The 144,179-nt window shown below is 38.1% G+C and overlaps 1 protein-coding gene across 1 annotated transcript; it reads right to left on the bottom strand.

The window, feature by feature from the left end:
- Positions 1 to 23,004: 23,004 nt before the first annotated feature.
- Positions 23,005 to 102,343, bottom strand: ELL2 (elongation factor for RNA polymerase II 2). Its single transcript, XM_045847977.1, has 12 exons — positions 102,040 to 102,343; positions 84,625 to 84,672; positions 53,191 to 53,312; positions 48,165 to 48,328; positions 41,245 to 41,504; positions 39,117 to 39,241; positions 38,866 to 38,953; positions 35,821 to 36,391; positions 32,712 to 32,778; positions 29,079 to 29,250; positions 27,011 to 27,055; positions 23,005 to 26,904 (listed from the first exon to the last, which is right to left on the bottom strand). The coding sequence occupies exons 1-12, from the start codon at positions 102,184 to 102,186 to the stop codon at positions 26,788 to 26,790; spliced, it is 1,926 nt and encodes a 641-aa protein (XP_045703933.1). The 5' UTR covers positions 102,187 to 102,343; the 3' UTR covers positions 23,005 to 26,787.
- Between the last annotated feature and the right edge of the window lie 41,836 nt (positions 102,344 to 144,179).

The raw sequence follows: 144,179 nt of genomic DNA, 5'->3' as shown, positions 1-144,179 counted from the left end.
CTGAAGAGAATTAACTTGGAAGGGGGAGGAAGGGGCAAGGGAAAGCTTTTCATCTGCAGAGAGAAAGAACAGCAGCTGGCCTGAACTTGAAGGCACATCAGGGAGCAGTGTCCCCAAGCCAGGAAAAGGTGATTCTCTTACCTGCCTTTCTCCATGGGGGGCTCCTGACTCCTCTCCACCACATTGAGAAGGAAATGTGTCCTGGAGAAGTTCTCTGTGTCCTCATTCTTAGCTTCAGCTCATTGTTTCCCTGGGATTTTATCCTACTGATAGCCAACACCATTTCTCACCTTGTGACATCTACAATCTCATTGTCCCCTAAAAGTTCTCCTACAGAAATCTCTATGCCTGGTTGGCTTTTTTGTGCTTTTGTTTATATTTCTTTCTTGCTTTTTCTTTATTTGTTTTTGTTTGGTCCTGAAGAAAGGAAGTTAGGAAATCATCTATGGCCTCTCGTGCTGCCTTTTCCTGCCAGGACTGGAGCATGGGGGGTAGTGTGTGTTGGGGGGTGGGGATCTGCAGCCGCCCCACTGATCTCTGTCTTTAGTGGAACAGGGTGGGGCCAGCACAAGGGGTGTGAGTACTTGCACTGAGCACCTTTCAGGCACAATGATGTGGACGTTTTAGGTGACTGAGCAAACAACCAGCCAACCAAAGAAACAAAATGCCTCAAACACTTTGGAAACTAAGTCTAGCAGAGTTTAGCTTTGTCCAAGTTAATACACCCCCATCCCCATTCCTGCCTGTCAGGTGACAGGAAGGATGATGCTCACACATGTAATATAGTCTCATGGATGTATGAAATGTTATGAGTAATTCTTGGCTTGGAATATAAATTCTGTCTTCTTCCTTACTCAGAGTAATATTGGGATTCAAGAAAACAAAAATTCTGATTCTTTATGAGTGTGTGTGTTTGTGTGTGTATATTTTATGTGAGAGAGTAAACAAATGCAAATAGAAACTTTGCTAATAGGCCATGGCTGAAGTCAATGCATTAGGGTAGTAGAGAACAGTAAGGCAAAACACCCCAAAAGAACAACAACCACCCCCCCAAACTGTTATCCACACATACACGCACTCATGCATGAAGAACTTTGCTTTGGTGTGGCATTTTTAATATCTGACTTTGTGGAATAGGTAAGGCAGATTTACATTATTTTGGTGATGGGAAAATTGAGACTCAAAGAGGACTTAAGTGGATTTCCTAAGACAATATTATGTCAGGAGTGCAACTAAGTTTTCAACTTCTAATCCATGTCATTAAAGTTCTGCTTCTTATCCTTGACAAGGTAACTGGGGGGGACCAGGTGCAGGTCTGATAAATGGCTCATTCCATTTTCAGAGATGCTGAGGTCAAGTGCGTCCTACAATTTGAGAAGGCTTGCCAAGATCGGGGTGAGGGGGCAAGTTCCCGGGTGTTCAGGTGAGTGTTCTTCCCTGAGCGATAGTGCCTGACAAATCCAGCAACTGTGAACACTCAGGCAGAGAGACTGGCCAGAATAGTCCCCAGTCAATAGACAGCATTAATTTTAGGCAATTTGAGAGGAGTGTGACCTGTCAGCCAGGCTTTTATCATACGCCTCTCTCCCCTTCTTGAGGATTGTTTGCGTTGTGGAGACGTCCCATCTATATTTTCAGTTTCTAATTCTTCATGGTTGCTGAAGTACCTGTGACCATGTTTTACTGCTTCGCGCAGATACCCTGCTGCCCTGGAAAGAACTGGTAACTGTTGAACGGAAAGCAGTCAGTGTGGAAAGCCCAGGGGTTGCCTCAGAAATTGCCTTATTGGTTGCAGCTAATTATTCACAAGTTTTGCAGATAGCTTATCTTTCAGAAATACAGATTTTTTTACTAGTTAACCTTCTTCCTGCTGAATCAGAAAAAAAGGATATATTCTGGGGTAAAGCAAAAGGGTATGGGTGCAGCAAATTTCCATACACCATTTTCTCTCTCTGCTGCCTTTTCCATGCCAGCTCGAGTTCCTGAAGCCCTGCGTCTGCGGGCAGAGCTATGTGGTGAAACAGCTGAGTCACAGCTTCACGTCTTCTCTATAATTACAAAGTTTATCACCCCATCTGACATAGAAATAAAATACACATTAGAAAAGCTCTTTAGAAATGGGGGTGGGGGGCAGGGAGCGCAAAACCAACAAAAACCAGCTTTTATAACATGAAGGTATTTTCCCCCCCCCAGAAGTCTGGAGCTAAAGGTTACAAAGAGAACAGAGGAGTCATTTCTGCTTCCTTCTCAGACAGTCATAAAAATTAAGACATCAGAATAAACAACACTGTAAATTTCCCATTCTGTCAACACATGTCTTCTAGTTATTTTGTTTCACGTCCTCTTTGCTGTTAACACTGTGTCTCAAGACCTTATTCAAAATCACCTCCACCATGAAGTCTTCTTGTCCCTCTGGTATGTAGTCCTTCATGGTATATTCTTTTGCTTCTGAAACTTAAACAAAAATGGTCCTCGGGTTATTGTCCGTGCACACATGTGCCCACCAGATTGGAAGTTCCTCCAGAGCAGAGGCAGCGCCTCCTCAGCCTCTTTACTCTTCCTCCCATGAGGTGGTATTCAGCATGAGAAGCACCCAATCTCAGATCTGTCTCATTCCCAACTCAGACTGACTATGTGCCCTCTCCACAGGCTAGGAACAAAGCCCCATTCCCAAATGCATAAGCAGCTAAACAGCCCCCCAAAGAGCCAGGGCCTACAAGCTAAGTAACTTTCCTATTCTCCTTCTACCCACATATGACCTTACTGATACCATCTCCTATTAGATGACAGATCTGGATGTTTCTATTGCACAGCTGCTATTTGCCACATGCTTCCTGGACAGGTTTCCAGGTAACCTTAATGGTTGTGCTTCTGGGGAAGGAGGAGTAGGAAATAAGTCACCTTTTCAGTAAGTGGTTTTAAAAATATAACAGCATTTAAAAGCTTTTAAAGAGCAGCTCTCTCCTTCTGGCTGCTCAGGCCCTGTTTGCTGATAGGAGCCCCTGTAATGCTTCACGCTTGGCAACCTCTGATTAGGACAGAAGGCAGATTCAAAGACCAAAAGATTGATTTTTCTGTGGAGGGCTTTGCATGAGGGGCGTGGGAGAGAAATCACTTGCGGAAGTGAAGCTCACAGTGGCCAGTGAGGCTTACATGCCCATATGCTCTTCATCCCTGTGTGAGGCTGAACAAACCCTTTGTCTCCATGACTGAATTCAAAACTACAGAGGGAAGCCGCTTATCTTGGAGGTCCTAAGGTGACCGGAGACCTGCTGGGTAAAAGGTTGGGGCCGGCCATCACAGCCTTTCCTCCCACTCACATTTCCATCCAAAACTTGCAGGAGAAATGTCCCCAAATTGCTTGTGTGTTTTGCTTTCATGTGGCCACAGTGAGGCCACCCAGGCTTGCTCCGGTACAGCTGGATCCTGCAGCTCCAACTAGGCCTGGCTGTCCAGTTTTGGAAACTGGGAGGAGTTTTCCCCTCTGCCAGGGCTTGGGGTTTACCTTCCTTAGAGTGTTGAACAAGAACCTCATGTTTACAAAATTCCAGGCCCCATGGTTTCTTCCTGTCAGGGCAGGAGGAGGAGTAGGCACAGAACGTTGGCCAGGCCGTGCACCTCGGCCCCTTCGTTCCGGCGCAGCACAAAGTCAACGGGGAAGGACCAGGTACAGGTGGGGTGCTGGGGGTGAAGCCATGTTCTGGTTGTTTGAGCCCTGAAGACAGAATTTAAAAACTCTCACTGTACACCAAATCATTAGATCTTCTGCATATAGTTGTATTTTTCTAAAAGTATTTGTACCCTGGCTGGTATGGTTCAGTGGATTGAGCGCCTGCTCTGAGCCAAAGGTTTGCTGGTTTGATTCCCAGTCAGGACACATGCCTGGGTTGCGGGCCAGGTCCCCAGGAAGGGACACAGAAAAGGCAACCCCACATTGATGTTTCTCTCCCTCTCTTTCTCCCTCCATTCCCCTCTGTCTAAAAATAAAAATAAAAATAAAATCTTTAAAAAAGATAAATACTATTTATAAAAGCTGTATATAAAGTGTAAAACCTACACTATATTTCAAATTCTCTAGGCAATGTAGAGGTATTGTTTTTTCTTTAAAAAAGTGCTGTGGATCCTCTAAAATATGTACACTCTCCACCTGGTTTATTTTTTGTGCAAGTTTATATTATTTTAATATGTTGAAGGTATTTAAAATCAAGCACTCACACAGTATTTGAGGATATCTGCTAGCCGCTAAATGAGCCCCAAATCTCCCCAACGGTTTTTCTCCCTTTGGTGCTGCCGTGAGCAGAAAGCCATTTACACACAGCCGCCCAACCACGCTGACCCCCTGGGTGTGTTGATGGTGGGCTCGTCCACCTCGGGGTGCAAACTGCTTCTCATGGCTTAGGGAGAGCTGGGCTACATAGCACCTCCTAGGTATTAAAATAAAACAGATCAATGTCCTTTTTCTATTGTGGGTCTTGTGGGACCTAATTAAAATATGCACGTAAGTCTTTTAGAAGACATGAGAGGTAGGAGTCCTGTAATATTTTACATGTGTGGAGAGACAGCCATATATATTTTTGTGTTCATTAACTCCATGAAAAGAAAGATTCCAGACCACCATCAAATTATCATTTGGTTTTATCATTTGGCTTTAAATACTAAAAGTACTGGCTTTTAAACAATTTCCTGAGGTAATTGGGGCTGTGCAAGGGTTGAATGCTAGGAGCTAAACAGTTCATATTAATGCAAATTGAGGCTGAACGTGTCCCAGATTCCAGGAGGATTGGCCTCTCTGAGTCACATCATCTTTCAGTGGAAGTGTCACTGGGGAGTGGGGAATGGCAAAGGCCAGTTTGAAGGGCACTAGGAAGCAGGGCCTGATGATGACATTTAGAGTCCCCGTGAGTCAGAAATATTAAGATTCATTCATTCTCCCCCACACCACCATATATAATTCAAAATAAAGACTATGCAAAGCCACAGCATAAATGTAAAAAATTCTCCCATGGTAACTACCTGACTGATTAAAATATTTTAAATTGGTACTTTCTCTCTGAATGCTACTGTCCAAAGCACATGCTTAGTCTGCCTGTTGGCTACCTTAGCAAACCTAGCAAGGTGGGGGAGAGCGGCTCTGGAGGTGGTCATTTGAGAGAATGTAGGTGAAGGTCATAGACAGCTCTAGCTAGAGAGCAGCACACCTGTCTAGCCATGGGGCAAACGGAGTGAAGAGACAGACCCAGCAACAGTTCTAGAGCGGGTGGGCTTCAAAATATATGAAACAACTCCTTGTAGGTCCTGAGCACTGAGTACTTAGTTTATGATTTGCACACATTCATTTTCTGGCTGGTCGGCTGGAAGCAAACAGACAGCTCATTAGGAAAATAACCAAAGAGCTAAATATACTGGAGGAAGTAGGCAGCAGACTCTAGACAGATGAGCATGGCTCACAGTCCTTCATGAGAAATCAGAGGCCAAGCCAAACCAGTGTGTCTGTCCCTCAAGATCAGTCATCTAAGGCTTTGTCAGACCAGGACAGGCAAGGAGTTTCAAAGGGCCTTTTGTGGAACACATACACATCTGGCCCCTGAGATTCAATTTCAAGATCTGGAAACTTGTGTAGCAATTGCTTGTATATACAATGCTCAGACATCAGCCTGGACTCTCCCTCCCTCCCTCCCTTCCTTCCTTCCTCTCTCTGTCTCTCCCTCTCTCTCTCTCTGTCTCTGTCTCTCTTTCTTTTTCCTTCCATGAGCACTAAGGTTTCCCTATAGTTGGGAAAGAGATCACTTTAAAAAATGCTTGTTACTTATTTTTGAATAAAGTTAAAGCATGTTACATAGTCTTTTTTTCTTGAACATTACTCAGAAAACTATATAGGAAATATATTTTAAAACTATTGAAGACATTATTATTTGTATGATAGATCATGCTGCCTAGTTGATAATGTAATATACATAAATCAAATCTATGGGTAGATCAGCAATAACCTTGTTAAAAATTAGAAATATAACTTAAAGCAGTCTCTCAACTGTTCTTGGGTTCGTTTTTTTTGCTGGATCCTATCTTCTGTGCATATTATTATTTCTTTTCTTTTTTACTTAGAATGGCTAATAATGCTTCTCTAATGCTTTCTATCTATAGTGAGTGTTACAAACATTAGAAATTCTCTCTCCCAGAAAACCTGGGAATTGTGTCTATGTTTACTATTTGGCTCCTGTTTACTATTTTACTATCTAGTTTTTGATCAGCACATAGTTCTTATTTGAGTGTTTGTTTCGTTTATTAGTTTTCCTTGAGCTCTTCAGATTTCATTGTGAGAAGAAGCCCATGTCCTGAGAGCAGGGGGCCAGCCCCCTAATCTGGCTGGTGCCCCACTGCCTAGTCTTGGGCCTATGGCTGGTCCTTCTGGTTCTCTGAGATAAGCATCTGTAGCTGTTTACAGAGTTGTTATGGACATTGAACAAAACAATGATGCTGAGAGCATTACTCAAGTTTAAATCACGTGTCATTATTAGTAAAGTTCCTATTTTTTCCAAGACAAAGGAACACTGGTACCCATCAATTAGTTTTTCTTTTACTCTTATCATGCATCTTACATTTCCTCCTTCTATTTCTGTCCATGCTGCTCTTCAGATTGTATAAGTTTAAATAATGTCATCACTGAGTCATGACTCTGAGTCAGCCACTGAGAATATGAATCAGCTGAAATGAAGGGAGGAATCATCTCAAGTCCAGTAGGACCTGACTCTGTGAAGTCAACCTCTGTTGAAGACAAAGAAGCTTCTTTCATTGTCAGGTTGTAAGTGAAACTCAGTCAAAGTAAAAAACTAGAACTTCTGGGGCAAAGAACCAGGCCAGTCAACAGGCAATAAATAGAGAGTCAGAAGAATTTGCGAATAGCTGCAGAGGGGCAATTTTAAACCTGCAGGCCCAGTAACTAATAATCATCCTCGAAGACAAGAATATCATAATCTCAGCAAGCTGAATAAAGGAGGCCAACCAGTGAATCAAGCCTATAGTTACGCAACGGCTTGCCTTGCAGTTCTGGGAGCTGGCTGACAATAGTTTCTCCTTCTCTCCACCCTTTCATTGAAGTGTCTTGACCCAGCAGGGCTGAACACCTGTTAGAAACAGATGCCTAAATCATATTCCTGAATCATTTGTCGTTATCATCTGCCATGTTTCTATTGTGATTGATGTATTTATACACAATCAAATTTGTCTGTGAAACCCTAGTGCAGGGTCTCAGTCTTTGATTTTAAGGCAGAGCCCCCTTTGGAAGTCTGGTAGAACCTGTGGACCGTCTCTCAGAATGATGTTCTTAAAAGCATAAAACCAAATATGTAGGATACTAAGAAAATAAGTTATATTGAAGAATAGTTATCAAACACATTAAAAATATGTAATATAGTAACATACTAATAATAAATAAGATCTACTGGTGGATTTATTAAGTACTATACCATCAAAGTAGTGATGAATGTTAATAATATTTCAGAGTACTGGCAACAAGTGTTAGTGACAAATATACAAGTGACTATTGAGATTTGTTACCTATTTTCAGAATTGAAAGAAATGCTGAATATCAGTTCTAAGTTAGTAAAAATAAACAAGAGAGTCTTTTCCACATCCAAATGTGGAGTTCTATTCAAAGGACTCCTTGGGTGTCTGTGGAACCCAGGGCAGGCACCCGGCCAGAGTGGCTTCTTTCCTCCTGGCCGGAAGGACAGCCACATGGACTGAGGGCAGCTCTGAGTATGTCTTCTCGGTGTATCTACTTATAACAGCCAAGTTCCACAGCTTATCTCCAAATGGCATACTTTTGCGTAATGGAAGAAATGAACATAAAATTCATTTGGGAGCTTGAGTCGATGTGTATTTGTTTTGTGTTTTTGTTACGGTGACCAGATATCCTTCCACCAGGTAGTCAAAGTCTTAGAGAGCTTGTCTAAATACACATGTAAAGTCATCTTCACTTTAATTGAGGGCTTCCAGGCTGAGAAGAGTTCCCATACAACTTCATCCTCTGGCCCCATGCCTGGGACTGCCACAGAATGTGGGCCAAACAAGGTGGGTTTTTTTTGAACCAATTTCACAGTGAACACATTTGCAATTCCTTCCCCACCACAAACTAATACATCACATGAGTAGAAATAAAAACAAAACCTACCATTGCTTGGTTTGGGGGAACTGGTATTATTTTGGAGCTAAAAAGAAGCAAAGAATGTACTGATGAACACATTTAAGCAACATTTGTTTAGACTGTATGCCCGAGAAAGCAAAAGGATTTAACAGATCTTTAGAAATACTGTTTTGGTTCTATCCAATATGTCCCCTGGGGCAAGGGATATAAAGGAAAGAATAAACAAATGGGACTACATCAAATTAAAAAGCTTCTGCATGGCTAAAGAAAACATCAGCAAAATAAAAAGGAAACCAACCATGTGGGAATACGTATTTGCCAATGATACCTCAGACAAGGGTTTGATCTCCAAAATGTATGAAGAACTCACACAACTCCACACCAGGAAGACAAACAATTCAATTTAAAAATGGGCAAAGGACCTGAATAGACACTTCTCCAAGGAGGACATACAGAGGACCATGAGCATATGAAAGGATGCTCAGCATCACCAGCCATCAGAGAGATGCAAATTAAAACCACAGTGAGGTACCACTTTACACCAGTCAGAATGGCCATCATAAACAAATCAACAAACAACAAGTGCTGGCGAGGCTGTGGAGAAAAGGGATTCCTAGTCACTGTTGGTGGGAATGTAGACTGGTGCAACCACTGTGGAAAACAATACAGAATTTCCTCAAAGAGCTAAAAATGGAACTGCCTTTTCCCCTGGCAATTCCACTGCTGGGATTATACCCTAAGAACCCTGAAACACCAATTCAAAAGAACCTATGCACCCCTATGTTCATAGCAGTGTTATTAACAGTAGCCAAGTACTGGAAATAGCCTAAATGCCCATCAGTAAATGAATAGATCAAAAAACTTTGGTACATTTACACAGTGGAATACTAGGCAACAGAAAGAAGGAGCTCCTACCCTTCCTGACAACATGGATGGAACTGGAGAGTGTTATGCTAAGTGAAATAAGCCAGGCGGTGAAAGACAAATACCATATGATCTCATCTGTAAGTGGAACCTAATCAACAAAACAAACAAATGAGCAAAAGAGAACCAGAGACATGGAAATAAAGAACAAACTGACAGTAACCAGGGGGGATGGGGAGAGGGATAATGGGGGAAGGGCAAGTCAAGGAACACATACAAAGGACCCATGGGCAAGGACAGTGGGGTGGGGATTGTCTCTGGGAGTGGGGATTGGATGGGCAGGGGAGAGCAAGGGGGAGGGGGTAAATGGAGACAACTGTGACTGAACAAAAATTTTTTAAAAATTTTAAAAAGAAGAAATACTATGTTTTAACTTTTCAGTGACATAGTTTCTAATTTTGGCATTTTTAAAGGAGATGTTGCTATAATGTTTTTCTTTGAATGTGTACAACTTTTGCAGTACACTATATTGGAATCAGCCAAATTTTATATACATGTGTATTTATAAAATATGCATTATGTATGTATGTACACATGTGTACCCCATGTATAGTTTTGTTTTTGTATGTGCTATTAGCTAATACTTAGGTAAAGTACCACTTTTAAAAAATAAAGGCTAGTAAACCAAAGGGACGAGGCAAGTGTGCTTGTTTACGTACTCGGTCACTCCTGATTCACGCATGCAGTATCCCACACAAGTGCCAGAGGGCATGACACATGCTCTGATAGAGGCTGAGATGAAACTGGACAAGGAAACAGCTATGAATATAAAACAGGGAATTCAAGGTATGCGGTAGTTTTAGGAAATATGGAAATGAGATTGTACATTGAACAAGTTTACTTTCGAAAACAAGCCTCTCTGAAGCGATAAACAACTTGTCGCCCAGCTGGTGGACAGCACTCAGGGGGATGGGGCAGCTGCCCGTGTCTCTGGGAAGTGGCTTTGGTTGGCTGAAGGCAGAGATCCGGGTGCAGCTGTTGTTCCTCATGCAGGTGGGGACGCTAAGAGGGTGAGGAGGCGGCTTGCCCAGCTGGTCTCACTGTTACTGTGTACTTCATTCAGTGCCATTTCCTTTACTGTGGTCTGAGTGTGCCCCGTGGCGTTCTCACAGCTTCTTCTGCTATCTTTTGATTTTGATGTTTCTGAGAAGCAGTATAGTCTCACTTTGGTCCCATCTTGGTGGGCACTGGGCTTAGTGGAAACTCTCCAGCCACGCTGATACCACCCTCCTCACCCTCCTGTGCTGACACTGCCCAGGGAAGCCTCTGATTTTTCCATTTCCCTTCGCGGAAGGTTGATGTTTCAAGTCCCAGCCATGGTTCTATGCAGGGATACGGTTTCAAAATTTAACTGCAGGAAAACACCACCGTGAAGTTTCCCTAGAATTCATCTTTGCAGTGTTTTAAATAGAATTGCGAAACATTTGGAGTCCCTTCCTCCCAAGAAAAACTTGTTCCCTGCTTTACTTTATAGAAGCCATTTCCTTCCTGGAACATGTAAAACACAATGCATTCTGGGACCTGGAGGAGGATTGAGAATGACCTTTAGCCAAGGAACCAGGCAGTACAACTATCGGAGAATCTGACCTATTTTCTTCTTGCGTGTGTAATATTGCACCTCTCTGGAAAACACAGGCAAGGTCTCAAGCCAGCCTCAAGCAGACTCGAAATATTCTCAGACAAATGCTCTTGGATCAGCAGAAAAATTGTCTAAATACATACCAGTGTAAAATCCAGTTAAAATCTCTTAAAGGTGTCTTCTGTTCACAGGAGGGGCTGGGAGTTCTTTTTAAAAACAGAGCACAAGGTAAGGCGTGCGTTATGATAACGCTGTTTCCCTACACCAGCGATTACTTTTCAGTGTGAGGAACATGACTGCCTCATTTGATTTTTTTACCAATAAGGTTAATAGAGTGATCTTATAGTTGAGTTACACAATTAAATAACAGATATAATTAACAAGGGGGTAAGGATACTCATCTTTAAAAATAACTTCCCAGGTGTTCAATAGTTAATACAACAGATGTGGCTAATAAGGGGTAAAATATGATAAACAAGTAGAGTTAATTCAGAAAGAAAATAAATATTTATGAAACACCTAGTATGAGTCAGGCACTATGTGAAGATTTTGACATGCATTATTCCACTTGACCTTACAATAGGTTGGTGGTCCTAGGTATTTTACCAGAGACAAAACTGATATCAGAGAGGAGCGGATTCACTGAATCACTTTTATATCTTAAGTAGCATTTACATACTGGTCTGCATCTAATATGTACTCAGTAAATTTTTAAAATTAAACTAGGTAAAGCAAAACACTTATAATCAAGGAAGCTTATTAACTGGAGAGTCCAGTGGAAAAAAAATGATGTTCTAGCTAAAAGACGATGGTACAAAGTCATGTTTTCTTTATCCCCTTCCATGAAAATGACAAAATGGATACAATTAAAATGGATGAAATTTTGATAGAAAAATTCCATCTGCAGTGAGATGAGGAAATAGCTAAAATCTCAAATCACATTATCTGCCAAATATGGTGAATCTGGACTGACTCAAGGCAAGCTATACACAGCTGAAACACGGCCTCTGGGTTCCAATTAGGACTCAGGTTTCTCTCTGAGGTAAGTGCTGTGAGGGACCTAGGTGATGATCTTTCACTTAGAGCAAGGATGGGATGTGTGCACGGGATGTGAGGGAAATGCAGAACCTCCCTCTGGGGGTGTATTCTACATTGAAGAGAAAAGAGGGTGGTCAGACAGACGGAAGTTGTCGGGCAGGACAAAAAGTAGTAATGGCAGCCAGCTTTCCAGTGACTGATCAGAGTCAAACAAGCAGCTATAAATAAACATAATTAACCAGGCAGAAGATCAGAGAGCTGGGAGTCTCCACCATGCTCCTCACTGACATCTGGCTTGGGTGATCCACTTGCTTGAGAGGTCAGGGACTCTGGCAAATAGGGCTAAAGCTATTGTGAGCAACCAGACCCAAGTTGAAGCCTGCAGCAGCCAGGGCTCACCCCCAACCCCTCTCCAAAATTAGTCCTCTTCACACCAGGAGAGACCCACACTCCCTTCAGAACAGAGTCTATATTTTCACACACACTTAGGCATATTAATAACACCAAAGCAAATAAAATAAAAAACAGAAACACAGGAGGAAAGAAATTCAACAATCAAAAGGCAGATGAAGAATAATATTCTCAAGAAGAATAATTCCTTCAAGCCAATGAATTTCAGACCCATATTTATCTCTACTCCCAAAGGCATTTAAAAAGTACATGTCTTTGTGAAATAATTCATAAATAAAATATAAGAGAGCCAAGCAGAATAGGCAAGAGAAGATAAAGTAAGCTAAGAGTGATGAAAGAAAATGAAGATAAAGCCATCCTAGAAATGAAAATCACGTTACAGCTGATACTGTTGAAAACATATTTATGATTCAGAAGTCAGGCTAAAGAGAGTAAAATAACATTTACAGGGGAAAAACAAACAAATGAAAATTAAGTAGAAAGATGACAGCTATGAAAGATGGCCAACAGCCAGTCAGCATACAGAACAAGTGTCCCCGAAGGAAAGAACAGACCAGATGGGAAGGAAATAAAAATGTCAAAAATAAAACAAAAGAAAACTTCACTAAAATAAAGTCAATATGTGGATTGAAAGAGATTTTAGGGGGAAGAAACCCTGTAACAGAATAACCAACACGAAGACACATAGTCGAGTCACTGAACTTTGAGGGCAGTGGAGGGATCTCATGGGCATGCAAGCAGAAAAAGCACATTTCCTATGGAGGGAAAGAGCGGGCTGACCTCAGAGTTCTCTACAGAGAAATTCAGTGAGAGAAAAACATAGGCAGCAGAATCTAGTTCACTACGAGATGAATCAAGACAAAGTCTCAAGAAAAGGAAAGGTTTAGTGTCACAGGACTGAGGTAGAGCCTTGAATCCATTTAATTATAGAAGTAAGCCAAGTGCATGCAGAATGTAACTACTGTAAATCCTGAACATAAAAAATAATATAAACATATTGTATAATTAATATTCCAAAATTGTCAGTAAGGAAATTAGCTGTTTTCCCCTCTCTTCTCATTTACAGCATGGAGCCATAACTGTGATCAAAGTTTTCTGAATTAAAGAAACAAAATGTACTTGATAACCTTTAGAAATTGATGTTCACTGTTCAATGCAAATTTTTGCATATGTAAATGATTTCTGAACACCTTCTAAACAGTCTTTATATTTTATGGTTTTCTCATGCTGTAAGAGGACCTAGTGGATAAGGCAAGGTAAGGTAGAGATTGTCAGCAGGTGTAGTGACAAAAATGCTAAACGACACAGTTCAGAGAATTTACCTGGACATTGTTGGTGACAATTTCACTTTTTCAGTATTAGGAATTCTCTGAATCTCAATCAGGAGCCATTAAATTAGGAAATCACAATATAAATAAATACAAGGCAGCTGGTAAAAAGAATGAAATAAGTCAATGGGGACTGACGTGGAATGATGTTCAGCACTGTTGCTAAGTAAAAAATTCAGCTGCAGGCCTAATTTCACATCCTCTTTGAACCAAAGAGAAAACTGCACATGGACATGTACTCTTAGTGCTTTATTTAGTATTTGAAATTTTTGCAAAGAGCAGAAATGGCTATTTTTTTTTACAACAGATTAAGAACAATACAAAGGATAAAGTTTAATCTTTTATTGGATGACCCTAGCAGTCATGGTCAGTGAGTTAGAAGGATAATCTGGTGACACTGATTTGCTTAGCAGGGTCCTTTAAGATACCATTCCCACCGCCAGGCAGAAACTTCGTCCAGCCACAACGGTGTGCACTCCACCTTTGGGTGGGACCCAGGAGGAGAGACAGTTACAGTAGTGATGGGAGTGTGGGAAGACTGTCAATCATTCGTGGAATGGTCTGACTCAGGGTGGCATTAGCAGAAAAGGTGGCATTTTCATAGCAGACTGAGATGTTTACCGGCTTGCAGAAGCCAGGATAGTAAGGAATACCTAGCCCAGAGCACAGGTGGGGGAATGGAAATTTTACCTCCTACAAAGTAGAGTTCACTTCACCACTCTTGGAAGAAATGAAACTTCATGGCTACACAATGTGCGTGGGCTATAAGGAGAACTTGCTGGGTCCCTCAGTCCCAGGTAAATATTGGCGATCAGCATCAAGTCCAAAAGGATGAGTTCCACAATGGCAGGAAGTAGAGTGCAGTAGAGTGACAAGATTTGTATTCTTGGTCGTGTGCTGATACCATGTGACCACTCTGGGCCTGTTTCTTCTTGGTAGGCTGTCCCACCTCGTGCTGAAAAGGGATTATAGGGAGGATGGATTGAGAACATCTGAGAAAATGGTTGGAAAAGGCACAAAGCATTGCATGTTGTAAAGTGGTCTATAAAAAACATTTGCCTCACTTCCCTGCTTTTGCTCCATTCCCAGAAGTGCTCTTTTCAGCTTCTCTGATGTTCTAGCAGGTTTGTGTCACCATTCCACTGTCTTTTGTTTTAAGATTTTGTTTATTTATTTTTAGAGAGAGGGGAAGGGAGGGAGAAAGAGTGGGAGAGAAGCATCAGTGTGTGGTTGCCTCTCATGCACCCCCAGTTGGGGACCTGGCCCGCTACCCAGGCCCATGCCCTGACCGAGAATCAAACCAGTGATCTTTCAGTTTGCAGGATGACGCCCAACCCACTGGGCTACACCAGTCAGGGTTTTCCCTTTTCACAGCAGTTTGGGTTTGCTGCTTGCCCACCAGTTACCTTGTTAGAGTCTCACCACACAGATGGTTTGCCTGACTGCTGACAGCAGAGAGAACTGGTTGACAAGTTTAATAGGACAGATGTATTTTTTTTTTTTTAGAAAAACTGTCTCTGCCTGATAGGGCTCTATCAATGTGGACAAGATTTCTCCTGATAATCGTAGATCACTCCACTAATGGAAGGCGCCTGCCAATCTCAGTTCTCTGTGCTCTTACTCGGCACCAGCCTTTGATGGTAAGAGGGTAGATTCACCAATTTCTGGGAAAGGTAGTCATTATTTCTTCCCAGTTCAAACTTTTTCATATGAAAGCTCATGGAGTGGTTTGAGATCAGCTGGCCACTAAATTAATATCCCTGTATTTTGGAAACTTTCCTCAGAACTTATTAGCAACCTGAGAAGGCCACCAGGTAAGAATGCTAAGTACCAAGATGTCTCTGATAAGAAATAACCTGATGTGCCCGGATCTCAGGAGAAAATCATGTCAGGGCTTCATGTCTCCTGAAATGCATAGCAAAGGCAAAGCCGACATGGAGGGAACAAGTTCAACAACAAAAACTCAAGACCCTAAATGGCTTTTGTCAATGAGAAGCGATTTGGGTAAACATGTGTTTAGTGAGTGCTAAAAGCCTTCTTCTCGAGGCCTTTCCAACATGTTCTCTCTTTCTGGTACACTCTCCTTTCATCCAGCTCCTACTCATCCCTCAAACACTGGTTTCCATGCCTTTTCCCCAGGCAGGCCTCGCCCCGTTTCCTCACTGTCCTGTTCCTGTTGTCATTCATTCTCATGGCTACCCTTTTATTTTGCAGCATTTACCACAATTAGAATCAAATTATATGTGTAATTCACATTTGTCTTGCCATCACCGAGCATCGTGCCCAGGCACACACAAGTATCTGTTGGGTGAACATACAAATGACATGACTGAAAATTCACAAACATAAATAACAGGGTTTACCACAGGACTCGGCACCTTTGGCCAAAGTCACAAGACCACAGATGCTACCTACCTGCACATTATAAAACGAGGTGTGACGCGACCAGTGGCCTGCAGTGACCGAGGAACACTGTGGATGGCTCGTCAAAACATGAGAAAAACATACACAAAGACAACCAGGTCCTATGGGGAAATAGGGATGGAACAGCCACCCTCTCTAGTGGGGAGCGCCTTGGCCACCCTCCCTAGGGGAGAGTGCTCTGGTCTCCCACCTGAGCAGACTTTTATTGGATTTACTTTACACAGGAATTCAGGTAAAGCTCATTAATCATTGCCAGGAAGTAAGGATCAAACAATAGATAACAAGGAAGTCTGAGGGCCTATTTTGAATCAGGGTCATATAGCTAAAGAGCTGTAAAACTTTGAGGAACAAACTCAAAGTTACTTACTTCTTGCTTGGACCCTTATCATTTCATTGAGAGCATTCTAAACAAAGCAGGTTTCACAGGATTTTACATATTCTTTCTTAGGCCTGATCACCCAGGGAACCCGCCTTTTCCAGCACAGGGCTGCACCACCCTCTATCATTGTTTCAGGCTTAGGTGGAGCAAGGGAAGTAAGGCAGCCAAGAGATTAGGAGGTTTTCTCAGACAATGAGGACTCAGGTTTTGTCAAAGCCTAGGGGTGAGGGTCCATCACCCCCTTTTGCTGTAGCCCCCAAAGTCCCTCCTTGGGGGCCTCCCAAGTGATCGTGCCTGATCATTCCCCTCTTGGGGAATCTTACCCGTTATTGGCTAACCAACCAAGCATTGGGGGCCAGGCAGGGTGAAGTAAAAGGAGCAGAAGCAGTGCTCCTGCCAGGGAGATAAGCTTTTGTCTCCTTGCTGGCTTACAGTCCAAGGTCATTCCCTCAGCCTTAGCCTTGGCAGGGGTTACAGCTTCTGATACCAGGCAGGGCGGTTCCCAACAGAGGTGCTTGGACCGCAGATGCAGGATTTGAATTAGAGGTTGTCAAAAAAATCGGTTTTGCTCCCTTTAGCTTCTGGCTCTTCACTGGAAATAAACTGAAGTTGAGAAGTCACTGCTGTGGGAGCTCCAAGGGTTCCTATCAAGCACTGAGCACGCACCTCCCCTCCCTGTGGCTGATGAGAGCGGCTCTATGAAGACTGCTTAGACACTGGTGTGGGTGTAGGCACAAGGGGACCCTCATTCACTGCTGGTGCAAAGGCAAATGGGTGCAGCCACTGTGGAAAATGGTATGGAGGTTCATCAAAAAATTAAAAATAAGACTACGATATGACCCATTGCTTCCAGTTCTGAATATTTACTCAAGCAAATTAAAATTAAGGCCTCAAAGAGATACCTGCACTCCCATTTTTTGTGCATCACTATTAACAATTACCAAGATATGGATGACCTATATGCCCACAGGTGGATGAATAGATTAAAGAATGACACACAAACACACACAATGGACTAATATTCAGCCTGATAAAAAGCAATTCTACCATTTGCAACAACATGAATGAAAGTGGAAGGTGATATGCTAAATGAAATAAGCCAGGGAAAGACAAATAGTGTATGTTCTCACTTTTGTGTGCAAAATACAACATAATCAAACCCATAGAAATAGAGTAGAATGGTGATCAGCAGAGGCTGGAGGGCTGGGGGAAATGGGGAGGTCATGGTCAAAGGATATGAAGTTTCAGTTATGCAGGATGAGTTCTGAAGATCCACTTTACAGCTTAGTGCCTGTAGCTAATAATACTGGAATGTATACTTATGTACTTAAAATTTGTTAAGAGGGAAGATCTTAAGTATTCCTATCACACACACACATACATATTAGTAATAAAAGGGGTGAGAGGAAACTTTTGGAGGCCCTGATGGGAGTGATGGGTTCACAGAGCTCAACTCATCAAAATGTAGACATTACGTTTGTATAGCTTTTGACAAGTCGATCATATCTCAATGAAGTGGTTAAAAAAAAAAACAAAACAAAACTGATTGTGTGACTCCTCAAGCCTGGAGGACAACAGGTGGCTGGTATCTGGTTCAGACTTGAAAAAAGCAACAACTCTATAGCAGGGTCAAGTGCGCATTAGGAAGTCACCACACTCACATGGGTAGCAGTCTAAAAAAGCTTATTTTAATCTATGGCAGGGTTGGGAGGGTGGATGAGACCCCAGATAGAGCATCTCTACTTGGCATGTTTGCCATGGCCCTTTAGAAAGGAGCCCTAAATGACTAGCTTCCTGCCTGGAGAAGTGGTGGGGGTGGGAGGTGATATCAGAAGGCTGGCCAGAGGAGAGGCCCCCTGACACCCTGGAAGGCTGGAGAAGCTCAGCAGGATGCCACCCCAGGTTCCCAGGACAGGCTCTGGCAGTGCCCAGAGGAAGCCATGGCCGGATTTCAAGGGTGCTGTAAATAAGACCCCTCCTTCCCCTTATCTCTCCTCCCCATCTCTGCTCTTTCAATCCCAGGGACACTGAGTGGAGGGAGGGTGGCAAGAAGCACTTGGCTTCTAGCCAAAGCAAGCCCTAAGCTGAAAGAATGGAACAGCTTTTATTTTAAGTGCATGTCAGAGTTTTGGCTATTATATAAGACTAGTCTTATTAGTTAATGAAGTGAGACCTATGCTAAAACTGGCCACAGGGCCATTTCAGAGTTGCCCTGGAGCAATTATAAGACCTGGCCTAGATTTTATTGCTGAGCATAAAGAAACAGCCACCAAAGGAGGTTTATAGGGACAAGTGTGAGAATAAACAGTGTTACTTTATGAGTGCCTCACCCAGTCCCTCTGGTTGAATGCAACACTCTCTAATCTTCACTTAACCACGGTATGTACAATAGGCATTATCCCCGTTTACAAGAGGTGGCGGAAGGAAGACTCAGGGGTTTAGACAAATTGCTTTGGGTCTCAGGTCGGTAAATCTCAGAACTAGGGCTCAGACCCAGGGTGTGCATGTTCCATTCTTTGCTCTCTCTATAGCAAAGCATTTTCAATTTTACTTCCCAAACTTTTCTTTAAATGAAATTATTTATTTTTTTAGAGGGGAACGGAGAGAGAAAGAGGGGGATAGAAACATCGATGAGTTGCCTCTTGTACATGCCCTGACTGGGGACCAAACCTGCAACCTAGGCGCATGAGCCCTGATCAAGAATTGAACCAGCGACTCCACGGGACGATGGCTAACTGATTGAGCCACACAAGTCAGAGCTCTTCCCAACCTCCTCATGTCTTGCTTGTAGGTCCCTGGTTCTGAACTGGCCTTTTCACTATCTATAAGCCAAGTCATCTGTAACCAAAGACAGAGGAAAATGATAAGATGTACACATTAACAGAAGGAACCACATTAGGTCATGCAGGTGAGAATAGTGAGTTGAGAAGGGAGGAGCAGGTGGGGATAATTGGCTACCACAACAATAAAAACGTGTCATCTGGGGCAGAGAGAGGCAGGAAAGATAAGGGCAGGTAGGAGGTGGCTTTGCCAGCAGTCCCCAGTGTCCCTTTATAGCCGTTCGCAGCTGCAGAGCTCTGTAGCTCAGGTGGCCCTGAGACCCCTGGAGACCCTCTTGGCACTCCTTTGGCGAAGCTGCTTTAAATGAACTCCAACCTTGGGAGAAGGAAAAGCTTACAAAGATGAGTCACTTTCACAGCAGACTTTTCCCCAAAGCATCTTCCCTGAAATGAACCATGTCCACCCACTCTTGTGACTAGGTGGCAAGAAGCTCTTAAGCTTACAGAAAACAGAGCTCTTTGAAAAACTCTCCTCTATGAAGATGACTGGGAAAAAGAATTAATAGAGAGTATGTTCAAGTTTGGAACAAATGCATCAGCACTGTACATTACTGGTAGCCATGGTGTTTAGGGCTGCTAATGTGGAACTTGAAAAGACTCACAGAGAAAACTTAGTTCACAGAGCAATTGGGAGCAGAGACTTTGAAACATTTTGGGTTGGGTTTATCTGTCATATGGGCTCGGTCAATGTTGTGCAAACATCTAAATTAACCCAAAGGGTTGCAGTTCTGGCTGGCTGCTTTTATGTTGCTTAAAACTGTCCAAATCAAAATAAAGATGGAAAGAAATAATTAGAAAATAAAACATCAAAATATGTATAGAAGACATACTAGGTGCCATGTAGCACTCTTCACAGGTTATCACAACAACCCTCTGAGGTGGGTACTGTCCCACTTATGGGTGGGAAACTGAGGCTGGAGAGCTTTGTAAACTTGCCCACAGACTGTGGCTCATGAGTGGCAGACCTGGGGCTCGCTAGCTTTCCTGTGCGCTGAACTGCTCGTGAATGGCACATCTCGTTTGGCACTTCACCCATCCCTCTCGTATATTATTTTCAGGCCCTCTCTGGGAAGGGTGTGTAGGCTCCTGGGGTCTCATCTCGCTCTGCCGTGGGCTATCATTCGCACCTCTTTTTCTCATCGTCTGTGACATGAAGGCAGTTGTTCTGGGTACTGTTCGTGGGCTCTGTTAGCTCTATCATTACAGGAATCCCAAAGTCCATTGGTTATCCTCAATGTGTATACTGCTTGGGAGGTTACAGAAGTACTGGGCATAAAATAAATGTTAATAAAAGCACAAGTTGACTTTAGAGAAACATCAGGCAGGGGAGGCTTTAATGAAGGTAAGAATAAGACATACAACACTTTCTTTAGACTGCTGTCCTTTCTCATACCACTGAGAAGTGAGAGCAAAGCTATTGAAAAAAATAATTAGGAAATGAAATCAGAAGCTGTCAGTTACAATAAAAGCAAATTTGTAAACCATTTCATTTTTATATTTCAAACCATTATAGACAATAGAGATTCTCATCTTCAGAGGTGACTAGAGGGGTGAATGCCAGTGATGGAAAGAGGTGTCCCCTTTGAGGGTGCCCGGTCAGTTAATCATGGCAAAGGGAGTCCCAAAGTCAAGTCAGTATGCCATTCCTAAATCATGACTTCAGGAAGAGAAAATGGCAAGGCACAAATGAAGGATACAGCAGACTCCTGCAGTAATCCAAATTCTCTAGCCACATGAATTTTTAATATGATATATAGGAATAGCCTGCTTCATTCATTCTTTCAATAAATTGTTATTCAGTACCTTCGATATGCTAGGTACTAGGCCTAGGTACTAGGTGGGAACACCCTAGTGAACAAGACAGTCTCTCCTTATTTAATTAGTAATAATACAATTAGCATTCAGTTATAGTTATAATAAGTGCCATAAAGGAGAAAGTCTAGGATGAAAGAGAGAATATACCTGGGTGACCTGAGTTAGTCTGAAAGGTCAGGCAAGGCTTCCTGGAAAGTGATATTCAGAGACCTTAAGGGTAAGGAGGACTTAGCTCAGTGAGGAAGGGCTGGAGGGTAGAGCTGGTGGTGCACAAGGGATGGGGAACCAGGGATTACTGCAAAACTTGCAGGCAGGCCTGTGTGGAAGGTGTGCAGAGAGGGAGTTTAGCAGAGGAGACTCACAAGGTAGATGGTGCTGCCTATCTAGAATTCTGCAGGCCCACTGGAGTCCACGAAGTGCAGGAAGGTAGTTGGCCATTCCCCTGGAAGCACAGTTGCGGAGCTCAAACTTGGTGGATTATTACGCGAGCTCATCTTTAGGAAGTACTCTCCTACATTTCGTAGGCCTGATGTGGAATTTTTATCATCCATCTACAGATGCCTACATTGTATCAAGCATCTGATTACAGTAAGACAAACCAGCCTGGCTGGACTGTTGAATTAAGCAGGCAGAAGCTGTAAATGACACATCTCCACTGTCATACATAGCAGAATCATCTGACCCCAACTTGAGAATTAAGCAATCATAAAATATCAGACCCATCTACTGCCTCTGCTAGCCTCCTGTCCATCTCAGAAAGATAAAACCAGTGGAACAGGTTTCAATAAACAAACCCCAAACACTCCACCTGGAAACCTCACCTGTCTCTGCCTTTGTCCCCTTTACAATCAGTCAAAATGGGCCCATTGTCACCTGGAAAATAATGCCTCAAACAAATTCTCCCTATTACATTCAGCACATAATATATAATTTAGAGAGCTGTTTTTCATGGAACTCCCAAGTGAGTTATAAACAATAATTAAGCTTCTTTCATACTCAGTAAGAAGGCATAAAGTGAAGGCATTTTCACTTTACAGCCGAGGAAAGGATTTAAAAGACAAGCACAATGTTGACTGTCTGGTAGTGGGGTGGGGGCTGCTGCCACAATTATTACATTAGAAATCTCAATTACCCTTGAGGTTCCTTGTAAACCTAAATGGAATCACTGCTGGCACTAAACATTCTAGGTTTTTAATACCAATGTGCAAGGCTTTCTTCTTTTCCTCCTCCATCATTCATTCCTTCAGAAAACTTATAGAAATGGGAGGTTAAGGATCCAGCCAGGACAATGTCTTTATGTCTGATTCAGATGGGGTTTCTCCTATAGCTAGTCCATAGTGACAGAAGGAGCCTTTCTCTACAAAAACCGTGTGATTCTAAGGCTACACCCCTGTCTCCTGTCTCTATTGGGGGTACCCCAATCTTCTTCAAATAGCCCATTGTTAAGACTGCACACATTCATTAAGAAAAACATACCTTTCCTCAAAAAAGTATTTAGCCTTCCTTCAAATTTGTCAATTCTGATAAAATCAATCTACTGAGAATAATCCACTGGACATCACCCCCAAAAACTCCACATTCTACTCTCCTTTAAATCAAGAGTGAGTCTAGCCCATCTGATGTTATTAGAATGCTCCCTTTGTGAAGGTCATTCTAACCCTGAACAGGTACCGACACATGGGGGCAGAATGGGGAAGTGCACAGATGCAGCGACCAGGCTTCTCAGGCTGCACTGTTTCCACCTGGGTGATGGGCAGGTTTCTCAACTTCTCTAAACCTTAATTTACTAGCCAACAAAATAAGTAGAACTGGGTTTTGGTGAGGAGAAATGGGACAATGCATGCAAACGAGTTTGCAATCCACAGGAAACCCTTAGTAAATGCTATCATTACTATTCCCCTTGTAGATGTTGCCTGTGAAACGTATGTCCTAAGCCCACAAAACAGGCAGGACCTGGGGCACATTCCCTATTCCCACTTTCTAGAGTCACCAATAAATAGTATCTGTCCCAGGAAGATCACTTACATTAGGGAATCAGAAAGCACTTTGTTGTGGGTTTGTTTTATTTTTTAAGATAAAGTTAAGGGCTTGAAATGAGACAAAGGAAAAACAAGTACCAGCAATGCAATGTTAACATTTTTATTGAACTGAAGTTGGTGCAGGACAACAGGAGCCTCCATGGCTGCTGAACTCAGTAACAACTGAAAAGTCCCTGTGACATTTTACCTTCAGGAGCCCTGACATGGTTTGGTTGGAACAACTGAGAAACAGCATAGAGATATATAATCTTTAACACTTCAAATGTTTTGAAATGAGCCTCACAGCCTTGTTCAGTTTCCAGGTTACAAAGAACATTGATAACATCTTCTGTTGCCTTCATTAAGTAGTGTCAGTTAGATATCCTTTCCCAAAATGTTCCTCTCAAAGTGCTGGCTAGAAAATCTCCCCCATCCGGTACATGTAAGAAAAAGGATTTAGTAACACTTAGGCAGGTAATCAACTGTAAGAAGTTCAGAAGTAGTTTGTACCACGAATACGAGACTCAACACTCATACTGCCAGAAAGACAATGATCTGGCTAAAGAGTTTCAGGCAAGTTCCAGAAGCAAAGAATAAAATTATGCAAGGGGTAAGGCAACCAAGCAGTGTTGGAATTAATGGGCCATTTGTGTCTAAATCTCATTTCAACATCTTGCTTCCAACATGCAAGTATGCATTTGTTTTACATAAGGTGAATCACATTAAGTGAAAAGAAAACTGCTCCACCAGTTCAAAGATCAATCAGAGATGAAAGAAAATGAATACTGAATTTTTATAATCAATGCACGGAGCAATGATATGAACTGACCACAACAATTACTTCTGAGAGAACCAGAACTGAACATCCATCACTACTTAGAGTTGAAAGTTAACCCTCTAAATTATTCCATGGGAAATAGAAAACAACAAGGTAGGAAATGAAATCCCCACATAAAAAAACAAAACCACATCTAGTTCATGTTCTTTTTGGTTTGAATTAAATCAGCTAATCATTCGATCTAGAATTCATGAGTGTTGGTAAAAATCTTCAAGAGTGCTTCAAATTATTTTAGATGAAATGTGATAAAATTGTAACAATATAACTGTCTTATCTTGACAATGCTGTTTTACACTTAACGTTTCTTTAAAAAAAAAAACACAACCAAATAAATTCTTTGACCAGAGGAACTGATACTGAGTGATCACCCATTTCTGCAGCAATTATTTGACAGTATCTAAAAATCTAGGAGTAGGAGATGAATAATGATTATAAATATTTTAATACGCTTATGCCCATCTTCCAAAGAGATGCGGCCTCAGGTTACAGAAGATTCAGAGATTTACAACTGATAGACAGATACACATTTTATAAGGATCTTTCCAAGGTGCACAACGAACATCTAGATTAAGGCTTTTATAGGTTGGTGGTCAAGTCTATGGGTATGAAATGCTGGATTTTTGTAAAGCATCTCCAGCTTCTATTATTACCCAATTTGTAAACCAGAAGGTGTACTGATATAGGCGGGTAGGAGCTCCGAGGGCTAACAATTAACCAGCTAGAAGACTTGTTTGTAAACAAATTCCAAAATAAGAGTTGGCAGTGAAACACTTGAGAGGATGCCTCACATCCTATAGAGGGAAAAGTTAATTCTGCACTTGCTAATAAGGATAGGCTTAAAAAATGCCAATAGTTGAACTTGAACATTCAAGACTTTGAGATTTAAAGACCTGTTAGTACTACATCTAATCCAATGAATGATTCTCATACTTTAGCTTGCAAAAGTCACCTGGAGGATACTTATGAAAATGTGGGTGGACACCTGGGCCCTATACCCAGAGATGCTAATATGGGTGATAGAAGTGGTCCCAGCACCTTGTTTTTGAGAAACACCACTCATAGCAAATAGCACACTGTCTTTGAGTAAAAGGCCAAGATGCCCAAGAAATGATATCAATGAGGTCATTACCTACAGACACATTCCTCAGCAGAATCCACCTAATGACATGAGGCCCAAATTTACCCCGATTAAGTGTCCTTTCCTATCCTTTTTCAACTGAAAGTTTGAAACCATGAACATTTAAAAACGATTGTACCAATTCTGAGGTAAAAGGAAAAGCACCTGGGATCTCCATGCTAAAAGAAATGGAATTCCCTAGGAGGTCCATGCTATATAGAAATTAAATTTCAGCAGTAATGTTATAGAGCTATAGTGCACAGGGTGTTGTTTTAGTCTTTGTATAGTTTGTATGCTTTTGTATACGTTTACTACGTTATCTATTCTTTCCAGTTAATCTGTTAGAAGAACTTCAAAGAGAGAAGTTCACCTACATGCTCTCTCAGGTTTTCTGGATACTAACATTTTTCTGGTTTGCAGTGATACACAACAAAGTGATTTATTTGTTTTTTTTGGATGCTGGAGACAAACAGCTTTATTAAAGATACTACCAAAAGTTTTGGCAAACATTTCAAAACACACTTGTAAACATAATGCTTCCCTTTTTAACTGGCAGCACTTTGAAAAGACAATACGGTAAGACAACACAACTTGAATTAACATTAGTTTAAACCTTACATTTTTGACATAACTTATGTTCCCACATGATAAAACAACAAGTGATAGTTTAAATCGACGTCAACAGATAAACTCCATGAAATGAAAGTTTGTGCTGTTTGATGAATCACAGTACACAATGGTTAAATATATCCACTGTTTTCTATATTCCTGGTACAAAGGATGAAGAAAAAAATCTTTAAATATACATTTCATGTAGGTAATAATTTCTTTGCATATCTCTCTTCAAAAAATACTTTATAGCAGTATATAAATAGGTTACCTACATATTTAATTTTATAATTTTGCCCCAAAACTATAGATTTGTTTCATGTTCATAACTTATCAATTTTGCCCAATGACACTGACAAACTGTTGAAATGGAAATGCTTTTGTCTTCTATGACAGAAGTAGCAATCTGACAAAAAAACAAACAAACAAACAAAATAAAACAAAATACCTACAGTAACACTCGTCAGTTGTTTGACCTGAGCGTTCGGCCTACTGAGAGCAGCAGCTTTTTGCCCTTCACACGCACTCACACCCACACCGCCTCCGCACACAGACAGCAGGCCACGCACTCGCTTGCAGAGGCCACCGTGGCTTCCCAGTGCTCCAATCAGGTGGGAAGGGGTGCAGCTAACGATTAACCACACTATGTACACAACTAGCAAACACCTTAAGGCAATCATTGCAATGGGGGTTAACTTGCAGGGTAGTTCACTGTTCTAGGTCAAGTCAGCCTGTATGTACATATGTGTACGTGCAGCCACACATGTACATACTCAAAGACCTTTCTATTTCTTAACCCTCCAAAAACAATGTTTTAATTTTTTTTATTTTGTGCAAATTTCTAAATATCCTACCATTTAAGGCAAAGAGTTCGCATTAAGAAAGGTCAGAAAATAGGCTTATGTTTATCCAAAAGCATTTCACCTTGCACATTACTGTTTTTTGTTTTTTTCAAAACACACATAACTCTGAAGTGTGGACACTGGATCCCCAATATCTAAAAAAAATCATTTCTAATTACAAACAAATTTTGAAGAAAAAACTGATTTGAAATATAGATACTGGATCCCCAATATCTAAAAAAAAATTACTTCCACTGACAAACACAAGTCTACAGGGGGAAAAAAAAGACCAGAAAAAGCAGCTTCAAAAATGCAGGGAAGCAAAGAAAAGTGGGAGGAAAAAAAAAGGTAACTCAAGTTTACAAATACTGAAACTTTCAACCGGCAAAGTTTCATTTTTTTTTGGAATCTTAGAGCAACTCATTTGGAATTTTAAATAAATAAGCTTAAGTTCATTCACATCTTCTGGTCCAAGCAGAGCTCTAGTGCCATGACTCTGCTTGCTGTTGGTCAAATTCACCTATTAGTCTTTTGATGTGAGCCAGCTTGTTATGAAGATACTCGCATCTGTATTTTTCTTCATGGTAATTGGGACTAGACTGTGGATGAAAAAAAACAAAACAAAACACACCAAAGGGATCAGGTTGCAGAATTTGTAATTACTTCTCAACTTCATGTCAGAAAACCAACAGTGATGACGCCTACCTGCTTGATCTTCTGATATTCTTGTAAGACTTCTTCATGAATATTCTACAAAATTAAAAATTAGGAATCAGAAGAGAACTTTTTCTGTTTGCAGTATAAAGTTAACACACACTTGGCAAGGGGTGGGAAATATTGATGATAGAAGTTTAAATTGGTACAATCTTTAAGGAAGGCAATATGGCAACTGCTATCAATATAGCAAATGCAAACCTGACTTGGCACTTACACTTTTCTTTTAGATTTACTGGTGCCTGAGTGAAATGACTGGTGCAGAAGGTCACTCACTGCAGCACTGTTTGTAAAGCAAACAACAGTAAACAAAATCTAAGTGTCCATCAATTCATGCAAAAGAATACTAAGAGGCCATTTAAAGGGGGAAGTGCTTATGGATTTATAAAAAAATTCTCTAAGATGCGTCATATTGTTCAGTGAAAAAAGCATGTTCAGTGAAAACAGCAAAGTGCAGAGCAATTTATATTGTTTGGTATTATTTGTTTAAAAGGGGGAAATAGAATAATACCATATTCTAAGAACTTCATTACTCAGAACTTCATATTCTCAGAACTTCATTACTTCAAGATGCATGTTTTCTCATTTTAGTGCAATTAGGTAAATGATAATGTATCATAAACTTATGGGAACATAAGATAATGGCGCAACTTATAATTGATGACATCTTAGATTTAATGACATATGGTATATATGTGAATTTGTGTATATACATCTTACACACATACACTCTGAAGGAATACACTGGGACAGTACTACTGATTGGCTCTAGGGAGGGAAATCAGGTGGCTGGGGAAAATGGCTAACCCTACATACCATACAACCTGACATATGACAGATCTGAGCAGTTTCCAAATGCTTACATTTATTCCTGCACAACTCTATATTCACCGCACCTTCTACTGCAAGTTAAATAACTTGCCCAAGGACACACAAGTATACATGGTAGGAGCTGGGAATCAAACCCAGGCACTCTGGCTCTGGAGCCTGCTCCTAACCACTAAGCAATCCTTAGAATCACCCTTTAAATATAATCATGGCACACTGGTAAATAACTACATAGAAAAAACAAACCTGAAACTGCTGTATCACCAACGTTTTGCACCCTCAAACACTAACTCCTCTGGCAAAATGCTCGATAGTTCTACGCGGCTTGTTTAAGGTGCACTAATAGAAGACATAATGAACCTCTAGGGCACAGGCATGCTCAGGATGATTTCCCCATTGTGGGAAAACCAATCCATTCTGTCACTTAGCTTCTTGTCAGAACAATGCTAGTGGGCCAGGATGGGAGCACCACCTATGCCTATGAAGTATGACCAAGTTACCTTGCTAACACAAGGAAAGAAACATTCCTTTAAATTAATCCTTTTGCTAAGGACAATGAGAACACTCAGACCAGGCTTCTAGTGCTCTTTGTCAGCTGTAATAATATTACCACTTAGGTAGGGAAATGAAAACTGGTTAATAGCTATAAACAAAGGTCTGTCTCTGGAATAGCTGGAAACACCAGGTTTTCTTCACTTAAACCCCAAACCTCTATGGTATGAAGCCCCCATTATATTCTATGTCTGTATCTTCCATATTCTATGCCCAATTGAGGATATTTTTAAACATTAATTAAAATATTTACTTGAAATGGCAGTTTGGGGTAATAGCACCAGATTTAGGAACAGTAGTCTGAGTTGGTTGGCAATGCAATAAAATATTTAGATAAATCTGGAATCCAACTTTTTTCCCTACTTAGTTGTTTGGTGTTTTTCTCAATATACTAAACAATATATTATAGTAAATATATAACATGTTACATATTTTATACATATTATGTTAAATAAAAGTTATTTTTTCCACTGATGAAAATGCAGGTTCATTGTGTTTACTTATTTTCAAGAACCATTCAAATATTTCATTTCCTTGCTAATTTTAAATGAAAGCCAAAGGCTGCAGCGAGGCTAGTCAGGGAGAAGACACACTCTGAAGGCCAACTGGAGCCTGGAGGTCGGGCCACACAGGGAAATGAAATCCGAAAGTCAGTCCATCTGGGAACAAATGCCTTTACCTGATATTCTTTGGAGCCTGGAGAAAGGCGCTTTCGTTGCGCATCCAGTTTGATAAATTTTCTGGCTACAGTCTCCATTCTGGCATGCAAGGCCCTGTACTCATCATACTCAGCATTGAAGTCATTCTTGTAATTCTGGCGTTGCTCATAGGAGACAATAGCAATGTATTTTCTAGTAAGAAAAACAGGATAAAAGACAGCTATGTCACTCCTTCAAAGACCTTTTAGGTGAAATTATCCCAAAGAAGAGCTTAAGAACGTCAATGAAGGAGAGTAAATATAAAAAAAAGACATGGTGGCAATAGAATTAAAGTGCAACTATGCAAAAACAAAACAACACACATAGATGTAGCTTCTGAAACTTTTTTCTATCCAAAATAATTCACTACAAACTAGTGAGCAGAAGCCAACATCTACCACGAGTCACATGGAGACAGAAAGACTGATTGGGTAACATAAAGCCAGGAGAATGTCACAGGGTCACTGAGTGCTGAAGTTAAAGCTTTCTCTAGAGCTGCTGCTTCCTGAGGGAATCTGTCTTTAGGCCTTTCACACCTGCTGCATCGAGGAGCCTCAGGCTTATTTTCTCTACCCCTTTCCTCCCATTTCTATTTAAGCAGATAGATAAAATACAAAAGGGAAAATGTTTATCATTTTTAAAAATGAATTAATATAACATGTCATACAATATGTAAGAGAAAGGCAGTGTTGTATGATTAGTCTGATTTACTTTCTTCTTTTTTAAAAAAGATTTTACTTATTTTTAGAGAGAGGGGAAGGGAGGGAGAAAGAGACAGAAAGAAATATTGACATGTGCGAGAAACTCTGCTCGGCTGACGCTTGCATGCCCCCAACCGGGGACCTGGTCTACAACCCTGGCATATGCTCTGACCGGGAATAGCACTGGCAACCTTTAGCTTTGCAGGATGATGCCCAACCCACTGAACCACACCAGTGAGGACTGATTTACTTTCTTAATAAAAATGCCATAAACCCGCTTTACTTTGGGGTATCAATACTTCTAGGAGACCTGGTAAATGAAGGCCATTTCCCCAGAGTGTCAGTTTATTCAATGCTAAGTAAATTAAACCAGCATTTTACTATTAAAACAGAGTTAATATTTGTTTGTGGATCTAAGGGATGGGATCACATCAGGGTCTGGTCTGGGTCTTTGCGCTTTGTGCTTCTATCATGGAATGCAAGATTCCCTTGACTTTTTGGAGATAAAAATTGAGATTTTAAAGCAATTTCAAGCAGGTGGCAGGAGATTCCAAATGGCCCCTAGGGGTACATAATATTCTTCACTGTGGGAAAACTTGAGGTTCAGTCCTCTTCAGAATGGTTTCAGATAATCTTACCGGTTTTATTTAAAATGTGATGGCACAGATACCTAGTTGGAAATGTGAGAAAGTCATGCAGTGAGCAACCTCAGTGCCCTCATTAATATTTTTATCCATGCTGAGTTAGCGTGGAGGTTTAATTTTCTTGGTGGAACCAAGACAGTGGTGGTGTGCTGATTTAAGGCTGCCCTGCTGGCGTCTCTGCGGCACCAGGAACACTGCCAGCCAAGGCAGGGGCAGAGTCCTCTGCAGACAGCGCTGTCCTCACTGCACAGGGGAGGGGCCGAGGGCGGAGAAAGGGGCTCCGGGGAGAAGCACATGAAGGATTATGGCCAAACAGAGTAGGAAAGGCAGGGTCACTTCGTCATACAAAATATTGACCCTGCTTTCTCAAACCACACCCTCAGTATTTCATTTAATAAATTCCTTAGGAAAAATAAACTGACCAACAGTTGTGTTGCTATTATAGAAGATTATTTGATTATACTGGCATTTTAACAAAAAAATTTTACCAAAGATTATGAGTTCTACGATTGGCTCTTAATCCAGTAATGGAATGAAATTTTAAACAGTTTGGATAATTCACAACCAGGAATAGCAGAAGTATTCTTATTAAATGAAAATTAGGAATATCTAAGTCAGTATGAGTTATTCAGAAGTTCATCATTAAGGTTTCACAGTATGGTTTCTTGGTTTCTTATGAAGCAACTTAAATTTAAGTTTTATATTTTTGGTGATATTTCTGAAAATGCATGCTTTCTTACATTTTCAGAAAGTTTTCTGGTTAAAATAAATTGCTTTTACTTAAATAAAGGAAGCAAACAATCACATAGGTTATGTATTTTCATAACTTGTGAAGAGCTAGGGACATGCCAAATGTGCAAAAATGCACTGAAGCAAATGCAGCGACCATCCCTAACCAGCAAGTTCATTTTGCTTTAAATGTAGAACTGGTCAAGTTGACCAAACAGGACCTGAATCCATGGGGGAAAAGGTCTGAACAATTTTTCAGTCTCCCTACATGATCTGTCATATATAACAAGTATATGTCAGTACAACGAAAAAGAGGAACTCGAAATCAATTGCCAGAGGATGGGAGCACTGTAGCTCTTGTTTGAGGGGTGGCAACTTTCACAGCACTTCAAGGACAAGTGGGTCTGCAGTTGGAACGGTGAACCCCGTCATCAGTCGAGACAGGTGCTGTCCCCCAACCAGCCCTTCCGGGGCCAGCTCAGTGGCAGCTGCTTTTCAAAGCTCCCCACAGGACTCTAAAACCATGCACTGCCTCAGATGAAAGAGTACTCAGCATGGTTTCTTGGATTCCTTTTAGTTAAGAGATGATAACCAACATTATGGTTTCCTGCTGTATCATTCCCCAATAAGTATAGCTTTCACAACAGTTAAGCAAAAGTAACACATTTTAAGTATAAAATGTTCTCTACTCTGGAGTTGAGCATTTCATTGGCCATGGGGGACTAAGTAGCATAGTTAAACTTTGTCTACCCTGAGATGGTACCAAATAGAGAAAAGATGTTCATACAGCCGAGATTCCATTTTCCATTCTACGGTCAAGCTATTTTGCATATCTGTTCATTTTTTAAGCTACTAACAGTCAGACTTGTTTGTTCTTTCACTCTCCATTTTTCCAGGCTCTTGCAACTTAATTATTTACTTCTTATAGAAGCCTTTGAGTCTGTAAAAAAGCTAGAATTATGTGTCCAAGTTATAATTTCTGTGATAGCCAGTTACAAAAATGTCCCCGGCTCAGCATTTAGCAACTTGTTGTCAGAACAAGAAAAACATTATAACCTGTACTAAAGTGAGATGATCAAATCGTACTATTCTCTCCTCTTACAACTAATTTGATAGCAGAGCTTTATTTAGATAAAAATCAGTGTACCTCTACTTTGGATGAACTGCAGAGTTTTAAACATTTTATCAGTAACACGTGCAGGGAATGACTGTGCATTAATAGACGGTCAGCCTTAAAGAGTCCAATCCCTGAAATCTTTCATAATCAAACGCTTGGCCTGGCCCAGGAACAAAGGACAGGCTTCTCTATACTTAAACGCCACTGAGCAGGGCTCAGCGCAGGGGGAGGGACAACCTGCTCAGGCTGACAAGGGCAGATTTGTGATGAGCAGGCTTAATGGCAGCCTTTCAATTGCAGGGGTGGCTCCAGGACACTATTTCTGGAACTTCTTACTTTTCTGATTTGCAAATTATGGGAAAAGAATTTGCAAACTTTCTAAAATTAAACCGTTTTCTCCCAATGGCAGACATCTAAACTTACATCAAATAATCTGGGAGTTCAATGGTTGAAGAAGGCTCCGTGGAGGCAGTGCAACCCTCTTTAACTCCTAAGAAGGAAAAAAAAATTGAAGCGTTCACCAAACAGTACGGTTATAAAATGCCTATAATTCTAAAATAGATCAGAAACATCTGGAACACTTTTCCTCAAATTCTTTTCTTCCATCTCAATAAGCAACAGTGAGCAAGGAATACAATTGAACACGAACAATAGAGGCCCTATGACCAGCGCCAGCAGAACCGACGCCAGGCATTGAAAGCACCCGGCTACTGCAGTGTCTGCACAATAAAGGAATTCCATCTTAACCCAGGGTCAGTCTTCTATTCTTCCAACAACAGTTGTGGCATCTGCCCAGCAATTCAAAGATTGTGGTGGCAGATGCAGCCAGACAATGGGAGATACACATTTTACATTAACATCTACTTTTCATAGGATTTAAACAAGGCGGATGAGACAATGAAGTCAGGTAGCAGACTTTCGGTCCCTGTGTTTCTAACTGCTCCCCTTTTCATATGCAGACACTGGAAATGGGTAGTTTTCCCACTGGTTTAAAGTAATTTGAAATAATTGGTTTAAAATAAGTTACTACTGAACACTAATTTATACTCCTCTAATCTCTAACACTCATAACAATACAGATTTGTTTTTAAAAGGACAAATAAATAAAGTGCTAGTCATTCAGGACTATGCTATGAAAGTGTATAAAATCCCTCAGTATTTCATCTGTTTGAACATGCCATTTCCAGAGGGTATGTTTTGACTTTTTACCAGGATAATTTTTTTATCATTCAAAGTAGAATTAAAATAGTAACTCAAACCCTAACCCTGAGGGCTGGCGAAACATACATGTTCAATATAAAACACAAGTGAATATTTGAGAATTTCTCGGTTCAATACTTTAAAGGACAAAGCATACTAAACAAAACATGCAAACTCTGCAGACTTAATGTTCCTGTACATATACAGATAAATACAGTTGCCCCCATTATCCATAGGCGATATGTTCCAAGAACCCCAGTGGATGCCTGAACCTGTGGATAACACCAAGTCCTTTCCTATCCATATGTACACTTTGTGGCTTCACTTTGGCTCATTTGAATCAGCAGCATCACTCTGCGCTGTGGGGCCATTAAGTAAAATAAGGGTTGCTTGAACGCAAGCCCTGCAACACCGAGACAGCCAATCTGATAACCTAGCCAGCTACTACTAAGTGACTGTCAGGCAGGTAGTCATATTGGGTGGAGACAATGGACAAAGGGGTAATTCACCTCCTGGGCAGTACAGAGTGAAACAGTGTGAGTCTTTGTCATGCTACTCAGAATAGCACTCACTTTAAAACTTATGAATTGTTTATTTCTCTAATTTTGCTTTTAATATTTTTGGACCACAGTTGACTGTGGGCAACTGAAACCACAGAAAGCAAAACTGTAGATAAGGAGGGACTACTGTATGTTTGATTGAGGCTTGGGTAAAATAATTTGTTTTTACAACAGCCTAAGTCTTAAAGGAAAAGGTATCAAGTGCATGTCACCTGTCTCCTTTGCCACAGACACCAGGTAAATTCCAAAAGATACAGGGGACATGGGTCTGGATCTATCCTCGGTGATAATCTCAACTGTCTTTGAAAGATACCACATCCTCAGAGAAGGATTCAACACACCGGGACGCAGTCTTCCAGCACCAGCCTCTGACTCTGGATCACCATCCGCGGACTTGAAGTGCGGAGGGTGGGGACTACCCAGTAACCTGGTTTTCCAATTCTGAACATCAGGTTTTATTACCTCTTGCCTTTTCCTGACCTGGGGAATTCAAATGTGATAGTGTTTGAGGGAAAAAGCTTGTACTATCTCTTGTGCAACCATCTATCAATAGTACCTTATGATCCCATATTTCAACAGATAAACTCTGGCATGCAGTATATTCAATCCAGGTCAATAAAGGCACTGCTACCATATTTTTCTACAATCAAAGCTTCTCCCATAGGGTAAAAATAGTTAAATCTAAAGACTACAGATTTTCAGTATTGTGGGCAAATTACAGAAAGGCAATGCTCCTTCAACTCTATTCATTAAGGAAATTTTCTAAAGTTGTGTCTTCCTGGGGAGTTGTGCCTGACTTAGGCTGGGTTTAAAATGGGCGGCCAAGCTAAATGACAGGCTTGGGTCTTCTGTGTGCTGGCTGCCAGGTCAGACATTAAATTTTAGAGGACAACTCCTTTAAAAAAAATCAGAAAAATCTAATTTTGTTGTTAGGTTTTAAAAATCACTATGCCCCCAGGCAAGCAGCCCTTTTACTGGTTAGTTTTTCATTAGAGGTAAAGCATTATCTTAAGCTTCTTTGGGTCTCTAGATATTTGGCTTTTAAAGCTTCCAAAAGCTTGGAATGATTAATTTTACTAAGAACAACTGATGTTAGTTTACTAAAACAGTGTTCTTAAAACTGAAAAAACAAAATAAAACAAAACAAAACAAAACAAAAAAACCCTTAAGACCTACCGAGCAAACTGTCAACAGCCTTGCACAAGACAAACTGCTTTCACTCTGAGTGAAGATGATGTAATTCGATCTGTAAATGTAATTGTACCTTGTCTGTTTCATAAAGAATTTGACATTTCCCCTGTGCTAATATTAATTAAGGTGAGGGTGACCCTGTTTCTTTGGCAAAAAAGGAAATGAATATTTTTATTGCTAACTGTGTGTCTGGTTAAATCTGTTTAAGAATGGCATAAAATAGGTCATGTGGAGGTTGCACAAAACCATCATTGTTATGGAAAAGAGCAGCAAAGCCCACCTTCTTTAAAAGGGGTCTCCAGAGGGTCACAGGGTCATTCTCAAATGTTACTCACCATCTTATTAACAAATATAAAAAATATATTTAGTAGTTGGCTAAAAAGAGACCAAAAATGACTGCAGTAAAATGTCAAGAAAAAAACTGCTCAGAAACACAGTACTAAAATTAAGAACTAAATGGAAGCTCATTAGAGGAAAAAGTATGACAAATTATGAACACCATCACCTCACACTCACACTCACGAAAGTCCCCTCCTCCCACTCATTTACACCTGTGGTCGGTTTTTACAAGCACAAAATACCTTCATTGGAATCTGGACTGGAGTTGTTCAGCTTGGCAATTTCCTCATTTCTTTTAAGGTCCTCTTCGATTTCCTCAATTGTCTCAATGTCGTGTTTCTTTATCTGGTCCTTTTCCTTGTGTTTTTTAGACTTCTTTTTGTACTTTTTGTGAGACATTGAATGGTTTTCTTCTATAGCGTTTGGACACTTTAGTAGAACTGAATCAGAGGGTAAGGTTTCCAGAGAAGTCCTAGAGGTATATTTGTCTTGCTGGTCCTCACAGATACCACTGTTCTGACTAAAACTGTCAACAGGTAGGTCTTGAGTCCCCCGGCCTTCTGGAGTGCTAGGGGAGTTGGAGTTAGAATGCACAGTCTGAGGGGGATTGGAGACAGGCAGGTGCGTTGAAGGCAGTGGTGGAGCGGTGGGGATGGCGGCGGCTGCAGGAGGCGGCGCGAGGCCTGCGGCACATTTTTCACTGGTGGGACTGATGTGACCATTTAATGTTGGTGGCACTCTGTTTGTCAGGTGAGATATTCGAGCTTTTTTATTCATTAAAGGATCAATGAAATCTGAATCTAAAAGTCGTTTCTGGGGGAGAAAACAGGAAAAAATATTAGCTATTTTTCATGAAGATTCAATATATGTATCACTGGTTACTATAAGGACAACTGAGTAATTTTATTCACACTTAATTAAGTTTATCACTGGTGTTGTGTTAAATGTTTCTCTAAGCTTAAGTAAAAACAAACAATAAGCCACCAAAACAAAAGTGAAGTAAATCCTCATGTCTAACGTAAAAAAGCAGAGTCTGGCAAATACAAGAGTAGACCAAGGCAGGTTTACTGTGCCACTGTGACATTCTTTTGAGTTAATAAAGCCATTGTAATAATCATAACCAGCATGTCTTTTTCCATACAAACAGTTAACCTACTTTTGCCTACCTCTGTACAAGAGCAAATCCACGCCCCCCCCCAAAAAAACAGAATTATCTTCTGGAGGGTGGGTCCCTTGTAAGATAGGCTTCCCTAGCTAGGTGAGTGTTCTAGGAACCCAACTGTATCAGTGTACCAGCTGGCATTGTTGTGAGAGGCTGTGTTCGGCTTTAGCAATTTTTTTCTGAAGACTCTTTCAACGCATTTGTCCATTTCATAATGGGTGATTCACAAGCATACCTGCCAACAACATGCTGAATGTTCAGCAGTTTTGGACCAAAAACAGCATGACTGCCATGCCCCATTCTCCCTGTTCACCTGATCTCACCCCAGAGACTATTTTTTGTTTCCCCAGATGAAAAAAAAGTCCTTGAATGAAATGTTTTGCTGATGTGGAAGAGGTGAAACAAAAAAATGGCAGAAGAACTAAAGGGCATCAAAATTGACTGGTTCAAAAACAGTTTTCCACTGTTTTGAGCAGTGGAAAACTGTCTGAATAGGTGTACTCCATCAAATGGAGAGTACTTTGAAGGAGACTGAAGTTTAAACATGTAAGAATAAATACACAATTTTTATAAATAAATGTAATTTTTTATAAATAAATTCCAGTTTTGGGGGGATCCCCCCTCATAAATGTTTCTTGGAGTACTCATCTTTTAATTATACAGCCCCACCCTAAGTTCCCCGAGATACTGTGCCATTCAGAAGAGTATTAAAGGGAGGTGGCCAGCAGTTTGCACCATTTCACTCTGTCAGAACTAATAAGGGTAAGGAAAAGGCCATAAGCCTTACACTTATTTAATCTCCTCCAATATGCTAAGATGTCCCTGTTATAAATATTTTGGCTGTCATTTATTATTTCACCTGTCAGAACATGGGAACAGCCAGCACCTACATAATAATTTCCCTAAGTCTCTCTATCATTGTTGAAATACTATTCATTTCGCTCCACTTCACTGGATTGGAAAATAAGTCTTAATAATTGGTCCATAAAAATGATATGGAGCCCTGGCCAGCTGACTCAACTGGCTGGAGTATAGTTCTGTGCACCAATAGGCTGTGGGTTTGATCCCTGATTGGTCAAGTACGGGAGGTGACTGATCCATGTTTCTCTCTCACATCTCTCTCTCCCCCTCCCTTCCTCTCTCTCTAAAACCAATGAATATATCCTTGGGTGAGGATAAAAAAAATGATATGGAATTACTGTTTCAAAATTTTTAAAAATCATGCTAATATTAGCCCAATCCAGCAATAACAATAACAGTATTTACATTAAAAAGAACATTTAGACCGCTGAAAAGTATAACAGTGTACATCCAATGAAATACCAGGGCTGAAACTTCAGCTTGAGAGAAAGAAAGTCAATCATTCCATTAATTTAACCTGTTTTCAATTTAGCACCATTGATTTGGCACTTGGTATATAATTAGATCAGAACTAAAAGCAGCTTCATGGTAAGTGGCAATAAAACTGAGGCTTCTATAGATAGTGTACATGCAAGGACAAAATTGCTTTTATTTTGTTCCTCCTCTGTTCCTCACGGTGGGTTGCTAACATTTTCTGACACATGAATAGGCTTTGCCCAGGGCATGCTTACTGTCTGCCACACATCTGTCCCGTCTCCCTAATCCTTGGGAGGAGGGCCCAGAGAGAGGAACACTTTGTCAGCAGACTGGGTTACAGAGGTCTGTGCCATTGTCAGTCCTAAAGTCCGGGGAGATTGAGAGTTCAAGGCTGGCAGGGTCTTCTGAGAACCAAGTAAGCTTGAACTCTCATACTATCCAAGGTCTCCCCACCTTTTCCAGGATCAGTTGAATCACTGGGGAAACTAAACTAGGGGAAAGTCTAATTGCAGTATTCTGATTGGGGTCGTAAGAAAAATGGAAAAGCCAAGTAAACGTTACGTACTTAGACAAGCACTGTAGGGCAGAGGAGATGAGGTCTGGGCTGAGAGATGGTCTGTGAATTCTGGACCAAGTTCTGCTGCAAACCAGCTCTGTGACTTTGGGTAGATAGGCTGTGCATCCTCTGTGGGCCTAACTTCTCTCACATATGAATCAGAGGAACTGAACTAGATGGTCCCTAGGTTCATTTTAGTTAGGACTATGCATATATAATTTTATAAAATACCTGAGGAGAAGATGCAGTGTCTCTACTAGAACATACAGGAGATTCTGAACGTCTGGTGCTCGCAGAATTCTGAGATGGATTTAGTTTTCTGTAAAGGACACACAGGCTCCAGTTATGGAGAGGATTTTTAAATTTTCATGACAGAAAGCTTATTCTTGTTTCTTTTTTCTCAGCTCAACACTAAAATAACAGTGACTAAAATAATTTTGTTTGCATCATTTTTTAAGGAAAAAATTAACAACAGAACTTACCTTGACAGCACCGACTCTAATGACTGCCTGTCCATCTCACTGTATCCCGGCCAATCTCTCTGCAGCTCTTTAAAAACGTAATCCTTTAAGGTGTATGAGAGGTCCTTAGGGTTCAGATTGGCTACCTGGTACATCGTGTGAAAACAGAACATTAGGTCTTTTTGCTATTTCCTAACCTGAAACAGGAAACTTTTGGGATTTATAATGAAAATAACTGTATTGACCGACCAGAAAGGGACTGCTAGTTTTGCATATACCAGATCTCAATAAATGTTATTCAACTTTATTTGGCAAATAAACATTTTATATACATAGCTAAATATTTTTTTCCCTGAATGGCCACTGCATTTGTCATATTTTTAATCAAATAATAAGTCTACATTAGGCAAAAAGTACAGGAAGATTTTTTAAATCAGTATTATTCTGGTCTGGCCAAAGGAATCCAAAAACAGTTATGTTATCAATATCATTGTTATCATTATTATCTACTTTTGATTCGCAGGAAAAATCCTCGGTCACTTGTATTAAGTAGAAACCAAATAGTGCCCAAATGTTAGGCTACAAACTTTCTTGTCAGTAATCAACAGAAATTATCTCCATAAGTGGTATCAATTCTGATAACTGTATGTGTCATTTTCTTGGGCAGCTACGTTTACCCCTTGTAGCTGCCAGTGCCCCTGAAGAACTACTTATTCAAAGCCCTTGAAATTCGGAAAGCCAGTAAATAGAAAGAAACTAAAATAACCTTCCAATTACTGTTATTGGCCAGCTAGTCCATTCCCAAATGTCATCTTTTCTTGTCTCCTAACTACAATTCCTAGGGTGTCCAGACCTAAATTCTATTACCAACACAAAGGTATGATTGAGGAGCCAAACCAAGACATTTTTAAGGTCAGCAGAAAAGTACTGCTCCTGTCAGTTCCTACTAGAAAGGTCTTTTAATAACCTGACCTCCTCCTGTGTGAGCACCATTAAACGTATTAAGACAGCATATGCTTTTCTCACAGCTTAGCTGAACACTAACAAGCTAATGTTGCTATAAAGTAGAAAATGGTAGGTTACCTTAAAATTCAAACTTGAAAATAAATTAACATGACACACAACAAGGTTTTTCAAAGTGAAATAAATATAACAATCCTTAGATTTCCTATTATGTGGGGCACTACACATACTAACAACCCCCAGAACTAGAGATTATGGTTTTACTATTTCATAACATTTAATATCATGTTAATATAATAATGTCTTGAATGTAAGAGATAATAGATAAAATAGACTTAAAGTGTTATTCTTTGAATAACACATGAAAACCTTCAGGGTTTTTTTTTTAAATAATGAAATTTAAGAACTTTGGAAATATTACTGCTTTAGAAAAAAACAAAAGAGGTGGATTACCATTTATGGTGGATTTGAATGCTGACAATATTTATGACCCAAAGTCAGTATGAAAAATATAGGCAGTTTTAAACCATTGACTTTAAGAAAATTAATGACCTACTTTCTTACTTACACCTGTGATTATAAGGTAACTGATCAGAGGTAATACTTTATATATCCATATCCTTTAATGATGCCAAGTGACATGTCAAGGTACCCAACAGCAGAAAAACGTAGTCATTCAGGCAGCAAACAGCATGCAGGGCAAAACACATTCTAAACTATGCAGCAGGTAAAAATATTCTAGTTTATACCAACCAAAGAGTGATTATACATTGCACAACTTCACCTTTATAAGTCAATAAAATTATGACAATAGTTTAGTTGATTCAAGACTAAAAACAGACAATGAAAATTTCTTGCTTACTTTTGTAAGTGGAATTTCAGGGCAAAATTTACTTAACCCAAATGAAGATAATGACTCAAAACTTTAATTTTTGATTAATAATTCAGAAGCCTCTAACTTACAGAACCTAGTATAAATGCCCACATTTCAATTAGTTTTTAATTAAGTATTTAAACCAAGATGATTTAACTTAATATTCAGGAGTTATATCTCATATACATAGCATTGATCAAAATGATCTTGAAATTTTTCTACCTCAATAATAATGATTACAAGAACAAGCCTTCTTAAATGAACTTCTAAACAAGAAGGTAGGTGGAAGGAACTCTCTCCTGCGGTTCTCACCTGTTGCAGAATTGCTCCGAGGGAGTTCTTGTCTTTTTGATTGACACCATCTTTCTGCAGCCGAGCCAGCAGCTCAGGTTTCTTGTAGGCTTTCAGGGCCAGTAAGTGAATCACCCTGTCCCTATATGGCCGCTGAGAGACACTGCTGCTGCCATGTGTCTTTCGAATTGTATTTGCAGGGTTCATGGGGGTTGACCTTTTCCTCTCAGGCACTGCATCTAAAGCAGCTTGAGGTGCTTTCCGAATCTGTACTCTTTTCCCTAAAGCCCAGTGGAAATGACAATTGTTACACATTTGTGGGCAATAATATAATGAGCATCTCAGTTTCCACAACTCTGAGTTAGGTATCTGTTCATTTCTGGAGGGAATAAAGACCACTACTTCACATTTTACTTTAAAGAGATATGCAAATGGAGAGCTTTTTGAACAATGGCCTAAAATATGAACTATGAATTTTTGATGGAATCATTTAGTGAAATAAATATGTATTATAGAAGTATTGTGGCCACTCAGCTGCATGTAGATAACAATTAGTGACACACACAGTAGCAACAAACTAGAAAATTTAAGGATGCAGTTATTTGATTTTCAATGGAAATTTCCAGAAGTTAAACAAACATTTTACATATTATTTCTTTGGCAGATATAAATATGGCAAACACGTGAAATATGAGAAACACCTTTTGTACCTCACTAAGAACACACTCTTGGCTGAGCAGGGGCATTACCTTAATAACTTCACAGATTAAAAGAGGGAAATCAGGCATAACATGGGGTCAACATCCTCAAGGGCATCCACAAGTGATATTCCTTTTCAACAGGCTGTATCAAATTTTAGGAGTCAAAAGGTAAAAACAAAACCAACTGACTGACCAACCAACCGATCTCTGAGGGCCAAACAAGCAAGATATCTCCTCTGTGGTGCTGAGACTACACAGTTGAGTTAGATGAATGAAAAGGGCAAAAAGGCAGACTTCACATCATTCTTGCACAGGCCAATACCATTCACATAATTAATTGACTTTCTACTTAGACTTAATACACACAAGTGTTTGGCAAGTGGCTACTTCCAGAAAACACTCTGGACTGAAGTGACCTGGATACTATGTAGAGGTGTCAAACCATCAGGCAGGTTACTGACAACACCTAGTAACCATTCCTTGTGGAAGAAACAGAAATTAGAATGAAACTGTATAAAACCCTCATTTTATAATTTCTGAGGTGTAATCTTGAAACTCATTTACTACACTTTAAGCCCCTAACTCCATGCACTCTGGTTAAAGAGAGGAAAGAACTGGTAAAGGCATGCAGAGTGGGACAACTGCATTAGGTCCAAGTCTAGCTAAAACAAACAAGGGATAAGTAAAAGCTGTGGCCTAGGATGAAAATGGCTTGTTTAACAGGGCAGAGGGTTTACTGAATGATAATTCTGCCCCTGCTAGGTTCCCTAGACCTGGCCAGAGAGGCTGTTTGTTTGACACCACCCTACCTAAACAATGGGAAAGGATGAGTGATCTCACCAGTTCTTAAAGCTCTTTACTATCTAGACATAAGTAATTATAAATATCAGATCAAAATACTACACAACAAAGGAATTCAACATTAAAGGGACATTGCCCAATGATAAGAAAAGCTATTAAAATAAGGTACAATTAGAGTTTTACAGATAATTTAGATTTGGTTTGTGAATTTTCCTTAATTTAGAGACAGCTAGATCAATGTCAGATGGGCAGGAAATCGGTTATCATGCACCAGTTATGTGTTGGGGAGGGCACTGTGCTAAGAGCTTATACACATTAAGTCTCACAGTACCCTGACAAGGTAGGTGCTAGTCCCATTTCACAGATGGGAAAACCAAGACTGCTTTCAATGGGATAAGCTCAAATGATAAAGTGCTCTCTTAGCATTTGGAGGGTTCTATGATTGATACCCATGTTTTCCTACTTGTACTTCTTTGTGGAAAAGGTTTTATGAACTAATGCCTAATGTCCGCTGTTGCTTCATGTTAGGCTGTGAGCTCCATATAGGCAGGGCTGTGGCTGCTTTGCCCCTCAGCAGACCTTGACTCAGAATTTGATGACTAGCAAAGTAAAATAACTAGCAAAGTGTCAAAGTGAGTGACGGCAAGAGAGCAATTAGAGAGCAGAGGTGCCAGAATCAAAACAGCGTGTATTCCCATATCGCCAGACTGCCAAAAGCAGAAGACACAGAAGTTTCTAAAATGGCAAATGCAAACTTTCCAACCCACTATTTCTCAGTTGCAATAGTGTTAACAAAGAGTACTACTTTTTGAATTTTTAATAGGGATTTGGGAAAAATAAAAATAAAAAGGACTGGGATCACAAAATTTAGGAAATGCTGTAAATTCCACACCCCCTTCCCCTTGAAACCTGTTTAACTTGCTCCTCTCCAAACAAGGTTACTGTTTGGAGGTACCTGCACTCCAGCTCTCTAGGGAGGGAGGTGGGCAGGGAATGTTTAGCTAAGTTCAACACACCATGACTGGTCATTTAGAATGAGTTCAAGCCAGCAAGGAAAGCAAATAAAAATAAAAACACAAAGTGACAGTACTGCCATTGTGCTCTGGGCTACCCCTGCCTCTTCTGTAAGTCTGACCCACCTCTGACGCCTGGGTCTCAGGAGTGTCCCATCCCTCCCTGAAGAAGATATAAGGCAGACAAATACGGGAGGCTCACTTGCCCTTAGGAGGGGTGTAAGTATGACATTTGACAAGAAATTAGAATCTGGACAGGGGCATGACAGTTTAGGTGGGGCCTATTGCTAGACTGTCATCTATCTGTCTCTGAATCTCCTACCCTCAAATATACTCACTTTACCACTACCTCAATTTTCTTCTATAAAGCCAGCTGTGGGGTCATCTATTTCATTCAAATACTGAAAGGACAATCCAACCCACTGGGCCACTGAGTTTTATGAAAAGATTACTTGCTCACTGATTCCCCATCAATTTGTGCCTATTCAACCAGGAAGGTTAAGGTTAGGGAGCCTACAGATGAAGAAAACATCAGTGTAAGTAATTAAAGAATTTAGATGCTAAAGAAAAAGAAAAAAGTAAAGCAGGAAAATGTCAGGTTCAAAGTGGGCAGAAGAAAGGCTTCATTTTTTTTTCACATTTGTCTCAGAAAAGCCCTTTTAATAAAGCCTATGGGAGAACCTAATTCTCTTCCCAGACCCGAGTGCTAATCAGTTCCCAGGGCTCCCTATATAAACAGCAGCAGTAGGTCTGACAGGGTTGGGTAATCTGGGACTATATCTAAATTGTTGTTTCATAACAAGGAGTCCTCTTCTAGCTTTTCCATTTAATGAGATGGTAGAAGTATCTCTCCCTTCATCGAATGGCTCTGAGTAAATCCGAAACTGATCTTTAAAAAGTACGTCAGAAAGACAGCAGATTGTAGCTATCTCCTGCAGCTGGTTTTCTGTTCTGTGGGAACTGGCCAGAAGCCCTGGCAACACTGACCCAAGGCTTTAAAAACTGTGGCAGGACTCTGCCGACGGTGTGGCTGTGATGGTTAGATACCTCACCCCCCGTGGTGGGGTCCATCTCCACCACTTGGCATGTGTACTCACTTTCTAAAAGGTTTACTATCAAAATATGCATACACAACACACACAAAGTGTTAAAGCTACAAAGAACCTTAGATGTTATCTAGTTCAAATATCCCTTATTTAATATTTGAGAAAATTAAGGTCCTTGTATGTTAAATGATTTGTCCAAGACTCAAGCATGCACTATCTCATCAGAAATAAGAAGACTGGGGCAGAAGCTGGGAAAACCAGGAACAGAATCTAAGAAATTAGACTGGCTGGGTTGATTTCTATACCTAAATAAATATTAGCATGTAAAAATTTGTAATTCAATAAAATTCCAGAATTTAGGTAGGAGTCAGTGAGCAGACTGAAAGATACTAGTAAACCAGAAGCAATGGTGATTAGCGATTTTTTCTTGTTCTTTTTTTTTAAACTGAAGAATTAAAACTCAACAGTGCTTACCACTGATATAAATGCCATGACTAGAAGTCGAAATATTACTGAAGAAATAATGTTTTCTAGGTAAAAGGCTCTCCTGTTCTTTTCCAGACAAAATAGGTTTTGGTTGTCTTCAGGCCACAAGCGGCTTTCACAGAAACTCATATTCTTGGGTGACTAGGCCAAGTGACCCCTAGGAGCATAGTTTTCATCCCCTTAAACTTGGCCTAGCCTGGCATTATGCCACCATAACCCCACATGGCACCAGCATTATTCCTATCTGTCCTCTACCTTGGCTGCTACTGGTGAAATAAACTTCATTCTGCAGGTACCTTTAAGCATAGGTGAGGTTTTGGCATCATTTTATATGATATACTCAATTATGAATTACAGAGGTTTATCTCCAATTATTGTAAGAAAATAAGACAACTTGTTAACAAGGCCAAACTCATATCACTTGCTATTTGCTGATACCAACAACTGGATATATACAAGGAGAGGTAATTATAACTCACCCACCTTGTAGGGTAACTGTGACGTAAAATGCTAACCAGTGCCTTGTGTATCACAAGCACTCAGTAAGTGCTACGCGATGTTAGTACTGAAGGTGACTGAGTGCATTTTAAAGACCTGAATGAGTCAGATAGTTTTGAGACACTGAAAAAAGTGGAAAGATATACCTAAGCTACTAGAAGGAAAGAAATATGGTAAAGGACTAACAATGGAGAAAATTAAATGAAAAAAAAATCAAAACATGCCATAACAAAGAATAGTAAAAAGTCAAAAACCACCAACAGGTCAATCTGGATACTAGTCTTTTTGTCCCCTCTATTCAGAATTGATGGGACTTTTCTTAAGAATAGTGTGCCCAGTTTTGAACTTTGAGGTGAAGAATTGGAGGCAGTACAGAGGAGAGCAATAAAAATAATTAAAGGGTTAGGATTCAGACCCTATTAAGAAAAGTTAAAAGGAGCTGGGTTATTTGGCCTAGAGAATAAAAGGCTGAGGAGGTTAATGACAAGACTGAAGACCAGAAAAGAAATACTGTGCTGTGACAGTGAGTGGCTGGGGTGCTTGAGGACACGGCACAGAGGTTGAGACTAAAGGGAGGGCTCGGGATGGCAGAGGTCACTGCAGGGGCTAGACCAAATGGCACAGATGTAAATTAGTTCAGATTAAGACTTAGATAACCTCAAATTTTATGTGGGCGACTCCCCAGAACATACATAAATTATTTGTAGTGCCTAAAAGAAACCCTGAATGGTAAGGGAATTCTAAAATTCCATACCATTCATTAGGAAGTATATGGCCTATGGGTTTCTGGGTGTTGAAAAGCCTGTTGTGTAAGCTGCAAATGAACTGTGCCTCACCCTATCAAAATAAACAAAAACACATGAACATAGGGGACACCCAAGGATCATTCAATGGAAAAGTACAGTAGTCATCGCTGATTTTCCAGCTTTGAAATAAACCAACATAAGGGTTTTCATCTAGTTATATTGGGAGAAAAAATCATTTTGATGGCTTGAGTCTTTGTTTCTTTGTCAAACACACCAATTTGTCTCACTATTTCTAAAATGGTGGTATTGGGCAGAGTAAAAATAATACTTTTAAAGCAACGGGGACAGCAAATACATAGTTTGTACTTAAACTGAAATGCAACAGATCTTGTGCATTTTAAAAATAATTTGAAGTTTAGTCTACTAGCACAGAAAGTTATTAAGTTATTTGTGAGGATAAAGGAGAGAGAAAGGAGGATGGAAGTTGCTACCTCACTCAGCAGGAAAGGGACGGTGAAAAATCTCATTACTGGCAACTTACTGGGCAGGGAACTGGGCCCAGAGGGTACAGATACCTGGGGAAGTCATGAATTGTTGTTAAACCAAACTAAATGTATCTAAGCTAAGCACCAGGTCCCAGGAGCACTGGCTGTGTTCCAAAGAAATACTTATTAAAGACTCTAGTGGAGCTTCTAAAAGCCAAATGTATTGTTTCTGGGTCAGCAAGGAAAAATACAGAAGCAGAATTCTACCAAACCATGGGAAAATACTGATTAAGGGATTTGGTTCTTCAAGAAACTGTTTTTGTGAGCATTCATATTTCCAAACTAATATCCTTTCATCATTTATTATTCAGCGACTTGTGTCAGTAAATTAAGGACTCAAAGAACTCATTCTTATTCTTGATAATTCCCTTTGTTACTGTTAATAGTCACTGTGGATGAACTCTTTAAAATTGTTAGGGTCATGGCTCATAAAGGAGAGACTCATCTTGCTGGTCTAGTCTTCCTTCCCTTCAATCTGATGGATATTTGAGTGAGCTGATGATAAACATAATGGAATTGGGGCAGGCTCTTAATTAATGGATGAGGATGAGGATCCATAAATGACACGCCAATTGAGGTACAAGGAGGCATCACCCTAATGCCTGCTATAAAAGCACATCTTATACTTTTGTAGTAAAAATTCACTGCTATGCAAAGATCCTCTCAAAATGTAAGTAAAAGCTCCAACAATAAGGTTATCAACTCATAAATCCTACTAATAGATTTTCTTGTAAGATCAACCTGACCAAAGTGCAAAACAAAAACCATACCGTCCGCCATTGAAATTACTTGTCCAATGACAGAGAAAACACAATGGTACCATTCTTACAACCCCACATAGTAAAATAGCTTGACCAGATCCCAATAGTGTAAAATAATAACAAACACCCAACATAGGATTCAGACTTATGAAAAAAATAAAAGCTTTAAATCTGTTCTTCAATTAACTAGCAGTCTGAAGAGAACAAATGACTTTTGACTACGTTATCCAAAATGTTCTGAAAACTAATTTTTGTGTTTTCATGAAGTTGAAATTACCAGCATTCACCTACAGTGATCTTGAATTATTCCAATCAGTCAGCGAGAAGAAGATGTCAATACAAACCTACATATGGTCCGCCGGGCTTAATTACTTTTGTGCTTCGGTTGCGGGATTCCTCCTCTGCCTGGGTCATTCTTTCTCGTGTCATCTGATATGAGTCATTTGTAGCACATACTGTAATTTTATCTTGTATAAATCCCAGGCAGTTGAGCTGGGAGGCTCCAGAGCTGTCAGGTAAGACATTGGCTTTAACAGAGATGACCCTCAGTTTGCACAATAGAGTGCAAGCAAGAATTGTACAACCCTAAAATCACCAACCCAAATAACTTTGAAATCCTAAAATAATAGTAGTAATTTTTAAATGTAAAGATTATTTAAAACATTTGAGTTTCTCTCTTCATGTCACATTTCCCCCCCCCCCCCAAAGTGTGAAGAAAATGGGTGAAGAGAGCTCACAGAGACCAAATCCATGAAATTTTGAAAAAAAGCATTTGGAGTAAATACCAGAATCCTAATGGGCACTATAGTTCTTTCATTTAATAGTCACTATTTCTTGGAATTAGCTACACTGATATGAGAAGTGTGAAAAGTTTACTTTTAGTGGAACCACAATATGCATGTTTTAGAAATGACTGGATTAAACAGACACACTACAATTCTTCTTTTAAATAAGATATTCATTTTAAAGCTAAAATACTGCCAAACATTAAAGCTTACTTTATTAGACCAAAGATCCTAAACATTTATATAATTTATATTTACCACTTTGTTAAATCTCTACATAAGATGACCTATTTATATAGCAAATTCTAGAAAATACTGGACAAGAGATTCTGGCAGGAATATTTTTAAAAACTTATTTAAATAATCATTCATATTAACATTGGCCCAGAAGATGGCTCTGTTTCAAAGTATTATGCTAACCTTAGGGGATTATAGTAACAGTTATACTGATATTTAAAAAAAATTACTATGGCCTTAAAACAGATTGGGATATAAAAGTAATGAAAATGCCACTACAGCTCTGATACTCTATTTCCAAACTTAACTGGAAATAGTTTTGTTATGATGCTAAGAAACAAGGGCTGATAAAATTTTTATACATTGCTAATAACTATACAAGTACTTTAAAAAAAATCAGTTCATTCATCTCATAAATATTTATTCATCAAGGGGTGCATGCCCAGCAATGTGTGAAGTAAACAGGTTGTGACAAGGACTGAGACAGATGTGGTCCCTCTTTTAAGGAGCTCAGCTTCAGGATTTTAAGCTGTCTAAAGGGTGACAAGGGTGAACAAACTGGAAATTATTATATAATGTGACAAATGCAAGGGGCAGGGAACCAGGTCCTAGGGAAACACTTTACCTTGACTTAGGGAAGAAGCAAAGTTTTCCTAGAAGAAGTGATGCCTGAGTGATCTATAAGGATGACTAGACCTAGGGGAAGGAGGACAGAAGTGTCCTAGGTGGATAACCAACCTGTGCAGGCTGAGGGGAGCAAGGAAGAGTTTTTCAGTTAAGTCAAAGAGAATTATAAAGGACAATTACAGATGAGGCTGAATAGCACAGGAGAAGTATAATACACAGGGCTTTGGAGATCATGGCACAGATTTTGGACTTTATCCCAAGAACAACAGGGGCTGAGAATAGGTGAGAGAAAATACCTCATTTGTATTGTAGAAAGATCAATCTGGAGAAAGAACAAATTGGGAGGAATGGGACCCAAGAGTGAAAGCAGGAGAGCAGTTAGGAGGCTACTGAAGAATTACATGCAAGAAGTGATCACTTGAACCAGTGTAGGGTGGTGTGAATGCAGAATAATAAACAGATTCCAGACATTGTGAGGAGGCAGAATTGATAAGATTTGGTCAGTCATTAGCCACAGGAGGAAAGGGTGGGGAACAGAAGTTAAAGATCATGCCCAGGTTACCAGGTATGTGGAGTTGCCATTTATCAAGATAACAGACTAGGGTGGGAAGAAAGAAAATGAGTTCATTGTTAGACACGGTGACTTTGAAAAAATGAGGAGACATCTCAGGAGGGAACCACTTGTGAAAAATACTAATATTTAAAATAAAGCATTAGGAAGACAAGAAGAAGACCACAGGAGACTGAACAGGCACAGCCAAAGAGGTAGCAGGGAATCAGAAAAGCAGTATGTCATAGGAGCCACTGGAACAGAATGTTTCAAGAGTCAGAGAGTGGTTAGTAGTGTGAAATGCTGGCAACAAGTCTATAATAAGAAGAAAAAAGAAGCATTCAATGGACTCAGGGCAAGGAGGTTGAATCCCCCATGGGGGAGCAGTTTCAGTGGAATGGTGGGGACTAAAGCCAGGTTTTGGCTCCAGAAGTGACTGCAAAGGAAGTTGTTTGTCTTTATTTATTTATTGTTTTAATGAGACTCACCTGAGCATGCATGAATGCTAAAAAACCAGTGAAAGGAGGGGAAGGAGGTAGGAAGGAAGAGGTTTAACCCTCAGTTGATTCGGGGTGGAGAAGGAAGAATAGGGATAGAAGATTGCAGCAGAGTACATAAAGGACTGCAGTATGGAGGGTCTGGTGCAGGAAGTTTAAATTTCAACATGTGCCCTTACTTACTAAGTAATTCACATAGTGAGAATAAGCCTTACCTGTTGCCAATCACAGTGAACTTATAGTTTACACAATTCAAGATCAATAAACACATCTTTACATGACAACTAAACAGTTAAACCCTGCAAGCAAGAAGGTACTCTCTAGACTTCTCCACTCATCTCTTTTCAACTGAGTTACCTTAAAAGTTTAAATATTTTGTCATACATGTATACATATTCCTATAGTCCCTCTCTGTCCTAGCTCACTGTTTCCCACACTTGAGCATGCATTACTGTACAGGGCTGTATGCCCCTAACTATGTATGTTCACTAGTACTGTGAATGGGCAGATTTAAGGAGTTTTTGAAAGGTAATCTTGACTTCGGGATTTCCTCCATTTTACATAAAAGAAAAGTATAGCTTAAGGAGGTTTAAAAAGAAAGATAAGAAAGGAGACTAGTTAATGTGTAATATTTGAACATCTATTTATTGAACAAGTAATATGAGCTCCCCCAGCACTGTAAGACAAGAAAAAGGGCATAAGAAAGCCTCTGCTTTGAGGAGGAGCTTTGCTGAACTACATGAAAGACAGGATCCATGGGGAAAATAAAAACTCAGTCGAATAGGAAAGGTGGATACAGGTTATGAGAAAGTTTGCTTGCCAGTTTGAGCACTGAAAGCTTGAGTGTTTTTGTTTTTTAGTGGAAAATTTCAATTTATCCCCATACCACACCAGTTTATAAAGCACCTTGGATCATACTTTTTTTAAAGCATACTTGGGTCATAGGACTGCATTTGCCCCAATTTTCTCACAATAATTATTTCTTTTATCTTGCTGTATCATGTACTTTTTCTTTTTTAAAGTGACCTCAACTCTTTCTCCAAACAGGCAAAGTAGAAATAAACACACAGGTTATTATTTGTGATATAAGGGAGAAACATATTACCTATGATGATATGACTGGTTTTGAAGAGTCTTAAGTTCCTTAATAAAATTCCTAATGGGATGTAGTTAAAATTTGATGTCAAAATGATATCACTATAATAAAATAACTCTCTAAAGACAAGCATTCCACGTGAATGAGCCACAATTAGAAAGTGGTGTGCCTTGTGGTATGTAATGAACGCTGGACTGAAAGTTAGGAGAACTCAGTTCTCATTCAACCCAGTCACTAACTAACCAGCTATGTAACTGAGGGTAAGTGACCTGTGAAAAGATAGGATTGAACTACACAATCACCAAGGACCCTTACACTTGGGAATTCTATAACTGATTGCAATACTCTCCTATAGAACTTTCTGCAATGGTGACTATTAGTATCTGTGCTGTCCACTATGCTAGCAGCTAGACATGTGGCCGTGGAGCCCGTAATGTGTGGTTAGTCTGGATGAAGAACAGAATTTTTTATTTTATTTCACTTTTGTCAATTGAGATATAAATAGCCACATGTGGCCAGTAGCAATCACAGTGAATAGTGCAGAAAAGTCTATATAATCTATAACATATGCAATTTATACCAAAAATATAAGTTTGAAGGCAGGCAATTTTTAGCAAGCATAATTAACATACTCAGGAGGAAAGGCAGATTGAAAGTTAGCCACCTTAAATTAGAGGAGAAATTTATAATTCTTTCAGTGATGTCTTACTTTATATCTGCCTTACTGTGTTCATTTGAAACACAACTTCCCTTTCATCTTTCTCCCATGCATAGCAAGCACTTACACAGTTTCAAGTACAGCACAGATGAGAGATAGGGATGGATGGCTCAGGGCACTTTGGGCCAATATCAGTATCTCCCAGGAGGTTGGGGGTTCTAAGGCCTTGTCTTTATCCACAGGCAGAACAAACTCCCTCTACTCAAGGGGCCCATTCTTTAATCAGAAACAACCGCAGCAAAGAAGAATGAAACAAGTAGCTTATTGTTTACAGAGAATCTAAGTAGATAAGAGCTCCATGGTACCCTAGGATGTGGGTGTGTATTCTTGTCTTCTTCTTAAAAAAAAAAAAATCAGAAATGAACCACTATATTGAGGTTAATTTATTTCCATTTTGCTGCAGAACAAAATTTTTTAAAAATCTACCTTAAAACAAGGTTTGCACAGGGAAGAAGAAAGGAAATATACAATGTAGATATGATTCTTTACCCTTGGGTGCTAACCTTGAGTATACTGTAAAAAGCACTCTTATTTAAATGCAGTGAATAAAAGCTTTTTTAAAATCCCCAAACTTGTCTTAAATGAAAACAAGCAAACAAACCACATTTTGTAGTTTAAAAAAAAATCTGTACTTTAAAAATCCCTTGAGAGCAAGATTGTTAAAATTTTTGTGATTGTATTCCTCAGTGGTAAATATAATTTCTAGCACAGAGTAGGTGCTCAATATTTCTCAAATAAGTAATCTTTGCCATTTAATTCAGTAAGTATTTATAAATGACTACTATGTATTTTATTGTTTAATTTTTAAAGCCTTCAGAATAAAATTATTTTCCCTTTGGTATATCTTGAAATGTACTTACCTGGAGAACCGCTGCTGGATGCAGTCAAAGCTACCCTGCGGGTTGTCTTTACCCACATTTGACAAATAGAAGTTAAATGTCTGTACTTCATTGATGGGATCATTTTTGGGAATTTTGACAAGCTAAAAGGAGGGAAAAAGAGAAAACACCTCAAATTATAAGTTTTATATAAAATGATCTGATGGCTGACTTACTGTTTTCCAAGTAGCGTTCATTTTATACCCAAGCCCTATTATGCATTTTAATTTTAGCATTTAAATTACCAAATCATCCAAGAAATCTGGCAAGCATGCCTATAACTCACCACATTCTCATGTCCAATTTTTACCCTAAGTGCTAGTCATCACTTCTCCTCCGTGATTAGTTTACTAGAGGAATCTTCCTCATTGCAAATGAACAAATGATGACAGTTCACAGGAAAGAGTTACTCGTGACTTGGCTACAAAGTCCATCCTCTTTTGAGCTATGTGGGGTCTGTCTGGCTGACATGACCCCCTGCTAAATAGCTTCTAGATATTTAAATGCTATCTAAGATAGAGTCCATATCCCAATCTTTTGTTCCCTTATTATGTACACATTTAATATAAATCTTGCTACTTTGAGTAATATTTTTGAAGAATAACTAGCAGCATAAGGTGAATTCTATAATTACACTCACACCAAAATTATCCCCTTACTCATCCTTATGCTTATAGAACAGGGTCAGCAGCCTACAGAAATGATTCTGCAGAGCACTCCAAGGCTGAGCTGCAGGGAACTCTGTGAAATAGGCGTATGTTTTCTATGCTCTTGTCCAAAGTCTGGTTTCTCTACCAGATGGGAAACCCCATGAGTGAAGGGACAGGGTTGCTCTAGATGTCTGAGCCCCTGCCCTGGGCACATATTCTTAGCCCATGGTAGAAGCTCAATAAACGCCTGTGAAAAAATGAACTAGAAACTTCTGTCTTTCAACTGCCCCACGCTTTCCAGCTCCTGAGATCTTTCTTCCCTTGCATCTTCAGGGGCTACCACATTGATAATTACAAAAAAGGTTCATTGGCACAAATGTAAAATATCCTATTTCCAGCCCCCAAATTACACACAGTCTTAGTAATTTAGTAGACAAGTAGGGAGGGGGAGGTGTTTTATAATTTTCTTTTTTCTCCCCCCAGATCTGTCCTTCCCATGATTAGAAGATTAATACTCAAAGAGTTAGCTGGCAGCTGCATGTGTGTATGCGCACATGTACCTACGACCTCTGCTTGGCCCTACGGGACATCTTGCAACTCTGTCTCCCAATGTTTGATCTTGAGAAAAGTATTTGGAGCCACCAATTCCAACCCACACCCCACCCCTAAAAAAGTAGAGAAAGGTAAGAAAAAAGACAATTTGCAGTGTATGGCACATAGTAGACATGAAATAAATATTTGTTAAGAGAAATGCATAAGGAGAAAAAATAAGTCAAAGAAAAACATCTTCCCAAAGGATATCCATAAGAATCGTACAGAACTTGAAAGACCAAATTTCACCAAAGATGTTGAATATTAGATAATACTCCACAGAGCCTCCATCACCTATGAATTTAAACTATCTTTGACTTTATTTCAAATTAGTTCCTATTCCTAGAGTAACAAACTTCTACGTTTGTTATTTACTCTATAAATTATATCTTTTGGGGTCCCTAAAGTTATTCTTATTTCCCCTAGTGCTAAAATGCTGGAACTTTGTGAACAAGTCTTAATTTATTCTGTCTCTAAATGTCTCTATATCAGGACAGCCCTCACAACAAAGAATCACCCAGTCTAAAATGTCAGCTGGGCTGAGGTTGAGAAAGTATGGATTAGAAACAGAAGCAAGTCAGCCCCTTAAAAGAGAAGTCAGAGACTTCTGACTTCACTAACTTCTGAAAATTAATAAAGGAGTGGAGGGGCAAATGGTGTATTTAAAGAAATAAAAGTACCAATTTTATTTCAAACAAAAAGGAGCCACTTTAACTTATTTAAAATACTCCAGTTTTTTAACTCCCAATCACAAGACACTGAAAGTAAATAAGTATACATGAGCCATATTTACAGTAGTATATTTAGCCACTGAGAGAATGTGAAGAGTAAGTGCCTATTGCAAATTAATTTCTGCAACTTCTCCTAAACATTACAAGCCTAACAATAAACAAATGGCATAAAAGGAGTTATTAAAAAGTACTTCTTTTGGAATGTCTTCTCTCTCTCTTTCTATATATATAGATATATAGATATACATAGTCTAGAAAAGATACTAATTTACTATGAACGAACTCTCAAAATGAAAAAGGATCACTTCAGGATAAAGAAAACTAATCTTTGTAGCTATAGTCTCTAGGAATTCTGTTCCTCTAGTAAGTTCCAAAAACCTCATTGGCAATAATAATTTAAAAAGAACTAGTACAGTTTTAACTTAAAACAAAATGGCAGCACTTATCTGGAGAATGCTTGTAATCCCTACCATTCCTCCTATTCTTACATGTACCACACATGTTAATAAAGTTCTCAGGCTGCTCACTATCAGTGACAAGGAATCTTTGTCCTCAGCTCCGTGGAAGAAAGGTACCATGATGGAGGATGACAGCAGAACTTCTCAACAACCTCTCCTACCTACTGTCCCACTTTGTGTGTGTTGTGTGTGTGAGCAGTGTGTGGGTGGAGCCTGGAGAAGGCAACAGGGCATATCATACTTGTTTTGGGACCCAAGGGTGAATCTTGTCGTGTATCACAGTATTTTTTCCAGGTGTGGAAGTGGGGTGGATGTTGGAGGTGAAAGAATGGTGAGGGAACATGTTTCTACATCACTTTCCTCAGTGGTTTTCAGAGCAGCAGCAATGCAGATGGTATAGGTTGACCTAATCTCAGCCTTTTCCTAGAAAAGATCTGAGAGAAAGATATCACCAAGGGATCTTTATATCTTTAAAATTTCAAAAGCTTAAATTACATTGTCTATAGATGTAGTATACTAAATTTCCTAAAGATGGTACAAATTAGATACAAATTTTATTTGCATCAATATTTAAACATGCTTTTACAAATGAAGTGGATGGACAAAGGAACACTTACGTTGATAGCTGGTAAGTCTGCACAACAGTTGGACCCCATGGGCAGTACAGCAAGAGAAGGACTTGGGGAAAGAGCAGGTTGTACATGACAATTAGGGCAGGCATGGGGTGCGGTGGAGGGAAAGGAGGATTCAGAAATAAACCAAGGGAACCTCGGAGTGGACCAGAGCCTGTGGGACAGTTGAAGGTCACAGATAAGGTGGGATCTGAGGCCTTGTCTAATCAAGGACGATAAGCGAGCCATTTCAGAGCCGGGACATGAAACTTGCGAATACTCATCATTCATCTCTCTGACACATAGGACCCTATTCCAAAATTTGTCTAGATGGTGAAAGAGGAGTCAGCCCTTTCTTCCAGAATGGTTACAAGGCATTTTCTTATAGGCTGGCCTCCGAATTTATGAAGTATAAAAGGAAGGTAAAGATGAAACGATTGTTATTGGAGGACCTAGGGTCTGCTTCTGGGGACTGGACTAGCCACTATGGGAAAAGACATTCTGAGGTCTCATTTAGAAGCAATCTTGGAAGAGTATCCCTTTGTGTGATAGGGATTTCTCAATTTTAATTATAGCATTTTAAGCTTTTTCTATAGATCAGTGAGAATACCTTTATGTTTAGAGACCCATGGTCTATTTGAAATTTTTAGCTAAATGCCTTAAGAATGAAATATTTTAAAAGTATCAAAGACTGATTCTAAACAGCTTCTTGCTTAAGATGATGAATATAAAAATATACCATCCTGCCCTGGGTAACTAGAAAAGATTTTAAATTTTATTCTAAAAATGAAAGATTGAAAATCAAAGATTTAGTACCACAATCTATAACCTTCCTTCCAAACACCAGTCTGTCTGTGATAAAAAGCTATGAAGAAAAAGTTTCAGGAAACTTTCAGACATTTATAATTAACATAAACACTGTATACCAAGATTTGAAAGTCAAAGCTTCTAATTATTCTAAGATACAGGTTCAAGCATGTGGCAATGGAATACTGTCTGAAAGGTCATTTCAACATCAAGCCAAGGATCTCCTATTTACAAAAGGATGTAGGGCAGAAATGCAATGCGCACATTGCTGCAGATTTCTCACAAAGGCGTGCTAACGTCTGCTTAAACACCATTGGTGCCTTTACTGCAGCGGTTCCTTACCCTTAAATTAAATACTTTATACTCTATTGGATTGAAGTAACACACTAGGTTAAATATAAGAATATAAGACCATCAGGGTTTTTCTTTTTTCTTTTTACATTTATTTGAAATAAATGCTTTATTCTTTTGTGAGTATTACAAATGATTTAAATTTACAGTGGCTTTTCTTGGATAGCAATTCTGTGAGTTTTAATATCCAACCTTTTCTGCTAAGGTGACTGCAAACACTACAATGAGATGCACTGGTGACCCAGTGTACCATGCTTGGTATGATAATGGTTGGTCTTTAAAGCAGACTCATTGCTGACAGGGTCTTTGAGATCATTTAGTTGAATTTCTTCATATTTTAACAAAAGGAACAGAGAAAGTCCCAGTGACTTGCTGAAGGTTTTAACTCTATTTAAATTTGCAACTCTTATACTCTCAACCCCCTAGCCCTTGTCCATATTTGTCTAAAGCACCTCAGTACCTGGACTATTCACAGATTTTGTTTATTGTCTTTCTCCCCTGGCTATAATATAATCCTTGGAAAGACAGAGGCTTTTGGCTGGTGTGTTCCCTGTATATATCACCAACACCTCCAAAAGTGTAGCAAAAAGTAGCTACTCCATACTTGTTTGTTGAATGAATGAAAACGTTGATTAATGCCTAAGCCAGGACTAGAACTGAAGTGTCAATTTTCTTTCCACCAGTATTTTCAAAGCATGTTGAACAGTTTTCTTACATGAAAAAGGAGTTTTATTTTCAAGTAAGTGGTAAATGCTTGGTTAAACAAAACAATTTTCTTTGCTGTAGGTCCTTTGGTTTCCCAATATCGGGAATAGTTTCCCAATTTTTGTATGACTTCAGAACCCACCTCCTCTGGTATCTTAGGAGGCCAGCTTGGCTCTTAATATTATTTGACTAATACATCTACTATTTTAACATATATAAACTATATATCTTATCTTAGATACAGATAAAGATTGCTACAAATATTTCCAGGGGTGTCCAACCTGCTGCCCTCGAGCCTCACACAGCCCAGGATGGCTGTGAATGTGGCCCAACACAAAATCACAAATTTATTTAAAACAGTATAATTTTTTTGTGATTACATGTTGCAATGTATTTAATGTATCACCCAAGACACATAAGGAAGACTCTCCTTCCTCCAATGTGGCCCAGAGACACCAAAAGTTTGGACACTCCTATAACGTTAGAATTCTGTGTTCTCAAATCCTTTCTGGGATCTTAATGATACTATCATTTCCAAAAAATCTAGAAAATTCAGTTTAGCTGGAGAAATGTATTTGCATGTACTGTTCAGGTTTCAGAGGTTAGGGGCAGCATAAAAAATCTAGAATCAGAATAGAAAATAGAAACCTCAACCTGAAAGCCACAAGTCCTATTTTTCAAACTAGAGCTGCAGTTATAACTTAAGGTCTAACATTATGGGTTTAGGAAAGGGGAAAAAAAGCCTCTCAGATCAGCCCAGATGTGGAAACCAATGCCAGAGTGAGTGTGGGAGAGTAGAGAAGGGGGTGGGGTGGGGTATCTTTCACTGGCAACAGGAAAAGTTAAGTAGTATTAGAGAAATCAGTAAGAATTCAATATGCCCACTGACAGGGAATGACAGGGTATAGAGGGTCCCATACATATTGAAAACATCTGAAATTGCCGCATGATACTTTATTGAGGCAAGTAGTGCAAAATGCTAAATTTTCTAGCACAAAGAGAAGCATTGGCAGTTATCAAAAAAGTTCAGGCCATGTAGCAATTAAAAATTCTAATTCAGGAGAAAGTAAGTCCATTTATTTCCCTGCATCCTTCTTCTTTAGCAAGGTATATATTAAGGAAAAGAGTGAAGTAGAATATCTTTCCCTATTATTTTTCATATAACTTCCTTAGATCCAGTTATTAGAATTTGTCAAAAAGTTCTTGAGGAAAAGATAGATCAGGCCAATACTGATCTTTCTTGCTTCTGTTACTTCTGCGGGACATGGGCTTATTTCAAACATCACTTAAGAAATGCATTTTTAAAATTGTATCCTTTTAAAGTTATGACCATTTGGGGGAAACCACTAACAGCAACATTTCAAAACTAATTTTAATTGGTTATGAATAAGCAATAACATCTATGGAAATAAAGCGCTAATTTTTGAAAGTCAAATACACCCAAGTTACCATATAACTGAAACAAAACAAACAAACCACCCCAAGTAATTTTTAGTTCCCTTAACGTGAAATCAGCCTTCTAAATGTGTCTAGCAAGATGACATTGATTGATAGATTTGTTCATTTAATTCATTTATTATATATTCATTATAAATTCATTTATTATATAATTCATTATAAATGTTAACTGAGCACCTACTATGTTAGGCACTATTGTAGTTTCTGTGACACATTAATAAATAAAACTAACAAAGATCCCTGCACATATATACAGAAACCCAGTAGTGAAATGATGGCTTGGACCAGGAAATGGGGAGAAGTTGAGGGACTTGGGATACATATTGCAGGTAGAGGTAGCAAGATTCCTAGATATACTGAACATGATGAATGAAAGAGAAATCAAGGACGACACTAAGGTATTTTCCCTTAAAAGACTGGAGTTGTGTGCATGTGTGTACACATATATACACATATGTATCTATACATGTCATATAGTATTTTGAATATGATAATGAGTAGCTTAATGCAACTGAATCCATACTAACTAAGTGCACTAAAACACAAATGACCCATGCTGGTTTCACCATCTAAAAGGGGGCTTCAAAGTGAGTTTTGTTATGACTCATTTTGTAGCATCATGGCTAAAAATTATTTAGAAAAGACCAGGTGGCTGGGTTTTTTGGTTGGTAGCTGGGTATTTCCAGGAAAAAAAAAAAAGGTGGTGGTGGTGGCAGTTATTGCCAGGGGAAAGATGCAAATAGCAAATACTAGAGATACTGTACCAGGGAAAAGGTATACAGACTATGAAGCATGAAAGAATAGAAAAATCTGTGTTTGAAAATGACTGCAAAACTGGTCTCAATGCCAAAGTAGCTTTTAGAAGACAAGTGAGAGAGCCAGAGGGAAATTAAGAAGTTTGTTCAAACTTCATGGCTGAGCTAATCCACAAGTCTTTAACAGCAAAAACTAAAACCTCCCACTGAGTTCTGAAACTCATATCATAAAACTGCTTTTTATTTTTCAGTCCCTTCTAAAATTTAAGTATATTCCTTAGAATAAATGCTTACATGGAAAAGTTCTCATCTTATCCCTCCCCACCCTCCCTCACCATCTATCTCCCAGTTAATAAACTGACATTCATCTAGTTACTGAGGTTATTGGCATCCTGGGGAGTCAGCTCTGATTCTTCTCTCACACCACTGAACAACCCTGAACATCCAGATAACCACAATTCCTGTTGGTCCTTGATCCCATCCTCTAATCATTCAGCTGATAAAACTAGTCTCATAAAATGCCAGTCAGACCATGTCAGTCCCCAGAATAATTTATTACTTCATTGCTCTCTACCACATATCTATCACACAGTCTCAGCTCCTTAATAGGACACAAGAGGTTTCTTCTCAATAGAAGGGCCTGGGCCTCACTCTCCACTTGTATGTGATGTCCCTGTTTCTTGTCTTGGCTTGTGATAACTTATCCTTTATTTAAGACTCCTCTCAAAAGCCCTTTCCTCAGGGAGCCTTTCCTTCCCCAGGGAGTTGGGTTTAAAAGTCCCTTGTCAGGGTCCCCACAAACTCTTAGGTCCATCTCTACTGCTACCTTCAGTACATTGTGTGCTAAGTACCTGTTTATGTGTCATTCTCCCCACCACACTGTGAGTGCTTTGGGGGCAAGGACTGTGGCCTTACTTTCACATATATTTGGACCGCAATAAATAGTTAATAAATATTTACTGGATTCATCTGAAGAAACTTAGAACTAGATTAAATTAACTCAGAAGAAGCCTTATGCTAAGGATACTAAAAAATTAGAGATGTAACTGAAATAGATCACTTAAGAGTCTGGAAAACCAGAGCAGGCAAAAATAAATAACAAAATTAAAGGAGGGAAAAAAATCCCACACAGTAGCCTGCTGTGTTGTACAAATATCAGAATGAGAAAGTTTCTGACCTCTCTTGTGCTATGTTTAGCCCCCAAAACCTAGTGGCTTCCTGGGTTTGTGCAACTTAAATTTGTAAGTTTTATTTTTTTAAGTATCTTTATTAAACACTCACAAAATACTATGGCCTCACCAAATTCTATTTGAAAATATGATCCAGTGTCTTTAAAACCACTTTGTATTTTAAAGGATTTAGGCAGACCACACTAAGTAATTCTCAATTTAGTAATTCTTCTGGTCAAGAAGGAAGCAGAATTTTGTTTTAAAAATGATTTGTTTCTTGGAAACTAAGCCCAAACCTGAATTCTACAAAAAAAAATTAAATACGTATGTCAATTTCCAAACTCATTGCCAATCTTCTCTTTTTCTTGCTCTACTGGAGTCTTGAGGAAAGCTCTTCTTCTGTTATGCCAGAAGGAACTGATGGAGAAACATGGGTGGGAATAAAATTGACGCATGGCAGTCAACAACAGTTGTGTCAGTGTAGGGGAGACACTAGTACCTGACAGATGTGAATTCTCAAGATTAAGTTGCTAAAAGTGACCCAGGCCCTAGATTTTGCAAAACACATGGTTCCACCCCAACCCAATCAATATTACCACAAAAACGTTTAAATTCAATAACATAAATTAAAAAGAAAAACAAAACATAAATTATATGAAGTTGCCCAGGCCAGTGTGGCTCAGATGGTCAGAGTATTGTCCTGTACACTGAAAGGTTGTGGGTTTGATTTCCAGTCAGGGCATGTGCCTGGATTGCGGGTCTGGTCTGCAGTCAGGGTTGCATGCTAGAGGCAACCAACTGATGTTTCTTCTGCACATGGATTTCTCTCTCCCTCTCTTTGCCTTTCTTCCCCTCTCTCTAAAATCTATAAGCATGTCCTCAGGTAAGGATTAAACAAATTTTTAAAAATAATAATATTAAGTCTGAAGCCTATTTCTATATAGATTTGGAAGTATATTTAAATCTCAATTCTCCGTTTTCAACATCAATAATATTCAAACTTTCTTTAAACCTACAGAATAATATTTTTAAAAAATCTTATAGGGACACCCACTACATATTACAAATAAAGTCAGAGCTGCTCTGGTTGAGGAAAGGGAGGGCAAGTGACTGGAATTGCTAAGGCAGCCACCATGGTAACATCACAAAATCCCCAGGCTCTGGGGACCAAAGATGCAAAACCAAGGCTCTACACTAAGGAAAAAGAAATAGCAACAAGATGTACAATATTCATGGGATATAATTTTATTAGTTAACTTTTAGTCACATCTTAAATGAAAAACATGAAAGACTGTTTACAAAATATGGACTCTTTTGTGCCTTCTTAATGCTAACTAGTGCCAAATACTTGAAGGATACCCAAAGTTAGGAAATGGTGTTCTGCGGCCTTACTCTCTTTGCTTTTTAAAATGTTTATTTTTGGATCCTTCTGTATTTCCAGTTTAAAGTTGGGTCCTCTCAATGTTTTGAGAAGAAATAAGTAAGAACACTTTTATACACAGATGAAAAGAGAGCAGTGCAAAGAGACTACGCATCTAGTGTGCTAGATCGAGAACTCTGGAGCAGACTTCCCAGTTTCCCAAGTTTGGCTCCAAAACCTATTATCCGTGTTACCTTGGCCAAGTAACTTAACCTCTTTAATCCTATTTCCTCATCAGTACAATGTGGTTAATGATATTATATTATCCCTTTGGTTGTTGTGAAGTTTAAAAGGTAACTCATCTCACTGTCATTCTCTGATTGAATCAGCACTAATCCTGTATGGTGATGGATGTTAACTATTAACTATACTTATTTTACTGATCATTTTCAATATATACAAATATCAAATGATTATGTTGCACACCTGAAACTAAGATAATGTTACATGTCAACTATAACTCAATAATAAAGGAATAGATTTTTAAAAAGATAATCCATCTAAGGTACTTGGCAAAATATCTGACACATAGTATGTGTCCAAAAATGTTTGCTCTGATGATGGAAAGATGGTATTGGGGCACTCACATTATGATTTTGGCCTGTTTGATTCAAGCAAACACCTGCCTTCCTTAACATAATGATGTGTTTGATCTTTAAAGTAATTTTCAAATGGTAAAGAACTGGTAATAAATGCCCTGTGGATAATCAAAAGATGACAATGCTTATTCTGAGCCCTTGGTATTTATAAAAGTAAGGGGTTAGAAACCTTCAAGCTCAAAACTTACAAAGAAGCTATATGGGAACAAATAAACAACCAAAGAAGTAGCAATATTTCTAATTGTTCTAAACTCATAGAGAAAAGATACAGGAATGAATAAGTCACAACAGGTGTTTATGAAAGGCTGAGAAATTACAGATACCTGCTGCTACTCTAGTAGGGTAGCAAACACTGCTTCCCATGTGTCCTATCCATAAAAAGAAAATGCGCCTTTAGAGCCCCAGAGAGTCCCAGATACTAGTGGCAGCACAACAAAGAAACAAAGAAAATAGAATTAAAGGTTCTCATGGGAAACACAAGTTTGTGACTAAAGCATTCCATATTCATAAATGCAAACAATGTTTTAAAGTTTGTGTTTCTTTTCTCATGTCAAGCCTATAGTATTTTATTTTATTTTTTAAAATTTTATTTTAATTGTTCAAGTACAGTTTTCCGTCTTTTACTCCCATCCCAGCCCACCCACCCAGGTCTCCCCACCTCCCTCCCATTTCCAGCCCCCTAGTTTTTGTCCATGTGTCCTTTATACTTGTTCCTGTAAACCCTTCCCCCTTTTCCCTGAAATTCTCTCCCCTCTCCCCTCTGGTCGCTGTCAGCCTGTAAGCCTATAGTATCTTAATTTTTATAAATCTCTTTCCAAACATCTATCCTGAAAATATATTCCTGAGATAGGGTCCATTTCATAAAGTTTATTTCTTTTCAGTTTTCATGTGCTAATTTCCTTCAAGACTATGAAGGAGGTAAAATTATTTCTGATTTTATATGTATAATGCTATTGACAGGCACAGTGCACCAAGAGCTGAGTTAGAAACTGATTCCCAGACAAGAAAAAGCTAAAGGAGTTCATCACCATCAAACTGGTATTACAAGAAAGTTAACGGGACTTGTTTAAGAAAAAGAAGAGAAATAAAGTAACATAAATATGAGTAAAATGGCAGTAACTACATATATAACAATAAACACTTGGAAAGGTCAAACAGTTCAGTAAAAAGACATAGGTTAGCTGAATGAATAAGAAAACAAGACCAATTAATATGCTGTCTACAAAAGATCCACATCAAATTAAAAGACACACAGACTGAAATTAAAGGAATAAAACTGAAAAAAAAAACCCCAAAAACAAAAACAAAAGCTGAGGTAGCAATACTTATTTAAGACAAAATAGACTTCAGAACAAAAGCTTTATAAGAGAAAAAGAAGGACATTACATAATGATAAAGGGATCAATACAACAAGAGGATGTAACCCTTGTAAACACTTATGCACCCAACATAGGAGCAAATATTGATGGATATAAAGGGGGGATGGACAGTAATAGTCATAGTAGGGGGATTTAATACCCCATTAACATCAATGGATAGATCTTCCAAACAGAAAATCAATAAATAATGGCCTTAAATGACACATTAGACCAGACTGATTTAATTGATATAGTTAGAGTATTTCACTCCAATGCAGCAAAATATATATCCTTTTGAAGTACACATGGAACTTCAGGCCACTTTTAGGCCACAAAACAAGTCTCAAAAACTTTAAGAAGACTGAAATCATACCAAGCATCTCCTTTGCTTACAATGGTATAAAACCAAAAATCAATTACAAGAAGAAAACTGAAAAACATACTCCTAAACAATAAAATCAAGGAAGAAATTACATGACAACTTAAGAAAAATTAAAATGAAAACACAATGACACAAAGTCTATGGAACACAACAAAAGCAGCTGTAACAGGGAAATTCATAGCAATACAGGCCTACCTCAAGAAACAAGAAAAATCTCAAATAAACAATCTAACCTTACACCTGAAGGAACTAGAAAAAGGACAATAAAAAAAGCCCAAAGTGAGTAGAAGGAAGGAAATAATAAATATCAGAGTGGAAATAGTCTACAAAAACACAAAAGGTCAACGAAACCAAGGCCAGGTTCTTTGAAAAGATATATAAGATTGATAAAACTTTAACCAGACTTATCAAGGAAAAAAGCGAGAGGAACCAAATAAATAAAATCAGAAATGAAAGAGGAGAAGTGACAACTGACACCTCAGAAATAACAAAGTACTATAAGAAAATACTACAAACAACTGTATGACAACAAATTGGACAACTTGGAAATAATGGGTAAACTCCTGGAATCATACAATATTCCAAAACTGAATAAAAAAAAAAAAGAGCCCAAACAGACAGATTACTACCAACAAAATCAAAATCAGTAATCAGAAAACTTCCAACAAAGAACAGTCCTGTACCAGATGGCTTCACAGGTGAATTTTACCAAACATTCAAAGAAGAATTAACACAAAATCCTTCTCAAACTATTCTTAAAAATTCAAGAAGAGAAAAAGCTCCCAAGCTCATTTTACAAGGCCAGCATTACTCTGATTCCAAAACTAGACAAAGACATTACCAAAAAAAGGAAATTATAGGCCATCCTATAATTTTAGGCCACCCCTGATATACCTAAAAGCAAAAATCCTCAACAAAATATTAGCAAATCAAATTCACCAACACATTAAAAAGACCATATACCAAAACTGAGATTTACTCCTGGGATACAAGTATGGTTCAATATCCTTAAATCAATTAACATGATATACCACATAAATAAAATGATGGATAAAAATCATATGATCATATCAATAGGTACAGAAAAGCATTTGATAAAATCCAATCTCCATTTCTGATAAAAACTCTCAGCAAAGTGGGAACAGAGGAAACACACCTCAATATAATAAAGAACATATATTATAAACCCACAGCTAACATCATGCTCAATGGGGAATAACTAAAAGTGTTCTTAAGATCAAGAACAAGACAAGGTTGTCCTCTTCCACCACTTTTATTCAACATACTATTGGAGGTCCTAGTCACAGCAATCAGATAAGAAAAAGAAATAAAACTGATCCAAATTGGAAAGGAAAAAGTAGAAATGTCATTATTTGCAAATGACATGACATCATATAGAGAGAACCCTAAAGAATCTACCAAAAAACTACTAGAACTGATAAATGAATTCAGTGAAGTTGCAGGATACAAAATTAATATTCAGAAATTAGTTGCATTTTTATATACCAATAATGAACTATCAGAAAGCAAAATTAAGAAAATAATCCCATTTAAAATTGCATAAAAAATACTTAGAAATAAATTTAACCAAGGAAGTAAAAGACCTACTAAAAAATTATGACACATTGAAGAAAATACAAATAAATAGAATCATATACCATGTTCATGGATAGGAAGAATTAATATCATTAAAATGTCCATACTACCCAAAGCAATCTACAGATTCAATACAATCCTTATCAAAATACCAATGGCATTTTTCACAGAACGAGAGCAAATAATTCTAAAATTCATATGGAACCACAAAGACTCAACAATCACAGCAATCTTGAGAAAAAAGAATAAAGTTGGAGGTATTATGCTACCTGATATGAAATTATACTACAAGGCTATCTACAGTAATCAAATCTGCATGATACTAGCATAAGAACAGGCACATAGATCTATGGAACAGATAGAGGGCCCAGAAATAAACCCATGCCTATATAGTCAATATATGACAAAGAAAATAAGAATATACAATATAGGTTAAGGTAAAGAATCTATTCAATAAATAGTCTAGGGAAAATTGGAAAGACACATGCAGAAAAATAAAACTGGGCCCTGGCTGGGTAGCTCAGTTCGTTAGAACATCCTCCCAATATGCCAAGGTTGATCCCTGGTCAGGGTACATACAAGAAGAAACCAATGAATGCATAATAATGGAACAACAAATCAATGTTTCTCTCTCTTTCTCTGCCTTCCTCTGTCTCTCTATAGATAGATAGACAAATCAATAGATAACAATATTTGTTAAATAAATAAATAAAACTACACAATTTTCTCACACTATAAAGAAAACTAAACTCAAATGGATTAAAAACTTAAATGCAAGACCCCAAACCATAAAACTCCTAAGAGAAAACACAGGCAGTAAACTCTCTGACACTGCTCTTAGTAGTGTTTTTTTTCTGATATATTTCTTCAGGCAAGGGAAACAAATAAAAATAAGCAAATAGCACTATATTATGCTAAAAACGTTTTTACACAGCAAAGGGAACCACTGACAAAACAAAAAGACAACCTATTGAATGGCCAATCATACTTTGGCCAATGATATTTGCCAATCATACATCTGATAAGGGGTTAATACCCAAAATTTATAAAGAGCTCATACAACTCAACACCAAAAACAACAACAACAACAACAAACACCAAACCCCAAAGACTCAAACAATCCATTTAACAATGGGCAGAGGATCTGAATAGACACTTCTCCAAAGAAGGCATACAGATTACCAACAGACACATGAAAAGATACTCAATGTCACGAATCATCAGAGAAATGCAAATTAAAACCCCAATTAGATATCGCTTCACACCTGTCAGAATGTCTATCATCAATAAATAAACAACAAATGTTGGCAAGGATGTGGAGAAAAGGGAACCCTCCTGTACTGTTGATGAGATTGCAAATTGATACAGCCACTGTGGAAAACAGTATGGAGGTTCCTCAAAAATTTAAAACTAGAACTACCTTATGACCCTGCAATTTCACCTAGGAATATATCTAAACAAATATAAAACACTAATTCAAAATGATATATGCACCCTATGTTCATTGCAGTGTTATTTAAAATAGCCAAGATGTGGATGCATCCCAAGTGCCATCAATAGACAAATGGACAATAAAGTTGTGGTACATATAGACAATGAAATATTACTCAGCCATAAAAAAGAATGAAATCTCACCATTTGAAACAACATGGATGTACCAAGAGGGTATTAGGCTAAGTTAAACAAGTCAGAGAGAAAGACAAATACCATATGATTTCACTTATATGTGGAATCTAAAGAACAAAATAAGTGAACAAACAAAACAGAAATAGACTCCTAGATACAGAGAACCAGCTGAGGGTTGCCAGATGGGAGGGGGCTGAGGGGAGCAAGGTAAAAAAGGTGAGGGGATTAAGAAATATAAATTGGTAATTACAAATAGTTGAGAGATGTAAAGTACAGCAGAGGGAATATAGTCAATAATGCTGTAATAATTATTTATGGTGCCAGGTGGTATGAAACTTATCAGGGGGATCACTTCATAAATTATACAATTATCTAACCACTATGTTGTACACCTGAAACAAATATAAAATAATACTAAATGTCAACTATAATTGAAAAAAATACAGCAGTTTTGATTTCTAAGACAGTTGGCCAATCTGATATAAGTAAGAGGGCCTGTCAAGTCTCTTAGATCAACTGCTCTATGACTGTAATAAATACAGAACTAAAAAGATTCACTTTTAAGCACAGTATGCTCAAGCTTTTGGTAAAGCCATCAAACCCATGTCTTCAAATAGGGAAAGAAATATGTTGGCAAGAAAAGGGCAATGATCTGCATTTAGACAGCTAAGTTACTGTATTTGGATCATTCATACCACAAAGCATTTGCTTGATTATCTTTTAGATGGTTATTTAATTCTACTAGAAGGCAGATTCACACGCACCAGGGTTCCTCTAAAACAATGAAACTGTATGAGGTAGCCAAACATTTTTCCTCTTGCCAATAACTTCACTTCATTGCCCCATAAAAACAATATCCCTACTACTAGGCTTCATGAGAAGTTTGTAATGTTCTTTTAAGAAATACAGGCATCTAACTATGAGGATGGAAACTTGAAAGCACTGAATTAGGACCATAAACAATGGTAAAGAGAAATGGAATGACAAAATAGCAGAATATGTAAAAAGTTAGAGAAATAGAGAGATTTCTAATAGAGATTTTTCTAATTTTCTAATTAGAAAAAAGTTTTCTAATTTTAAAAACTTAGAAAAATAGAGTAATTATTTCAAAGAAAGTCTATACATTATTGAAATAAAAGCTTCTCCCCACTATTTCTGAAGAAACAAATAAATTAAAAACTCAAAACCACTCCTAGCACTCTCAGATAAAGACAGCAAAATATTTGGTGATACTTCATATTGCAATATTTTATCCATGCCAGATATTATCAAGCAAAACATGCTGTCAGTTTTTAAATACTATAAAATGATTAATTTTGAAATTTAAACATGTATTCAAATTGGTCAGAGCAAATACCTCCTGACAGACATTTAAAAACAGCTGTGGGAATGAATACCAGCAGCAGCTTTCTGGGGTGAGGTGGCAGTGGAAGGGGCAACTGAGAGACAGTTATCAGTAACTTTAAAAGCATTCATACTTTTCTCCTAGTAATGCCACATCCAGGAATCTAGCCTAAAGAAATAATTAGAAATGGAAGTAAAGATTTATACACAAGAACATTCATCATACCATTACTGTTAATATAGACACTGTATAAGTAATAGATAACAGCTAAAGAAATGCAAGTGCACCTGTAAAATGAATTGTTAGGTAGGTATTTAAAAGTAATTTTTATTACTTAATGACTTGGGAAAATTTTCATGATATATGTTAAATAGAAAAATCAAGATATAAAATACAGTAAATATAATGTGAATGCAACTTTTTAAAGGTATGTATGAATATGAAAAAAAAAAGACTAGAAGAAATCCAACACTAACTGGTTTTCACTGTTAGGGGCTTTTAATATTCATCTTTATCTTTGAATGTACTTTTACAATTCTCAAATATGCATTCATTTGCCTTTCCATCAGAAAACTAGTAAATTCTGCTTTAAAAATAATTAGAAATTTAAGTTTTCATTATGACATTTGCACTTTGACTTAATTACTTAAATGTTTATTTAATTATATATTTTTTACAGACTCAGAAATTGTGAAATACTGTAAGACTATTCAAAATTAAACCTCACTCATAATTCCTTATTCGAGTTCTCTGAGGAAGGAACAGAACACTGTCATCCTTAAAAAACAAAAAATGAAACAAACCCCAAACATGCCTAGCACAAGGTTTTTCTTTCTAGTCAAATACAAAACTCCCAAACAGCTGTGGAAATAGGTCAGCATCATCTTTATTGCTTAGTAGAAGTGAAACATCCTTAAGTAGCTTTCCTCCTTCCTAATGTGTGAGTACTGACTTTAATGAATTACTAACAAAATTAGATTAAAAGAAAACTAAGAGGCATTCATATTAGTCATTAGAAAGAACTGCTTAGTATTGATTATTAGAATATTAATATATTCACCAATATGGCTTGCCTATATTCTCACTCTTAAATAAGAGATCCCCAACATAACTGAGTGATTATTAAACACTCCAAGGTTTTTAAGTATCAAAAAAGACTGCCCTTTTACTATATGCCTACTTATGTACAGTCCACTAATCCTGTGGGTCCAACTTAGTTCTCCTTAATCAGTTCTCTAATATATTCTGAGTTTTATTACCTGAAGCCCCCTAAAAACCTTATCTTTTAAAATTCAACTGACTACTACTCATCATTTCCATAATCTGACCTTTCTAGACTTGACCCATTCCTAGGGGAATTCACAATACCCCTGTTCCAAAATATCAACTGTTAGGAAAGTGGCCTCTTCTCCCAGGCCATGATAACACCAGCACTTCTGCCTGTACGCTCCTTCTACTTGGGAGAAAGATCACAGATGGGGAGAAAATTTTGTTTCTCCACTGATAGATGACAAAGCAACTCTATCAAGTAGTTGACTAGCAGAGTATTTAGCTAGTGTCTAGCTCTAGATAACTTCCTAAAACTTGCCTGCTTTATTTTTCTTGTCAACCTGTTTTTTAAACCTTGAATATTCAGCCTTTCTTCTGGATTCTTCATATATTTAAACATCCTTCTCAAATAATTCCTTTTATGTAATTATAACAAGAGGATATACACAGATGTGTAGTAAATACAGACATATAGATATATCTATAGTAAACATATATAAGTCACAATCTGTGATATTTTGTATATATCATGTCATATTTTTCTTTGTGTGTTTTTATTTGTGTACATATTTATTTATTTACTTACTTATTTTTAATTGATATACAGGTATTCACCCTCCTTGGTTAAATTTATTTCCTAGGTATTTTATTCTTTTTGACACAATTACAAATAGGATGTTTTTAAATTTATCTTTCTGATAGTTCATTATTAGTATATAGAAATACAACAGATGTTGTACATTGACTTTGTATCCTTACTAAATTTTTTTATTAGTTCTAACAGTTTTTTTTAATGGCATCTTTTTTTCTGTATATAATATCATGTCATCTTCAAATAGTGACAGTTTTAATTCTTCCTTTTCACTTTAGATGCCTTTTATTTCTTTTTCTTGCCTGATTGCTCTGGCTAGAACTTCCAAAACTATGTTGAATAAAAGTGGTGAGAATGGGTATCCTTGTCTTGTTCCTGATCTTAGAGAAAAGGCTTTCAGCTTTTCACTGTCAAGTGTGCTGCTGGCTGTGAGACGTCATATATTAAAGATATGGCCTTTACTATGTTGAGAAATGTTCCCTCTATGCCCTGTTGAGAGTTTTTATTATAAATCAATGTCAAATTTTGTCAAATATCTTTTTTTTTACTATTGAGATGATCATATGATTTTCATCCTTCATTTTGTTAATATAGTTTATCATATTGACTAATTTGCAGATGCTAAAAAATAGTTTGCATCCCTGGAATAAATCCCACTTGATTATGATGTATGATCCTTTTACTGTATTATTGAATTTGGTTTGCTAATATTTTATTGAAGACTTTTGTATCTATGTTCATCAGGGACATTGGCCTGTCATTTTCTTCTCTTGTAGCATGCTTGTCTAGTTTTAGTAGGGTAATGCTGGCCTCATAAAATGAGTTTGAAAGAGTTCCTGTCTTATATTTTTTGAAAGAGTATGAGAAGGACTGGTATAAATTAATCTTTTGATGTTTGGTAGAATTCACCAGTGAAGCCATCTGTCTGTGGACTTTTGTCAAGAGATTTTTGATTACTGATTCAATCTTGGTAGGTTGTATGTTTCTGGGAATTTATCCATTTCTTCTAGCTTGTCCAATATGTTAGCCTACAATTGTTCACAGTAGTCTCTTATGATCCTTTGCATTTCTGTGATATCAGTTGCAACATGTCTTTTACTTCTGATTTGTGTCTTCTTTTTTTTCTTGGTGAGTCTACCTAATGATTTGTCACTTTTGTTTATTATTTTAAATAACCAGATATTTTCTATTGCCTTTTTAGTCTCTATTTCTGCTCTAGCTTTGTTATTTCCTTCCACTAATTTGGGGCTTTGTTTTTTAGTTCTTCCAGGTATAAAGTTAGGCTGTTTATTAAGGACTTTTTTTTTTTTTTTTGCTATTTCTTCAGGTAGGCATTTATTGCTATTAACTTCTCTCTTATAATTGCTGCATCCCATAAATTTTGGTATGGGTATGTAAATTATATTTACATTTTCATTAGTCTCAAGGTATTTGTTTACTTCTCTTTTGATTTCTTCTTTGATCAATTGGTTGTTCAGTAGCATGTTGTTTAACCACCACATATTAGTGAATTTTTCATTTTTCTTCATATGATTAATTCCTAGTTTCATACCATTGTGGTTGGAAAGGATGCTAAGCATGATTTCAATCTTCTTAAATTTATTAAAGACTTGTTTGTGGCCTAACATGTAATCTGTGTTGGAAAATGTTCTGTATGCACTTGAAAAGAATGTATATTCTGTTGCTTTGAAATGGAATGTTCTATAAATACCTGTTAAACACACCTGGTCTAGTATGTCCTTTAAAGCTGATGTTTCTTCATTAATTTTCTGTCTGGATAATCTATCCATTGATATAAGTGGGGTATTAAAACCTCCTTACTATTATTGTATTACTGTCTATTTCTCCTTTATGTATATTAATATTTTCTTTATATACTTAGGTGCTCCTAAATTGGGTACTTACAAATGTTGTATCTTCATGTTGGATTGACACCTCTGTTATTATACGATGCCCTTTCTCTCTTACTACAGTCTTTGTTTTAAAGTCTATATTTTTCTAAGTATAGCTACTCCAGTTTTTTTTTTGGTTCCCACTTGCATGGAATATCTTTTTCCACCCATTCACTTTCAGTCTCTGTGTATTCTTACATCTGTGTGAGTCTCATAGCAGCATATATTTGGGTCTTGTTTTGTAAGCCATTTAGCTACTCTATATATCTTTTGATTAAAGAAGACAGTAAGGAAAAGTAAATTAAGACAAGAAATTGAAGAAGACACAAATAAAGAAGATATTCCATGCTCATAGATTGGAAGAATTGATATTGTCAAAATGCGCAAAATTATATATTTTATGTATAAATAATATTCCCATCAGTTTGCAAACATCCTGATATTTATTTAGTCCTTACCCGAGGACATGCTATTTGATTTTAGAGAGAGGGGAAGGGAGGGAGAAAGGCAGGGAGAGAAACATTGATGAGAGAGAGAAACATCGATTGGTTGCCTTTTATAATGTGCCCCAGACCCGGGACCCAACCTGCATCCTATCCTGCAACCTAGGCATGTGCTCTGACTGGGAATCCAATGGGCAACCTTTTGTTTTACAGCACAATGCCCAATCAGTTGAGCCACACTGGCTCTCCCATTTTAAAAGAAACTAATCTTCATTATACCTTCCCACTATTAGGCTGCCAGTAATTGTATTTAAACAGTGATTTCTGAACTGACCACCTTACTGAAGAAAATCTTAAAAAGTTTTTATAGTTTTAAACTTGGTGTATTTGGATTATCTACAGATACTGGCAAATTTGTTCCCACTTATCCATTATCCATAGCCTTTATTTCATGTCCTTTCCATGACATTACTGAGCATTCTCAGAACAATGTTGAACTATAGAGGTGATAGTGGGCATGTGTATTCTATTGCTAACATTAACAAGAACATTTCTATTGGCTCATCACTGTGGTAATTGGCTATTAGTTTGACAGATATTTTTCATCACAGTAAGGAAGAATTCTTCTTTCTATTATACCTACTTACCTAAAGTTTTAATACAGATTTAATACTGAATTTTTATCAAATGTCTTTTTGGCATCTATTAAAATATTTTGTGGTTCTTCTCACTTAATCCACAAAGATGACAAATTATGTTTAAAGTTAATAATAATGGGAACGATGTTGATTTATATAATGTTTGTTTCACAAAACAAAGACAGCTTCATAGTTATGAAGCTTGATGACAAAATGAACACCTGTGAACTCACTGCACAACTTAAGAAATAGAACATTAGCAATAATATATCTACCCATCTGCACCTCTCCTATTTCTTCTGGTTGCCTTTCTCTACCAAACATAACAACTTTTCTAATTTTTGCCTATTCCTTGTTTTTAATAATTTTATCACATGTGTATATACCTACACAACAAATGTTTGATTTTTACCTGTTATTAAACTTTATAGAAACAGTCTTCTGCCCCCTTAGAGTTTTCACTGCCATGCTGTACAGAGCTCTAAATCACTTTCACTGTTGTGTACTTTTCCACGGCATCAATATGCCACAATTTATCTCTATTAGCTCCCTTCCCCTCTCTAAAAAAATTAATTAAAAAATATTTTTTAAAAATGTCCTTTGGAGTAGCTTTTTGAACTGTTTTATTCCAAATCCCCATGCCTTCTGGATAGCTCCATCTTGATAGAATGAGGTGCAGCATGAGTGTATTATTTGAACACCTGTACAGCATTTCCCTAACCAAACACATCCCATGTCTCCTGCCTCAATCTGTTCTTTCATCTACTTCAGATCTTGAATAATGGCTTCACCATCCAATCAAATGCTCATTGTCATATATATGGAGCCATTCCTGACTCCTCCCTTTCCTTCCTTCCCATACATAAAGAATAACTAAGTCAAGGTAGCTACTGGCTTAGCATGTTAAATTGCAAATCTGACCACATGACTTCCTGGCTAAAAAAAATATTTTTAAATAGATGATAATCTCCTGCAGTGTTTTTTAAACTATAACCTCTGACCCATTGGAAGGCCATGACATTCATTTAGTGGACTGTGACCAGGATCCTTTAAAATAAAACAGAATAGAAAATATTAGAGTACATTGCTGAAGGATAAATTTTGTGCCGTGAAACTCTCTCTTGTTTCATCGATGTGAAACAAGATAAATGTAAATGTAAAATACAATGTAAAATATTTTTTCTTATTGTAAATTGTTTCTTAATGTGTTTCAAAGCATCTACTGCAAGTAATTTTCTCCTTTTAGGGAATTCAGAGGTCCCTTTCAGAAAATGATGAAAGTTATAAACCTTCTGAGAAGAGAATGTACATATACCTATACATATGTTCTTACCATATTCTTTATCATAGTGAACCTAGCTATCATGAGAAAACCTAGTGGAAAAATGTTGAAGTCCAGATTTCCAGACCTCATCATAGACCCTCAGGGAGCTTTTGTAGATGAGAAGCACTGATCTCTAAGGTATAATTTAAATTCCTTAAGAAGGTGGGAGGTATTTGCTGCATCTGTTTACCACTTTGCTCATGCTGAACTATTAGCCTGAAAAGCATTTTCCTCCTTTTTTGATCTGCCAACCCCTGGTAATCCTTCAAACCTCAGCTCAAACATTACCTCTGCTCTAAGACCTTCCTGACCTTCCCTCTTCCCCTTTGCTAGTTGAGGAGGTACTCAACAAATGTTTGTGTGAACTGTAAGAATGAATAAAATGCTCATTGAACATTCCCTATGGGCAGGTGGGTCAGTACAGTGATAAGAACAGCCTCTGGAACCAGGTGCCTAGATTTAAATGCAGGCTCCCTTCATTCATTAATTGTGTGAGCTGCAACAGTAATTTAACTTGAAAGCCATAGTTTGCAAATCAGCAAAATGGGAGTATCTGTTTTATAGCATTCCTGTGAGGATTAAATGAGAATAACATTTAAAGTGCTTAGTAAATATTTGTTAGTATATAATATTTACTAAATTTTAGCTGTAATTATTGAAAAATGATTGGAATCTATATATAAAATAATAAAATAATTATGCATTAATGCTAAATACAATATTAATTATAAGACTAATTAGAGAGATTCAGAAATTCTTAGCTTGATAAGAGCACATTCACTAGCCTCAAAGCGAGACTGGGTTTTTCAAATCTTTAAGTAGGTAACTTTCTTCTAAAGTTGTTTTCAAAACAAGTTACTTTTATAAATTTAGGTTTTTAGCCTAAAAACATATTTGAGAACATGTTAATTCCATATTTTTGCTTCTTCTAGTTTAAATCACAATTCAAGAATGGTTATAAAAACAAACCTTCCCTATAAATTCTCTAGATTATTTAACATATTAAGCTAAGGAGCAGGCTGGTAAGGGGGGTAAGGAGGGGGATCGGGAAATAAAACTTTTAAAGAGATTCTATTTAGATAAAATCTTATTACAGAATATAGAATCTCTCTACTTCCATTGCATTGCTGTAGTTTATTGAGTCTAAGATGCCAACAGTTGTAAAACTATTCATGACTTATGTACCACTGCATAATATAAAATGCTGACAAGCTATGACACAATACTAAGATGCCATTAATAATATGTGTTCCAATTCCAAAGACATTCAATGTTAAAAATAAAACAAAAGCCCTGGCTGGTGTGGCTCAGTGGATTGAGCACCAGCCTGTGAACCAAAGGGTCGCTGGTTCGATTCCCAGTCAGGGCACATGCATGGGTTTTGACTCAAGTTGTACCCCCACCCCAGTAGGGGGTTTGTGAGAGGCAACCACACATTGATGTTTCTCTTCCTCTCTTTCTCCTTCCCTTCCCATCTCTCTAAAAATAAATAAATAAAATATTAAAAAAATAAACCACAACTTGAAATCAATAGTATATATGATAAATATTGTTTGAAATAAGATCTTGGGTTTGGACATATTCTGCTAAATTATTTTTCCTGCTTTAAATTTTAACTTTAACTCATCTTGTGTGCCTAGGATAGGGCCTTACACATAGTAAGTGATTGAAAGGTATTTAAATAATACTCACAATTCAAATTTAGGGCTGGTTTAGCTATAAGAACCACAGGTGTTTAAAATGATAAAAAGATTATTATTTTCCAAGCTTAAATTAGTGCTACCAAAGTGACAATGTCTATGACATAGATGACTAAACTTTATAAGTTTCAATTTTAGGTGGGAAACAAAAAAATCAAAACTATCAATAGCAGGTTTTATTGACAAGCAGATGGTGTTAGTTAAAAACAAGAGCTGGTATTTCAAGGTCCTATTTACCTCTTGTCTATACATTGTCTACCATGGTGCCTGGTACACAGTGAGTATTTATAAATGCTTAGTGGATGAGGATAGTAAGCTTAACTCACTGCTAAGAATGCAATTTATGGTATTTGTAGCAGCTGCAGATTTCAATAACAGTTCTAGTTGCTGCTTTTCAAAATGACCATAATTTAGTGAAGGGCAGAGCAGGATGGCTTCACCTTCAACTTCTGTTTCTGATCATGTTTGGGGAGGCTTCATCTGCTAGAGCCCACAGTGGAGACTGTGTGAGGCTGTGGTCAATGAGGACTTTGAAATAGTTTCCACAGATCCCACAAACACACAAAGTCACCCTTCTAACCTCCACCATCTTGCACTCTTCCAAGGCAGGGGTGGACTGGGTCACCTTTATGTCACCGGTGCTTATAGTAGTACTTGGCTGAGGAGTGAAGATACACATGGATGGTGGATTTAGCTCCCTGCTCTCCTTATTGAGGTACCCTGCCGCTACTTCTTATCCAGAAAGAAAAGGCAGGCAGAGGAATGTGGCAACATAAAATAGAGAAGTTGGTCAATTTACAATAGCTTCAAACTATGATTCAATTACTGTTTGAGATAATATGAGTTTCCCGAATATCAGCCCATTCCCCTAGACAAATATGAGATTTTACATATACATGTATAATTGTACGTTATATATTGTATTTTATACACAAAATTACATATAAAAGAACCTTCGATATATATCAAAGTTAACTATTTCTTTCAAATTAGGCAATTTACTATTATATTAGTGCCTTAGGAAATTAACATGTGGTTAAAGAGTTATAATTCAATGCAAATATTAAAATGTTATTTACACATGGCAGCCATTGTAATATGTATTTAAAATATTAAAACAGAGCTGCCATTACAAAAGAATATAATTTTAACATCCTTCTAGTATTAATTACATTCAGAGTAGGGTGTATGAAGGTAGCTGTTAGTCAGCAGCCTTTTATCACACTGACTAAACACAACTGTTGGCAAAACCAGGGGACTAGCCAAACCAAAAGTAGCAGGGAAAGCAGTCTGAGTGCAGGCATATTATCTGAGAAAAAATGGCAGTGTTGGGAATTTATTTTTATCCCTGCTGCTGTTTTAAGTGGAAAGTTATCTTTGCTTCCCAGGTGTCAAGTAGGTTAGAGAAGGGGAGCTACAGGAAGCATTTGCAGTGGGCTGAAATTGCCTACTAATTTCAAATACTGTATAATTTAGTTTTTCAGGCCCACTACTCTCCCCAGCCCACCAAAGGAAAATAAACAATTAAAAAATTTCAAAACGCGTTGCTAAGTTTGGAAGTTAAAAAAAAAAAGAAAGAGAAGAAAAATCCAACCTCTGTTCTTTAGAGTTAATGCCTCTACTGCAGGAGTTTTATAGCACTATTCAAGCCTTTAACGTTAGTAGTTAAATGCTGATTAAACCTTTAGGTCACTGCACCTTTTAGAAAGATACACATTTAAAACTTCTTAGGTTGGCTATTCCTTGTTTATTCTTGGAAAAGTGTGTGTGGCTCGCTATTTTATAGGTATACTACATGGTACTTATAGAAATTATTTTCTATTTTCAGTCCTTTTCTTAAAAATAATTTCTAAATTATGAATGCAAAACTAACTTCTATTTTCTGAAGCCTCTGGGATTGCTGAGTCTGAAGTGAACAATTACATGAGAAAAAATTTTGGAACAATATTCTCATAACAAATACTGAGTTAATATTGGGATCTAGAATTCCATTTACTGTTACAAAGTTAACACTATTTCTCATTGCCCTGGAGCAATCATTCCCTAAAGAGGAGTCCCTGAGGCCACAAGCAAGTCCATTCTGCAGATGTGGCCCTTATTTTCTGTAAAAAGCTTTGCCATTTCAGATTTTATATGAATTATAAACATACCACAGATCTACCTTTTTGTGTATGTGTGTTTATATGTATTTTAATAGGCCTTTTGTAATTTTACATATCTACTGCTAGGACATAATGTTTTGCATTCACTGAAACCTTTGTTTCAAACGCTGATTCTTATCCATTGGAAATATACACATAAGCCTTGTTCCTGACAGTCCTGTTTCTATAGAACAGGGGCATCAAACTCATTTTCACTGGAGGCCACATCAGCCTCGAAGTTGCCTTCAAAGGGCTGAATGTAATTTCAACACCTTAACAGTTAAAGAGTAGTTACATTTATACAGTCCTAAAATTATTTTAGCCCTCTGAAGGCAACCGTGAGGCTGATGTGGCCCCCTGGTGAAAATGAGTTTGACACCCCTGCTACAGAAGTTCCCAGTGGAGGGTTCTGGATAAACTTGATGTTATTAATTCTTTTCTGAGTATTAGTGTGCATATGTTTGTTTGTCACACTAGATGCACTGAGGGTCGAGCCCATGTCCCACCCATCCCAGTATATCTGCACACTAAATACTGAGCAAAACAGATGGCACTGGTAAGGCACTAAAAGAATGTGCAATAAATAAGGAAAAAGAACAATAAAACTATTTAGCACAACCACTGGTAATAATTTATTATGAAAAATAATTATGTTAGTAGTTCTGCATTAGTTACAACTGCCATTACTTTAAAATAGTGAGTTAACTTGCTTCCAGCACCTCTCCTTTTGAAGCCATGAAGCCATAGTGGGGAGAACTTTATCCTGGTGGTATGGAGATCCAGAGTGTAGTTACAGCTCTGCCTCCATCATCTGTGTCTTTAGACAATAAACTTTCAATGAACATAAAAATATAGGGTTTCATTTTTAAACTGCACTGGAACACACTTTTTGGGAAATATTTCATCTGCCACGTTTTCAGTATATTTCAGTTAGAATATAAGTGCCAACTATTCTGATTTGTATAAAGTTTACCTGACAATAAAGATGCACCTTTTGGAAACTGGGTGCATTATACCCATATATACCTCTGAATTCTGTAACTTGAACACTTCAATACTGTAGCTCATGTGAATCTTACCAGATACCTCTTCTGTTCATTAAGATGACCCATAGAAATGTATAATCTTAGCCAAACCTTTAGTTAATGAGCATCATAGGTATGGATAATTAGTTGATCCACACTCTTCAGAGAAATCAATAAGGCATCTTTGGCTCATTTATGTAGTTCCTGATATTCATGAGTTCAGAAATCACAATCAACTACTCCTACAGACATTTCCTCCTCTTTCTGAATCCATAAAATGCCTTCAATGACATCCCAATTCCTGAGCACCCTATTCCTTAAAGGAAAGGGGTAAGATAAATTTTCAAAGACACAATTTACAGTTTTTATGCTATAAAAACTCTTGTCCAACTGCAATGATAAAAATCCAGGTAATCAATGATTCTCAGAATTTTTACTCTTTAACAGCATACTGCTATAATTTGTTTAATTTTACAGTCTGCATTTATTTAGAAGAAAATTTCAACCTAAGAGAACATGTTCAGGCACAAAAGTAAATATCCTTAAAAGTTAACCTGCCAAATTCTGACCTTCTAAAGACATTACTGTGGGGGGAAAAGTTCTATAATTAGTAACAAGGAACAGCACAACCACGAAGTGCTCAGCATCAAGGAAACCGGATATATTTTTAACACTAAATGTTCACTTTTAAAATGATATTTTAACAATACTTCTATGCTTCAAATATGCCCTCATATGACATTATCATGATAGTTGTGTATTTTCAATCACATTCGATGAAAAAAACTGTAAATTTGTTAGATTTGCCAAATCCTTTCTAGGAAAACTTTCAAAGTTTCTGAAACACTGTATTAAAAGACAACTAAAATTTCTCATTAAGAAAAAGTATATTTTGTGGGAAATCTAAAGTTAAACCTTCCATTTTAAAGTCCTAAACATTTCCACATAGGAAAACTGTAAGTATACTTACGGGTTTCTAAAGCAATTAGCACAGGCAATGTTAAATTATCATGCCTCTCTAGAAAAACAGAGGAGCACTGTACAGAAGACCCTCACATTTGTGGCCCTGTGTATTCCCTGTGGGCTGTGCCAACCCACTCTTTCCCCTGTAGTGACTCTTTGTTTTTACTAAGTCCCAAAGAGCTGGTGAAAGCTGGGCAAAGAGTGGGGGGAGGGGTGGATGGAATGCAGCTGCAGGCTCTGAAACAATGCTGAGTCCATATATTTTGTTCCCAGTTGAATAATAAAAAGGGGACAGCAGTTGGGGTGGAGGGGGTCAAGGAGACAGAACCCAGAATAAACAAGGTAGGGCCGGGTATCCCACAGTTGTCAGTCTGCAGCTTCCTCCCCGCCCACCTCTCCACGTTCTACTCTACCAATTCAATAACCACTCATTTTGGGTGAAAAGGCTTATTCATTAAAATTCAAACACCCATTAAGATTTAAACCTATCAGTCATTTATATCTAAGTTACTTTTATCAGTGAACCATATTCAGGAGAGGATGGAGTAGGAAAGGACAATGGAGCCTGCAAAGATAAACCAGGGAAGCTGAGACACATGAGACAGAAAAGCTTGGGGGAAGTAGGTAAGAGAATTCAGAAAAGGGCGTCCATGGTTTCAAATATAAACTGCCTGTTTTGAAATGGTGCCTAGGGGCAACAGGTATGCCAGAGAAAACCATATTTCTTAACACTGATAAAAGGTGCATTCTGCAGGAATCAAGAGTTCAGAAGCCTGTACATGTTGGTTCCTCATTATTCAATTTAACCTGGTAGCCCTAAAAAAAAGTTCTTCACTTGCATTTTCCTGGCCTCCACATCCCAACTGGGAGAGAGAATCAAGGGAAGAAGCAGACCCCAAACAAAGTGGCAGCTGCTGCTGAGGGGAAAGCAGCTCAAGCCTTACTCTTCTCTCCTAGGTCGTGCCCTCTACTCCCTGATAACTCTAGATGGAAAAAAGGGCCACATTCCAAACCTGACAAGCACAGAGGAGGCCTGCATGTGGGCCTTACAAACTCTGAGACCTAAAGTAACCACATAGGATGGTGTGAATAAAAACTTTCTAACTAAAAGTGCGTTATGGTGTGTAGCCATGTCCTAAACCAGCATCTTTCTTGACAAAGGTCAATCTTTACCTTAACTGAGCCTTGTCTATTGTCTTTGCATCTACCAATAATTTCCATTTTCCAGATCCCTCAGGGCACAATCTCCCACCGGAGCAGAAAACCACAGAGCCTCTCATTTATTATTGTTATCACGTTAATTGTTAACTGGTAACTGTCTCACACTCACCTATGTAAAAGAAATGTCCATTTGTTTTACCTTTTACCCAGTCACAGAGATTTTGTCTTTGCTTTCTCCTGCTTCCCTAATCTACCACCAATGGATTTCATATAACCCTTCTAAATCTTCCCCTTTGATTCTGGTGTGTAAATAAGTGTTAAAACAGCCAGTTTCTGGAGCATTTTCTCAATCTTTTTGGCTCAAATAAACTCATAAAAATTCTTACAGGTTTGGACATTTCTCACGTCGACATAACCTTTTATTGAATCCATGGAGCCCTCCGGGCACATGGACTCAAGCCTGCCTCTGGAACATTCCTTCAGCTATTACTAATGCCATTAAATTTTTCCAGAAAACTCAAGAAGCCTTAAATAAACAACCAAAACTAGCACCTCCAATGTAGAATCAGCATGTGCTAAAGACTACCTAAAAAGCTATAAAACAAAATTTAGGAGACTCTTGTTCCAATTAGGAACCCCCTGTGAACACTCAGTAAGTGGAGGAGAAAAAAAGGACTTCCTTGTAAAGGTATCATGTAGAAAAGCTCTGACATCCACACACAAACATCTTCAATTTAGCATTGCACAGATTTAAAAGTACCCCTAGTTGGTGTTGAAGGAGATAATTAATCTTTTGACTCTTGAAATATTTTCAAGTTATAAATTTTAGAAACATTTTATTTATTTGCATTGAATTTTTGCATTTTGTAACATAATAAAAAATCACAAGTATGTAGATTTATAGTAAGCAGAAATATAATCTGCCCCCAACTTGCCTTTTCTATACAGCTCTAAAATCTATTTACAGATATTCTAACTCTCCATAGTACAGTTAGTATATAGAGACAAATTCAGAAATGCATTATTAATTTAGGTAAAAGAATGACTAAGTTTATTAATATTAAGTATTAATAATAATAATAATTAAATAATACTGACACTACTGTGAAGTTTGTCATGTATTATAAATACAAAATTCATAGATGCATTTGATTAGGAGTTTCTTATGTTTTTAAATGCAGCAATAAAATAGAACCCTTTGTTTATTCTGTATATTGGAAAAACTCAATTTTCTATTTATACATTTCATTTCCTAGTATGTACAATAAAAAAAATTGAATAGAATAGTTGTTACTAAAAACAATCACATAATCAGAACTTGTCTGAAATTAGAAATTCCTTATGACTTAATTGTGGTAAATGAGACATTTTTATAATACTTTGTTGCATGCTACACTTTTATAAAATGGTTAAAAAATAAAATTACCCATAATTTGGAACTACTCTCAGTAAGTATATATAAATTATTTTTTTAAATAAATTCAGAAAAAAAGATAATTCAAGTGTCTTAAAGTTATCAGAAATTTATATTTAGTCAGAAAGTTCACAAAATATGAGTGATTACACTAAGGGGCCCGGATGAAAACAAGTTTTAATAATTAAACATAATAGTGTGTGAGAATAATAGGTTTTCTTGTTAAATCAATGAGTACTCACCCCTTGAAGCCCTTGGAACTGAATGGAAGGTCGAAAACGGATTAAATTCTGTTAAAAGAAACATAAGAAAAAAACAGGTCAAACTTGATTACTGTGACACAGACCTAAATGTTTAAACTTTAAATCTGTACACTTGATCAGTGCTATCCTGTAAAAATACCTTGTCATTATATATTTAGATTCACATGTTATTATATTAAGATGTCTTGATGAACAGTATTGGGCTGTTGACATTTCTCTGAATCATACAACCAAAGGCATCTTTTGGCAGTGTGGCTAATCAGGTGTTTGAAAATGACCAATAAAATTTGGCAAAAATATAATTAGTATAATAATTCAATTTCACATTGAAAAAAATACTCTTACTTAGTTTCTTCATATGCTTTTAAAAGACAGAAGATGGTTTGACTCTGGGTGGTGGGCACACAGTGCAATATACAGATCTTGTCTCACAGAAATGTACACTTGAAACCTACATGATCTTATGATAAATTTAAGAAAAAAATTAAAAAATAAGATAATACAGAGTTATCCTGTACCTGAATTTTATCATGGTGAAAGGAAAAAAAACAGAAACAACCCTCCTCCCCCCAAAGCCCCCCCAAAACCCTTGAGGTTAAAATCTCCTTGAATACCTAATTTCAAATCACTATGTATTCAATAAGATTATAACTGAGGAAAAAAAAGGTGGGGAGAGGGAAAGATCATTGGAGGAACTTTGCAAAACCCTAACAGGATAGCATAAATATAATGTTAAAGACTTAAAATTAAAGAAATATGAAATTAAAGTATTTGAGACTTAACTATGATTTCCATTTTCTTACATTTTACCAGAGATTGGTTTTTTAGTTAAGGGTCAAACAGGTTACCCATTTTCTCACAAGATTCTTGCTAGGAGAATACTATAATTTTAGAATAATACTGTTTTATTATGAGCTCTCATAGCTTTAATATTTTTTTTAAAGTTATAATTATAGCCCTGGCTGGCATAGCTCAGTGGATTGAGCACGGGCTGTGAACCGAAGTGTCGCAGGTTCGATTCCCAGCCAGGGTATATTCCTGGGTTGCAGGCCATAACCCCCAGCAACCGCACATTGATGTTTCTCTCTCTGTTTCTCTCTCTGTTTCTCTCTCTCTCTCTCTCTCTCTCTCTAGCTCCCTCCCTTCTCTCTCTAAAAATAAATAAAAACTTTAAAAAAATAGTTTAAAAAAGAGTTATAATTATAAGTATCAACCATAGTCTCATGAATGATTTCGTGTCTAAAGTCACCAGTATATTTTTCTATGGGAATGGTTTTCCAAATTGTGAACAGAAATTCACAGGAAAATCAGATTTGGGTAACACATCAGTCTGTAACTATTCTTCACACCCTTATATCCACACCCAATGCACAAAAAACAGAAACCGCATTTCTGGTCTCATCTGGATCTCTAACGAAATACAGAGAAGCAGGCACCCATGTGCCTCACCTTCCGCCACTGCATTACACATTACCTACTACTTTCAGTTACTTTCCAAAATTTCTCCGCATATTTAAAAGTCTATTAATCAGGATTAAAATAAACTAAGGAGAAAGAAGAATGAATTCTTAAAGACAGATCATCTGAATATAAAATCACATGGTAGCATTAACTGCTCTTTTATTATTTTTATAAAGGGATAAACATCTTGGAAAAAAACATTATAATATAAACTATTACCTTGTTTTACCACCCTAATATGATCATTTAACTTTAGACTTAATGAATTAATTCCTTGGTGTGCGAGAACTGGGTTTTTTAAAATGGGAAGACAAAAAGGTAATGACTGAAATTTGAAAATAATTTTCAGTAGCAATTCATTCTTATTCATAGTCTTTTATGAAAATATAGAATATAGATTAATGCTAGGATTTCCTTACATGGAGAAAACCTACCCTACCTCCCATAGCTAAACTTCTTAAAGTAATGGCAGTGTGCCTGCAGAAGCCCAGGGGAACCTCACCTCTTAAGGGGACCCTACAATTTGGGTAGCACAGGTCCAGGCTCCAGTTTTCACAATATTCCATCACCCCCACTTCCTGACTCCTCCTTCAAACCACAGTGAACAACATCTCTGAGGCTGGTTATACTTTCCTCCCTTACTACTTGCAACTCAGAAGTTGTCTTTAAGTACACCACTGGAATCTGAAATTCTCTATTAAGTTCATCTATTCTTCCTAGTCAAACAAATGCTAACTTTTCTCAAGTTTTAAATTGCCCATTTGTCTACCGGATATCGCTGCTTCCCTTACCCTTACAAACACCAGCCCTCCTAGCTCTTAGATCATGCCTTTCATTTCAAAAGCTAATACCCTTCTTTCTCTTGCCTCTTTCTGTTGTAGATCCACTCCTGCCTGAAGGCTTACCTGCTCTGTTTGGTGATGACTCTGCATCCCTTTTCTATTATTTCTCAACTAGCATATGTCCACAACTTGCTACTTATAAGTCAACACCTAAAATATTATGCATTAGAAACTTTCAATGCCAGCAAAACTGGCAAACACTGAACCACCCCACCTCACCCTCCAAACTGGCACCTCTTTCCTACACTTTTGTCAAGGGTACTTCTATTTTTTTGGTTCTCCAGGCTTACAACCTTAAATTTAATTTATAATCTTCTCTCCCCCAACTCCCACCGTATTCTATTAGTCAACTGCAGGACACTAGAATCACAAAATTCTGAATCCAGATAATATAGTTAATGCCTATCAGCACCTGCCCCTTTGTCATGCTGCTTTTCTTCTACCTGTTTACCTAGTGCTCCACACACATCTGTATGGGAGATTCAAGAGTGTGGGAGCCTATTACTTCATGTGAGACAGTTCACATTTTAGATGGGGAACATTAAAGAATGAATAAATATGAGGCTGCTTTAATACTCCTTATTAAATTAGTATTAATAAGTAGTGTTATTATTACTTATTAGGTGTAGTAAGGACTTTCAAAGAAGAGAGAATTGTATGGGTTAGAAGAGAGACTAAAAAAGCCAAAGGTCTTGTGGAAAAGGTGGATCTTGGGTAGCAATTTAAGAAAGACAAACTGCAGGGAGAGAAAGTACCCCCCTGAACAAAAAAGAAAGGAGACAGAAATGGGTATTATGTGGGCAGAGGGCAAGTGTTTCTGTGTGGAGTTCTTTCAAACTTGAAACACTACACGAAGAATCATAATTGGACATGGAAATCCCTGCCTAATCTTTCCTTGGGCTCAAAATTTGTCTTCAGCTTTAGCATGCATACACTAGAGAATAAATAGGACAGTAATTTAAATTTCAGACTTCTGGGATTTCAAAAGGTTTATCACCCAGTGAAATAATTCTATTCTAATCTCCTCCATTACCCGCTCAGGCAGGGCCTTTGTCATGATAAACAATTGGAGGCTCTTCTAATTTTTGGAATAAGAAAGTGAGTTGCTGAAAGTAGTTTTTCAGGGAAAGTAGCTCTTTCAGTCACGTGTAAGAAAGAAAGATGGAGTTGGAGGGACTGGGGTTAGGGGAAAGGATTAGAGATCAGCTCCAGGGGATGCTTTACTCAGAAGTACTCTGGTGATAAGGGCCTGGATTAGTGTGACTTCATCTGGAGAAAACAAGAGTTGGTAGAATGAGCAAATATTTTTCAGGAAGAATGATAAAATGTGCTGAAGGCGTGAATACCAGGCACCAAAGAAAAATGAAGCAAAGGCGGCTCCAGGGCTCCCATCATCATCTCAGGCCAGTCAGCCCCAAACTTTCTCAAATTAAGCTCTTAGTCTCTACTTTGAAAACCTTGGCCAACTTCAGGCCCCTATCACCAAGCACCTAAATAAAGGTCTTCCTCCCTTCCTTCAATTCCTTCCAAATGTTGCTCATTTTTCAAATAGCTAGCAGAAACTCTCTCAGACAACACTCTCAGCAAATTACACAAGCCTGCAGTGGTTTCATCAAAGCAAAGCAAACTCCTCACAGAGAAAACAGACCCACCATCTACAGGACTAACTAATTTAATCTTCCACTTCCTCTAAACTGCCATGCCTTCCCAAACATATTTTGTCAATCCATGATAATCCCTCACTTAACATTCAAGTTTAAGATTCATTTCCTTGGCTAGGCCTTCCTTTGGGTATATTAGGAATGAAAGACACAATGTGTTTAATGACACGAGGCAGGTAAAATGTGAGAGAAAGGGTATAAAGCAACAAAGAGTGGCGAACACCTACAGAATCAATGTCCAACCGAGAAGGGATTCAAGTTTTTAAAGTTAAATCTTTTTCAGGCCAAACAAAACACTGCTGCCACCATTTTGCTAATTCTGACCTATGCTCTCTCACTTTGAGTTAACTCCTGTCAGCTGTTGTTTTTCCAAATGCCTGAGTCTACGATTCAGCTACATTGGGGTTGTATTTTTTCATAGGTTGTCTTACTCCTGGTTGTTAGGATATAGAGGATTCTAACACATATTTAACAAGTATTTATCAACATTACGCTCAGCTAAAAAAAGTATTATAAAATTATTTGGCCATGTTCTTTTTATATATGCAGTATACACTTTACACATTATATACTGTATTTTTTGGACTATAAGATGCACTTCCCTGCACCAAATTTGGGAGGAATAATGGTTGTTAATGCTGCTGTTGGGTTCTGTTTACATTTACATTGGTGAAATATTATGTTATTTATGTTATTAAATATTTTACCACTTTTGCTTCAAATTTTTTTTTTCCTATTTTCTCCTCTAAAACCTAGATGCATCTTATGGTTTGAAAAATACAGTACCTTACAAGTTACTATTTGGGGTTATATAGACAAAACAATACAACTATGCTTTACATCAATTCAGAAACCTTCAAAATAATTTTGACTTTATCCAGTTTTTTGCCTCATCACTTGAATTTAAAACCTAACCTCCTCATATGCTTATGTCTATTGCTTTATATAGTTTTGTAATGCACAGAGCATTTTTATACCCATTGTCTCAAGTGAGCCTCCTGAAAACCAGTCCTGGGTGGTGAGAAGGCCTCATTATTCCCCATTTCAGAGGGGGAGATATACGAGTCTCCAATAGGTAAGGTGTGTTGCTCAGGATCATCAAAGTAGTGATCAGTAGAGCTGGACCTCAAATCTAGCCATCTAAATCCCAAATAGAATGCTTACTTTTTCTTGCCTCTAAAACAGGTTACCTCGTAGTGCTGAACATTTAAAAGCCCTTAAATGCTCATTCAGTTCTTCTGGCATTTTTGTTTCTGAAGAAAACAAATTTCATAAAATCATTATAATTTTCAAAGTTCAGTTTCTGATTAAAAAAAGTTTTTTCCTTTTTTTGCTATAAGGATGATATATAATAAAGAAACATATATAAATATTGTGCTAGCATTTTAATTAATAAAAATAATAAAACCTTCACCTATGGAATAGTTGTGGGTGCTTATCCAAATTAGACAAACTAAGGTCACAGTTACTGAGAAATTCCTACAAGATACCTGATAATCTAGAAGAGAAAAATACATAAGAGAACTTTAAATGCTTTACTGATTTTATTCCCAATTTTTGATAAGATGTTACTAGGCTATAGTTTTTTAATGTTTTTTAAAAATGCAAAAGGCAGCTAGAACTCTATAGCACTTATTATGCATCTGACCACTGTATTAATGGGATAGCTACCAGGAAAAAGTTCTAAAAGTCAATGCTATTATAAGCAAATGATTCAAGCATGTTAGTTTTTTTTATCTAAATGTTTTTAAGCCTAAATTCAACCACACAAACATGACCCAAACACACTGTATATTTTTTAAATGCAGTTTTAAAAGATCATGTAATTATAGGTGGTCAAATATGATATGGCATGTTTTAAAATAATGTTTCACTCACTAAGTACATTCCCATTACAAATGAATTTCAATAGGGCTTCAACTTTTGATTTTCAGCTTTAATTAAATATTTATACCAAGTAACTCTTTTAAAAATCAAGTAACTCTGGCATTTAAATAAATAGTAGTTGAGCTATAATCTAAGTAAGATTGTGATCTGGTATCTTCATCCAACCAAGAAACAGTGCAGACTGAAAGTAGCTAGGGAAACTCCTTTTGACAAATGCTTCAAAACCTGATAAAGGTGATGTTTTACAGTCAGAAGTCTCTGTTAAGTTCTCAGTCCTTTCACTGTTTTTAGAGCTCCTTGAATTAACTTTCTAAGTCTCTTAGAAAATGTAGGGCATTCTTAAGGCTAGAAAAGAGTGCAGGCAATCCTAACCTGCTCAAAAATTTTATTATACTCTTGACACCATCCGTTACAAGCCAATTCTATTGCAACAAAAACTGTTCTATGCCCTGTCTGGCATAGGTCAGTGGGTTGAGCGCGGGCTGCGAACCAGGCTTCACAGGTTTGTTTCCCAGTCAGGGCATATGCCTAGGTTGCAGGCCATGGCCCCCAGCAACCGCACATTGATGTTTCTCTCTCTCTTTCTCTCTCCCTTCCCTCTCTAAAAATAAATAAATAAAATCTTAAAAAAAAACAAACTGTTCTATGTCCACTTATTTTCAGGGACTATTCCTTGTGATATATCAGAACTATGAAAGTAGTATGTAATTTACTAAATAATCTTAATTTTATGAGTAATCTTAATTTCTGACATAACTCTTTAAGAGTGAGAGAGAAGAAGCAAAGCTCATGGTTCTTTGGACTTGAAGAAAGTTACCCTATAAAAGTTGTTAAAACCATCTCCTGACTGTTTACGTATTATTTATACATGTAGACAAATTAAATCTGATTACTTGCACTCCATCAGCCACCGTGTTTTTGTGATATACAAACATAATAGCGTTCTTGGGGTAAAAGAGTGATTTCTCTAAGAATCACATTAGAGATGTACTTGGAATACCTTCCACTTCCCTTCTGAACCCATTATGGAAGGTTGGCTTAACTCAAAATTATTTCTTGAATTATTCTTGAATTACTTAATTTAAGAATTCTTGAATTATTTAAAATCAACCAACAAGCACTTATTAAACACTTGATATTTATCTGAATACCTAAGCTGTGTTATAAATTATGGTACAGTGCTAAAATAAATTCCAAAGTCAAATAAAATTTTGGAACTTTGCCCAAACTAGCAAACTCTATAATGATGATTGCTTTAAGTGGGATTATTTTAAGAAACATTATAGCTACCTAGTCACTATTTATTTAGTGCTTAAAATGTGTCACGTACTATCACTTTTACTATCACCTCTGGGAATTCTCAGAACACCCTTATGGGGTAGATACTATTATTTCCACTTCTTGGGTAAATCCTATGAATTACCTAAAGTTATAAGTTAATAAATTACCTGGGACTCAAACCCTGGCTAGTCTCACTTTAAGAACTATATTCTTACCCATGCTTTATACAGCAAGCCTCTCCTGCCCCTCCTTAAAATAGTTATACAGAATGTGAAACATCTGAAAGCAAGAGATTAATAACTGATAAAAACTGAGAGTTTGGGGGGGAATCATTTATTTTGATTTTTATTGTACTTTAAGCTTAAGGAAAATATCAGACATTTGAATTTGTTTTCACTTGTGCAAGTAAATAGTAAAAAGTATTTATTTCCCTGGGATAAAATTTGTATAAGATAGACCATATTTCTTTCCTAAAACAGGTACTATACCATTTTAATAACTTGTGGTTATGATTTTTTTTAATTTAAAAAGTCATTTTATTCTGTTCTTTAAAACCTACCCTGATAGAGAAACCAAAGACTATTTAATTGTTATATTTTAACCACTGTAAGTAAAAAAAATCTAGGCAGGGAGAGACGAGAAAGAAAATTGGAGCTAAAGCAGGAAACTGCACAGGAAATCAGACTGTTGATCCCGAAGAAATCAAATATACTCAGCTCTTGTCATAAATTGGTAATGTTTAGAATGACAGCATAAATGTAAAATTTAGAGATAATCTAAAGCTGCCTTAATAAAGTGTGTCTCCTTCTTTGTCCCCAATCTTTTATTAGACACCAAAAAAAAAGGAGTCATTAAGCTTCAGAACATCTAGTATTTTGTTTTGTTCGCCAATCCAACCTTACTCATAAAAGAAACTCCTCTGCAGGTTTAGAAGAAGCAGGTTAAATAGCATATGGAATAAAGAATAATTTCTTTCTTGTCATTATAGCATAGAAAAGAGTGAAATGTAAAAGGGATTACCAAAACAGTAGGGAGAAGAGGTCAAAAACCTAATCTATTTAACACAATCCTCATTTCAAAAGATAATTTCTGGATAAAACTGTAGTGATGCAGGCCAAATTTTAAAAAACATTATTGTTGTCTTAAATCTGTCTATTTCAAATAGCTCTTAAAGGAACATAGAAGGCAAAAATCTAAACTGAACAAGCAGCTAAAAAGTTAGTTACTGTGAACCAGCCTTTAAACCAATGATACTTGAAGCATAATATCCTATCATTTTTTTCCAAAAGAGAGCTTCATGTGGGCTTTATAACGGTATAACAAGCTCACATGTCAAATCTGACTGTAAATGTAAATGCAGACTTATTCCCTGGGATCATAATCTCTAGGGCAGAAGTATAAGATGAGCTGTACAATAAACTTGGACTGAAAGACGAAAATTATTTTTAAAAATACTAAAAATTGCTAAAATGAAGCATCAAAAACACTTTCACAAGGGAGCTATTAGAAAGCCTGAAATCAGGAAACTACCTGATCCTACTTAATGTTTTAAAAGGATTACTCTGGTTGTGTGGAGAATCAATTATGGGGGGAAGAATGGAAGCTTGAGGGCTAGCTGGAAGTCAGTGGCAGCGGTCCTCAAGAGAGAGATGATGGCTGGGACTGGAGTGATGATGACTGACGGAGTTAGATTTCAAATGGCTGAAGATGGACAGGACTGAAGGATGGATCAAAGAAGTGAGAAAAAGAGGAGACGAATTAAGGATTACTAGTTGATCCCACCAATTAAAATGGGAAATACTCAGGAAAATATAAGATTGAGGAGTGAAATCAAGAACTATATTTGGGCCCTGGTGGGATAGCTCAGTTGGTTATAGTACTGCTCAATATGCCAAGGTTGTGAGTTTGAGGTTCGGTCACGGCACATACAAGAATCAACCAGTAAATGCATAAATGTGTAGAACAACAGGTCAGTGTTTCTTTTTCCTTCTCTTTCTCTCGTTCCACCTCACCCCCACCTAAAATCAATTAAGAAAAAAAAAAGAATTGCGTTTGGATCTGTTAAGTCTGAGATACCTGCTAAACTATAAGGAGATAACGTGTTGAAAGTAAATGCTTGGAGTTGGAGGAAGGTCAGAAGGTCAGAGTGGAGATAATATTTGGAAATCATTAACATATAGATGGCATTTATATCCACATGACTATATGAGCTCACCTAAGGAGTGAAGAGAAAGAAAGAAGGGAGCTAGGACGGTTAGCATTCAGAGTCTAGTCAGGCAGAGGCTAGTCAGCAGAAGAGACTGTGAAAAAATGGACAGGGAGGCAGGAGGAAAATCAAGATAGTGTTTCTAACAGGAGGGAGTGGTCAACAGGATGAAATGCTGCTGAGGTCAGGTAAGACAGGTACAGAAAGATGACATCTGGACTTAGTAACAAGGGACCCAGTCAGTTGCAATCTCAGGGGCATGATGGAGACAATTGGAGTGGGCTGAGAGAGGATGGGAAGTGAAGAAGCAGACACTGCTTCTTAGGCACATCCTCAAACATATTCATTCTCTTTTTAGATGTTGCCTTGAATAAAGACTTTATTGCCCTTTTTTCCATATGTCTGCACTTTGTTGATAGCAGGGACTGTCTATAACTTACTGATCTTTCTATCTCCAGTGCCTAGTTCTATGTCTGGCACATGTCAAAAGATTAATAAATGTTTGCTAAATGAATATTTTATAGTTATAATTTGGACTGCTATCTCTTAATCTTTTATTAAAGAAAAACACCTTAAGATACTCAGCTGTGTTTTTATTACATGAATATGTTTTGTGGTTCTCTGAGACATCAGGGTTTCCAATAATCGAAACAAAAAGCAATGATATTAATAAATGTTATTTTAAAATATGCTAACATTGAAGCTTCCAGGTAAGCATATTTAGATCCTAAGGTATCTCAGTGAATCTTATTATAAAGTTCAAGCCTGGTTCCACCCTTGAACAAACTCACTATTCACTGAAAAAGTCTTCTAGCCAAGGTTGCCTCATAGACTATGAACCCAGCACCAATAATACTCAATGACAATGAATGTATGACAAAAGCATTATATACTGATGATGATCTTTTGTTTTGTTTTTTGCAATGAAACTGTCAAACAAAAAAGGAAGGAGAGAATCAAAACAGTAAAACAGATATGGAGGAAATTTAGAAGAGAAAACATACTTTCAAAGCCTTTAGAAATCATTTCAAAATGATTCGTGAAATGTACATCCAGGTACATTATAGAGAATTACTTAATGTTTCAATAATCATCTTGGACAGAAACCACAGATCTCATCTTCATGTTAAAATCAAATTTGCTTTTCATATTATTTGTGTTCTGTGATAGTCTCAAGTGCAATTTATAGAGAGTTATTGAATAAAGGAAGTCCATAAAAATACAAACAAAATTTTAAAAGCCCTGCTAAAAACCAAACTTTCTTCCACCTAATAATTTCAACTTCCCCCTAAATTTCCATCCAAACATGTTTATATGAGACATGTAAACAATATAGTATTGTTCTAGTCTAGCCTCAACCCCCCAGATATAGTTCTCAAATATAAAATATATAATCAAACCTAAATCTCTTAGTCACCAAACAAAAGACAGAGTGAATGTTCATTAAAACATCATTTATCTCCCTCATACCCACCCTACTCTCCCAACTGCTTCTGATTTCCCTTTTTCTACTAAGGGTGCCCCTTCCTAATGCTAATAGCTAGAAATCTCAATTCAACCCCATTTCCTTAAAACCCGTTGTTCAATTCTATAGATTCTATTCATCTCTAATGCCTCCCATAAGCATCTACTTTAGGCCAAAATCATCTCTGGCCTGAACTACATACTTTTTCATAACTTGTCTATGATCTAGATTTACAGGTATCTTATATTCATCATGCACAACAAGGCCAGAATAATCTGAAAGCATAGCTTCAATCACCTTAAGTTTCTACTCTGTGTCTCCCCAGTGTTGATGAAATAAAACCCAATATGCTCCTATCTGCCTTCCCTCTCTAAATCCAACTACATTTTTTTCTCCTGCACCACAAATGAGTGGAACAGGGTCTTCCTTACAACTCTCAGAGCCTGCTCTAGCTTTTCTACAGCTGTCCTTTCCTTGCTTGTGACATTCCCTCTGTTGGAAAAGTGGTCCCCTATATAGTCTCTGCCTGCAAAAATCTTGCTAAAATCCTTAAAGACCCCAGCATATTTTTTAGACCAATAATATAACAGCCCTGCAATAAGAAAAGAAGCAGGACATTTGTCTAATAATCTAGCTCTATGAAACTAGAAACCAAAAGCTCAGACTGTAGAGTCCAATTCAGGGTGCTGATTTGACTCATGAATCCTTAAGGGGCATATAGCCTAATTAATGAGATTCTCTCTTCCTATAACCTATATTATACTACTAGCCATGGAAATGCTAGGTTTGGCCTTCGTTGGCAAGTATTATAGATGGAACTTAAACCAGTTCTTCCTACAGATTTAACACTGGCTCTGAAGAGACATAATCCCACAACAGAAATGATAGATAGGTAAATTGGGAGGGAGGGAAAGAAAAGAAAGAGCAATTCTTCCTGGTAAATCTGACCTGAGTTATGCCATGTTTTTCAGCTTCAGTTTAGCTGTACAGACATAGTCATTAAATTATTGTATTCTATTCCAGACATGCTTTTCTAGATTTTTACTTAAGTCATGGGAAATGTCATATGGAACTAGAGGTATGAGGGAAAGTCAAATGTAGGATTATATACAAGCTTTTTTTATTCTAAAACTTAGCTCATCTTAAATGTAGATGTCCAAATATCACATTTTAGGGACATCTTCTCAAATACTCCAAATACATTTGGCCCAAACTGGCAAACAAATGTGATGAACTCTGGTGCCAGGCCTGAGCCACTCTTGGTGAATCGTTAAAATGACCTGACATTGGTTTATCTGAAATTCTCATTCATCTCCCTCTGCTGGCTTGATCATAAACATCCACAATAATCCACAAACATCCACAGTAAATGTGATTAGTATGGCTTCCATGATGCAAATGGAGCAAATGGAAAGGCTTGGATACAGTCATTGTCCTCTGGTAAGCTTTTCTGTAAATCATTCCAAGAATTCTACGCCCCTTTCCTTTTAAATTCTTGTCTTGAACATATTCCAATCCTTCACATATGTTCTTTCTTTCTCCTCCCAATACTGATGCCAAAATTTCCTGTCTATCTTTGTAGGCAATCTGGCTACTGCTTTTCACTGGGAGGAGCACCCTTTTTTGCAGAGCACCTAATCATTTGAATAAACTTTTCAATCATAAACTTTTCAAGGGGCACAAACTTTACTTGATAAAGAGCATTTTAAGATCAAGTTCAGCCTGAACATAGATCTAAGTTAAAAGTCAGTAAGATAAACCTATTTAAATTAAACCTGGCTGCATTTAACAAGTGCAACAAAAGGAATGTGCTAATGCAAACTCACTGTTTTACTTAATAACAGTGGCAGCTTTGTGCTGGCAAGTCTGGTTGCTAGAGTGGTGCCTTCAGGAGAACAAGGTCTTCTGTAGTATTTATAAGGTAGATTATTGAGTGCACATATTCACACAAAATTGAGGGCAGGCAAAAAGAAGGAAGAAATAAGAAAAAAAGTAAGGTTTTCTGCCTTAAACCACAATTAACTGAAAGCTGAAAAGTTCTGCTGGTAGAATGAAAGGCTAGGGAGAGGAAATCATCTACCCCTTGACCTGTGAGATCAGTGATTTTAAAAGGTCAACATAATAAAGGGGGGTTGCCATGAAGGATATTACTCTGGAGGTTTAAATAAAACTCTATGTTTTGAGGCCCTGGCTGGTATAGCTCAGTGGATTGAGTGCCGGCCTGAGAACTAAAGGGTTGCTGGTTTAATTCCCAGTCAGGGCACATGCCGGGTGCAGGCCAGGTCCCCAGTGGGGGGTGCATGAGAGGCAACCACACAACAATGTTGCTCTCCTTCTCTTTCTCCCTCCCTTCACCTCTCTCTAAAAATAAACAAACAAATAAATAAATAAATAAATAAATAAATAAATAAAATAAAACAAAACCTTCATGCTTTGACTGGCAATATGGAGAGAGACTGAGTCCTCATGAAAAATTAAATGGAAGTATGTTTGTACAAACTTTCAAAAACACTATTATTTTCCTAGAAGACATTAATCAAGGTAGGAAAAGTAAACGAATAATTAGAGTTGTCAAGAGAATGTGTTAACAAAATCCTTCAAGGTATCTGCTTTCTGACCTTCAGATCAGAAATGAATGGCCAAGCCCTTGCCCTCAAATAGGTCTATGAAAGACTTTTTATGTAATTGTTGGATAAACATGATAATATTATATGAGCCACGACATCTGAAGCTTTGGGCAAACATTTAAAAAAAAATTGACAGGTGCAGCACTGACAGTCTTCTCAGAATACCTTGATAGGATTTTTATTAATACCAGTAAGTTACTCAAATGTCAAAATAAAGCCAGCTATGTTACTGAAAAACTTAGCTAAGATATATTTTAGAATTTCATGCTTTAATTTTAAATATAGTTTTAGGATACATTTGGGAGAATTATGTAATTATACTAATACATGCTCATTTAAAATATGTAGAGCACATATAGACCACACAATCACAGACATGAATTTAGGATAACTATAAAGTTATAACTTGTGATTTTACTTATTTAGCAACTTGATCCCTCATCCAATATAATCTATCTGTACCAAAAAAAAAGTAGCTTTGCAATATGTCCTAGATATCAATATTATTTTATCTAAACTTATTCTGCAAAATGTGAAAATAATGTTCCAGTTAACACTTTTTATATAAAATCAATTTGAAACTACTTCTGTATTCAAACTAAGTGGGAAAACAACTTTTAGGAGATATTTATTCAAACTATACCATTCCCATACTTACAATGTTTCTCACCCCCACCCTAGTCCCTGTTTAAAAAAGTTCCCAAATTAGCATTCTTCATTTGTCTAAAAATAGAAAACTTGAATAATGAAAGTCAATTAGGCTTGTCTTGTTTCCAATTAAACATTGTTTTCATGAACCTTAATAATTTCATATACTTGCTCAATTATGTCTAAAGAACTTATATATTTTGTCTAAATCATAGTTTCCTAAAATTCCTAAATGTACTTCCCTGAAGCCTTAGTTCAAGTGGATTAATTTAGAAGACAAAATCCAATGGGTAAACTAATGGATAAAAATAACTCTCTGATGCTTAATTTAGGAAATTAACTTGTGGAAATTTCTAGCCCTCAGAAAGCCATTAGAAGAGGAGGAGTAATAGTCATAACCTTACACAGGCCCATGCCACTTGGAGACCCCTGTCAAGAGTTATGCACCTTCTTATCTGAGCACAGGAATGGTGGGCACAGTTTTATGTGAGGACAGGCCTGAGCACCAGAAACTTCTTTACAATTACCTAACACATGCCAACATATTTCCAAACAGCAGCTACAATTTAAAGTCATGAGCCCTACTTCTGATAAGGGTGGAAGGTGTAAAATACCAAGTATCCTTCCACTGGACAATAAAAGCTCAGCCTGATGGCTACTGGTGGCAACTGTTACCTATGCCAGCGGGGAAGCCCTGGTCTGGCCAGAGCCAGGAGGGGCACATTCGTGGGAGGCTTTTCTGAACGTGCCAAAGGATCCTGTAAATAGTACCAAAAAGCTGTACCTCATTTATTTTTTCCACTCTCTTCCTATTTTTCAACCATCTGAAATTAGCATCCTCACCCCTTTCCTGGGCCCCAGTGGTTGAGCAGATCAGTGAACACCAGGGGCCTCTCTGTCACCTCATTCTCCCTGGGTACAATCCCTTCCTCCTGTGGGCCTCCTCATGCACCTCATACCTGCCAAGTATACAGTGTCTGTCAATTTTGCTGTCATCAACTGTACAGTTTGCCTGTTGCTTTCCCAAGGTTGATCTGCTGTCCCCAAAAATGCCTCTCTGCCCTGTGTGTTAGTCTTGTCTTTGCTCCAGAGGTCTGTTTCTGACTAGAGGTTGGTTTTTTCCTTCTGGCTTCTTCCTTTCCAGACTCTGTTTTTCTCTTTACATCCCCTGACCTACCTTTCTCCTGCTGTCATTCTTTCGCATTTACACCCCTTGGAAAAGGCAAGTTTATCTCTCCATCTTTCAGGGCTGTGTTTCTCTCTAGTGTCTGCCTCTGTCCCTTAGCTTGCCTATCTGGCTTCCCCCAGATGCTCCTCCCCTCTCCATGCCCATGCTGGTCTCTTTCCTGCAGGTGCACCTGTCTAGGAGTACACATGCAGTATTGTATTTCTTGTATCTCATTGCATTTCTATTGCTGGTGTACACTGACCTGCCAGTCATACATGAGACATTTTCCCTAGGATTTCATGGGGTGTAGGAAAGTATGTCTCTCCCTCTGCATGCACTCCTCCCCCCTCTCCCAAATCTGAGTGTTTCTCATTTAGATGCCTCTCTGGTGGGTAACATATGTGTCCTGAAGTATACATCCATGTGTCCACTCAATTCTATGAGTGCCCTCCTGACAGCATACTCACTTCTATCTCTCCTGATGTTTACACATACACTATCATGTGAGTTCATGTATTTCCCAAGCTGTGCACAACTGAATGCCTCCCCCTGCGTACATGTTTATGTAGCAGGCTTCTCTGAAGGTAAGTCTTCCTTGGTCCAGGTTCACACATTCCCCGTGAAACAGGGTTCACACCTCTCCCGTGGCTCTGCCTCCAACTCAGTCTTCCTTCTATGCATTTAAAGTGCCTGGCACTAGTGGGAGCTCAACAGATGTTAAATCTCCACTTTTATCTGAATAACTGAGTCTGCATCTGAGTCGCCCTCTGTGCCAGTTTTCTGAGATCAGGTCATCGGAGCATGTTTCCTTGGTATAGACTGGGCTATCTGTCAGGATACTCTGTGGGTTATATCTCCCTCCAGTTGTCTCTCCTTTTCGAGTAAATGTTACCTGTCCTCATATGGTATATACCTCCCCCTGTGCAATGTGTCTGCTCCGGTCTCCCTCATTCACGCACAGTACTGCATGCCCAGAAACGGCTTCCCCATGCGGGAACCCTGGTTGCGGTGTCTCTTTTCTGTGGCTCTTTCTCTGTCTCTCACTTTTTTCTTTTTTTCAACGTGAGAATGTGTTCCTGAACTTGTACTCCAGTTGCGGTATATGTGCGCCCATATGAGCCTTCGCTGTACTGAGTTTTGTGTCCATGGGTCTCTCTCTGGAACGCGGTGCGGGGTAACACCGCGGGATGCAGTGTATCCTCCCCCAACCCTCACCCTCTTTCAATGTCTGTACACTGGAAGTCTCCCCGAGACATGGAGCTTCTTTCGGGTACGAGGAGCCTCTACGAATCTGTCCCTAGTAACCGATGTCTTGCTCCTAGGAGAGAGCTGTGTGTGTGTAGCTAGCTCCCTGGATCGTGGTGCTGGCGCGTCTCTGTCAACGCAAAGCGCCTGGGTCCCCGAGACCCTGGGAGTGCGGTGGATGAGTGTGTCCCCCTCCTCATTCGTATGCGGAACGCCTGTGTCCTAGCCTTTGCTAATACTCAGTGTGCCGCCGCCAGCCCATAAGCGAAGTGGCTGTGTCCCCATCTCTGTGAGTACACAGTGTGCCCCGCCATACACAAAGCGTCTGTGTCCCTAAGTCTCGGAGAGTACAAGGTGTGCTCCACCTTTATACGCGGACCGCCTGTGTCCGGGTCTCTGGAGTCCACGGTCCCTATGTGTTACCCCCCAAAACGCGGACTGCTTGTGCCTACGGGTCCTCCGGAGTTTATTATCCGCACGCTGCAAACCCCCCAGTCCTCATCCCACCCCACCCCCGGGCCGTGAGCAGCGAGGTATCTCCCTGGTACCTCTCTCCCTTCATGGGACAGAAAAAGCCAGGAAACCCACGGGCGCCGTCGGAAAGTCCCGCAGAGGCGGCACTACCAAGACAGAGCCGCGACTGCCTCGGCCCCGCCGCCAGGGGCCGCTCGCCCACCCGCCCGCCTCTCAACGCCCCAGCACCAGGCTGGCCCAGGACGCCGTCGTCAGCGACCCTGCCCGGCCCTTCCTAGCCCTGCCTCCGCGGGCGCTGACAGCAGCGGCGGCGAGCCACGGCCCGCCACCCCCATGCCAGGTGCGGGGTTCGGGAGAGGCGCGGTCCGGCGGCAAGGAACGGTCCTCCCCCTCCGCGAGCCGGGCGGGTCGGTCGGCCGGCCAACTCACCTTGTGGCTCTGGTAGGTCTCGAGCGCTCGGATCGCCGTCTCGGTGAGCTTCACATGAAGCACAGTGATGTTGTCCTGCCCCAGCCGTCCGCACGACAGCCCATAGCGCTGCTCTTCCCGCAGGCCCGCTGCCCCCCCTGCCGCCATCTTAAACTCCCTGGGGTGCCGCTGCCGACGCCGCTCCGGCTCTAGTCTCCACTGCGGCCGCGGCTGCTCGCGCTTCTGCAGCCGCCGCCACAGCTACGGCCATCCCGCTGCTGACGTACTGTCATATACTGCGCTCAGCCAGACCTAGGGCTGCCACCGCCGCCACCCGCCCCGCCCTCCTGCCCCTCGCCCCGCCCCTAGTTCATCTCATTGGCTCCGTTCCCCTCAGAACCGCCCTCATTGGCCGCCATCCTCATGGGGGAGGAGCCCAAAGTCGCTGGAGTTTTGCTCTCGAGACGGGACGTCCGAGAGGTGAGAGGCTGACGTCGAGGTGACGCGCTAACTTAATCACATTTTACGTCACGTCTGGTCGTCTTGGCTCAACGGACGCGATTGGCCAGCCTGGCTTGGCGGGATCCCCTGCTATTTCGGTGCTTAAGTTTCCCGGTCTGGTTATCTGGAGTTGGAACCCTGCCCCTTGGGGGATACTAGTGGCGGGTAGGAAAGAGTCCCTTTCTGAGCTGGTGGTCTTGAGAGGAGGACCCTCACCCCAAATGTACGTCCGAGTAAGGACTTCCTCCCCCCACGGCCACAGGGAGCTTTTGGAAGTTGATGTGTGCGTGTGAGGGAGGACACAGTAGATGGAGTCACTGGTGAGCTCAAAACTCGGTTTAGTACTACTGTTGAGCAGGTGGAATTTTCAGCCTAAACTTGAAATTCCCGAGTCGACCCTAGACTTTAGGTTTGTGTTAGACTGCGTGGAACATCTTAAGTACACTATTCCTAAAGCTTAAATGACTGTGGTGTGGTGGGTATGGTATTATAGATATTGAACTTAAAGGCCTCTCCCGGCCGTGACCTCTTCTGATCCCTAGGCATATATTCCTTTCCCCCTGAGTTCGCCAAGGGCAGGGTTGTGTGAGCCTGGTTGTGGAAAGGCATCCTTGGATGGGGTGGCATATCCTTTTAAAGGACCGTGAAAGAGTAGAACTAGCCTCCGCCTAAATTAAATTAAACATCGATACCTCCCATTTTCTGATTCTGTTTGAATTCTGTCCATTTTGTTTGACAGGGATGTGGGAAAACCTAGCTGAGGTTTAAGCTGTTGATGTTAAGTGGGGAATATGGGGGTGCGAGGCGGTGCGGAGGCCAGGCATATTTTCCGTTCTTCAGGAAGCTCGGTGTGTAGGCGTGGCTAAAGCAGGAACCTAATCTGAGTCCTCTTGAGGCTGTACGTGGATAAACGGACAGGTTTCCCATTAGGGAGGGTGAATTAACTGGGTGATCAGAAACACCAGATAAAAACAAACCATTGAAAATCTTGAAACTCTTGAAAGGCAGTTTTTTTAAAATGACTTGAAAATATATTGAGACACTTGTTGTTTTCCTCAGATTGCAAAACCTTGTTGCGTTTTATAGGGATTCTTCAGGAAAATTTATAGGCAGTATTTCCCATCCTTTTAAAATGGATAGGGCTAGATTTTGCCAGAAGGTGTAAGTGGGAATTTTGGGAGTTTTTCATTATTTACACCGCCCCCCCCCCAATAAAATCCCTTCCTCAGCTTCCTCAGCCCACAGGTGCACTACCCCTTGATTCAGGCTCTCAAGCATTGTATGTGTACGATATGAATTACAGAACTATTTCTTCCCTAGAGATGGGTTAAGTGGAAACATCTGTATTAAGTATTAGTTACATCACAGAAGAGCATATTTTAAATTGACTGAATTTCAAGCCACCAGAATTGGCTAGCTATTAAGACATGATTCACACTTGTTAATTTAGTTTACTACAGTGTTAATGATATTAAAATTCATCGTATAGAGATATAAGACAATAGCCAAAAATTTTTAAAAAATAATTTTATACTTGAATTATTTGTGTGTGTGTGTTTACTTTAATAGAGAAGTATTTACTTTGACATATCTAAAGCCTTAATTATTTGTCAGGGGCAGGAGTTTCACCAGGACAAGTAAAACCTGTATCCCACTGCTTTTCCTGTGAAGTTGGGTAAATCCCCTCCCACATGGCATCTTAACATAGCCTCCTCTTACTCAGAACTTCTGATGACATCCGGGGTGGGGGAGGAGCAAGGGTGGTTTTCACTGCAGTTTTCAAATGTCTGACCTGCAGCCACTTTCTAGTAATTGATTTTCTTTTCTTAATTATAGTAGAAAAAAAAGTCCTCGTACCCTGTTTCAGTGGGTAAAAATCTTTCATTGGATATGAAATTATTGTAGTGAGTTATTTGTATTTTTCCTCTTTCAGGCTTTTACTATGGAAGGAAGCAATGACCATATACAAAGTAATATGGTAATCTAGTAGTATTGCATAAGATGAATTATACCTGCCTGCATCAAATGGGCAAGTTGTGATACTGATATGGGTAATTCCTTTTGAGAGGGCTGATGAAAGTTGCTCTTTGGGAAATTCACCATTTTATAAATCTTTTCTGTATTATTATTCAGTTTAAATAATTAACAAATAATTATCAAATGTCAATTTAGTGTAAAATGCTGTGGGGGGGTAAAAATAAATGGGATAGTCTTTTATTTAAAGGAATTTTCTGTTTAATATGATGAATGAACTAACATACTCAATGCAAAACAATTAGAGAATAAACGCCCAGTTAGGTGGTAGTGGTGATAAGCTCAAAAATTCAAAGAAAGGAGAAGTCTGGAGAGGTTTTGTGGAGGTGGTGAAACTTAAACAGTTCTCAAGGGCTGAGTAGATTCTGGATAAGTGGAGGTGCATAGATGGGGAGAGGCCAAATAAAAATGATCTTTCTAAGTGAACCCATTTATTTTATGAATGAGGAAATTGAGACGCCGTTATTTTAAAAGCAACTGGCTGTCAAAATTTTTTAAAAGATTTTATTTATTTATTTACTTTTAGAGAGAGGGGAAAGGAGAGAGAAAGAGAAAGAAACATCAATGTATGGTTGTCTCTTATGTGCCCCCTACGGGGGATCTGGCCCTCAGCTCAGGCATGTGCCCTGACTGGGAATCGAACCAGTGACCCTTTGGTTCACAGGCTCAGTCTACTGAGCCACACCAGCCGGGGCTCAGCCTTATAATTTAAACAGCAAAGGTTATTCAAGCAGCAAATGAGTTTATTTGAGAATGGCAGAGGAATTGCAATTTAGGACATACAAACTATAATGAAGCATAGACAAGTTCAAAGAGACAACATAGATCAATTTTTATTGGGTTTCCGAAGGGAACTGGGGAGAGTTATTTTAAACAGGAACCAATTGGACAATGAGAGTTTGAGGTTGTAGTGGTGTCTTATTGGCAATAAGTAGAGAGCAGTTGCTTATGCTGAGGCAAGCAGGGAAGAAACCTAACTTTTGCTGACTCTATAAGCTTCCATGAGTGGTAGTGTGGGAGAGCTCTCCTTTCATCGCCTCCTGACTCCAAGGTGACTGTTTCCTTCATTCATTTTCACACTACCTAACTTATTACAAGCAGGAGAGACAGGTCTGAAATCAGCTGTTTAAGTGTCCTTCTAGTCACTATATACACCGAGTAGCTATTATTTGAATTTAATAACTGAGAAAAAATATGTCTTACACAGTAATTTAATGTGAGGAAAAGGTGAAAAGAAAGTAACCTGAGGCAGAACCTGTTCCATCTCTGATGTCTATCATACAATGCAGGCAGGAAGATGGTGAACATCAAGCCCTTTGCCACCCTTCAATTGCCAGGACATCCCTCATTCCTGGTTACTACATACTTACTGACCATTTCTCATTTATCCTTTGGAGCTAAGGTCACCAATTCAAATGCCTTAAGGGCCATTAGCTACTCAAAATGAGTGAAGCAGGCCAGACACAATGCCATAAGAACTGAAGGTGCTGGACTGTGATGATATGGGAGTGTTGAAGGCCTCAGTGGTTTTCAGGTGCAGCTGATTGTTTCCAGGTGAAGGTGCAGAGGTCCTGTGTTGTCTGTCCTTCTTATTTTTCCTGGGATTGGCAACCCAGTCTTGGGGAAAGCTACCCCACCCCTAGACCTCTACCTTTATACTCTCTTAGTCTCCAAAGTTCTTTCCTTCTCCTAAAACAGTCTGGTTCATTTCAAAAATTGTAATCTGGGAGTAGGTAAAGTACCCTCCATTCTCCTGTCATCTCCCCACTTCCACTTAAAACCCCTTCTATTTTTAAAAAATAATTTATTTTTCAATTACAGTTAACATGAAGTATTATATTAGTTTCAGGTGTTAAACATAATGGGTAGACATTTACTTACCTTAGGAATTGATCACCCCAGAAAGTCTAGTGCCCATCTGACACTATACATGGTTGTTACAATATTATTGACTATATTCCTTATGCTGTATTTTATATTCCCATGACTAGTTTTGTAATTGATAATTTGTACTTAATCCTTTTCCCTTTTTTCACCCATCCCCCCAACCACCCTACCATCTAGTGATCCTCAATTTATTCTCTGTATCTATGAGTCCAAGATGATAATTCAAAGAGGTATATGCACCCCTATGCTCATTGCAGCATTATGTACAATAGCTAAGATATGGAAGCAACTTAAGTGTTCATCAATAGAAAAGTAGATAAAGAAAATGTGGTACATATATACAATGGAATAGTAGTCAGCCATAAAAAAAGAATAAAATTCTACCATGTGCAACAGCACAGATGGACCTAGAAGATATTATGCTAATTGAGATAAGTTAGACAGCCCTGGCAAGGTGGTTCAGTTGGTTGGAGTGTTGTCCCAATGCACCAGAGTTGCTGGTTCAATCCCAGGCAGGCCACATAACAGGAGTCAACCAATGGGTGCATAAATGGTTGGAGCAATGAGTCAGTGTTTCTCCCTTCCCCTCTCTCAAATCAATTTTTTTTAAAGTTAGGGGGGTATAAAAAGGTTAAATGGCAATGAAAGAAAATACAGTAACTTTTTTTCAATTAAAGATTTTTTAAAAAGAGAAAAACAAATGTGATTTCACTTATGTGTGGAATCAAAAAAATAAATGAACAAACAAAACAGAAACAAATTCATAGATCAAATCTTTTCTTTATTCTTTGTTAGGCTGAGTAGAAGACTATGTGGGCAGGGTTATCTCTCACTCTCAGATATTTAGAAAACACAACTCTGGCTTACTAAGACAGAGATACTCAGACTTTACTAACACCTTTTTCAGTGTGTTTACCTTTTTATTCCTTGCCTTTCTTCATTTGAAGAGCAGTCTTTAGGAAGTTCATATCCTTTGAAAGCAAAAGGCTCAGACTCAATCCTCCCGCACACTAAGAAAACTCACTCTTGTACTGATTGAAAAAATGTCCTGTCCACAGAATTGCACAATCTAGTGACCAAAGTGTCCCTTTCTCCCATATGATCATTGTTTTTATGGATTTTTAGCACAGTGCAAAGTGCCCTGAAAAGTATCAAACTTTGAGAATGAAAAGGGCGTTAAAGAGTGACTTCACAATTTTTATTGTGTCCATGATGTACTAAAAGGGAGTACGTGTGTTTCTGAATAAACCGGGAAGGTAGGAACCCTGGAGAGGGCAAAATGTCAGGTTTTTGCAGTTTTTCACTTGTGAACATGCTAATAGTGGGCCAAACACCATCAGCATCAAGAACAAAATGGATATTTAATTACAGCTTATTCTTGATGGGGCTTTGCAGATTGAAAGCAATTAAGTTATATTATTTCTTTGTTTCATACTCATTTTACCATTGAGGTAAATGAGGTTCAGGGAGGCTGTGTATCACCCAGTTGGTAAGAGTCTAGCTGGATCCTAAGATTTCCTTTTCCTCATATAGCACTTGTATCTTTGAGCATGGCTGTAAGGTTGAGGAGTTATACCGAATCTGTCAGGTTGTCACAGTAAAAGTAATAAAGAGGAAATGGTTGGTTCTACTTTTGGGGGCAGCTTGGGAAATGGTTTTGTTTTTCGTGTTAAAAGCAAGACTGAAGTCATTTGAATCACTCCCTCTACACAAATACCAGATATACAATTAAATAATAAGAAGGCAAATAAAATGACCCATTCAGCATTGATTTATTATAGCTAGCATACTGACTTTAGTGAGATTAATGAAAGTTGATTTTACTTTAATGTGTGGCACAGATAATTTATGATATGTTAGAACCCTTGATATAACAAATATACACATAACTGCCCATTGGAAAATGTTCATATAATTTTAAATTATAAGGATGTACAGTTGTATCTTTGCTTTTATTGCATGTTAATGATTTATTTGATAATGAGTCTTTGGTCAAAAGCACAATCCCCAATAACATCACTTGTTCCCATGGGAAAACACCACTCACTTTATAATATGGTTTCTAGAACATATTGTGGCAAAAATTAGAGAATAAATATATCTCACAGATGAACACAGAAGGCCTTTCTGTTTCTACTTAGAGACGTAGAATTTTAGTCACCCTGATTCCATTTTATTTACAATCAGCGATTTATTCAAGTATCATATCTTCAATGGTTTGATCTGTTATAGTCTACTATTTGGAAGCCTTTGCTGTTGCTTTGTATTTTGGAAATTTAAAAACCCATATGACCTTCACTGGTTAGAATATTTACATAATTAGAAACATGAAAGTATAGTCTAATAAGGGAAATAGGATATGAGGATAAGAGATATTAGATGAGCAATAGCATCCAGGCCCTTAACAGAGTTGTAGGAGTTCTGGACTGCTGGAACATATTCGGTCAGGGCATTGGGAAAAGCTTCACAAAGAGTTTGCATTGAAGCATCAAAGGTTTGTAGCTATAATAATGGGAGTATTAAAACATTCTAAGTTTAGGGATCTTATAAGTAGTGGTTTGCTATGTATCACAAGATGTTTTGGGGAAAGACAGTAATCTATTTTAAATAGCATTTGGGGCACATGAAGGTGGTTGTGACTGATGGAGACAGAAAAATGGTTGGGGACAGATGTGAAGAAAGTTTTCCAGAAAAGGGGACCCTAGGGCACTGTTGGTGGGACTGCAGACTGGTACAACCACTATGGAAAGCAGTATGGAACTTCCTCAGAAAACTAAAAATGGATCTGCCTTTTGACCCTGCAATTCCACTGCTGGGACTCTATCCTAAGAACACTGAAACACCAATACAAAAGAACCTTTGCACCCCGATGTTCATAGCAGCACAATTTACAATAGCTAGGTGCTGGAAGCAACCTAGATGCACATCAGTAAATGAATGGATCAAAAAACTATGGTACATTTACACAATGGAATTCTATGCAACAGAAAGAAAGAAGGAGCTCCTACCCTTTGCAACAGCATGGATGGAGCTGGAAAGTGTTATGCTAAGCGAAACAAGCCAGGCAGTGAAAGACAAATACCACATGATATCACCTTTAACAGGAACCTAAACAACAAAACAAAGAAACAAGCAAAATATAGCCAAAGACACTGAAATAGAGGACAAGTTGAAAGTGAGTAGAGGGGAGAGAAGAGGGAATTTCAGGGGAAAATGGGAAGGGTTTACAGGAACAAATTTAAAGGACACATGGACAAAAACTAGGGGTGGGGGGTAATGGGAGGGAAGTAGGGAGGGTTGGGTGGGTGGGCTGGAATGGGAGTAAATGGGAGAAAACTGTACTTGAACAATGATTAAAATAAAATAAAAAAATAAAATTAAATTAAAAAAAGAAAGTAACAAAAAAAAAAAAGAAAATTTTCCATATGGGACTAAGGGGTATGGACTTTTATTTGTGAGCAATAGGGAACTGGTGGAGGCTTCTGACCAGGGAGTGGCATATTCCAATCCATAAATTAGGACTATCCAAGTGATAGCAGCATGAGTAATGGGTTGGAGTGGGAGATACTGGAAAAAGGAAGATGCTTTGTCTTAGGAGACAAAGGCAATAAGGTCTGTGCCAGGGTATTGATAATAGGATGCAGAAGAGGAGGAGGTATGAAAGGCTCTGTGAAGGTAGAGTTGTCTGATTTGGCAGCTTCATTTGGGCATGATAAGTGATTTAGCATGAGGAACCCCAAATTACTAGCTTCAAGTTTGGTTTACTAGACGATACGAGGGGGACCCCCAAAAAAAAACCCTGGAATTCATTTGTAAAAAATTGTGTATTTATTCTTACATGTTTAAATTTCAAGTCACCTTCAAAGTACTCTCCATTTGATGCAATGCACCTACTAAGACATTTTTTCCACTGCTCAAAACAGTTTTTGAACTCATCAATTTAGATGCCTTTTAGTGCTTCTGCCACTTTTTTTTCACCTCTTCTATATCTTGAGGACATTTTTTCATACAGGGAAACAAAAAAAAAAGTCTCTGGGGGCAAGTTTGGGTGAATAGGGAGGGTGGGGCCTGGGGGTCATGTTGGTTTTGGTTAAAAACTATTGAATACTCAGTGTAGTGCGGGCAGGTGTGTAAATCACCCATCATTGAAATGGGCAAATACATTGAAAGAGTCTTCAGAAAAATTCACTGAAGCCAAATGAAACCTCTCACAACAATACCAGTTGATAAAGAAAGGTTCCTAGAACACTCACCGAGCAGGGGACGACTGTCCTACAAGGGGCCTGTCCTCCAGAAGATAATTCTGTTTTTTGAAGAGTCTGCCATCATAGTACTGATATGAAAAGAAATAAGGAAATCAGGAGAAGGAGCTGGTTTAGGTTAGAGATGGTAGTAGAATATGTGAGTTAAAATGTTTAGCAGGCATTTGGAAATGTGGGCCTTAGGCCTCAGGGTCAATTTTATTACGATAATAGTGAGGGGAGGGCTGGGTGGGTGAGATGGGAGTAAAAGATGGAAAATTGTACTGCAACAACAATTAAAATAAAATAAAATAAAAAAGATAACAGTGAGAGTCATGGAATGGACAAGTTTTCTTAGGGAGGTTATGAGGAAGGAGGAGGAGAAGGGAAAAAACTGGGGAGTATTCCCAAATCATGCTAACCATAAGGACTGTATCCCTGTTTCTCTGGAATAATGGTGGGCTGTACTACTTGAAACAGGTATCTTATGTCTGAGGGGTATGTGTGTGACCCTGTATACATTTCCAAGATTTTCCCAATAGGAATATCAAGCTCAGTCACTTGCATTCAGACCTGTGTTTTGGAATGTGAAGAAAAGGGGTAAATGAACAGCTGTTCCTTAGACATTGCACTTACCCCCAGTGCATACCCGTGGAGATGTGTTGATTTGCATGCCTCATTCATTATGTTATGACAGAAAGTAGGTATGTAGGTAGTAAAGGGGGAGCCTGAAGGCACTTTGATTTCAAATGTACAGGTAACAAAAGATTACTAGGGGGATGTAAGCAAGGAGAACAATGATCAAAGAAGGCTTTGTATCATTTGGAAGTTTGAAATAGGGTAACATCAGTGGACATCATGAACAATGTGATACTTAAGTAATTACTTGCAAAAAGCATTTTAAGAGTACGAGATCATTGCTATTGATAATAGTTACATACTGAATAAAGTTTGCTGGGTGTACATTTAATATTTTCCATCCTAAATAGATTATAATTTCAGCTCAATCCCAGGGAATATTATGTAACTGAAAAAGGAAAGGAATGCATTTATCTCCAAGGGCTGATATTATTGAATAGTACTTCAAGTGGTAATGCTCCCTCTTCCAATTGTTAAAGAAAATTAACTTTAACAGTGGCTAATTAACAGAATATGTTTGATAATCTGTAATCTGATTTTAAAAGCATTAACAGCCATTAACTGAGAATAAGGAGAACTGCTCTTAGTTTCTGATTCCATTCTTCTAATCCTTGCTCTTAATAAATCACTTCTCTTATGTGTAATGTGATTTTAGGTGATTCTAATACTCTAGTTATTTGAATTGTGATATTTCTCTTCAAAATTTCTCAGCATAAAAATTATTTTAAAAATAACATATGATTTGATTTACCTGCCAAAGAGTATTAGCCTCATATTGCACTATAAATATATCAAATCAATATATTGTACACCTTAATTTAACATGTTATATGTCAATTATATCTCAATTTTTTAAAGGTAGTATTGGCCTCTAACAAGGGTATTCACATTTTTAAAAAACAGCAGCATTCCACAGTGTTAATGATCTATTATGCTTCTGACCCATCTGGAAGAAATGGTACAGGAGTCAGCAGATCATATTAAACTTCAGTGGTACAGAGAGCCATGCAACATGATTTCTTTGCCAAATGATGACAAGTCTTGTATTTTGCATGGAGGAAGAGGTCCATCCTATGCATATCTTGAATTGGTTAGTATCTTTGCTTTATTTTTAGTTTCCTGAAATTAAAAAAAAATATTTTGCCATTTCAAAGTTAACCTATTTTTACACACTCACTCTCAGTATATATGTTTGAATAGATTGATTAAATGTTATTTTTGAATATTCTCCAAAATAGAAACATGGCATTAAAATTTTACTTCAAAAAACAGAAAATTTGAAGGTATTTTTTTATTTGAAATGGCAATTATCCCAGAAAGTATATTTATTGTAAAATATCTAAGTGTTAGCTCAGAATAAACTCATTTAAAATGATTTTTAATTCATATACAATAAAATGTACTTTTTATTGTATACATCTGAAAAACAAAAGAGTTCTAGCACCCCTCTGAACAAAAATCCTTCATGTGGTTCATTTGTCATACTGTCCTCCCTCTACTATTCACCTTCCTCTTCATCCTTCGCAAACACCTAATCTGTTCTCTGTTCTTATAGCTTTACTATTGCAGAATATCATATAAATGAAATTATACAGTATGTAGCCTTTTCAGTCTGATTTCTTCCCCTTAGCATATTGATCTGAGATTCATTCATGTTGTTGCATATATCTGCAATTTGTTCCTTTTTTATTGCTGAATAGTATTTTATGGTATGGCCATTCCACAATTTGTTTAGTCACAGTTGAAGGACATTTCAATTTATCTAAATTTTTGTGATTCTGAATAAGTCTGCTATGAACACTCACAGATTATTTTTATGGAACCATAAGTGTTATCTCTCTTGGGCAATTACCTAACAGTAGAAGTAATAGCATGTAGTAAGTGTACAGTTAGTATTATAATAAATTGCCAAACTATTTTCCAAAGTGGCTGCATTTGAGAGTTCAGGTTTCTTTGCATATTTATCAGCACTTTGTATCGTCAATTTATGTGTTTTTTTTTGTTTTTAGTTTTAGTCATTCTAGAGGGTGCATATTAGTATCTCATTGTGATTTATATTAGTATCTCATAAGGTTTCCCTAATAACTAACTATGTAGAGTATCTTCTTTTTTTTTAAATCCTCACCTGAGGACATGCTTATTTATTTTAGAGAGAGAGGAAGGGAGAGAGAGAGGGAGAGAAAAATTGATGTGGTAGAGAAACATGGATTGGTTGCCTTTCATACATGCCTAACCAGGAGGACCCCTTGTACATGCTGCAGCAGGGAACCAAACTTGCGTCCCAGGCCTGTACCTTGACCAGGAATTGAGCCCGTGACCTTTCAGTCTACAGAACAATGCTCCAATCCAGTGAGCCACACCGGCCAGGACTAGAGTATCTTTTTATGTGTTTATTTGCCATTCTTATATCTTCTTCATCAAAGTGTCTTTCACATCTCTTTTTCATGTTTTAAAGTTGGGTTATTTGTTTTCATATTGTTAAGGTTTGAAAATTCTTTATATAATCTAGATACAAGTTCTTTGTCAGATAAATGATTTACAAATATTTTCCCCCAGTCTGTGGCTTGTTTTTTAAATTTTCAAGCGTCTTTTGCAGAGCAAAATATACCTTTTTATACAGAAAAATAAGTTTTAATTTTGATGAAGTCCAATTTATCAATTTTTAAATGGATAGTGCTTTTGGTGCTACATCTAAAACCTCTTTGCCTAGTAACAAAAATTTCTCCTTATATTTTGTCTAAATATTTTGAAATTTACATTTACATTATGTCTGGCCCATTTTGAGTTAATTTTTATATAAAGTGAGAGATGTATGTCTAGCAAAATCTATATGCATTGCTTTGCATGTAGATTTTCACCATTTGTTAAGATGTTTTTTTCTCCATTGAGTTGCCTTTGCACCTTTGTCAAAAATCAGTTGACCATAACATTTATGTGGGCCTATTTCTGAGCTCTCTGTTTTTTACTTGATCTGTGTGTCTGTCCTTTCACCAATAGTACACATTGCCATGATTATTGTAGTTAGTAGAATTAACTTTAAACATCTCTGACAGAAAGAAACAAATCCTCTATAGCAGTTTAGTCAATTTCCTTTTCAATCTTATCCCAGCAAATGTATTATTTCTCAACAATTTTAATTTCTTGTATCTTTAGTCACTTTATATATTTATTATAAACTCAGACTGGGCCATACCCCTACTTCTTATACCCCTTCCCTAGATAGAAAATGATCCCTGTGAACTATGGCATTTAACTAGAGCTTTCTCTGCATCACAGTCAAAAATTTGCAAAAGAACCATGTATTAAGCTACTATCTGTAGAAGTTCCCTTGAGGGGCTTTCCCCTTCTCTTACTGGCCTCACCACCTCTCAGCCTGAGCTGCCTTGACAGTTGTGACACCCTACCACCCATTGACAACTAGCTTCCTGTATGGTGGAGTGGCAGTTGGTGGAAACCAACTGTTATGATTCATCCCACTTAATATTTCTGCCATTTGAGAAATGGTGCTCATTAGGCTGAATGGTGTCTGATTGGGAAGAATTTCCTTTATGAAAGAGTTCTAGTGTTTCAGCAATTGGACTTTTTATTTTGAACGGGTATGTTCCAATTTTCAGTTTCTGTGTGAGCTCAGTTGATAGATAAATGTTTTCATCAAGTGTTTGTACTGGCAGTTATTTTTTTCCTGAAAAACAAACAAGCATGGCAAGTCCTGAAAAAGGTTCTTGCATTACAAATTCTTTAATAGTTTACAAGCTCTCAGGCTTCTGATATTCTCTAGAATGGAGAATATCAGAAGTCTGAAACATTCTCTGTCCAAGACATGATTTGTTACGTTTTGGATTTGGTGAAGCACCCAAGCACCCAAGAGGATAGCCTCACCTCACATACTTTAAGGACATGGCCTTCCTCTTGGGCTGCTGAAGCCAATTTCACACACATATACCCCCCCACACACACTTACTGTAATTTTTCTACTTCAGATAGACTTACGAATATTATTTCAAAGCAGAATATTTGGTAGGAGGTCAAAGAAGTTTTCAACCATCGGGACAACTTTTTTGTGACAGTCAGTCAATAAACACTACACTGAAAAGAACAATATAAGAGAAATAAATTTTACAATATTAGTAAAGAAAAAGTGTACTGGTTTTTATGAGTTACCTCCAAATTAATTTCATCCTTACTTTGTAGAAGACAAGAAAGCATGATGATGAGGGAGAAAGACAGTATTAAGGTCAGGATGTACCAGTCATGGTACTGGTTGTGTGCACTGTGGGGGAAAATGTAGCCTGTTGCCAGCAGCCTGTACAGGATGGACCTGTTTTCTCAAATGATGTTCTATAGCATTTTTTGCTACATGCTGAATCATATCCCTTAAGATGAGAAAGCCAAATTGTGGCTGGAATTTTTCTAATACTAAGAAGTGCTGGTTTCCTATAGCCAATTAAAGCTGTGTTAGAAGTTCAACGTTTTGTAACATGTGGCAGTAACAAGTAATTTTTAGATTTCAGTGTGTGATATCCAAGGGCAGAAGTTCTCAAACTTTAACATACAGATAAATTCCCTGGGGAGCCTGTTAAAATTTAGGCCCCTGGGCTTCAGCCCTCAAAGTTGGGATTTTGTAGGTCTACTGAGTGGCCAAGAATGTGCATTTTAACAAGAACCTCACTTGTTTGGCACCCTGAGTCATCTCTTAAGAAGTTGTAGAATTCTCCAAACAAAAACTATTCTTCTTTTAACTGCATGCTTAAGATACTATTTCACTTACAAGTAGGTGCTATGAAACCTAATGATGATTGAACTTCAGAGTTCCAGAGAGGTTAGCAATAAATAGTTTAGATTCCCTAGGTGTGAACTAAGATATACAGGCAACAAGCAGTATACAGAGACTTAAGTTAGATTTCTTTCAATTAGAAATTATGAATTACACAATTTCCATTTCCAGGTCATCTGTGCATCCATAGATGGTATTAGATCAGGGAGGTAGATCAGGCGTAAATATCTGGGGAATTTCACAACGTTCTTTATAATCATTTATAGCCTGCTGTGCCCTTAATGATGTTACTCAGGATCCCATTAAGTTAGCTGTGCATATAGTAATTGGTCCCTTGACAATAGCCAGGAGGTGTCTAACCCTGCAGCTCCACCCCATTCTGATCATATTAGTGACAAGATAGAAATTGTTGCCTGTAATCTTCAAAAAGCACTTTCCTTTCTGAGGACAAGACACCTGTGCTCCAAAGAAGATTTCTAAAACACACACACACACACACACACACACACACACACACACACACACACGTCCCTAGAGTTCTCTAATTCAGGCAGGCACTTATGACCCACTTTTAAAAGTAATTTGAAAATCTCATCAAATACAAGTAATCAAATCTAGATTCTCCACCTGGTATTATGTAAACCTAACATTGCATATTTCTATCTGCCCACACCAATAGTTAAAATATATTTTGAACAGTTTTTCCCTCTCTTTGGTTGATACTTATTTGAGAGAGAGCATTTCTAGTTTCTGGACTCTAAGCAGCTGCACAAATGAATATGATACAATGTAAATTGGTTTTTCCTGTATGTAAAAAAAGCAAATAAGATTAACTGACCTGGTGTTCAAATTCAGACAAAGTTCTGTAGTTTGCAGAATTAGAACACCCAAGCCAGAGGTTACTTTTTTCCTTCCCTGGAAGGCTTGTGCTTATGGTTCTTATATATACCTCATGAAACTTTTCAAAGCAAAACTTTGACAAGGCAAAGACATTCATAGAATCTTCCAGAGTTGGAAGGTACTTTAAAGAACATCCAATCCCATCATTTACCTAATTTGAAAATCTCATGTTGCTTCTACTTTAACTGTCTTACTTAGTTGTCAGCTACTTAAGAAAAATGTTCCTATTTTACTAATATGTATTTTCCATATACTAGTAATCAAATTCAGCTTCTTTAGGAAAAAGGCTTCATTTTACACAATTGACTGTGGACAGAAAAGGGGTTCTATGATTTGATCAAATATTCCTAACTGGACAGGTCTGGGTGGGTAGCCAGGCCTAAGCACATAGTTTCTTTATAAAAGGCTTATCTTTGCTTTAAAGCAAACCCTGTCTATTGTTTCTGTGCATCTAGGTCAACACACTTTTGATATGCCCCCTTCCAGGCCCCTCCTTCTAATATGTGACCACTCCTTCTGATCTCTCCTTCTAAAGCATGACCACCCTCAGTACAGCACATAACCTTAACTACCCTGTAATCGGATCCCCACCTTGATTTCTCCTAGCCTCATGTAGTCTTCCTTACAATCCCTCCTAATTTCAAAGACATCAAAGGAACTAGAGAACTGTTATTTTCCAGAACATTTGATATCTTGATCCCCAGCATATATCATCAGTTTGGCTCAAACTCATGACAGTTCTCTACAGGTTTGGACATTTCTTACATCATGACCTACATAAAGATTGGTGAATTTGGTCATCAAATTGGCAGATGTCTTTTCTCATACTGCATTTTCCAGGTACGTGGATTTGGCTGTCACATTTCCTCAATTCGGATCTTTGCCCAGTCACTTACTAGTTGTGTGGTGCTGGGCAACTTAGTTAACCACTCTGTGCCTTAGCTTTCTATTCTATAAAATGGCACTCATCAAATGATAACCTGATCCTGATCATCACCAGCCTGACCACCTTAATTCTGGTCATTTCAGGGTGTCTTTGACAAGATTTCTGTCATCTCTCCTATTGCATTGATGCCTTTAGCTCTCCCTAAAATCAGTCTGCAATTTCTATATTTATTAATTTCTGGCTATATCTTGTCCAGCAGAATTCTGCAGTACCAAGAATTGTATGGCAGTGCTCCAGGCTTTGAAATGATTATTTGAAGGGTTGTAAGATTGCATAGCCTAACACAGTCTATGATACAGACTGGTAAGATCCTAAACCTGCCATGTATTTCCATTTACCTCAATAAGCCTCAATTCCTTACAGATAAAATAGAGATAATAGTACCTCTGTCATAAGAGATGTAGTATTAAATGGTTTAACATATGTAAAAGCACTCAGAATGGTGACTAATACATGAAATAGATACCATGCTCAAGCCCCACGATGTTGATTAAGATTTTGATTAAATGATCTAGGGTGCAGCTCAGGCTATATTTTTAAAACTCTCTAACCTGCTCTCCTTCTCACAGTACTCCCATGCTTTTCCCTTCCCTCTCTTCTTTTCCCCGAGGCATGTTACCTTTGCCTTTCTCTCTCCTAAGCTCCAAGGGCCCTACTTCTGCTTCTGTGACTTGTTTCCTGAGCCTACACAGTTCAGCTAGCTGACATCTACTACCTTTGTAACTTTTTCTTGTAATTTTTTGTTTTATTTTTACTGTTCATGCTGTTAAAGTTATTCCTGATTTTTCCCCCTTTCCCCACCTCCACCCAGCCCTGTTCTCTCCCTACCCCAAGCCCATCCCCATATTGTTGTCCATGGGTTGTACACAAATGTTCTTTGATTAACTCCTTCACCATCTTTCATCCCATCCTCCCACCCTCCTTTCTGGCAGCTCTCAGTCTGTTTTATGTATCTAAGCTTCTGTTACTATTTAGTTCATTGGTTTACTGTGTTCATTAGACTCTACATATGAAATCATGTGGTATTTTTCTTTCACTGATGGGCTTAGTTCACTTAGCATAATTTTCTCTAAGTCCACCCATGCTGTTGCAAAATGTTAAGAGTTTCTTTCTTTTTAGTGCTGTGTAGTATTCCATTGTGTAAAGGTATCACAGTTTTTTTATCCACTCATCTACTAATGGGCACTTAGACTATTTCCTGCATTTGGCTATTGTAAATAGTGCTGCTATAAACATGGGGATGCATATATATTTAATTGGTGTTTTGGGATCCTTGGGGTATATTCCCAGAAATAGAATCACTAGGTCAAAAGGGAGTTCTATTTTTTATTTTTTAAGGATACTCCATATTTTTTTCTACAGTATCTGTACCAACCGTGCACTAGGGTTCCCTTTTCTCCACAACCTCACTAACACTTGTTGTTTGTTGATTTATTGATGCCATTCTGACAGATGTAAGATGGTATCTCATTGAGATTTTAATTTGCATTTCTCTGATGATTAGTGATGTTGAACATTTTTTCATATGTCTATGGGCACTTCTGACAGGTGTAAGATGATATCTTATTGAGGTTTTAATTTGCATTTCTCTGATGATTAGTGATATTGAGCATTTTTTCACATGTCTATGGGCACTTCTGACAGGTGTAAGATGATATCTTATTGAGGTTTTAATTTGCATTTCTCTGATGATTAGTGATATTGAGCATTTTTTCACATGTCTATGGGCACTCTGTATTTCCTCTTTAGAGAAGTGTCTCTTGAAGTCTTTTGCCCATTTCTTAATTGGTTTGTTTGTCTTCTTGGCATTGACTTATACTAGTTCTTCATATATTTCAGAGATTAAACCCTTGTCAGATGCATCATTAGCAAAAATGCTCTCCCATATAGTGGGTTCCCTATTCATCTTGCTGATGGTTTCTTTAGCTACACAGAAGCCTTTTAATTTGATGTAGTCTCATTTGTTTATTTTCTGCTTTGTTTCCATTGCCTTAGGAGATATATCATCAAAAATATTTCTACATTAAATACCTGAGATTTTACGCCTTATATTTTCATCTAGGATTTTTATGGTTTTGTGACTACATTTAAGTCTTTTGTCCATTTTGAGTTTATTTTTGTGTATGGTGTAAGTTGGTGGTCTAGTTTCATTTTTTTTTTTTGCATGTACAAGAAACTCTGTAGGTGACTATCATGTGCAGTAAGAATTGAGAACCACAGGTTAGATCAGAGATTTCAATGTGCCCACAAGAGGCACACCAGTGTGCCACAAAATTTTTTAAAACATGCAAAACCTGACTATTTAGTCAGGGGCACTGACCTCTTTTCCCTTAAATTGTCAAATAAAAAATGACAACAGCCAACACAGTAGCCATCTGGTGTGAATCAATCAAAATTGTTCCCATATTTTTTTGTCACATCAGCAAAATATATATTTTTTTGCATGCTGCGGAATTTTAGTAATTAGTTTATGTGTGCCAAGAGTTGAAAAGGGTTGCAAATTGTTAAATTAGATGATTTTCAAAATGTAGCCTAATAGAGCTTACATGCTTATGCTTTATGTCCTTTAATTTTTTAGTTTAAGTCTTTCAGACAATACTCTATGAAGACAGAAGTTAATTGAAAACTGTTAAAAGTAGAAAAAATTAAAGTTAGAATCATTTAACATGTACATAGTAGATAAATTGGGTTGGCAAAAAAATTCATTTTTTTCCCATAAAATAAGACACATTTTTCATTTTCACCAATAATTTTGTTGATTTGGATATTTTGTATGTTGGCTATCTCCTGTGTGATATAATGTTGATTGTTCTCATTTAATGTCTAGATTTGATTGCTACCAAATTCAACTGGATGCTACTGTGGAGCATCACCCAGCGAGAAGACTCCAGCACAAAACTTCGCAAACCACTTTTGACACATTTGATCAGTCAGTCACAGTATCTTCTCCACATACTCCATAAATCCTTTTTTTCTTTTGCATTTCAGTTTCATTTTTACCTTTCTTAAAAAAATAAAACATAATATGTGGAAATGATATTTTCTTTCATCTACAGTATTACAATGTCTACACAAAAATTTACTAATTTTGTTAAGTTTTTTTAAAAAATGCACAATGGTATGACAGCTGTCACAATATAATCTAATAAAATTGTTTTGAATGAAATTAAAGACAACTAAGTGATCTAGAACCATCTTATAGAAAAAATTTTGGGGAAACCCAGTATTTTATTATGATAGGTTCTTTATGATTCTAAGTCAAGCAGTTTTTCAACTGAAAATATCATAAGCAATGTTTAGACTGTTTCAACTCACTGTCATACAATATAATATAGAAAATAACTGGTTTAAAAACAAGCAAACTTCATAATTCAGTTAACAAACATGGGATATGTACGCTTATGTAGACAGAAGAGAAAATTAATTGGGTGTTTGGAGTCTGATATGTTGTAATGAATTGAGTTATCAGGTGGTGACTTAATTGGGCTATTGAATGAATTAACACCCCTTAAATGTGGGAGTTCACACTTAGCTTTGTCAGTTCTGTCAGTGAACTGGTGGCAGTATCCAAAAGATCACATTACACTTCTGAAAAAATATTCAAGTAGTTCATACTAAAGAATAATGAGTGTCATTAGAGCGTTGTCCCCATATGTTAAGGTTGTGGGTTTGACCTTGGGTCAGGGCACATATAAGAAGCAAACAATGAATGCAAAATAAGCGGAACAACAAATCAATGATTCTCTCTCTCTATCTCTCCCTTCCTCACTTTCTCTAAAATAAATAAATATAAAAAGGGTAAAGAATAATGAGTATCAGTGACATTAGGATCCTGTCATGTAATATTGCTAATATCTCCTTAATATTCACTGCAGACAAACTGGGAAAGTACAGAGAAATAGAAAGAAAACTAAAATCACCTATAACTCTATTCCCTAAAACAACCATTACTAAGAACTTTATATTTCAGCTCTTCCTAGCCACAGTTAGATACATTAATGAGATTAATAATAATAGTGCAGATAAAACTTTGCATTTATCCCATTAAACAAACTCACTGAGAGCAACTCGAGAGGCAAAATAACTTTAAACTTTTGCTTTCTTCTCAGTTATACATGAGATATGCTGAATATTAATAAGTTCAAGGTAAAGGATGTAAATAAAAGGAAGATTGACTGTGTCCTGGGAAGAGAAATAAGGAAGTGAGGAATAAATAATGTGTTATTTATTAATATCACCTTTTTGTTCAGTAATAAATTATTTATGGGAAAGAGTTGAAAAAGGCAGGATTTAAAATTATGGAAAAACTATAGGATCTCAAAAAAGCTTCAGGGAAATTGGGCTCATTATTGATCTTTTGGGGGGTAGCTCAATGAATTATTTTATGACTGGATTAAGGAAGAACTAAATATATAGGAATATAAATACAATTCCCAAAACTTTAAATCTTGTCTCTCTTTCATCCCAGACTTATTTCAAAGTCCTACTTTTTCTTTCTATACTCTGCCACTCAGAACTCTTAATTTTTAAAAGTGGAAAAAGAGTTACTGCTGATTGTATCTTTTTTAAAATTTAGAAAATATGGAAGTACAACTGGGTAGAAGGTATAAACACAAAGAATTGGGGGACCTGTGCTTACAATGCTTGGTGCAGGCTTCTATGTTCCATGGTAGAAAGTCTCCTTTAAAGAGAAGGATAAGCAAACCTGAGGTTGCTGAAGGATTCCTGGAGACATCTTATAATGAAGGCTGCTTTAGGTACCCATTAAATTTTACCATTGGGTCCATGTACTTGCCATGCAGGTGTTAGAAGTTCATCTTTTGATTCCCAGTGGCTTCTGCAACACTGACTACGTAATTTGCCAGGCCAAGCACAGAATGAAAATGTGCATCTCCTTATTCAAAGAACAAAAAAATTGGACCCGGCTGGTGTGACTCAGTGGATTGAGTGCCGGCCTACAAACCAAACCAAAGAACAAAAAAATTAAAATACAAAATGTTTCCCTTTCTTCCACAGTCTTTCCCTCAATCTGCAATGATGTTTTTATTTGTTATTTAATATTTTGTGTCCTCAGTCTTGTGCAGACTTTCCTGCCAAATGCAGATTATCACAGGGCCCCATTCTGTGCTAAGCACACATGCCACTCCCCCTCCACCCTCCACCCCCACCCTGGCTGCTGGGTTTCCCCTTCCACCTAGACAGACCCATGTTCTGGCAGGAGTTGGAGAAATCACACCAGGTGTCTCTCCTTTCCCTGGGCCCAGTGCCCATGGGAACCCACAGTGGACGGTGGACCTCTGAGGGTAGTACAAACTCTATACCAAAATGTAGTAGGTACCTGGATTGGAAATGGGTAAGAAGCTCTTTTCCACCCACCAGTCACCTGTGAACAGTCCATAGTGCTGCCAGTCTGAGACAAGGATGGCTGTTGTCACAGCTTGCCCTGAGATGTTTCAGGAAGCAACAGCAACCCTTCTGTCTGTCCCAGGCCTCTGCTGGAGCTGGAGGCCAGCAGTAATCACCAGATGAGGACCAGGAGAGGAGAGCTGAGGGGTTCCAAAGTGCCAGGGCAGCTGAGAACCTATTCCAGAGAGGTCCGGAAGTGGGCTATTAAGTTGAGGCTCCTAGCTACTGGTGCATACTCTGGATTTCATAGGACTTCAATCACAAAACACAAACGCAAAGATAAAATTAAGAATTTCAAGACAGACTATTAAACCTCAGGGGTGGAGGAGAGTCTGTTGGTCCAGTACCCAGGATGACTGCAGTGGTTGCATACTAATGAATTATGCCCTGGGCCTCTGGAATAACCTTTCTGACATGAAAATGAAGAAACTGTTTTTTGAAAGACTAAGAAAAACTTGAATATTACTAGGGCTTCTTGTATAGTAATGCTTCCAAACTTTAATGTGCATGTGAATCACCTGAGGTTCTTTGTTAAAATGCAGATTCTAATTTAGATCTGGGGTGGGGTCTGAGCTTCTACATTTCTATCAACTTCCCAGATGCCAAAGGTGGTCTAGGAATCACCTTTCCACATCTCCCTCCCCCGCAAAAAAACTTTTTTATTTGGAAATAATTACAGATTCACCAGAAGTTGCAAAAACAGTACATAACCCCCCTGCCCCCCCCGTCCTTTAATGTGTTCTAAAGTTGTCTCCTTGTCTCTAAGCAAAATAAAAGTTTGGAAAAGTTCTAGAATTGAGAAGATAGGAACATCTTTGTTAAAATTTTATTGTATTGAAACTGAAACTTATTCAAGACTTCTGAAATAATTAGCATGCCATTCATTTTACCTTAACGGAAGGTTATTTTTTAAGTTGAAAAAAAATGGCCTATAAAGATGAATGCCGCCCTGGCTGGCATAGCTCAGTGGATTGAGCGCAGGCTGGGAACCAAAGTGTCCCAGGTTCGATTCCCAGCCAGGGTACATGCCTGGGTTGCAGGCCATAACCCCCAGCAACTGCACATTGATGTTTCTCTCTCTCTCTCTCTCTCTCTCTCTCCCTCCCTTCCCTCTCTAAAAATAAATGAATAAAATCTTAAAAAAAAAGATGAATGCCTAAGATGTTTTTTACAGCATTATTCATAATGACCAAAAGGAATGAAAATAATTTAGTTATTTATCAGGTCTTTTGTTCAATTTTACATGATGGAATCAAAAGGATGAGGTAATTCCATAAATATTGACTAAGATGCCCAAAATGTATTAAACTAAAAATAAACAAAAAGTTGAAATTAAAGAATTCAGACACAAAAGAATACATCTGATATGACTCTTTATTGAAAACCTAAAAAACCTGAAAAGCTATAGTGCTTACTGATGTATGCTTAGGCAGCAAAATTAAAAAGAAAAACAAGGAATTGATTAAAAGTCAGGATAGAGGAAACTTTGAGAGGAAGGGAGGTGGGGGTATTGATTAGGAAGAATCACAGTGAAGGCTTCTAAGGGACTGGAAATATTTTACTTTTCAAGCTGGTGATTGCAAGGGGGTTCACCTTGTTGTTTTGGACACTTACCTATGTGTATATTACATTTCAACACATAAGGGAGGACCCCCCAAAACCAGAATTTATATATTAAAAAATTGTGTTTATTTTTACATGTTTAAACTTCAGTCACCTTCAAAGTACTCTCCATTTGATGCAATACACCTATAGAGACGTTATTTTCCACTGCCCAGAACAGTTTTTGAACTCATAGATTTTGATGTCTTTTAGTGCTTCTGTTGTTTTGTGTTTTACCTCTTCCACATCAGCAAAACGTTTCCCTTTGATGACTTTTTTCATCTGGGGAAACAAAAAAAGTCACTGGGGGAGACATCAGGTGAGTAGAGAGGTGGGGCTGGGGGGTCATGACATTTTTAATCAAAAACTGCTGAACTCTCAGTGTAGTGTGGGCAGGTACTCTCATAAATCACCTATCATGAAATGGGAAAACACATGAAAGTCTTGAAAACAATTCACTGAAGCCGAAACACAGCCTCTCACAACAATGCAAGCTGGTATACGGCTCCTAGAACACTCACCTGGCAGGGAAAGCCTAAACAACAAGGGGCACCCACCCTCCAGGAGATAATTCTGTTTTGGGAGGGTGGTTCTCTCTTGTAAAAACTATATTTTACAACTACATTAAGCATATATAATCTCTATGTATTTATTTATATGTATGTGCATATTATATTTTACAAAGGATACACCCACACAAAAAAAGAAAGATATATGGATATTTGTTACCACCTTTAGGGGATGTGGGGTAGGGAGGATTTCACTTTACATCTTACAATTTGCATTTTACCAAAATGTGTATTTTCTCTATCATCATGTGCTACTTTATTTTCAAATACTCCCTCAAAGTGTAACCGAACGAAAATGGAGGTTTGGTTGTCTGCCACAACAAAGCCATATTCGTGAGGCAGGTGCTGGTGCAAAAGGAAAGAAGGTTATTTAGGTGCCACACACCTGGGAGAATGTTGGACTCCCTTCTCAAAGATCATCTCAATATTTTTGCTCAAGCCCCAGGTTGTTATAGTGATAGCAAGTGGAGGGCTTTTCTCCTACCCAATTATCTTTCTAGCTTTTGGTGCACTCAGGGCCCTATCCATTCATTTTTCTAGTTTTCCCAGCTCAGGGTAAGAACCTCCCTCTGCCGCTGTCTTGACCAATGGGGGAAAGACTCCTGCGGTGCTCTTCTGTCCGTCTATGGTAATGAAGATTATGAATACAGACCATTCCATTTTTATATGCTTCTTGTATTATTTGAATTTTCTTGGTAATCATTTATTACCTTAAAAATACTTTCTCAAAGTTTGCATGTGAATACATGTGTATACATATGTGATTATTATGTATACATAATTACATGTGCTTGGAGAATTCTCAAATGATACTCGTAAAACTTTTGTTGACCTCAGACAAGTGTACAGCCAGATGTTTCTCCAGCAAAATGGGTTTATTTGAGAACAAAGAATTGCAAATCAAAGCAACCAATATAATGGCAAGCCACTCGCAAGTCGCAAGCAACAAAGGCAGAAACAGCTCTTTCATGGACTTGGTAGGGGCTCTTGTAAACACAAAGTCCATTGGCGGAAACTGAAAGTTCGAAGCATAGTGACTTTTCATTGGCTGATTAATGTCAGTCTCCCATTGGCTGAGCTGTTACAGGGCAGGGAGGAATCTCTTCTCCCACGTGCTGCGATAGTAAAGTAGCAGCACTTCCTACCGGTGGTGCACTGTACTTCTCTTCCTGTTGGGGTCCGTGCATTGAGTGGCATGAAGTTTTCTCTTCTAGCTTCGCCGACTCCTTTGCAAAAATTTCCCTTTATTTTCACCCTTTTAATAGTGGTCACCTCAGGAGTTCACTGGGGGCATAATGCATAAAGAGAAGGGAGAGCTTTCACTTTTTACTTTATATATTGCTGGTTTGTTTGAATTTTTTCCCTTTACAGGAGCATGCAGTACGTTTACATTTATAGCACACACCAAAAGTGGTGTTTAGTGTATTTCAGCATAATTTGCTTCATAGGAAGAATGAACTTGGAGGGAGAGAAAGGGGCTTACTTAAAACAACCCCGGCTGGGGAAGGCGGGTCTGTGGGGGAACGCGCCCTGGAACACGCACCCGCACGCCCGCCTCCCCCCCCCACCCCCCGCACGCCTGCCCCGCACCCGCGGCCCGGCCTCCCCTCCGGCGCTGGGCCCGCCTGTCCCGGCTTCTGGAGCTGGGCCGCCGGGGTAGGAATCCTTAAACCCGGCGCAGGGTCTGGCCTGTGAGTTGTTTGTTGAATTTTCTGAAAACAGTACAGGGTTTAAGTGATGTTTCCCTAGCTAAGCTTTCACTGCTTGTTGATGCTTTATGTTTTGTAATGTGTTAGGTGTTTTGTTAGAGGTTGAGAGGTGCAAACATGATTGATTGGATGCAAGTGGGTAATTTAGCCAGCTTTTTTAAAGCATAGGATACTTTTCAAGTTGTTAATTAGGAAGGATACTATATCCTGATTCTTCTGTGAAGGTTAGAACAAATTATCTAAAATTCAATACGAATGACTGATAAAATTTCAATACGAATGACTGAGTAGAGAAGAAAATTCACTTGAAACCTAAATGTGTTGTAGGGAAATGGTGCTGGTGCTCTTCAGGGCTCTGATACTGAAACGCCATGAGTAGTCTAAGTAGATCTAACATTTTATTGCCAGTAATTAGATATTGTCAACAAATAATAATCAATAATAGTGTTGTGCTGACAACAGAGGCAATCCAATATAGAGATGGAGACGGGATCTACTCTCAGAAACAGAGCCTTTTAGGAATCAAGTCCCGCTCTGGAAGGGAGCTGTTTTGCTGAACACGACGGCAGCGACCCCGCGCGGCCCCCAGCACTTCCGCTGCGGCCGGGCCGAGCCGGGACGTGCAGGGCCGAGTGCACGCCCGATTCTGGAGACTCAGTGTGAGAAATGGGATGCGAACTGCTCACAGTAGTGTTAAAATAGCAATAATGTTTAATATTGACTACGTGTTAAAATAATACTTCGAATTATATTGGGATGAAAAATTACTACTAAAGTGTTTTGTGGTTATTAAACATTTAAAATTACCAGTTTGGCTCACATGTGGACTCCCGAATGATCGCGGCAGACAGACAGCGCTGGTGCGGGAGGTTCGAGACCCGGCTGACCCGAGGGCCCGCGTTCCCACCCGCACCCTCCCGCGGGGAGAGGCCCCAGCGGCCCGGAGACGTGGGGCTGCGGCCCGTCTCGGGGTTTTCGGTCTCCTGTTCCCCCGCCCACACACCTGGCCCCGAATGCAGAATTCCAGGCCGGAGAAACCCGCTTCCTTGGTCCACTTAGTCATCAACGCTGGTTCTTTAGCCTTGTAAGTGCGAGACAATGGTAAACAATTTCTAGGGGTTGGGAATAGGATTGAGAGTAGATAGAGGCTAGAAGACTGGAACGTTCTATTTTACATGACTCTCTGTTATTTTTAAATCTTGGGCAAGTATTACTACTAAGAAAGAAAAAAAAAAATGCCTCGGGTATGGTGGGGATGAAAAGCAGCCAGATAAGGTTCACAGGAAATCATGGCTTGAAATTCAAGTCTTGAGATATTTGAAGTAGCTTTTCCTACCATTAATTATCTTCTTTCACATCTCCAAACACCCGTCATTAATTCTGCTCTCTGGGGTGCTTCCTCTTTTACATTACTAATGCAAAATCTGGTACAAACTAATTTTTGAATCTGTAGCTGTGGCTCGAAAAACCTATGTGTTTTTCCTACTTTTGTAAGCAGCAGGCTATACAATGATCAGTGATTTTGTTTCAAGAGAATTCAGTCCTGCCTTCTAAAGGGCACTTGCGAACAGACTAGATGTTTCTATTTGAAGCTATTTGCTACAATCATCTTTGAAATACTTTGCTCATGACTTTCAGAGCCGTTACTTCTGAAGACAGATTCTTAGAACACAAATTCATTCAGCTTCAGAATGTACACAGCCTCCTTTATCGGAGCAGCTGCGCAGAGTTCCTGAATGGAGAGATGATTTCCACAGTACATTTTATAGTCACACACCATTCCTGAGGATAATCTGAAACACAATTTATTTTTATTTTCACTCCTTTATTGTAGAAGAGGAAAACATACTTGGCTTGTCAGACGGGTAATGTTTACAGTAGCATTTTCTATTTTTGTGTCAGTTTCCTTAAAGCCCTTGCCTAGTTGACTGACTTTCTCAACCCCAGAACTCGCTTGATTGAGTCGACTCCAGACCCAAGGCAACAATAAATGCAGGTGGCCTGTGCTTAACAGGACACTTGGAGTACGTATGGGTGTGTTATAATTTCTTCTGTTTAAATTTTTGTCAATATTCTCATTTTCTCTCTTTATTTCATTACTTTCAAGCCCTTTCAATCCCTGAAACAAAAAATAATCCCAAGAGACTAATACTATCTTCTCTATTTTTGTGAGGCAAGTGCAAAGAAAGGCTCTACAGGGAATTTTAATTTGATTTTTTAAAAAGTTACTTATCCTGGCTGGCGTAGCTCAGTGGATTGAGTGCGGGCTGTGAACGAAAGTGTCGCAGGTTCGATTCCCAGCCAGGGTACATTCCTGGGTTGCAGGCCATGACCCCCAGCAACCGCACATTGATGTTTCTCTCTCTATCTCCCTCCCTTCCCTCTCTAAAATAAATAAATAAAATCTAAAAAAAAAAAGTTACTTACCATGGTCTGGCTAGTGTGGCTCAGTGGATCAAGTGCCAGCCTATGAACCAAAGGGTCACTGGTTTGATTCCCAGTCAGGGCACATGCCTGGGTTGCAGGCCAGGTCCCTAGTAGGGGGCACGTGAGAGGCAACTACACATTGATGTTTCCTTCTCTTCTTCCCTTCCCCTCTCTCTAAAAATAAATAAGTAAAATCTTTAAAAAGTGTTACTTACCAAATAGATATTCAGATTTCTGAACCTAACTAGAAGCTGAGTAATCTCAGTCTCTTGCATTCCAAAAATCTGCTTCCATTCTTTCACAGTCATAATATTAAGCACCTACTGTGTGCCAGGGAAGGGTTTCATCTGTAATGTTGGCAGCACATCACAAGAAAAAAAATATTTAACCATATATGGTGATGGTTGTTAACTACGCTTATTTTGGTGATCATTTTGCAAATATTGAATCAGATCGTATACCTGAAACTAATATAATGTTAAATGTCAGTTACAATATAACTCAATTTTAAAAAATAAGTAACCTTGGCAGAGTGGAAAATGCTGCACAGAAGCCCTTGGACCACTCCTAAGGACCTGTGGAGGGAGAGAAAGAAGGGATGGAGAGTATGCAGCTAACATAGCCTGGGAGAGCTCAGCATTCCCACTTATAGTCAAATACTACAATAGTCAAATACTACACATTCCCAGCCTTTTTCTACCCTTGGGCTTCTGAGTTGCTGCATACAGCTTTAAATCCCTGAGCTTTCCTGTTCTTTGCTCTTTTGCTGTCCCCGTAACTCCAGAAAATGAAGCGTTTACATATAATTCTGGTCTTAGTTCTATCAAGATGCCAGCTGTGTGACTTCACTGTAGAATGAAGTAGCTGCTCTTCGGTCATTTACTCTGATCTGCATAGGAAGGACTGAGACTCTTTTTCGCATTAATCTGTCAACCATGCCTGAAAAAAATAAGCAGAGGTAGAACTTCATCAAAGCTCCCTTTTGGAAATGGTCATCCACTACTAGGGTGCCTGGGTCACAATGGTGGTTTTGCACAGTGGAGGTTTCAGAGATATGTGTATGTACCTGGGCCCAGCCCCAGACCAATTAAATAGAAATTTCTGAGGAGTGGGACCTGGGGACAAGTGTTTTTGAAAAACACAACACCAAATATGCCGCCAGTGTTGAGAAATACTTGTAGTGAAGACATTAGGCCTCGAGAGAGATAGATGTGGGTGTAAAATCCAGAACTTACCACTTATTAGATGTAAACCCACGAGCAAGTTAAGAGGGGGGAAGGAACTCTCTCTGGGCCTCAGCTCCTTATCTGTAAAATGGGGGAAAATTGTATCTTTCAGAAAGGTAGCTATAACTATGTAGCACATAGTGCATATGCAGTGAATAGTAGTTACTGAAATGAGTCTATGGCTGTTCTGTCCAGATGACAGCCATTAGCCATGTGTGACTGTTTAAATTAAAACGAGATAAAGTTAAAAAGTTTCTTTCCAAGTCCCTCTAGCCACGTTTCAAGTGCTCAGTAGTCACACGTGGCTAGTGGCTACCATATTGCATAGCAGAGATATGAAACATTTCTTTCATCACAGAAAGTTCCATAGATTGGAAAACACTAGTCTATAGCATCTGCTTCACTAAGAGCTAAGTTTATTAAGGGAAAATTCATTTTTACTTCTGTTCTGAAAAACTCACTACAATTTGTTTCTGTCAGGTAAACAGCAGACCTTTTGGCTTGAGCAGAGAAGTGAGGGAAATCTAGTAACCGGCTGTTCTACGGAGACTTTTTTTTGTTCTTATATACCTGACTTATATAAATGACTTTACTTAGTAACAAACAAGTGGGAACATCCAATCGATTGTTCAAATAATGATTTCTCTTCCCTTCCTCACTGAACAAGTTTTGAGGCCACACTTACCATTTAGTCCATTTTTTGAAGTCAAACATTAACTTTCTTCTGTCCTAGTTTTTAGTACCACAGGCATTATCAGTGAAGCTGCTCGTGTGTGCGTGTGTACATGCACGTGAGAGCATGTTTGCTGGAAAGTGCAAGAGGAAGGAGCAGAAAGGGGAAGAAAGAGCTAGCATTAGTTAGGGAAGTCTCTAAATATTTGTCCGTGGGAAAAAAAAGGCCATAGATAAGATGTTTTATGATTTTATTATCAGTAATGTTTATTTTAAGCCTTTTGATATCTCTTCTATTTTAACAAGTGTTCAATGTCTTTTTGATTGTCCTACAGTAGGTAAGAGCACAGGCTCTCAAGTCAGGCATTCCGAGTTCAAACCATGCTTCGGTATTGACTAGCTGGGTAACACTGGGCAGGTTATTGACCTTTTTAAGTCTCAGTTTCTCCACCTACAAAATGAAGATAAATGTTAGTATTTACACCTAATAGGGAGTTGCACAGATTAAATGAGAGACTACATGTAAAGTATTTCATGCAGTGTCTAACACCAGATCGATGCTCATTTTGAAAAATCACTCAGATCATTTTTAAAAATTACTTAGGGGAAGAAGAAGGCTATTTTGTTAGTAAACACATCCCCTACTGGAGTTTTAAATCTGTTTTAAAATGTGATGCTAATCCCTTTGTCATATCTGCTAGAATAAGTAGGCCTCTTTGTTTCTCAAAAAAGATTTATAATTTCTGTGTTACATAAATGTTCTACTTGCACTACTGTGCTGTTTAGTTAAGCACAGGCCTAGCAAATGGGGATGTGTCAAAGTCTGAAGAGCAAATGTATTGTTGATTTGAGCTACCATGTGTTAAAAATTACAATATAACCAAACAGTCTTAAAAACAAGGAAGGTTCTTAATGGAAAAGGTACCACAACCTACCTCTAAAATTCACTTTATATTTATTTTGTCTTTCTGTAATGGTGTTTTTAGTGGCAACATTGTTTTATTATTTTTTTAAATCCAAAAACATGGCATGTCTTTTGGGTTTTTTATTATTTAGATGTTTCACACTCTTTTATTTTGTTATTCAGTGTGACATACCTGAAAGCTAGCTCCCCAGTGAGTGGGAACTGCTCTCATTTATTTTTAGTAGGAGGCTGTATTGGTTCATATAGCTGGTTTCCCAGCTGAAATAACATAACAGATTGGTGCTGTTTGAACACTGTTAATTGCTGAAAGTTTTTAAACTAGTAAATAGGTCTGATTAGCTAGAATCCAAATAGTAACCCAAAGAGACCAAGCCACTTTTGATAAGATAAACACTCTACTAACCTTAAACATTCCCTTTGGGTTATTCTTCAGTGCTATGAAATGTTAAACTAAAAAAAAATTCTATTTAGACTTTAGAAAAAAATGTTGGGATATTTGAAACCAAGCTAAAAGTCATTATATCCAATATACAATTTAGCAGTTAATTATCAGCAATGCTGGTACTGTATCATTAGCTCATGAGAGCTGAACGGTAAAAGTTCATAACAGAAAGTCTTTTTTAAAAAATTTTATTTATTGGGGTCAGAAAGTCTTGATTTATAAGATCACATTATACACTGTCATTTCTGTTTGAGCAACTTTAAACAAACAGTAGTAAGTCAAACAAGTGGACAATGAGCTTTTAATAAATAAAATATACTATAGATTATTATCTCGAAACTAGAAACCTTTCTAGAATAAAAATTCACTTCTATTCAGCATTTAAAATATTCATTGGAAACATAACTAAAAATTTTTCCATAGTCCAGGTTCTAGAGCATTTATATTAAAATTAAGTTTGTTTGAAGTATATTATTTAAATTTTTAAATTGTTTTACTTAAATATTACTCATGTGAACCATGCTCATTCCCTTAACCCTTGGAGTAGAGGTTGGAATGCAGCAAAAATAACCAAAATGTGGTATCATATCCAAAGATACCAGTTTTAGAGTATTACCACCTCAAGCTGTGGACTTATAAAAATATTTTCAGCTCTCTGTGCCTCCTATTGGTAAGAAGATTTTCTTATCAGTAAAGTACAGGGGGCAAACTAGCTTTCTCATTTTTTCCTTCTCAGAAATTCAGTGATTTGGTACAATTTTATAAGATTAAAAACAATCTTACTCCCTGGCTGGTGTAGCTCAGTGGAATGAGCACGGGCTTGTAAACCAAGTAGCTGCTGGTTCAATTCCCAGTCGGGGCACATACCAGGGTTGCAGGACAGGTCTCCAGTTGGGGGAACATATGGGGCAACTGCACATTGATGTTTCTCTCTCTCTCTTTCTCCTTCCCTTCCCTTCTCTCTAAAGAATAAATAAATAAAATCTTTAAAAAATCTTACTGTTTTCTTGTCTCACTATTGAAAAATAGCAAGTAGGAAGAAGAAAAATAATCTGTAGTCCCACGAGCCACCACTAAGATTTTGGTATATTCACTTCTATTTTTTTTCTACATTAAAAAAAATAGAGTAGAGTTTATATAGCATATATATGTGTGTATATATATGCTTAATATTGCAACATTAAAAGCTTTACATAAACAGCATTTTTAAATGAGTGTGTGAATATAAACACTTCTTTTTCTATTAGATTTTAAGTAGTATCAATATTTTATATATAAACAATGCTTTAGTGAAAATATTTGCGCATAAAGGTCATTCTTCCTCTTACTCTATTTAACATTATTTTCGATGGATAGTCTCCTTGTAAATGAAATTACAAGGTCAATGATAAGAATAATTTTAAAACTCTTATGGATTTGCTTTCCAAAAGAGTTAGCCAAATTGCATTACAATTAAACATATATATTAACTTTATAGAATCATGCCAATTTTACCACAACATGGGTAGCATTGAATAATTTGACCAAGATTTTAATATGACTCTTCCATGTTTGATCTTTCAGAATTTTAAATTTCAACCAAGTATGATGCCATCAATTTCATATGGTCAAATTCATTTAACACAGAGAAAAGCTCTGTTTCATGATCACAGACTGTATGTATATTAATTGTTGATGAACTTTAAGATTGCCGATTGCCTTAGTACTGATTGTGATTATGAATCTAAGGATATTTTGAAGATAGTAATATGAAATTGTCTATTTTCCCTTGTTCTTTAAAAAGTATTAGAGGCAATGTTGGATTCTTTTTACAGTAATCGCTGAGTTAGATCTTACTGAACTTACCTTCTTTAGATGATAATTATAGACTCTGGAACTTGTGAATAGTAATAATTAATTAAAAAATAATATCAGCTACTTGCAGATACAGAAGAGTGAATAGAAACAAACAGATCCTGGTGAGAAATCCACGCTTAGAGGAGGTGAGGGAAATTAAAGACCTAAATAAGTGAAGAGATAAACCATGTTTATAGGTTGGAAAACTCCAGGTTGTTAAGATGGCAATTCTCCCAAAATTGATATATAGAGTCATTGCAATCCCAATCAATATCCTAGCAGGCTTTTAAAAAGGACACTGGCTTCAAGGTTAACATCATTAGGGATACATGTGGATAGCAGGTGTCCCTGGTACAATGTGATAAGAAGGACACTTAACCTTGGAGTAATTCTTTCTGAAAACCCATGACCCCAACCTAATCATGAAACAAAGAGCGTATAAAAGAAATTGGGGCACATTTTAGAAAATACCTGACCAGCACTCCTCAAGTACATTAAGGTCATATGTGAAAAACAAGGGAAGTCTGAAAACTCTCACAGACCAGAGGAGAGAGGAATAGATTAATGACTAAATAAATTGTAGTATCCTAGATTGGATCCTGGAACAGAAAGGGGACATTTGTGGAAAAACTGGAGAAATCCAAATAAAGTCTTAAGTTTAGTTAATAGCAGTGTAACAATGTTGGTTTCCTAGTTTTGACAGATATACTACAGTAATATAAGGGAGAAGTATTAGGAGGAACAGAAACTATGTGAGACAAATATGGGAACTCTTCATACTATCTTTGCTACTTTTCTGCAAATCTAAAATTATTCCAAAATAAAAAGTTGATTAAGTAAAAAAGAAATTGACAAGCTTCCTCCAAAATGTATAGAAAGGCAAAGAACCTAGAATAGCCAAAACAATTTTGAAAAACAAGAATGAGTTTTTCAGATTACTAATTACATGACTTATTAAAGCTACAATGGTCAAGACTGTGGTATTAGTATAAGGATAGACATATAGAAATTGAACATAATGGAGAGCTCATAATAGGTTTCCATTTATATGATCAAGTTATTTTGGAGTGAAGTGCCAAGGTAATCTAATGGGGGAAAGGATAATCTTTACAACAAATGGTGCTACAAGGGTTGGATATCTGTATGAAAAAAATGAACCTTGATCCTTACCTCAGCCTTACACAGAAATTAACTTGAAATGAATTTAGGCCTAACTGTAAGAGTTAGAGTTATAAAACTTCTAAAAAATAGGAGAAAATTCCTGTGGCATTGGGGAAGACCAGTGGTTCTCACCAGGGGCAATTTTGTCCTTCAAGAGTTGGTTGGCAATGTCCGGAGACATTTTTGATTGTCATAACTAGGGTGGGGAGCATGTTATTTGTATCTAATGAGTAGAGGCCCAATATGCTGATAAACATCCTACAATGCATAGGATAGTTCCCTGTAAAAAAGAATTTTCCTGTCCAAAACCTCAATAATACAGAGGTTGAAAAAACCTGGTTATCCAAGGCTTTTAATAAAACAGAGGTTATCCAAGATTTCTTAAATAGATCACAAAAATCATGAACCATAAAAGCAATTGACATAATGAATTTCATAAAAATTTAAAACTTTTTCTTTGTGAAAGACACATTTAAAATGAAAAGGCACCAGAGAATGGGAGGAAGTATTTTTAAAACATATATCTGAAAACATATATATTGGATTCAGAATATAAAAAGAACTTTTACAACCAATAATAAGAAAACAAACTAAAAATTGGCAAAGTATTTGAATAGACACCTCAAAAAAAAAAACCCCCATGCAAATATGGCCAATAAGGACATGAAAAAATGCTCAATATCACTAGTCATCAGGGAAATGCAGTGGTATCATAATGAGATACCACTATACACTTAGTGGAATGGCTAAATTAAAAGTCTGATAACATCAGATGTTGACAAAGATGTGGAGCAACTAGACCTCTCGTACATTACTGGTGGAATTGCAAAATGTTTCAGCTACTGTGGAATATAACTTGGTATTGCCTTATACAATAGGCATATACTTGCCACAGAACCCAACATTTCTTTTCCTTCAGTATTAACCCAAGAGGAATGGAAACATGCTTATAACAAAAACTTGTATGTGAATGTTTATAGCCACATTATTCATAATAGCCTCAAATAAAACAATCCAATTATCCACCAACCAGTTAATGAATAAACAAGGTGTGGTATAACCATACTATGGAATTCTATTATTAATAAAGATGGAATAAAATATTGATGCACAACAACTTGGATGAATTTCACAACATTACATCAAGTGAAAAATCACAGAATTATGTTCTGTATGATTCCACTCATATGAAATTGTAGAAAGGGTAAAACTATAGTAACAGAAAGTAGATCAGTGGGTGCCTGGGGCCGGAGTTGGGGTGAAGAGAGTTGTGTGTCCAGGGAGGGGATCAATTCCATAAAGGGAAATATTTATAACTTGATTATGGTGATGGTCCAAAATTGGTTACACATAATTGTAAAAACTCATCAAATTGTACATTTAAAGTGAGTGAATTTTATGTTAAATTTAACCAATTGAAGTATAAGTTGGAAAATGAATGTGAAATTTTGAAATTGATAGCACACTATTAAAAGACAATGAACCAAATAATAAAGGAAAAAAGTTAATTATACCTAAAAAATAGCTAAAGGTAATTATTGGAATTGAGCTCTAAGTTTAGCTTCATGGTTCCTGGTAGGTAATACAAAAACTGCATGTGCTATGTACTTTTCATTATGTCATAAATGGAAGAGTATTTGCCTGACAGAAGACTACACATTTTCGCAATCAGAGAAAAATACTTTTCCATAAGCATCTTTACATAAGAACATTAAATACCAAACTGGGCAATATTTTCTAAAAGACTTTAAAAAGTTGGGAATATTTTTCATATGGTTGGCTCATACTGACTATGAATAAACTATTTTTTTCTAGGAGCAAAAGTAAAGTACATAGCTTCCTATTGTTCTACTCTTGGAGAAGCTTTTTAGATGTCAGTAACCTGATCAAGACAATTGATGTGAGCTCAAGAACAAAGGAGATGTGGTTGAAATCCATGGAGAAGTTCTAAGATATGATCTAAAAATGAAGTTTGTAGATGTTGATACATTTATAAGAATCAAATACCTTGATGCCAATAGAACTCATCCCACACTGTATGGGGTTTTATTTGCTTAAAGGTTTAGACAAGCATTGTGTTTAATTCCTAAATTTTATATCACAAGCAGAGAAGACAAATTCCACTGGCAAGAATCAAGAAGTACCTGCTTCTTCCATAGAACTTTAATATGGATCATGTGCAATATTCTGATTTGAGTTGTTTTGCAGCCTAATAAGCCTACCAAGTTATCTTCAAGATATAACTGAGACTTCCAGTGAAGATGGCAGCATAGGTAAATGCTGTACTTGCATCCTCCCACAACCACATCAAAATTTCAACTAAACTACAAAATAACCATCATTGAGAATGACCTGAAATTTAGCTGAATGAAAGTCTTACAACTAGGGAGTTTAGAAGCCGCTTCAGAGACTGGCAGGAGAGGTAGAGATTCAGAATGGCTTGGTCCCACACCCATGTGTTGCAGATAAAAATTGGGAGCAGCCCTGGCTGGGTATCTTAGTTGATTAGAGCATCATCCCCATACACCGAGGTTTGATCTGTAGTCAGGGCACATACAAGAATCAACCAATGAATGCATAAATAAGTGGAACAACAAATAGATCTCTCTCTCTCTCTCCCTTGCTGCTTCCCTCTCTCTCAAATCAATAATAAAATATTAAAAAATTGGGAAGGATATCTCAACTGAAGAGGTCCCTGAGGAGTGAGGGAGTCACAGTCCCACAACAGGGCCCCCAGCCCAGCATTCTAGTGCCAGGAAGAGAAGTCCCCATAACTTCTGGCTGCATAAACCATCAGAGATTGAGGCTGAAGGAAACAGACGGCTCTTGGAGTCCCAGGCAGTTTAAAGGACCCATGCACCAACTTACTTAGGCTCACTGATTCTGAACTCCAGTTCTGGGGCAGTAGCTGGAAAGGCTCCAGGGACATATAGGGAAGAACTGAACTGTCTGGCTTCAGGGCAAGAGCTGGAGGGGCAGCTTTCTGCCACACTAAAGTTCTGGCAGAGGACATTGTTCCTTTTCTGAGAACACCCCTCTCAGAGCCAGTAGGTTGGCACCATATCTAAGTTTCCATCAACCTGGTTCACACTTGTTTGCCCCACTATAGTGATTCCATGAGATCCCACCTTACACAACTTGCGAACCCACCCAAGCTGTTTCCAGTGGCTGTTCCGTAGAAATGACCTGTCTTGGCTTATGTTTCAGACTTTCCTAAAATCTCTCAGACAAATAGTGTCTGGCCTCAGCATGCCCTGTACATCTTTCTAAATGGATCTAGGCCTGGCACTAGCAGTAGCCAGCCTGGAATTGCAGCTTGGCCTCCAAGGACAGCAAAAGTAGCAGCCATTTACAGATCACTTTGTTGCTCATGCCAGGTAGCCTCAGGAAGAACATAGGCAGCAGCTGGCCTTGGCCTGTACCTTAAAGGCCCCAGAGCCAGTGTACCCAGTGGACAACTTCAGACCACATCAAAACAGAACCACCCTACCACCTCCACAAGCAACACACTCAAGGGGTGGACTCAGTGGGCACCAGAGCCCCACTGAAGTAAGTCGTGCTCTGTGAGGTGGGCTCCTACACAGCTGATCCACAATGGTTGCAGGATGGTGATCAGTGCTCGCAGCCAGTTCCTGGAGCTGATGAGCCTGGGGGTAAATCCCTTCCATTTATGTGCCAAGAGCAATCAAGACTCAACCACAAGAGGAAGGTGTACATAATCAGTACTAGGGGGAAGGAGCACCTTGAGTGCTTAGCTTAGGTGATCAGGAAGGCTGTGCCACTGGACCCCACAGAGCACCTACTACATAAGGCCACTCTACCAACTCAGTAAGATGTAATATGTCTACCTAACACATAGAAACAAACACAGGGAAGCAGTCAAAATGAAGAGACAAAGAAACATGTCCCAAATGAAAGAAGAGAACAAAACTTCCCCCCCCCCCCAAAATTAAACTAGATGGAGACAAGCAATCTACTAGATGCAGAGTTTAAAACAATGGTTATCAGGGTGCTCAGTGAACTTAAGAGAAGCATAGATGGCTTAAAGATAACTTCAACAAAGAGGAAACATAAAAGCAGAACTAGAAAACAAAGAAATCAATCAGTAATGAAGAATACATTAACTGAAATGAAGAATACATTACAGGGAATCAATAGTGGAGTAGATAAAGTAGAGGATCAAATCAGAGACTGGGATGATAAGGAAGCAACAAACAATCAGCAAAACCAAAAAGAAAAAGAATTTTAAAAAATCAGAATGGGATAAGGAATCTCTGAGATAACTTCAAGCGTACCATCATAGGGGTGTCAGGAGGAGAAAAGAGAAAGTAAGAAATTGAAAACCTATTTGAAAAATAACAGAAAACTTCCCTAACTTGATGAAGAAAATAGACATACAAGTCCAGGAAGTGCAAAGTGTCACAAAAAAGATGAACCCAAAGAGGCCCACACCAAGATACATCATAATTAAAATAGCAAAGGTTAGAGACAAAGAGAGAAAGTTAAAAGCAGCAGGAGAAAAGCAGTTACCTACAAGGGAGTTCCCATAAGACTTTCAGCTGATTTCTCAACAGAAACTTTGCAGGCTAGAAGGGACTGGTAAGAAGTATTCAAAGTGATGAAAAGCCAAGGTTGCTCTACCCAGCAAAGCCATCATTTAGAATCGAAAGAGAAAGAAAGAGCTTCCCAGACAAGAAAAAGCTAAAGTAGCTCATCACCATCAAATCAGTGTTACTTGAAATGTTATAAGATCTTCTTTAAGAAGAATAAAAGAGGTAAAAAATATGAACAATAAAATGACAATAAATACATATCTATAAACAGTTGAATCTAAATAACAAAATAAACAAACAAGCAGAACAGAAACTGACTCTGATACAGAGAATGTTTTGACAGTTGCCAGAAGGGAGAGGGATTGGGTGGTGAATGAAAAAAGGTGAAGGACCCTGGCTGGTGTGGCTCAGTGGATTGAGCACCAGTCCTCAAACCAAAGGGTCTCCGGTTTGATTCCCAGTCAGGGCACATGCCTGGGTTGCAGGCCAGGTCCCCAGTGTGGGGTGCTCAAGAGGCAACCACACATTGGTGTGTCTCTCCGTCTCTTTCTCCTTCTTTTCCCCTTTCTCTAAAGATAAAATCTTTAAAAAAAAGGTGAAGGGATTAAGTAGCACACATTGTTACAGAATAGTCACAGGGATATACAAGACAGCATAGGGGATATGGTTAATAATATTCTAATAACTGTGTATGATGTCAGAGGGGTATGAAGTTTGTTGAGATGATCACAAGTTATAACACTGATGTACACGTGAAACTAGTGTAATATTGTATGCCAACTGTAACTGAAAAATAAAAATTATTTAAATAAAAAAAAACAAAGGAAGAAGCCAGCCACAAATGACACATACTGTATGATAACATTTACTTGAAATGTCTAGAAAAGGCAAATCTATAGAAACAGAAAATAATGTAGTGCTTACCTAAGGCTGTTGGTTTGGGGCAAAATAGGGAATGAATACTAATGGGTATAGGGTTACTTTGAGGGCTGATGAAAATGTTCTAAAATTAATTGTGATGGTTGCAATTCTGTAAATATACTAAAACCATTGAACTGTACATCTTAAATGGGTGAATTGTATGGTATGTGAATTATATCTCAGTAAAGCTATTGTAATAAAATTTTAAATAGTACAAATAAAAAACTGGAGGAAAAAATTGATGTGCTATATTTGAGGTGTTAAGGTTTTGGGTGATTAAAGTAAATTCTACTTTCCTATATTTTCCAGTTGTTATGGTATATACTACTTTTATAAGGAGAAAAAAAGGATATAATTTCAGATAATTATATTAGTTGACCTATTGAATTATTTAGTATTTTCTAAGTGCTACTGAAATTTGTATGTGGAAAATGAAGATTTGGGTCTTGACATACTTGATATTGGGTTCTTAATTTCTGAAATAATTGATCAACAGATTCAATTACTTCTTGTGGTCTCAGGTCATTAACAGAGGGAAAGATTTTTGCATTTTCATCTATTGTGCCAGGATCTAGTTCAGACTGTTTAGATATTAGAAACAATATATTAAATCCATTTGGGGGTTAGAATACATTCTGTAAAGCGCTCATCCTTTCCTACTCCAGACACTCCTGCAATGGATTGAATGTTTATGTTGCTCCCAAATTTAATGTGGGAAATTGGGGGATACATAACCCCCAAGGCAATAGTGTGAGGAAGTGGGGCCCTTTGGAGGTGATTGGGTCATGAGGGAAGAGTCCTCATAAATGAGATTAGGGATCTTACAAAAGAGACCACAGAGAGATCCCTTAGCTATGTGAAGACACAGCAAAAAGATAGCCTATGAACCAGGAAGCAGGTTCTTACTGGACACTGAATCTGCTGGTGACTTGATCTTAAAATTCTCAGCTTCCAGAACTGAGAAATAAAATTTTTGTTGTTATATAAACCACCCAGTTTGTTTTTTCTTACAGCAGCTTAAACAGATGGAGAGAACCTCCTGTATATCCTATGTATGACCCAGATCTGGCCAATGAGAATACTACTTATCCCTGGCCACAGTTAGAAGCAGTGTAAGCAGAGTGGTTAAGATAGTCCATTGACCCTACTTTTAAAAATATTGGACTATACTTGAACTCCTTACAGATCTTTCATCCTTACTTATTCTCATTCATCAATGTTAGCCCAGTGCCTGGCACATGGTAGGTACTCTGTAAATATTTGCTTAATGGCTGAATTTGTTTATTGAATGGTAAATAATAAAGAACAGAAATATTGAAAATAGGGATACTTTATATATACATGTTCTTCAAAATCTAAAATGCTTTGAAACCAAAGAAGTAAGTAGAGTAATATTTTTCATACAGCAATTTAAAAGATTTTCTAAGGGTCAAACTTCAGTTTGGTGGGTTTCCAACTGAAGCCAAGATTAATTTTCCATGCATGGTCAAACATAAGATACTATGTAATGATTTTTGATTCACATATTTATTAGGGGAAATTGTACCCATATGTCTGACATGTTTATCACTGTGTAAGGAGTGTTTTCCCAGAGCTTTCTTACTTATATTCTGGCAGGACTTCCCCTCCTACTGCTGTTCTATTCCTCCCCAATGTGACACCATCCCTGGGTGTCAGGAGCTTAAATTTGAAATGGTACCTTTTAAGATACAAGTATGTATTGATGATGCAAAGATAACTTAATCACAGGGCTCAGATGAAAACTCAATTATTTCTCCAACTTCTGCTCTTTTGATCTGCCATAATTTGTTTGAGCAGTTAGGCATGATAGCAGAGCCAACAGCAGGTGAACATGGTTTGGCAAGAGAAGAGAAAGACCAGGACAGGATTATAGCTCAAAGCACTAGGAATAGATGGACTTGCCCACTGGACCTGGTCAAGGACGTCTTGTTCAACTCATTTCCACCTATGGGAATTCTGACTGTTATTCAGTGTCCTGTTCAGGTGACCCTCTTACAGAAAGACTTTCTTACTTCTTTCCTCCATCCAGTAGGATCTTGCCATCCTCAGAACCTCTATTTCATAGTTATTTATATGAAGCCTCTATCTTTTTGTCAAACTGCTAGCATTCTCAGGCCAAGGTACCTGTTGGATAATGATTCCATAAAATGTGAATGAGCCACTGTCCAAGAGCTCATGCTTCTCTGCTGTGAATGAAAGCACTGGGACAAACATTCTAAAATGTTCTTGAGGGCTTTTGATAAAATTTTTGTGTAAGGTGGGGGAAAGGGTAAGAATTTTATTCTTATGATTATTTTTAATGCTTATCTCAGAATATGTTTATTGATTTCAGAGAGAGAGAGCACACACACAACATCAATGGGAGAGAGAAACATCTATTGGTTGCCTCCCATATGTGCCCCAGCCAGGGATTAAACCCACAACCCAGGTATGTGCCCTGACTGGGAATTGAACTCTCAACATTTTGGTGTATGAGATGACACTGCAACCAACTGAGCCACCCAATCAGGGCAAGGGTAAGAATCTTAAAAAAACGAAGAGTAGACAGCTTCCAGAAATTGGCAGTATATCCATATAATGGAACACTAAATGACAATGAAGAGAAGGATGTTTTTAATGTTTGTAAGTAGGACAATGATTCATTCACTTGTCTTTTTAAAAAACAACTTAGCCCTGGCTAGGTAGCTCAGTTGGTTAGAGCATCATCCCAATACATCAAAGTTGTGGGTTCAATCTCTGGTCAGGGCACATAAAAGAATCAACCAATGA

The sequence above is a fragment of the Phyllostomus hastatus genome, unplaced genomic scaffold (assembly GCF_019186645.2).
Source record: "Phyllostomus hastatus isolate PE091 unplaced genomic scaffold, TTU_PhHast_1.1 phas_contig_58, whole genome shotgun sequence".
Lineage (NCBI taxonomy): Eukaryota > Metazoa > Chordata > Mammalia > Chiroptera > Phyllostomidae > Phyllostomus > Phyllostomus hastatus.
The sequence above is the reverse complement of the archived record's forward strand: the minus strand, read 5'-3'. Positions and strand labels throughout refer to the sequence as shown.

Excerpts from the sequence above, each read along its gene's own strand:
- ELL2 (XM_045847977.1), bottom strand. The coding sequence starts at position 102,186 with ATGGCGGCAGGGGGGGCAGCGGGCCTGCGGGAAGAGCAGCGCTATGGG. Across the intron at positions 39,242-41,244 it reads TCGGAGCAATTCTGCAACAG|GTAGCCAATCTGAACCCTAA; the intron begins GTGAGAACCGCA and ends ACGATGTACCAG. Across the intron at positions 27,056-29,078 it reads CAGGCTCCAAAGAATATCAG|AATATTCATGAAGAAGTCTT; the intron begins GTAAAGGCATTT and ends TTAATTTTGTAG.